The sequence below is a fragment of the Bradysia coprophila genome (assembly GCF_014529535.1).
Source record: "Bradysia coprophila strain Holo2 chromosome X unlocalized genomic scaffold, BU_Bcop_v1 contig_128, whole genome shotgun sequence".
NCBI lineage: Eukaryota > Metazoa > Arthropoda > Insecta > Diptera > Sciaridae > Bradysia > Bradysia coprophila.
In genome coordinates, this window is record NW_023503295.1 from 3,366,645 (window position 1) to 3,491,288 (window position 124,644).

General features: G+C 36.8%; 7 protein-coding genes across 13 annotated transcripts in view; 4 read left to right on the forward strand and 3 right to left on the reverse strand.

The window, feature by feature from the left end:
* Window positions 1–114, forward strand: part of LOC119067743 — an 844-nt gene extending 730 nt beyond the window's left edge. The window contains exon 3 of the mRNA XM_037170873.1: window positions 39–114. Coding sequence (XP_037026768.1) covers window positions 39–102 — 64 coding nt within the window. The 3' untranslated portion in view covers window positions 103–114. The remainder of the gene's footprint in view (window positions 1–38) is intronic.
* A 792-nt stretch (window positions 115–906) lies between these two features.
* On the forward strand, window positions 907–4,880 carry LOC119067735 (sphingomyelin phosphodiesterase-like). Its single transcript, XM_037170852.1, has 9 exons — window positions 907–1,147; window positions 1,205–1,347; window positions 2,827–2,988; window positions 3,043–3,304; window positions 3,368–3,393; window positions 3,456–3,569; window positions 3,670–4,258; window positions 4,318–4,448; window positions 4,505–4,880. The coding sequence occupies exons 1-9, from the start codon at window positions 1,051–1,053 to the stop codon at window positions 4,859–4,861; spliced, it is 1,881 nt and encodes a 626-aa protein (XP_037026747.1). The 5' UTR covers window positions 907–1,050; the 3' UTR covers window positions 4,862–4,880.
* A 2,890-nt stretch (window positions 4,881–7,770) lies between these two features.
* LOC119067625 lies at window positions 7,771–10,001 on the reverse strand. Its single transcript, XM_037170718.1, has 2 exons — window positions 7,975–10,001; window positions 7,771–7,816 (listed from the first exon to the last, which is right to left on the reverse strand). Exons 1-2 carry the CDS (start codon window positions 9,999–10,001, stop codon window positions 7,771–7,773), a joined length of 2,073 nt encoding a protein of 690 aa, XP_037026613.1.
* Window positions 10,002–10,229: 228 nt separating this feature from the next.
* Window positions 10,230–14,496, reverse strand: LOC119067741 (trypsin-like). Its single transcript, XM_037170870.1, has 8 exons — window positions 14,341–14,496; window positions 13,239–13,387; window positions 11,342–11,479; window positions 11,136–11,267; window positions 10,966–11,076; window positions 10,753–10,894; window positions 10,624–10,692; window positions 10,230–10,556 (listed from the first exon to the last, which is right to left on the reverse strand). Exons 1-8 carry the CDS (start codon window positions 14,369–14,371, stop codon window positions 10,300–10,302), a joined length of 1,029 nt encoding a protein of 342 aa, XP_037026765.1. The 5' UTR covers window positions 14,372–14,496; the 3' UTR covers window positions 10,230–10,299.
* A 6,979-nt stretch (window positions 14,497–21,475) lies between these two features.
* On the forward strand, window positions 21,476–33,321 carry LOC119067742 (trypsin-2-like). The gene is made up of 8 exons (XM_037170872.1): window positions 21,476–21,640; window positions 21,732–21,832; window positions 32,090–32,212; window positions 32,285–32,419; window positions 32,479–32,589; window positions 32,671–32,791; window positions 32,850–32,869; window positions 32,936–33,321. The coding sequence occupies exons 1-8, from the start codon at window positions 21,595–21,597 to the stop codon at window positions 33,191–33,193; spliced, it is 915 nt and encodes a 304-aa protein (XP_037026767.1). The 5' UTR covers window positions 21,476–21,594; the 3' UTR covers window positions 33,194–33,321.
* A 26,765-nt stretch (window positions 33,322–60,086) lies between these two features.
* Window positions 60,087–82,934, reverse strand: LOC119067734 (neutral ceramidase). Of its 5 annotated transcripts, none has more exons than XM_037170850.1 (12): window positions 82,547–82,934; window positions 73,317–73,777; window positions 65,492–65,635; window positions 65,224–65,400; window positions 65,024–65,151; window positions 62,111–62,309; window positions 61,830–62,039; window positions 61,639–61,761; window positions 61,384–61,578; window positions 61,008–61,318; window positions 60,635–60,934; window positions 60,087–60,561 (listed from the first exon to the last, which is right to left on the reverse strand). In XM_037170850.1, exons 2-12 carry the CDS (start codon window positions 73,464–73,466, stop codon window positions 60,357–60,359), a joined length of 2,142 nt encoding a protein of 713 aa, XP_037026745.1. In that variant the 5' UTR covers window positions 73,467–73,777; window positions 82,547–82,934; the 3' UTR covers window positions 60,087–60,356. The 5 variants fall into 5 exon arrangements, with proteins under 5 accessions (XP_037026745.1, XP_037026744.1, XP_037026746.1 ...); XM_037170849.1 differs by lacking the exon at window positions 82,547–82,934 and adding an exon at window positions 77,833–78,132; XM_037170851.1 differs by lacking the exon at window positions 82,547–82,934 and adding an exon at window positions 77,679–78,049.
* A 3,347-nt stretch (window positions 82,935–86,281) lies between these two features.
* On the forward strand, window positions 86,282–107,208 carry LOC119067736 (prolyl 4-hydroxylase subunit alpha-1-like). Of its 3 annotated transcripts, none has more exons than XM_037170853.1 (10): window positions 86,282–86,647; window positions 100,536–100,760; window positions 101,021–101,172; window positions 101,241–101,397; window positions 101,514–101,698; window positions 105,718–105,896; window positions 105,978–106,241; window positions 106,312–106,602; window positions 106,661–106,826; window positions 106,890–107,208. In XM_037170853.1, exons 1-10 carry the CDS (start codon window positions 86,631–86,633, stop codon window positions 106,967–106,969), a joined length of 1,716 nt encoding a protein of 571 aa, XP_037026748.1. In that variant the 5' UTR covers window positions 86,282–86,630; the 3' UTR covers window positions 106,970–107,208. The 3 variants fall into 3 exon arrangements, with proteins under 3 accessions (XP_037026748.1, XP_037026749.1, XP_037026750.1); XM_037170854.1 differs by having other exon boundaries at window positions 86,282–86,632; XM_037170855.1 differs by lacking the exon at window positions 86,282–86,647 and adding an exon at window positions 87,023–87,141.
* Window positions 107,209–124,644: the final 17,436 nt, after the last annotated feature.

A 124,644-nucleotide genomic window follows, 5' to 3' on the forward strand; every position in this document is an offset into this window, starting at 1 on the left:
AAATAATTTTTTATCGAAATGTTTCTGTGTGATTATAGGCCGGGATGCGGACTTCAGCAGACATTCAGAGCTTGTGCCGACATCACGATCACCCCTAATTAAAGAAATTGTAAACAAAAATTGAGAATAAAATTTCAACGAACAAAATCACAACGAGTCGTTTCAATGTTATCAATGATCACTGATCATTTAATGCGACTCCGCATGCGATAAATTAGTAAAGTATAGAGAAAATGAAATTTGATTTATTGTCGAAAATCGTTTGTATGAACATTGCAAACCCTTTGTAGTTTGCTAATGTAAGGCATGACATGATAAAAATTTGTAATTATGCTGATAGTAGCTGTGGATTGATGCTTCACATTTATATTGCTCCAATTCATACCAAAAATAGATCGACTATCGTGCGGTTAGATCGTAGCGTATCGAATGTCAAATGTATCTTTCAGATATCGTATCATGAATATTGAATATTCAATTTATTCTTTTAATGATGACATATTAGCAATAAATTCATTCGGAAAGACTAAAATAGTCAGGTAACGCTGGTGGCAGCATCTGAATGAAACAGAGTTTGAACTAACGAAAACCCTAAATGGTAAAGTTAAAATGACAGCTCATGACAGTTGGCATGTTGTTTGAAATGACAAGTGTCACGTACACGGAGACCACCTTAAGGCTTGGTTTCCACTTACTCCGTTTACACTCTGTTTAAAATAGACGTCAATGATTTCAAAATAATCTGGAATACTACCAAATAGAACTTGAAGTCGACTATGCGCTTTCTGTGCTCCTGTCCTTGATGATATGGATAGTTCAATATAACAAACTGTACGGGTAGCCTAAATATTGAACAATCATTGTCCACGTTCTCTGAACAGTATACTCCTGAACAGTCCTGACTAATTGCAAAACAAGAAGTGGACACTTTTATTGCCAGCAAAAAAAATATTTTGCACGAATATCAGCTCAATGGATTTGATATAACTTACACTACTGAACCAGATTCGATCTAATCAGTCGAATTGAAGAATTCATAGAGACAACATTATGAAGTGGCTCATAGTTCCGCTTATGTTTTTATCCATTGGATTGGTTGTTGGGCACCCAGATAATGGAAATAATGATTTAACACATCCGAAAATAAGTAAGCATCTCCCAGTCACCGGGTCGAAATTAAAAAATAAATTAAATTTTTTCTTAGACAAAAATAAGTTTGCTCTGGAATATCTGAACTATTACCGGACAGGAGAGAAATCTTCGTATCTGAAAAATGCCCTGAAGTCTATCACTTTTCCCCAGGAAGCGAGAATGAAAGAAGCTGACGACATTTCACCTGAAAATCAAGTAATCTTACCTGAAAATAGTTTTACACGGTCCAAGCGAGTCCAAGCATTAGGGCGTATCGAATTTTTAAAATTTTAGATACCCTGTGTGTGGAAAACGTAGATCATTGAAAACTAATTCCAGGCATATGGTTGATGGATCCGAAGGTGCCCGGGAAGAAGTCCCCCGGACGACTTTAACTTTCAAATGGTCATAACTCGGAAAGTTGAGAGTATTTCTGAAAACAATGTTCTAGCAGGATGTAGAGCGTTAAAAACTCTACAAAACTGCCAAAGAAACCGATGGTCCAAAAGGTGTGTCTGTCGAGGTTTTCTAACATCGAAAGTTCGACATTTTGGTTTTTGACTTTTATTTCCTGAGAGACAAATTATAACGTTAGCTTTTGGCATGAGGTTGTAGAGGAGGTCGAGTACTACTAAGGCATTGTCCCGGTCGGCGATCCATCCGAAACCACTTTTTCAACATTTTTGAATGGACTTTTTAAGTGTACCCACGTCGCCCACGAAGCCAGTGCAGACACTGTAACCGGTGTTGCTGAGTCGAAGTAACCTTGGCCAGTAAGTGCACATAATATTCCATAACAGTAGCTGAACTCTTTTACAAAATATTTAAGAATTCGGAGTAGCACATTTTGTACTACAAAATCTGAGAAAGTGAAATTTGTGAGAAAAACAACAAATAATCGTTTTAATTAGTTATTTGACCCACGAACAGTAGTAAGAAGTCGATTTCGTTGCAAATACACATTTTTCGATATTTTTACAAAAGGTTGAACTTCGTGGTATACCGTGTCAATATAATGTGCTACATCGAGATCCCAAATATTTTGTAAAAGAGTTCAGCTACTGTTATGGAATATTATGTGCACTTACTGGCCAAGGTTACCTCGACTCAGCAACACCGGTTACAGTGTCTGCACTGGCTTCGTGGGCGACGTGGGTACACTTAAAAAGTCCATTCAAAAATGTTGAAAAAGTGGTTTCGGATGGATCGCCGACTGGGACAATGCCTAGTGTACTGGTAGTACTCGACCTCCTCTACAACCTCATGCCAAAAGCTAAACTTAATAATTTGTCTCTCAGGAAATAAAAGTCAAAAACGAAAATGTCGAACTTTCGATGTTAGAAAACCTCGACAGACACACCTTTTGGACCATCGGTTTCTTTGGCAGTTTTGTAGAGTTTTTAACGCTCTACATCCTGCTAGAACATTGTTTTCAGAAATACTCTCAACTTTCCGAGTTATGACCATTTGAAAGTTAAAGTCGTCCGGGGGACTTCTTCCCGGGTACCTTCGGATCCATCAACCATATGCCTGGAATTAGTTTTCAATGATCTACGTTTTCCGCACACAGGGTATCGCGGCCCTTAAAATTCTAAAAATTCGATACGCCCTACCAAGCATTGTTGACTTTGCAATTCTTTGATTCGCGTCAAGCTCCATCTGAAGACGAGACTTTTACCTTGTTTCCCTTATAAGGATCCAATCTGTGAATTCTGCAACGTCGGCTTACAAGTGATACTTCTGTATATCGCTTTCGGTGCAACGAATGCTGAAGTTGGTGACCTAGCCTTCCTACTGTGCATGGAAATGGAAATTCAGGAACGACATGTATGCCGTGGGCTAATTGATGTCCATATGGTAAGATAGAGGATATCGTCAGTTCGCCGTACTGATACACTCCACATGGAATAGGAAACTGTGGGCTTCATAATCCGTAGCAATCCAGCCATTACATCCGAACTGATTTGCGGTATGGTATTCCAAGGATCTGGCTGCGAGATGAATGAAAACGAAATTCCTGAATGGAGCATCAACATCGATCCGAATGCTCGACCAATTAATGGATCCAAAAGCCTGATACCCAGCCCGTCCAATAGTGATATCACTGTCGTTCACATCACAGACACTCATTACGATCCAAAATATCAAGCTGGAGCCAGGGCTAATTGTGGAGGTGCGACAGAATTTTCAATGAATTTCCGGTTTTAGATGAACAAATTGCATGTTTCAATTTCAGCTCTTGCCTGCTGCCGATTCGATCAAGTTAGTGCTTGTTTGGGGCCATTCGAAATGGTTAGGTAATTTTCTGTTTAAAATATTTCTAGGGAGTGCCAGAGAATCCCGAAGACGGTGCAGGCTATTGGGGAGACTATCGCGATTGTGATTCACCATGGATTGCTGTATTGGACGTTTTCACTCAAATTAATCAGACGCATCCGGTGAGTAAATTGAAAATAATAAACTAAAGAGCCGTTCCCTGCCCACCACACATGCCCTTCACTTCTCTTCGACCGGTTTTTCATTTACAACAACCTGTAGAACATAACGTACGTCTATTATACCGGCGATGTTGTGGATCATGGAGTATGGGAGACATCGCACGAAGGCAATGCAGCATCAATGTCCAAAACATTTAGCGCTTTAACGGAATCATTTCCAAACATACCAATTTATCCGATCATTGGCAATCACGAACCGCATCCAGTAAATCAATTTGCTCCCGACAACATCAACAGCACGGAATTGTCGTCCCGTGAATTTTATCGTTTCATAGCTGACGAGTGGAATGATTGGTTGCGGGCTGAGGCGCGAATCACGATTGAAGAAGACGGTTTCTATACAGTTCTCGTGCAGGAGGGATTGCGAATCATTGCCATTAATAACAATGACTGCTACACCTACAATTTTTGGTTGCTGTACAATGCTAGCTATCCCGCAAAACAATTGCAATGGCTGCATGACACGTTGTTGGAGGCGGAGTCTAATAATGAAAAGGTGCACATTCTAGCTCATATACCATCCGGTGAAGGTGGTTGTTATAACACGTGGGCAAGGGAATACCGTCGAATCGTTGATCGATTCTGGGATACTATCAGTGCACAATTCAATGGACACACGCACCGTGATGGTAGAAATTCTATAAATGTGTTGGTGTCCGAATTTCCATTTTCGCTTTTTTTTTGATAGAATTTAACGTGTTTTATGCACGAGATAGTCCAAAAGATGCTATCAATGTGGGATGGAATGGTGGCAGTGCGACACCATACAGCTTCGTGAATCCGAATTATCGAATCTACACTGTCGAAACAGAGACTTATGTAAACTGTCATACAACATCCGGTAGATGGAGTTACTAAACTTTGTCAATTTGCAGCAAGTTATCGGCCATGAGACATGGATCTACAATTTAACCGAGGCCAATCTGAATGCATCGTCGAGTCCGAACTGGTTCCGTGAATATTCGTTCATTGACGCGTACAACGTAACTGACCTCAGTCCAGCTTCGTTGGACGAACTAATGACATCGTTTGCCACGGATCCGGATCTGATTTCTCTGTATTGGATGCATAAAGTGAAAATGGGCGATCCGTCGCTGGAAGAGGGTTGCGAAAATGAATGTCTGTTGAAACATTTGACCGAAATCGTTACGACAGAGTTTGGAGCAGAAAATCCACGTCGCGATGAACTGGTCGAATTGTTTTGGACTGCGGTAGGTGATGATTCGAAATAAACGGAAATTTTCGGTTTGAGATTGTGTTTGAAGTGGTTTTGTGAACAACATTGCAATTAAATGTTGTAAAAGCGTTTTCACCAACTTTGAAATATTCCTATTTATAAAAAGGCAGTTGCTATTCGCACACGAGTGCGAATGGTCAATTGTGGGACTATTCGCACGCGAATTTTTTCTTCTTCATTTTTAGCCCCGTACGAAGTACGAAGGGGCTTATAGGATTACGATGCCGTGTGTAATTGATGGAATTCGAAGCAGACGGTAAGGGCAAAGTGTTTGCCTATGTTCATAGATGACGAATCCGCAATAAAAATTTGGGCCGTCTGTCCGTCTGTCCGTCACGTCGATATCTTGAGTAAATCAAATCCGATTTCAAAAAAAAAATTTTCCATGAAAGATAGTCAAAATAGTGAGGATAAGTTCGAAGATGGGCATATTCGGGTCGGCCCTTCGTGAGTTAGGGCCACCTAAGTGATTTAAGGTCTTTTGGTGATATTTATGGCAAAATAAACGATGGAAATGTAAATGACACGGCAAGGTAGGCAATGATAGGTATTGTCAATACCAATCCAGGAAAAAAAAGTTTTTTAAAATCGGGTGAGTGGACCGTGAGTTAGGGCCTTAGAAGTGAAAAGCTACTAGGGCCCTATGTGTATTTTACATAGAACTCAAGTAAATTTCATCCGTTTTTCGTAATTTTTGTTTCATTTGAAAGATAATCGAACACCGAATAGAATGTTGTTGAAAAAAAAATTAAATTTGGGTCCTTGGACTAAGGCCGCTACTAGGGCCCTCTGTGTATTTTACATATAACTCGAGCAAATTTCATCCGTTTTTCTGTAATTTTTGTTTCATTTGAAAGGTAATCAAAGGCCGAATAGAATGTTGTTGAAAAAAAATTAAATTTGGGTCCTCGGACTAAGGCCGCTACTAGGGCCCTATGTGTATTTTACATAGAACTCAAGTAAATTTCATCCGTTTTTCGTAATTTTTGTTTCATTTGAAAGATAATCGAACACCGAATAGAATGTTGTTGAAAAAAAAATTAAATTTGGGTCCTTGGACTAAGGCCGCTACTAGGGCCCTCTGTGTATTTTACATATAACTCGAGCAAATTTCATCCGTTTTTCTGTAATTTTTGTTTCATTTGAAAGGTAATCAAAGGCCGAATAGAATGTTGTTGAAAAAAAAATAAATTTGGGTCCTCGGACTAAGGCCGTTACTAGGGCCCTATGTGTATTTTACATATAACTCGAGCAAATTTCATCCGTTTTTCGTAATTTTTTGTTTCATTTGGAAGGTAATCAAAGGCCGAATAGAATGTTGTTGAAAAAAAATTAAATTTGGGTCCTCGGACTAAGGCCGCTACTAGGGCCCTATGCGTATTTTACATACAACTCGAGTAAATTTCATCCGTTTTTCGTAATTTTTGTTTCATTTTAAAGATAATCGAACACCGAATAGAATGTTGTTGAAAAAAAAATTAAATTTGGGTCCTTGGACTAAGGCCGCTACTAGGGCCCTATGTGTATTTTACATATAACTCGAGCAAATTTCATCCGTTTTTCGTAATTTTTGTTTCATTTGGAAGGTAATCAAAGGCCGAATAGAATGTAGTTGAAAAAAATTTTAAATTTGGGTCCTCGGACTAAGGCCGCTACTAGGGCCCTATGTGTATTTTACATATAACTCGAGCAAATTTCATCCGTTTTTCGTATTTTTTGTTTCATTTGGAAGGTAATCAAAGGCCGAATAGAATGTAGTTGAAAAAAAAAAATTGGATCCTCGGACTGAGGCCGATACTAGGCCCTATGTGTATTTATACTCAATAAATTAAAATTTTAGGGCTATTTGAAATTTTTGTTTTATTTGAAAGGAACGTCGTACGGGGCTTCGTAATTGCGCTATGCGCAATTTATAAGATGTACACATTACATAATAATTTTACTTTAACTACTTTAACCGGCGCATAGGCTTACGGTCAAAGTAGGGTGACAGACGCACTAGGGTCACGTACGCAATAGATATACGGGTTTGTACGGGGCTCAGTCGCAGCAAACGCTCCGACTGTTCTGATGGCTCGTTTTCAGTTGTAATTGTGAACACTTTAGCTCGGGGTTGTTTTGCTTGTTTGTTTTCAGTAAACAAGCAAATCAACAACGAGCTAACTTGTCTCCATTCCAAGCAATACAACATCAAAGTAAATTGTGAACAAATGTTAAAATGACTCTAGATTAGGTTCCATAAGTTCCTTATGTTCCACATTGTCGAACCCCTTATGTTGCATTCAATTCAATTCAATTCTTTATTCATTTAAAGTCGGCTTAATACAAGTGGACTATTAGTATTAATTGTACAATAGAAAAGTTAAGTTTACGTTAACAAAATAAAAATTTTGAGTCAAAATTAGAAAAAATAAGAAACAAACAAGAAACAGATTATCGCAGAAAGCTCGTCGATAGAGGTAGAAATAGTTGATGTCAGGCTGACACGATCATAGTTGAACGAATGAACCAAAAGTTGAGTCAGGTAGACGAAGCAGAGCGGTACGAAACTGAGCGTGTGGCAGAGTCGGATCGATCGAAGATGATGTGGCGTTGAACATTTTACAGGCGTTGTTGAATGGTGAATTAGTGACGCGACCATTCCGACAGCCTTTGATGTAAATAATTCCGTTGTTTTTGAGTGCTCTCGTTGTGAACGTTATTTGAGAACGAAGGCTCGGCGAGTTGATTTTCCCGGTAAGCAGCGAATGAATAAACAAAACACATGCATTCACCCTTCGACGGATCAAAGTTTGCAGACCGAACTTCGTACATCTTTCGATGTAAGGGCTCAAGACGTAGTTGTTGTCAGCGCGGTCGCGGTAGTCACCATTAAGATGCATAACAAACTGCTTCTGCGTACTCTCAATTGTGGTTCGGTGACTTGCACAGACTGGTGACCAAACAGTGGCTGCAAATTCGAGGTTGGATCGTACCAAGGCTTTGTATAGAATTTTCATGGCATCCTCGTCAAAATATCGACATTGACGTAGAACAAAATTCAGCACAGATCTGCTTTTGTTTTTCACGTATTCGTAGTGAGAGTTAAAAGAAAACTTTGAGTCGCACAGAACACCCAAGTCAAGATTACTGCTTGTCCGTTCAATTAGTTGGTTATCTAAGTTGTAGTCGTAGATTATGGGATTCCTTTTGAGCGTATATGTGATGACTTTCGACTTGGCTCTATTAATTTCCATTCCATTGTCACAACACCATTTGAAGAATATATCAATTGCTGCAAAAAGATTTATCGCATCCTCCTCAGATTTTATTATTGAAGTCATTTTCTTGTCGTCAGCAAAGTTCAGATTGTGGATACCGGGTAGTTGAACGTCAGAGTCGTTGAAAAACATCAGGAACGCAATGACTCCTAGAATGGATCCTTGGCCCACACCGGAAAGAACTGTGAAAACGTCCGACTTTTCAGATCCCACAACGACATATTGCAGTCTTGAGACCAGGTACGACAAAAACCACAACAAAGCGGCGTTCGAAAGAGGAAATTTGGCCATTTTACGAATAAGTTTCGACTTATCAACTTTGTCGAAGGCTTCGCTGATGTCGACGATGAATTCATCTAGTTGAGCGTTTTCTTGGAAGGCATTATGTATGAGGACGCTCAGCTCCATCAGGTTCGATTCAATGTTTCTATCGGATACGAATCCGTGATGAGATGCGGATATGTTTCGAGGAATGATAAGCTTCAATTGTAAGAAGACCACTCGTTCAAAAACTTTTGCAAGGTTTGGCATCACATTGACTCCTCTGTAGTTCTTGACGTCCATTTTCCGTCCATTTTTGAAAATCGGCGTCAGTTGTCCGATTTTAAACAAATTCGGATAACATTTCTCAGTTAATGATTGATTGAAGATGACATTCAGTGGCTCTGCTAGATTTCCGGCGCATTCGCGTAGGAATATGGATGAGATTCCGTCATGACCACTTCCTTTGTTTACATCCATTCCATGCAACACGAATAGCACCAGCTCCGCTGTAGATGTGATGCCGAAGCAATTGCTATCAACTCTGTTGTCAATGAAGTCGAACAATGACGGGTCTTCCGGGTAGTCAACGTATACACTTTGGAAGAATTCAGCGAAGAGGTTTGACTTTTCTGCATTCGTCGATGCCTTCTTGCCATTAAGTTCGACCACGGCAGGCAGATTATTGGATTTGCGTTTGCCATTGATATGACGCCAGAATGACTTGGGATCAGACTTAAGACAATGAGCTTTCTCCCGAATGAAATTACTGTGAAGCTCCGTCCTCATCGATTCGAATTCGATTTTTGCTTGTAGGAATTTACGGTCATCTAGTACCGTTGGAATATCGTACAGCAGCTGCTGCTTACGTTGCGTGCTTAATTTCTTAAACTCTTTGTTCCGGATATTCTTCAAATGCATCAGATCCTTATTGAACCACTTAGGATTGTTGGACGAGGGAATCGTGGCACGCGGAACAAATTCGGAAAAAGTGTCGTAAATGCTATCATAGAAAGATTTCAGGGAGTCATTCACATTACCTTCACAGTACTGCAGCAGATCGGTACCAGAAAGATGTTCATTTATTTCAACGTAGTTTGCCTTTTTGAAACAGTACACCGTGTTCGACTCGTCATCAGAAGTGATAGTGGGATGACATTCTATAAGACATGCCAATGGCACATGGTCAACGTCGCTTTTCGATACTGGCAACATAAGAAAATCTGCTTTGCTCACTACACATAATTCGGAATTGTCGGCGTAAACGAGGTCAAGAACATTTCCACTCTTATTAGCAAACGATGACATTTGAAACAGTCCAAGGTCGGCCATCTCTGACGTAAGTTCTCTAGCAATGATTGATCTAACGGACATGGAGTCACCAATTAACGGTACAAAATCGAAACCGTCATCATTCTCGTACCAGTTGACACCGTTCAGATTAAAATCTCCAAAAATATATAGCGAATCAGAGTTGGTGGTACACTTCTTGACGGCATTTATAGCAGCGATGTGTGAACGGTAGACCGATATGTCAGCAGTCGGTTGAATGTACAAAGAGTAAATGAAGTAAATGCATGTTGTAAATGGAAGCATATGCTCCTCATGTTCCATATTGCAGAATAACCGAACACAAATTGGTATTGGTATTAAATCCTAGATGCAACCTAATAACAGATTCAATCACATGTCATTATTGTGGACAAAAACCTGATGAAACGATTTTTGTGTGTTTCGGTTGAGTTTCGAACCCACAACTAGCCATCCAATAATTCAATGTGAAGTCTACACTTATACACTTAGTTGGTGTGGGTCTAATTATCTCTAACAATTCAGTCCACGTGTACGGTTTAATCGCCCAACCATTTTATTTATGGTTAGAAGTCAATAACATCTTAAACATTTAAATTCCTTAAATCACTCTCCAATCTAAGTGTGCCGCTGTCAGCACGCAAAGACACAAAGAAATCAAGCCAAATGATAATACTGCTGCAGTTCCATGACTCGGAAAGCTGGGCGGAGTAGTGGGAGTAGTAGGAGTAGTTATAGCAACAGTAGTCGGTGTTGGTATATCTTGCTGTTCCCCAGCCCAGTAGATTTTTTCGTCAATCCAACTGTTGTAAGCGGCCACATCCGTATATACTCCGGGAAGATTCTCTTCAGCACATCCTGTGGATTTTTGTTGATTTAATGGACTGTTTTCAGAAAGCGTAATTTCAAATATTTCTGTGTGTACCTGCACCCCAGGACACTACACCAGCCACATAAATTCCACACATGAGTCCGCCCCCGCTATCACCTTGACCTGTAAAATAATGGAACACTTAGCTTTGAGGAGTCGTGTAAATTAACATTTGTATAATACAAGCATCAGTGCCTCCAGCCATGTCCCCGGCACAAATCATTCCGCTTTTTATCGCACCGCCATAGGAATTGGGCCCGTTGCAGACCGTTCGACTGATTACGGTAGCGTTAATTCGTAGCAAATTGTCGGGAGACGGCCCATTCTGAATAACAATTTAATAAAAAAAAAAAAATTGTCAAAAATTAACCGACTGTTTTGCAAGGAACATCGTACATAGAAAAGTGCACCCCATCCTGCAACACTACACGATGTGCCCACATTCGGAGAGTATTGTATCCGGGCAACCGGCGAAAATGTGGCTGTGACTGTAAATGGTGAACTTGTCTGGAAGAAACATTCCCATCAAACTGACATGGTAGAGCCATTGATTTTGCATTACTTACTCGGATCACCGCAACATCATTTAAGATGCCTTCAATCGAGTAGTCCGGATGCACAAAGACGTGCGAAGCAATCCGAGATTGACGTGTGGCACTGAGCAAGCTGAGATACAGCTCGTCGCCGACTAACATGAACTACAAGGGCGGAAAAGGTTTTTTTTCTGTTAAAATCTCTTAAAAACCGTGAGCGAAAACATGAAAATGCTTACAAAGCTAGGACTCCTGACAACTCCTCTGTCTGTCGTAACACAATGAGCTGCAGTAAGAACGTGACTTTCATGAATTAGAGTTCCTCCACAAAAGTGATACACATTTAACGGATATAGGTTGGCTTGTTGAATGGATATCTGCAATTTAGGACACAATAAATGTGCATGTCTTCAAACGACCAAAAATTTTGTAAATTTTCTTTGGGTCAAATGTTGATTGGTTCGTGAAATTAATTCCGCTTCATGATATTGCTTTCGTTCACGTCTGTTTTATCTTTTGTTGTTTTCCCCAAGCTTGATAACGAACGCTAAAAACCTTGCGGTGTGAATCATGTCTACTCTAATTGTTATCAGTCAAATCTGATTAGGAAATATTTTGGCTGAAGTATTACCACGACGTCACACAATGTTTTATATAATCGTAGAACGGGACCTACTATCAGTCGGTTCGTGGCCGTACATCGATTTTTATTTATTGAATCTGTTCGGAATTTAATCGGATTCCGAATTTGTTACAAATTAGAGTAGTACACCCGGCGCTGCTCGGGATTACTACAATTTAAATATTTTCATCCAAAAAAAATATTTACGCGACACAAAAAAATTATCCCACTTAAAATGGATGCATTCTTCCCCGACTTTAACGAATGATAAGAATTTCACGCGTCAGATAATGCAACAAGTGAAAAATTTAACGCGCCTTTTTCCTAACTTTTCTTCAACCAAGTCGGTATGCCTGGCTCGGAACGGGTCGGGTTCGGTCAGACCGGAACCCGAACTTGATTTAACCCGAACCTGAAAAACTATTTCGGGTTCAACCCGAACTTGACCCGAACTTGAATTTTCGATTTCGGGTTTAACCCGAACCTGACCTGAACCCGAAATTGTTCAACCCGAATTTGACCTGAACCTGAATTTTCAATTTCGAGTTCGACCCGAACCTGAACTGAACCAGAAATTTTAAATTTAATCAGGTCGGGTTCGGGTAACCCGAATTTTTTGACTTTTTTTAGTGTAATAAATGCTCAAAATTTCGGTTTACCCGAACCCGACCTGATTAAATTTAAAATTTCGGGTTCAGTTCAGGTTCGGGTCGAACTCGAAATCGAAGATTCAGGTTCAGGTCAAATTCGGGTTAAACAATTTCGGGTTCAGGTCAGGTTCGGGTTAAACCCGAAATCGAAAATTCAAGTTCGGGTCAAGTTCGGGTTGAACCCGAAATAATTTTTCAGGCTCGGGTCATGAATCCGGTTCAGGTCAACCTGAACTAAAACAGGTCAACCCGAACCCGTTCCGAGCCTTAGATGCCAATTTTCCAATTTTAGGACTTTTCCAGTTGGTTCGTTCAACCAACAAACATTAAACTTTATAGATGTTGGACGTTATAGTTACAGGTTTAAATTGCCCTGACGGCAAAATCGATGTTCAAGTATTCAGAACAATGAACCATTTGCAAATTTTTTAGCCTGCATTTAGGCGGAAAAAGATTCGTTTTTTGAGGATTTCTTTAAACCAAATTTTTTTTTTTTTTTGGAAAAGTAACACCGATGAAGCACGCAAAAATGTTTTACTTTCAAAGGAAGAATTGGTTTATGGGTGATAACTTATAACACTTGGAGAAACCCTTGCAAATTGTGTAAATTTGTGTAATCTGCAAAGATTTCTCCAAGTGGGATAACCCACAAACCAAATTTTCCTTTAAAAGTAACACATCCTTGCGTCCTTTAATGGCTTTACTTTTTCAAAAAAAAAGACTTTGGTTCAAAGAAATCATCGAAAAACGAATCTTTTTCCGCCTAAATGTAGGCTTCAAATTTGCAAAGGGTCCATTGCTCTTAAACTTTCCCGATATTTGTTGACCCTACATTTTGCGATGGGAAGATTTTATGTGACATACCTTTCCTTGAAACTCGCCTGGAGCAGCTGGTGTTCCACCAACGATCCGAGATGATCTGCTCGACGCAAGATATCCATCTTCATTATAGCGCAGAATGGGCAGTTTAGAATTCGGAGTAACTTCAGAACGTACGTTACAGCTAAAATAAACTTAAAAAATTGTTTGGATTTCGTTAGTAATCGTGTTTGACGAAATTGTTTTTTTTTTTACAATTTTATTCTAAACATTTGCGTAGGCTCAAATTCGACTTTGTAAACAAAAGCGTCACTTTGTTTACGAAAAAAAAAGATAATCAGAGACCAAGTACAAAATAAGAGATCGTAAAAAAGTCGGTAACCCTTGGTGTCATAAATTTAAAACAAAATTCAACGAACTTTGGCGGTTTTACCTGTAGCAGAAATTGAAGAATGACAAAAGAATAACTAAGATCATGTTTATAACATCAAGTAAAACATCTTCGTATATGTTTCGCCTATGTCTATAAGCGTTTTATGAACTAAAGACCATAAACCATTGTAATGATATAAAAAAGTTAAAAAGTAGCGGTAACGTAAATGTATTCGCGAGTTCACCTTCCAAATTTATCGTAATCAGACTCTCGGGGATTAGAAATTCTTTGATCTTGATGATACATGATGAATGGCAAGCTTTTAAGACTAAGAATTTTCCGTTACTCATAACAATATGGCGGAGCTTAATGAGAGACGTTTTCACGGAAACGAAAACTCGGCGCAAACAGGCAAATCACCATTTTTATAAAGTATAGCTACCGCTACTTCATGAATGGTCTATTTATGGAACTGATGCAAAAACACAACGATTTTTTTCTTGGGTTTTTTTTTCGAGATTATTTTGGAGTAAACACTTCACCGGTCTGTGGGACAAACTTGATGGAATATAATTCTTTAGAATGAAATGCTCAAGAGGACAAGAGCTTCGAAATTTTCGCTTTATAGCCTAGTTTACAGGACAGGGTATCGATAACATATTGAAGTTGCATTTTACAAAAGTTAACGAAATAGTAAATTATAACAATTGAAAGCACACTGGGTCTGTCACAACATAACAATTTGACAATTTACAATATTATTCTTATATTTACCAGCGAGTAAAATCACAGCCAAAAATGTCATTGTTACAACACAATACTAACTTAACAACTAAGTCGCGTGAAAGCTTCTTACCGAATAAGATAGAAAATTAATATTTTTGTTTTAGTTTTCTTCGTCGTAAATTTTTTTTTATATATCGATCCCATTGATGATTTCCTGATAATATTTCGTTTTTTTTTTGATTTCTTATCTGACCGTTGAAGTAACCGTTATCAGTTATTTATGGTTTCCCTTTATAATGGTCCAAAAACATTCGACAATGTAATAGATATTTACGTCACAAGGCCGGAAAAGTTCAAAAATCTTTTTTTTTGCATGAAAGTTCTTAATCCAAGGCGAATCCGAGGGCACCGAAAAAAATAATTCTTCATAGTTGAAATGAAAGGTTTCCGGTACATGTAAAGCATGTAAACTAATATGAAAGAATCAAAGAACGTTTTGATCAACCATGGATCAACAGACAAAGGGACGAAAGCAAACGTTATAAGAACGTGTCCGCAGGGACACCTAAAACATTTCATTTCGATTACAGTCAGTAACTGACACACTGTTAGACATAATCTATTCGCGTACCGACCGGCTGAGATAAGATTTAACTCATTTTCTCGACTTAAAACTCGAAAATGGCTTTAAATTTTTCGGAAAAGCTGTCCCGCTAAGAAAAATCCCAACAAAAATCTCTTCGAGAAAAGTGTGACGCAGTGTAAAGTACAATTTCTAAAATGAATGATATCGCTAGAGTTGACGCTTTCAGCTTCGTTACGCAAAAATGAAATTTTAGTTCAAACAAGCTGGCTTAGTTTTTCTCATCATCTGCCAAATAATTTTTACAAAAAAAAAATTTGACTGGAAACAACCAAAATTTTACCAAAAAAATCTGCGTCGCAAAGTGGCAAATGTTCAGGAACAGACCAGCAAGAAAATTTATCTGCCACATGCGACGCAGATTTTTTTGGTAAAATTTTGGTTGTTTCCAGTCAAATTTTTTTTGGTAAAAATTATTTGGCAGATGATGAGAAAAACTAAGCCAGCTTGTTTGAACTAAAATTGGGTGTAAAATTTCATTTTTGCGTAACGAAGCTGAAAGCGTCAACTCTAGCGATATCATTCATTTTAGAAATTGTATTTCAAAGACTGCGTCACACTTTTCTCGAAGAGATTTTTGTTGGGATATCAGTCGTTTGAGAAGTTTTAGAACATAGCTTTTTATAACAGTTTATAACAGAAATTCGGAAATTTGGCGAAATTTGAAAATTTGACGAAATTCGAAAATTTGACGAAAATCGAAAATTTGACGAAATTTGAAAATTTGACGAAATTCGAAAATTTGACGAAAATCGAAAATTTGACGAAATTTGAAAATTTGACGAAATTCGAAAATTTGACGAAATTTGACGAAATTCGAAAATTTGGCGAAATTCGAAAATTTGACGAAATTCGAAAATTTGACGAAATTCAAAAATTTGACGAAATTCGAAAATTTGACGAAATTCGAAAATTTGACTAAATTTGACGAAATTCGAAAATTTGACTAAATTTGACGAAATTCGAAAATTTGACGAAATTCGAAAATTTGACGAAATTTGAAAATTTGACGAAATTTGAAAATTTGACGAAATTTGAAAATTTGACTAAATTTGACGAAATTTGACGAAATTCGAAAATTTGACGAAGAAAGTAATTCTCTATCTGCCACCATTCAAGAAATATCTCTAAAACCTTAATTGACCCACCCATTTCCAACTTTCGACATTTTTCACAAATGCCCTTCTTTTTTACGCGTAAAACTCTGAGACTTTGCCGAAGAAAGTAATTCTCTATCTCTCATAACCCAAAAAATATTAGTCCTTTCATCCTACGCTCGAGTAGCTCAAAATTTGGTCACTCTAATCACTCTAGCTCAAACGAATCTGCCCCGATTTTTTTAATTATTTTTTTGTTCGAATCGTGTTACGAATACCTTTCATTTGATGGGTCGCACGCCTCTGTAGGTTTCAATACAGCTAAGCTACAGCCGAAAACGCGTTCCCGACCCTCGAAAACCACACTCAGGAACCACTTCGAGGCCAATAAAACAAAATTCTGGTTTTTCCTGGGGTAATGGCGTATCACATTTTCATTTTTATGCCCACCCTGAGGCTCCTGCAAAATTTCATGGAGATTGGCTGACTAGTTTCCGAGATCGACCGTCGATAGATAGACAGATAGAAACATACAGAGTAAGTTGAAAGATTTTGATTGTTTGGAAAACGTTAATTTGGTGCATTTTCTATCAAAATGACCAACTTCAAAAAGATGTATCTCCGGCAATTTTAAAGTTACATAGTCGAGTGATAGCTCGTTTTGCTCGTATTTGAAGCGCGAATAAGATCGAATAGGATTTGTGGTGATACAGGCCAAAGTAAAGAAACTTAAATTCTCGCCTATATATAGTTGCCGCGTCTCAAAAAAATTTCTTCGTTTTTTTTTGGAAGTTAGACTGCGTCAAGTCCTCCGCTATCGCTCCGGACATGATTTAGGACAAAATAGATATTTTCATAAGTGCGGTGTGATTGACCTTATTTTCTCCACTCAAAAGGCCATGATGAAATCGCAATTTGTTGCTGAATGCCAGCACTTTCCCTCCCGTGGTGAGAAATAGTTATTCTGTGGTGGACGATAGATGTTTGTGCCTCCACAGCAGATACAACTTTTCCAACAAAGGGACCAAACTTCGAGAAAAATTCTGTAATTTTGTCACAAGGTATTAAAATAGAATTTTCTCACGTGAACTGCATTTTGTTTATATTTTCAAAAATGGTGTGGAGAATTTAAAAAAAAGGTTATTAACACGTCCACATGTAAAAAGTTGTGTTCATCGCGGGGAAAAATATGAAATTCCAACTCGCTTCGCTCAAGCTGCAAACTTCGCTCTTGTTGAAATATCCTATTTTTATTTGTTCCACAACAAAGACGCTAAAGTATCATCTGAAGTGAGAAAATATAGCTATTTTTTCACCCAAGCTGTCATCAGACAAAAGGTCAACTAAATGGCATGAATCATATTTCAGTCTTTCATCTGCACCAGCCTTAATTATTGCTTTTCGCGTAGAAAAGGTCTTTATATCGGGAATTTACACCAATGTAATCGAAACAAACGGATAAGTACAAACAAATACAAGAAAAATAAAAGAGTAAAGATAACAAACACTTTTATCGAGAAACCAAATTTTATTGCGAGTTTCAGTAGAATTTCCACAGAGAAAATCCCATGATATCATACTTGGAAATTTTGAAAATCGTCACGTCTCTTTTGACTGTGGTGCAAACGCGTGCAATTATTGTTGACAAAACATGTGATACACAGAGAGTAGCTAATATGACGACTGGGTCGTTTCGACGGATAGAGGAATTATGTCGATAGAGGAAATATGTCGAATGATTTTGAAATTGGTTGAGAGAAAATGGATTGAATTCTCTCTTAAAAATCGAACTGTCATTCGACATATTCCCTCTATCCGTCGAAACGACCCAGTCGTCGTATTAACATCTCTCTGGTGATACACTACTCACAGACAGGGGTGTAACTTAAAACAATTTTTATTGTCGCTGTTTAGTACATTTTTGATTTTTGTACCAGCCCAGTTGAATGAATGTCGTTCAAAAACATCGACTCGTTTTTTAATTTTCTGAATGTTATAGTTTTCGGCAACAACGATTTTCTGTTATAGTAACTTTTAACTGTCTTCGGCAATTGCCTAAGATCACACCCTACCTAGTTGTTAGTTTTTCTATGAGGTAGTGTAATAATATGAAATGCGTTTAAAATGGAATCAACATCTATTTATGGGAAAGTAACGTTTTCGCACACTCTTTTGAAGGATATTGTTCCTGCTATCAGTAAACCGAAGCAAAACGGATAAGTGATGTAAAGATTTCAGTTCGATTACTAATTCTCTGACGTCATTTATTGTATACACGAAAACATCACACATTCAATTCTACAATTAGTTCTATTCTGCTGTACAAAACGGAAGTGTTATTGTTTGACACAATTCTATGAAATTAAAAAAGCTTTCGAAATTGATTAAACACAACTCAATTCTGTAACGGCGCTGCGAAAAGTGAACTTTTCATGTGTCATTTGGGTGACACGTTCCCAATTTCACTTTTCGCAGCTGGTTGCAGAAAACGTTGTATGCAAGACGTTGAGAAATTGGGTGCTTTTGTCACACATGTGGTCACATCACACATTATGCCAAATATAACCTCATTTCTCAACTTGTTGCATAAATAACTTTTACGTACTTATTGTTCCACTCGTAGCTGGCCTCACACACAAATATCGAATTTCTTTTGTTCCAAATGTCATATTTTAAATGGAAGAAATGAAAAGAATGACGTAATTTACTGTTATGTGATGGAACACATGTGGAACGAATAAAACTATTTTGGAAACAAACAAAACTTACGAAAAGTAAAAACTTGTATTCTTTTAAGTAACTGATTAAGAGCGCTCACCGCTTGCCAATTTTCTAGCATTTGTGCGCAAAAATGTTCGTTTTTGGTGATTTCTGCAAAATCTTTTTTAGCCCCGTACGAAGTACAAAGGGGCTTATAGGATTCCGATGCCGTGTGTAATTGATGGAATTCGAAGCAGACGGTAAGGGCAAAGTGTTTGCCTATGTTCACAGATGACGAATCCGCAATAAAAATTTTGTCTGTCCGTCTGTCCGTCACGTCGATATCTTGAGCAAATCAAATCCGATTTCAAAAATTTTTTTTTCCCTGAAAGATAGTCAAAATAGTGAGGCTAAGTTCGAAGATGGGCATATTTAAGTCGTGAGTTAGGGCCGCCTAAGTGCTTTAAGGTCTTTTGGGGATATTTACGGCAAAAAAAAAACGTTGGAAATGTAAATGAAACGGCAAAAGATAGGTAATGTCGATACCGATCCAGGAAAAAAAAAGTTTAATAAAATCGGGTGAACCGCCCGTGAGTTAGGGCCCTAGAAGTGAAAGGCTACTCGGCCCTAAGTGTATTTTGCATATAACTCGAGTAAATTTCATCCGTTTTTCGTGATTTTTGTTTCATTTGAAAGGTAATCGAAGCCCAAATATAATGTAGCGAAGAACGTTTTAAATTTGGGTCCTTGGACTGAGGCCGCTCCTCGGCCCTAAGTGTATTTTGCATATAAATCGAGTAAATCCCATCCAATTTTGCTAGTTTTTGTCTAATATGAAAGGTAATTGAATACCGAATAGAATGTGGTGAGAAAAATGTTTGAAATTTGGGTCCTTGGACTGAGGCCGCTCCTCAGCCATAAGTGTATTTTGCATATAACTCGAGTAAATTTTATCCGATTTTCCTAATTTTTGTTTCATTTGAAAGGTAATCGAACGAGGAATAGAATGTTGTTGAAAAAAAAATTAAATTTGGGTCCTTGGACTAAGGCCGCTATTCGGCCCTAAGTGTATTTTGCATATAACTCGAGTAAATTTGATCCGATTTGCCTAAATTATGTTTCATTTGAAAGGTAATCGAACGAGGAATAGAATGTTGTTGAAAAAAAATTAAATTTGGGTCCTTGGACTAAGGCCGCTATTCGGCCCTAAGTGTATTTTGCATATAACTCGAGTAAATTTCATCCGTTTTTCCTAATTTTTGTTTCATTTGAAAGGTAATTGAACACCAAATAGAATGTTGTTGGGAAAAAAATTAAATTTGGGTCCTTGGACTAAGCCCGCTACTCGGCCCTAAGTGTATTTTGCATATATCTCGAGTAAATTTCGTCCGATTTTCCTAATTTTTGTTTCATTTGGAAGGTAATCGAAGGCCGAATATAATGATGTTGAAAAAAAATTAAATTTGGGTCGTTGGACTAAGGCCGTAACTAGGGCTTAGGCCTCTCAATAAATTAAAATTTTAGGTCAACTTGAAATTTGTGTTACATTTGAAAGGAACGTCGTACGGGGCTTCGTAATTGCTCTATGCGCAATTTCTAAGATGTACACATTTCATAATAATTTGACTTCAACTAGGGTGACAGACGCACTAGGGTCACGTGCGCAATAGATGTACGGGTTCGTACGGGGCTCAGTCGCAGCAAATGCTCCGACTGTTCTGACGGCTCGTTTGAAAAAGTAAAACCACTAAAGCATGCAAAAATGTGTTACTTTTAAGGGAAAAATTGGTTTGTGGAAGATAACTTATCCCACTTGGAGAAATATTTGCAAAATGGGGGAATTGCACTTTTTGCAATGTTTTCTCCCAGTAGGTAAAGTTTTGACTCACAAACCAAATTTTCGCATGCTTTAATGGTTTTACTTTTTCAAAAAAAGATTTTGGTTCAGAGAAATCATCAAAAAAACGAATATTTTCGCGCACAAATGTAGGCTGAAAAATTGCCAAGAGGTGAGCGCTCTTAAAAATTTCTGAATTTCTTTTTTCTGAGTTTTACAAATATCAAAGTTTAAAAAACTTCAAGGCTTTTCAACTTCGGACAAGCGTGAGGAAACTTCGTATTGCAGGTAAATTTGAGAAAATGGATTGTAAGTCACTTTTTCAGTTGAGGTGTAAATCATACTTTCAAAAATAAATTTAACGAAAGAGGTCAATTCATTCGCTTCCCTTCTGTATATCTACCGTAAACACGCGTAAAAAACTTGGTACAAAAGAGATGCAAGATTTTTGATAGAGTGAACGTATGAACTTCTCTCGCAAAATCGTGTTACACTAAGTTTTTCTGCGTTGCAGGGCAGATACAATTATGTTGTTTCTACATGCCTGAGGGAAGATAATACTAAAATTTTCACATTTTTGTCGAGGTTTCCTCCCTTTCCGTTGTAAAGTTGTAAAGGCTTGATTTTCGATATTTTCGCATGGTCCAAACAATCAATACTCCAAGACAGGTACCGAAAATTGTAGCTATTGCTAATTATGAACAAGGCTGAAGTATACATTTTCCTAGCCACAATACTTTCTTCTTTGTAAAAAATACTTGCACAATTGCACGCTCGTTCAATAATAAAGAATGCTCGTCATTACGATGACTACAGAGACAAATAAAATATCGCAATAGTCCGTATCGCCAAATTGTCTTATCATAAATTGAGCTATCTTATCAATAATATTGTTACAATCAACTCACCTGGAACGTTCAACAATATTGCGAGCACTTCAATTGACAATTTACCTAAGTTTAGTGAGTTTTTATAGTTTGATCGTCTTCGATCCAAATATTTACAAAATATAGCAAATAATCGAAATGACGTTCCGGTCCTTCTATTTTCTATGTTTGCTTCTTGTTACGGGTGAGGCTTGACGCTATTCGTTTTGAAAATCGGAAAATTCTGTCCGTTCATTGTCAGTGAGGCTTGATTCTTATCCCAAATCGATTTTCAGTTAATTTGTGCAGAGGCGATGGCGAAAATAGTGCAGACAAATCGGCATCTACCAGAATCGTTGGTGGTACACTAGCTTATGCAGGCGAATATCCAGCTCAGGTGAGAGTTTTCCCTTACTCATTTTACTTATCCGTAACGGAAACGAACAATACAGGGTAATCAGTCACTCATCGTAATGATAACATTTAACAGTTGTTGTCTCCCAAAACGAACGGATGAGTCATTCTAATGTGGTCGATAACACAATCATTATCTTTAAGCACTGTTTTGCTTCATTTTCTTGAGATTTTTCATGAGTTCAAGGAATTGAGAGGTTTGATTCCATGTCCCCTATCAAAGGCTTCCTTCGATGAAAGAGAAGAAGATATTTTGACAAGTACCCCAAGGCAAGTTAAAATAAACCGGTCTTCTGTCCTTTCGCGCTCAACGTACCACGTTGAAAGAGAAGCAAATACTTTGACAAGTCACAAGTCACAAGTCACTTTGACAAGGCAAGTTATAATAACTAGTCTTCGGTTTTCTCGCTTTAATCATAACACTATGGAAGTGACACTTCATAACACTATGGACATGAAAACTGACAACTCGTGACCTTTGCTCATACCAATACTCTCCCTAGCATCCAAATTCTCTCAAAAAATCGATTTAGGGGGGAAAATAAGTTTGGGAAACGCTGATTTTTAATATGGCTTAAAAACAACAACAACACGAGCGAACAAAGTAGCAGTAATTCATAAACGTAGTTACCACCTCAATAATGGTAGTTTGGTTGCTAGGGAGAGTCTTGCTTATACTCATTTTTAGCCCCGTACGAAGTACAAAGGGGCTTATAGGATTACGATGCCGTGTGTAATTGATGGAATTCGAAGCAGACGGTAAGGGCAAAGTGTTTGCCTATGTTCATAGATGACGAATCTGCAATAAAAATTTTGTCTGCCCGTCTGTCCGTCTGTCACGTCGATATCTTGAGTAAATCAAATCCGATTTCAAAATTTTTTTTTCCCTGAAAGATAGTCGAAATAGTGAGGCTAAGTTCGAAGATGGGCATATTCGGGTCGGCCCTTCGTGAGTTAGGGCCACCTAAGTGATTTAAGGTCTTTTGGTGATATTTATGGCAAAATAAACGATGGAAATGTAAATGACACGGCAAATGTGTATTGTCAATACCAATCCAGGAAAAAAAAGTTTTTTTAAATCGGGTGAGTGGACCGTGAGTTAGGGCCTTAGAAGTGAAATGCTACTAGGGCCCTATGTGTATTTTACATAGAACTCGAGTAAATTTCATTCGTTTTTCGTAATTTTTGTTTGATTTGGAAGGTAATCGAATGCCGAATAGAATGTTGTTGAAAAAAAATTAAATTTGGGTCCTTGGCCTAAGGCCGCTACTAGGGCCCTATGTGTATTTTACATATAACTCGAGCAAATTTCATCCGTTTTTCGTAATTTTTGTTTCATTTGGGAGGTAATCAAAGGCCGAATAGAATGTAGTTGAAAAAAAATTTAAATTTGGGTCCTCGGACTGAGGCCGATACTAGGGCCCTATGTGTATTTTACATATAACTCGAGCAAATTTCATCCGTTTTTCGTAATTTTTGTTTCATTTGGAAGGTAATCAAAGGCCGAATAGAATGTAGTTGAAAAAAAAAATTAAATTTGGGTCCTCGGACTGAGACCGATACTAGGGCCCTATGTGTATTTTACATATAACTCGAGCAAATTTCATCCGTTTTTCGTAATTTTTGTTTCATTTGGGAGGTAATCAAAGGCCGAATAGAATGTAGTTGAAAAAAAAATTAAATTTGGGTCCTCGGACTGAGGCCGATACTAGGGCCCTATGTGTATTTCACATATTGTTGAGAATTGTATCTCATGAACATTCGCTGAATTACTGATCAAGATTGCCATTAAAATAAAAGACATCTAAGTGTACACTGGAACAGTGACACGAAAAAATATGTATGGAAAAGCCTCAGTTACAACTGTACGATCGATCAATAAAGACATTTTCCGGGGACAGCATCCCCAAGTCTCAGTGTTTAAATTGTAGTGAATTAGTAGAATTCCCAACAAGTGGCGCAGCCTGAAAACAACTATTTTGTATAAAATAGTAGAAGCTCCAAACAGTGAATTTTTGTGAATGAAAAAGAAAATTCTCGACGCGTTACTTAAAGAAAATGCGTCAGTATTATTGCAACCATCAGTGAATGGAAATCGGCTACGACCATAAATTTGAACTGAAAACAGAAGAAACGCAAAAAGCGCCGATGTCTAAGGAATAATTTGTTCATAACGCCGGAAAAGCTATCTGAGTGTCAATTTCAATAAAGTCCATTGGCAATGTGGGAAAGAAGAAATCGAGTTCTGTGCCGTACAATTGAAATCAATGCAGTGAATCAGGATTTTAGTGAAAAATGTACCTGGCATACCTTGTGTAACTACATCGGAAATCGTTCTCTAAGAGTGCTACAGAGATGAAAACAGTCTACCAGCCGCATGAAGATTGGTTGCATAAGTTTGTGTTTTGGAAAATCGTCTTTTTGATGAACCAACGCTGTTGGATTATGAAAAGTTTGCAGCGAGAATCTGCAAAAATCAAGTCACTAATTTGAACCTGCTACAAGCGAACGAGATGCTGCAAGGAGTAAACAGGAGGAAGCAATTCATTTTCGATCGGGTGAGTGACTTTATTGACATTAGTGAAAACGTAGCTCGGGTTGGATAGATGAATTAGATTAGGTGAGTGGTTCAGGTCGGTGAGTTCATACTCGAGGTCAGGGTTTTTTTCGGGAACCGTCTTTCTTCATGGTTGATTGTCTTTCGAAGAAGGCTGTTGTTTTAGGTTCGTTTCAGAAAAATGGAAAATAGTTCAAACTTATTTTACAGCGGTTTTTTTTGTAATTTCTTTGTTGAGCTCATTCTTGTTCCGAAAAAATTGATTATGGATATCTGTAATTTAAGTGTGAACAAATTGGAAATTTTTCGAAACGGTGGCGGGTTTGAGTAAGGTGATGAGGTAGAAGTGCTGTGGTATGGACGGGTTTTCGGCTTCTCTTTGTGGCTGCAGTTTTCAATAGAGTCAGGTAGATAGAATGCTCTGGTGTAAGTGGACACTAGGAAATTGACTGTGTAGACGATTACGAACGATCGAAAATGGAATTACTCAAGCGATGTGAGTGGAAAACTGGGCAACAGGAACGATAATGGAAAAAAAAAAAAACAGAAGAGCGAGAGTAGTTGTGAGCGACGACTAGTATACAGCGATGTAAGCGGCAACTTAATAAGGTTCAGAATTCATTGAGGAACTCCAGAAAGACAGCAAAATGAAAGTTTGACAGCATTACAAAACGATTCGTCTGGTCAACGTTTGGTAGAGAGTAGAGGTAAGATATTTACTGGGGATGTGGCCGGAGTCAGCTCAACGGAGTGTGGATTGGCCACAGGCAGTAAATATTCTTTCAAGAAGCCTTGAAATTTATCATAACAGATCGAACATTGAGAACGGCAACAGAATTGAATAAAAAGGGCTAGAATCAACAGTACTGATAATGAAATCAAAAGCCTAAAGAGATGTGGCCAAAGATAATTAAGCGTGAAAAACGGGTGCTTAAGAACGAGAATTTGATTCGGCAACATCATCCGCCAGAAGTTGATTCACAAACCAGCAGTTGGAAATGATTCGGGGCATGCGAATCAAATCAAGTGAATGTGGTAAAACGATTTATTGGGTGGCGTTATCTAATATGCAGAACAAACACCAAAACCAACAAACAGCATAATTACTCTTCCCTTTCCCATAGATCACGTGAAGCGAAAGTTGAGATAAAATGCTGTTTCGAAAGCAATGATATTGGACGGTGGGAGCGAGTGAGTCAGCGAGAACCCAAGATGCTTTGTCCAATATTGATTTAGTCAGTAGCAGACTGACTATGACTGCATGCAGGAATTTCCAACTTTCACAAATTGATGATTATCTTAAACGCGGTGCAGCAGTTCTTGTTGAGAAGAGTGTTGCCAACAAGTGAAAGTAAACGCCTCTGTTTCGGAGAATTTATGCGTTAGAAATTGATTCGCGAACTAGCACGGAACAATCTAATTTGGTTGAGGAAAGCTGACAAATATCCAAGAAAAATTGGCAAGCTATTTTGTAGCAAAAGTTGGACTTGCCAACTAGTCTGTTGATCGTGATTTGACTTCAACTTCAAAGTGAGCTAGGGTGCAAGTGTACACAAATCGTTTTCATAAGTCGTGGCATTACGGAAAAAGTCTAACAGAAGGCCTAAGATACCTCAAACGTAGTTTGGTCGATGGCAGCATGCAATGGTGGAATTTTGGAAGGTGGTAGCAAGTCAGCAACAAAGACGATACTATATTATAACGACGAGATGTCTGTCTTTCTTTCTTTCTTTCTGTCTGTTTGTCCGCTATTTACCGTCAAAATGAAAGTTCAGAGCAAAAAAAAAAAAAAAAAAAACACTTTTTGATATGTTGTAGGGAATGGTCTGAAACGTGGAGAAAACGTGGTCCGGTGAAAAGTCTGTTCGGAGATAGTGAAGTTATGACTGTGCGGAGGTGGAAAATGGCAGAATCGATATAACTCGGTTATTTTGAGAGATGGAGCGTCGGTGGGGGAAGAAGAAATGTTCCATTTATTGTGGGGAACAAAGTTGCAGAAGAAAGTTTTTTTCTAACTTTCCATCGGGAGGTGCTAGAGTGGATTTTATGGGTTTTTTTGAGGGTCTGGAAAATGTTTTAAATTGTGGAGCGGCTGTTTTGGAAGGTGGTGAGGCGTGTGAGACCTCAAATGAAAGGTATTGATGGTACGAAGCGAAGAAAAAAAAGTGGAAAAAAATTGGGGTCAATTTGTTGGAGTTAAGGTGGTAAGTAGGGTGTTTGACCACCAACGGGAAGACGTTTGTAATTGCGGAGCGGCTGCTTTAGAAGCTAGAGGGGCGTGTGAGAGTTTCAATGAAAGGTATGGATTGTACGAATCGAGGAAAAAAAAATTTAGGAAATTCGGATCAATTTCGAGCGAGTGACAGCTCTCCAAGTGGGCCATTTTTGAGCTACTCCAACGTACAGTGATCGATGATGATTTTGAGTTTTTCTTTGGGTGAAATGGATTTGTTTTCGGGGAAAGTTGAATGGGTTTTAGAGGTGAGTGGTGTGGTTGAATAGAAGTGAACACGGTGTACGCTTTTATGTGTGAGTGACCACCCCCTCGATTTTTGTATCTTTGGCTGTGAAGCAGATAGAGAGTTCGTTTCTTCGGCAAAGTTGTTGGGTATTGAAACAGTGGTTGTGCAGAAGTGACCACAGTGTACACTTTTGTGTGTGAGTGACCACCCCCTCGATTTTTGTAACTTTTTGTGTGAAGCAGATGGAAAGTTGGTTTCTTCGGCAAAGTTGTTGGGTATTGAAAGAGTGGTTGTATGGAAGTGACCACAGTGTACGCTTTTAGGTAATAGTGACCACCCCCTCGATTTTTGTAACTTTTTGTGTGAAGCAGATGGAAAGTTGGTTTCTTCGGCAAAGTTGTTGGGTATTGAAAGAGTGGTTGTATGGAAGTGACCACAGTGTACGCTTTTAGGTAATAGTGACCACCCCCTCGATTTTTGTAACTTTTTATGTGAAGCAGATGGAAAGTTGGTTTCTTCGGCAAAGTTGTTGGGTATTGAAAGAGTGATTGTATGGAAGTGATCACAGTGTACGCTTTTAAGTAATAGTGACCACCCCCTCGATTTTTGTAACTTTTTGTGTGAAGCAGATGGAGAGTTGGTTTCTTCGGCAAAGTTGTTGGTTATTGAAAGAGTGGTTGTGCAGAAGTGACCTCAGTGTACACTTTTGTGTGTGAGTGACCACCCCCTCGATTTTTGTGACTTTTGATGTGAAGCAGATGGAAAGTTGGTTTCTTCGACAAAGTTATTGGTTATCGAAAGAGTTGTCGTCTGAAAGTGACCACAGTGTCCACTTTTGTGTGTGAGTGACCACCCCTCGATTTTTGTAACTTTTTATGTGAAGCAGATGGAAGCTTCGTTTCTTCGGCAAAGTTGTTAGGTATTGAAAGAGTGGTTGTATGGAAGTGATCACAGTGTCCGCTTTTGTGTGTGAGTGACCACCCCCTCGGGGGTGGTCACTCACACACAAAAGCGGACACTGCTGTCACTTCCACACAACCACTCTCTCAATTAACAACAATTTTGCCGAAAAAACCAACTCTCCATCTGCCTCACACAAAAAGTTACAAAAATCGAGGGGGTGGTCACTCACACACAAAAGCGTACACTGTGGTCACATTCAGACAACAACTCTGTCCATAACCAATAACTTTGCGGAAGAAACCAACTTTCCATCTGCTTCACATAAAAAGTTACAAAAATCGAGGGGGTGGTCACTCACACACAAAAGAGGACACTGTGGTCACTTTCAGACGACAACTCTTTCGATAACCAACAACTTTGCCGAAGAAACCAACTCTCCATTTGCTTCACACAAAAAGTTAAAAAAAATTTTTGTAACTTTTTATGTGAAGTAGATGGAAAGTTGGTTTCTTCGGCAAAGTTATTGGTTATTGAGTGGTTGTATGGAAGTGACCACAGCGTACGCTTTTGTGTGTGAGTGACGACCCCCTCGATTTTTGTAACTTTTTGTGTGAAGCAGATGGAAAGTTGGTTTCTTCGGCAAAGGTGGTCGGTATTGAAAGAGTGGTTGTATGGAAGTGATCACAGTGTACGCTTTTGTGTGTGAGTGACCACTCCCTCGATTTTTGTAACTTTTTGTGTGAAGCAGATGGAAAGTTGGTTTCTTCGGCAAAGTTGTTGGTCATCGAAAGAGTTGTCGTGGCATGAAAAATAAATAATAAAAAGACGATATTAGACGTTACAAAAGAAGAAGGTGTTGTTGGTTATCGAAAGAGTTGTCGTCTGAAAGTGACCACAGTGTCCGCTTTTGTGTGTGAGTGACCACCCCCTCGATTTTTGTAACTTTTTATGTGAAGCAGATGGAGAGTTGGTTTCTTCGGCAAAGTTGTTGGTTATTGAAAGAGTGGTTGTATGGAAGTGACCACAGTGTACGCTTTTAGGTAATAGTGACCGCCCCCTCGATTTTTGTAACTTTTTATGTGAAGCAGATGGAAAGTTGGTTTCTTCGGCAAAGTTGTTGGTTATTCAAAGAGTTGTCGTCTGAAAGTGACCACAGTGTCCGTTTTTGTGTGTGAGTGACCACCCCCTCGATTTTTGTAACTTTTTATGTGAAGCAGATGGAAAGTTGATTTCTTCGTGAAAGTTGTTCGGTATTGATGATTTTCAGTGGAGTATCACACGGGAATAGGTGTTTTTTTTGTAAAAGGTGTATTAATGGTGATTGCGGGGGTTCAGGGGGCGGCAGCCCCCTGGCATGAAAAATAAATAATGGAAAGACGATATTAGGCGTTACAAAGAAGGTGTTGTTTCGGGCTAACTTAACTGTAAAAATGTGGGAGTGTGACACGGGAAGAGGTGTTTTGTTCGAAAAGGTGTAAGAGTGGTGATTGCGGGGGTCCAGGGGGCGGCAGCCCCCTGGCATGAAAAATAAATAATGAAAATACGATATTAGGCATTACAAAAGAAGAAGGTGTTGTTTGGGGCTAACTTTTCATAAGAATGTTTGAGTGGAGCGAACCATTCGAATGCAGAGGGGTCGAAGACCCCGATCGTTGTAAATGTGTGGGTGCCCTTATGGGCACGGGATCCAACTAGTTTGGAAGAGAAGAGCTGTCAGCGAACTGGTAGTCAGCAAAAAATATTGGATGGTGCGAGCGAGAAGACAGCAGAAAATTATTCGTAGCGAACGAATATACAGGAAATACGGACTCCGTTTGAGAAAATGTTGGAAGCGATAAAGAATGCAAATCAATTCAGCAAAATGAAAGTTAGTATATTGGCCACCAATGGATGTTAGGTCCTTTAGAAACAGAAAGGCAGACGTCGAAGTCAGTGACCCACGTTAAACCTTGATTAATAACAGTCAATGTTGGAGTGGCAATAGTAATTTATTGTCTGGAGATTTCGATACAAAAGTAGGGGTGAGATTTACTGGGGATGTGGCCAGAGTCAGCTCACCGGAGTGTGGATTGGGCACAGGCAGTATTTTCTCAAGAAACCTTGAAATTGGTCGAAATTCTCTTCCCCAACGCTTGGATGGTAACTTTGTCGGCTGTACTACAATGAAAGAAAGAAGAATTCGACATTCCATAGGTCTCCATAATGACAGGTCTCAAGACAATAGTATGAGTTAACAGCGAGCTAATGGTGTAGCGAACCACAGATGAGAAAAGAAGGTCAAGGCAAATCAGTGGCATGTTAATGGTAACGGAAAACGATACAAGAGATATATGAAGTCGTATCGAATGACTGATAATGGTAAAGGCAACAACGAAAGTCTCTACACAAATCGTGGGGTTCAACAGAGCATAACGTGCTATATGTCAACTGGTCAACCTGGCGTGGAAGAAACGTCAGTTAATGAGACAATTGGTAATGCAAACGGCAGCAACATCGAAGTGGTTTCTTCGCGATTCGTAAAAAAAGGAAGAGAAACACAACGACGCAATTGGTCAGTGGCGAACTGGCAACAGCGACGAAACTCCCCATCGAAATTGGTCAGTATCGAACTGGCAGTAAAACCGACATGAAGGCTCCATCAGAATAATTCGCAACGGTGTCGAGAAGAGGTCTCCATCAGAATTGGTCAGTGGCAGAATAACAACATGCAATAGAAATCAGAAAGAAATCGAGATTGGTTTGGTCAGTGCAGGACTGGCAGCATCCAATGAAGACAGAACCGCAGTGGTACCGACGATAACTGAACAATGTGGAAGTATGTTGAAGATACAAAGCAACCGTCGTCGGGTGGAACGACAATTTGGTTGACCTCAATAACAATGTTATGGAAGGTCAAGGTGGGAGTATGTTGAGAATTGTATCTCATGAACATTCGCTGAATTACTGATCAAGATTGCCATTAAAATAAAAGACATCTAAGTGTACACTGGAACAGTGACACGAAAAAATATGTATGGAAAAGCCTCAGTTACAACTGTACGATCGATCAATAAAGACATTTTCCGGGGACAGCATCCCCAAGTCTCAGTGTTTAAATTGTAGTGAATTAGTAGAATTCCCAACAAGATAACTCGAGTAAATTTCATCCGTTTTTCGTAATTTTTGTTTCATTTGAAAGATAATCGAACACCGAATAGAATGTTGTTGAAAAAAAATAATAAATTTGGGTCCTTGGACTAAGGCCGCTACTAGGGCCCTATGTGTATTTTACATTGAACTCGAGTAAATTTCATTCGTTTTTCGTAATTTTTGTGTCATTTGGAAGGTAATCAAAGGCCGAATAGAATGTTGTTGAAAAAAATTAAATTTGGGTCCTTGGACTAAGGCCACTACTAGGGCCCTATGTGTATTTTACATAGAACTCGAGCAAATTTCATCCGTTTTTCGTAATTTTTGTTTCATTTGGAAGGTAATCAAAGGCCGAATAGAATGTTGTTGAAAAAAATTTTAAATTTGGGTCCTCGGACTGAGGCCGATACTAGGCCCTTCAAAAAAATACAATTTTAGGGCGGTTTGAAATTTTTGTTTCATTTGAAAGGAACGTCGTACGGGGCTTCGTAATTGCGCTATGCGCAATTTGTAAGATGTACACATTACATAAAAATTTAATTTAACTACATTAACCGGCGCAATAGGCTTACGGTCAAAGTAGGGTGACAGACGCACTAGGGTCACGTACGCAATAGATATACGGGTTTGTACGGGGCTCAGTCGCAGCAAACGCTCCGACTGTTCTGATGGCTCGTTTCATAGAAGCTTGCAGCCCAAAACTGGGTTCATTTATATGTGGGACGAAAGTAGGTGAGGCCAGCTACAACACCCCATAGTTCCGTGGAACATCGAAGCTGCAGAGAAGGCGGACTCTCCGAAAATTAACTATATTTCTAGTCATAAGTCTCGTGGATCAACTAGCACCATGCGTATACTCTACCTGTAGGTCTTTCCAAGGCCGACATTCGTACAATATTACAACAATTTAAAATAATTTTTTCTCTGACATGTCCTCACTTTTGAGCGCTTTTCACAGAAAACATTTTTTTTTAGAAAAAGTGAAAGATACGTGTTTCCTAGAATTGAAAGACGAATCCAACGAGCTATCACTCATTAAAATGACCGCTTGTTTCCAAAGTTAAAAAAAACACCTGAAGATTTGGCAATATCACTCTTAAAATCTAAATCGTATAAAATGTACAAATAAGGACGAAATGCACTTGCATCGACTAATCACTCTTGTCTCGTTTTTCTTTTTTGCCAACAGATTTCTCTTCAAAAAAGAAACCGTTTTCCCTTCTGTGGTGGTACATTGATTGATGCGAGTCACGTTTTAACGGCTGCTCACTGTTGTACGACTCAAACTGGAGTTGTGAATGGTCCTAGTACGGTATGTATGAATCTAGTTGACCTTTCCCTATTTATTTTTTTCTAGACAATAAATGACTATAACAATTTTCAGTATTTTCTCATGGGTAATTCCTTAACTGTACCTCCGCAAATAAGCTTAAGTAATCAAACTCGAGATGCTACGCATGTGTTTGTACATCCCTACTACAATTCCAATACAATGGCAAACGATGTAGCAGTCATTAGGGTACGTTCGATTTTGTTCCGATTAAAAACTGGATTCTATTCTTCAGATATCGCATTTAGGTTTCACCACCATTCACATTTAACACCACAATTCGTAGTGCTACGCGCACACCAAGTAGACCACCTTCAAACTCTAATTGTAGCGTCGCTGGATGGGGTACGACGTCAACAGTAAGTAACCAAGCTCTGAGAACATCTTAGAACCGACGCGTTTCAACTGAGTGCACGTTCAAATTTCTTGAAATATTACAGGATGGAGCTGCATCCAGTTCTTTACGGCGCGTCAATGTGTTGACGATAGACCATACGCGATGTAATCGCGCATATGGTAACATTCATCCGACAGGAATGATTTGTGCTGGAACAGTTGAAGGTGGGTGGGATGCCTTATCGAAATTTGAAAACTTTTCAATTTCCTTTCTTTTTCGTAGGCGGAAAGGACTCTTGCCAGGTAACGCAGCATGTATTTGTATAAATTACAGGATAGTGTTAAACTGTTGCTTCTTTCTCACATAAGGGCGACTCAGGAGGCGGACTTTACTGTGGAAATTATGTGGTCGGAATTGTATCTTTTGGAGCCACTTGCGGTGATGCAAGATTTCCGGGAGTTTATACGAGTATAGCCGCTTACAATGATTGGATAGATTCGACTTTGGTTTGGAGTGGCGGCTCTCATTACGATATTCCAACGCCAAGGCCTGGCGGTGCATCAACTATCTTCGTATCGTTATATGTCATCGCGTTTGGTGTGTATATTATGTTGGTGTTGAGATAAATTGCGAAAGGCAGCCTATAATGTTAAAAATTGAAAAAGCAATTGGATGTCTAGATTATTTTAGAAATACTCTCTGATGATTCTGGGTTCTGGGATGGTTTCAAAGTTGTTGGATTTTTTACGTTGCAGCCAATTTTTGTTAAATTAAAGATAGTAGCTCGAGCTAGTTATCTTTCTTAATGGGTGTTTGAGGTATCCTCTAATGTGCGATGGCCGAAGGCCAGAGCACATTCCCCGGGGTAACTGTGCACCTGGGAGTGACTGTTGCCCGCGCCAGACGGGTTTAACACTAAAATTGGGCCGATATTTTTTCGACCGATTTTTTTTTCATTTTTTTAACCATGTCTCATAATGTCGGGCGGGAAAGTGAAAAAAATTTTTTTTTACTTTTGATGGACTTTTGATTTTTGACCATTTGCAGCCAGTGCATCGGTCGGTGTACGGTGTGTGTGGGCTCAAAATGACGGCACGTTCAAGACCTATCTAACGATACCAAACATGTTGTGGTACAGTTTCAATTTTGGGTGAAAACACTTTGGAGGTGAAATGGAAACTTAGGGTCGGGAACACTTTTGCACTTGCTGTGCGGATCAGGGGGACTGTGGCAACAATTTTTTTTCTCTATTCGATAGAGCAGGTCCTGAGCTTTCATTAGACACCTCACACGCCGTAGTGATTATGTTTTCCGCCGCACAAACACTCTTCAAATGGGTCACTTCGAAGCTACTCCAAAGCACAGTGAAGCAAAAATGTTTTTGATTGCCGTTTGGCCATTTGGGATGGCATTTTTTTGATATATGGCTCATATTGACGGGTGGGTCAAGCCCTTTCGAACGCATATAAATTTTTGATGGTGGACGCACCGCCGCCGGCACAGAGGTCGAAAATGCAATTTTTTGCCTTTTTGATAATTCGGATACGGGGATTCGATTTTTTTGGTCTGTTTTGACGGATTAACGCGTTTAAAGACGATTAGCGCTTATTTAGTGCATTTCGCACAAATATCGACAGTGGGAACAATGGAAAATTGTCGGTGTGGTTACTTTTAATGAAATTTTTGTGCGCTCAGTGGTCGTTTCTTTTTTATGAGGTTACCACTGACGACAGCTGTGCAACGGCAGTACGTTTCACATTTTCCGGCAAACATTTATGAAAGTGAAAAATATCGCTTATATCCAAGAACACATATAGAGTTGTGGATCGAATTTTTCCTATTAGAAAATGAATCGGAAATTCGCTAATTGAAAAGGGAAAAATTGAACTTTCCCTCAATACGTTACTTTCGTCAATGCAAATCTGATAGCCGGAGGCCCGGGGGTGTGGGGGTGGAACCCCCACTCATAACGTCATCTTCTACACTGAAATTTCTAATTTTTTTTCTTTAGAAAAAATGGACAAGATTTCTAATGTATTGATCACATAGAATTATTGGTTTTATGAAATGAAGCGAGAAATCGCTAATTTAGCAAAGCCAAAGAATATTCCATTTTAGAAAATATGGGGAGAATTTCTAATTGACCAAAATCATGGAATAATTCCTTATGAGAATTTCCAATGGCTGATTTACAAAATGAGCTCAAAACGCTAATTCCACAAATTCATATTGAATTTTTCCTTCTACAAAGTGTTGGTAGAATTTCCAATTTTCCCTTTTACGAAACGAACCGAAAAGTTACTAATTTAGCAAAGCTAAAGAATATTCCATTTTACAGAATGTGGGGAGAATATCCAATTGTTCCTTTTACAAAATGAACAGGAAAATCATTGAATTTTCCCTTCTACAATATGTGGGGAGAATTTCGAATTTTTCCTTTTACTAAATGAACCGAAAAGTCGCTAATAACCCAAAACCAAGCAATATTCACTTTTACAAAATGTAGACAATTTTCAAATTTTTATTTTTACAAAATGTGAGTAAAATTTCTAATGGATCGATCACATCGAATTTTTTCTTTTACAAAATGAGCATAAAAATCGCTAATTGAACCATTTACACAATGTTGGAAAAATTTCTAATTGAACGAAGAAATCAAATTTTTCCTTTTACAAAATGAGCCGGAAATCGCTAATATAACAAATTCATTTAATTTTCCCTTTTACAAAATGCGGGAAGAATGTCAAATGGACAGATCACAACAAATTGTTCCTTTTACAAAATTAGCCGAACAAAGCCAAAGAGTTTTTCCTTTTTTTAAATTGAACTAAAAATAATTAATAAAAGGGCCCATTGGGATTTTCCCTTATACAACATTTTTTAACTTCTTTTTTCCAAAAAAAAGAACTGAACGCAACAATCAACTATGAAGCCCAACATTTATGCGGTGTCATCATCAGACAAGAAACGAAATTTCACATTTTTTTAAGAGATGAACATTTCTTTGTAAGAACTGATTTTAACAGTGATGTTTTGTCTCTTACGTACTTTCGTCTTTTTGCATTGTCCCCGGCGTTGTCGGAATCACCCAAACTTCTAAGAAGATCTTTCAATTTTCGTCTGTTCTCAGGATCTTGAACCTTTCTCCTAAATTCTTGCATCAATTGATCATCTGATGACTCAGGTGAAACAGGAGTTTGTGTTCGCTGTGGTGGTGGGCTTTCCGGTGACGGCTCACTTGCTGAACTGTTCGCGCGTTGTGGCGGTGGACTTTGAGGCGATTCTGGACTATTCAAACGTTGTGGTGGGGGGATTGGTGGAGACGGTAGGCTTGCAGGGCTGTTTTGAGGCTGTATTGGTGGCGGCGGCGGCGTTGATGTCGACCCTCCATCGGGTGAGCCGCGCATCTCCTCCAGAGGATTCACATTTATGTCCGATCCTCCCCGCAAGCGAAGGACAGCGGATCGAATAACACAGGCGCTTGTGCTCAGTTTTCCATCCATACCATGAGTCAATGTACGAAGCATCATCATCTCGTCCTTATACAATGGCCGATTACGTTGTGTCCTGATCATCCTGATCCGACTGGGTCGATGAACTCTTACTGGCCAACACTCGATTGTCAATAAACAGACAATAATCACTGTCGGTCTTATAATTTTTGTTAAATTCGTAATTGTCACCAATGCAATGACACTCGCCGGCATATGATGATGAATTTGATTCGGCTATTTGGGAACATTTTGTACTAGCTGGGCAACCATTAATCCAAGACGAAATGTTGCACTTTTTGTCTAGAAGAAGTGGAATTTTTCTGAGTGAATTTCATCGGTTTTATGTAAGAATGAACTGTGCGCTCGGCAGTAACTTACAATCGTGAACAGCATACACAATTTGGAAAGTAAATAGAAGCCAAAGAACACTTGAATGGATCATTTTAATGCTACACTATTGAATGATTAAACAATTTTCTGTACGCCATATATTTTTGTTATCCTTTTCCTTCTACTTCTTCTTCGGAAAGTCGAACACTCCGGTTATTCATATGTAACCAGGGGGAACGCAATGTAACGTAGTTCAAAAAGTTCCTATTCTCGTAAAATATTTCTTTTTCGGTGTAACGAACGCTTCGTAATTTTTCAAATTCAACATTCACTGCTATTCTTTTAATAGCACAAGATGTTAGAGTCATTAGAGTTCAAATTTAGAAAAACGTTTATTTATTTAATGCAGTTTGATAAAAAATCAATTCATAACAGAAAAGGAACAATTCATTTCACTTCTCTGACGACTGTAGCAAGCCCATAACGCACGCTGTATTAATTCGCTGAATTAGACTTAAACCTAGTCTCACCAGTGCAGCTTCCGATTAGAGAAGCGAGATATCTGAGAAAATCGAGAGCGTCGTCACACCACGGCGAAAGGAATGAACAAATAATTCTGGTCGGTAATATCACTGTACAACCTCCTTTTCACCTTCACATCATGTTCAGCGATTGAACCCGCCCGAACAGAAGACCTTTTGACGTGTTATCCCCAGAGAGATGTTAATATGACGTCTGGGACGTCGTTTCGGCAGATAGAGGGAATATGTCGAGTGACAGCTGGTTTTCTGAGAGAGAATTTAATTCATTTTTTCTCGACCAAATTCAAGATCAGTCCACATATTTCCTCGACATATTACCTCTATCCGTCGAAACGACCCAGTCGTTATATTGGCATCTCTCTGGTTATCCCAGACTATTATCTTACCGTTTCTCCTAGGCACGAGCGTAATGCCATCTGGACGTTTATCATCGCTTCCACATAAAACAGTCGGTTCCAATCTAGCAGGATATTCGACCAATTTAATCCACGTTTGATGTTGTCGTTCAAATTGTAGTGGAGTGGAGATTATGGCGACCAGCGCTTTTTTCGCAACTCAAACAATGAATGCCAGATCTGTCGACATAATCACCATAAACGGATCGACGTTCATAGCGTGACCTCTGCCGAGACTAAAGCCAACAGAAATCCGGAATGCATTTTATCAAGTAAAGTAACGATGTAAGTATCAAGTAAAGATTCCTTGCGAAACGATGTCATCGATATTTGCCCGGAGCAACCTCTGTCGTGAATTCGCCAGCCAATCGAGTAATGTTCATTAAATTCTATTGTTGATGAGATGACGGATTCTCGGAAAGAAAGGTGTTTCGGCAAAAAATTCTCCATGCATTCAAACAACGCACTTCAAGCGAAAGTGATCATGACACCTCCCACTTGTAGCGCTATTTTGAAAGAAATGGTTGTTTACAGTGTTTTACAGTTGTGTAACAAACCCTCAAGTTTTAGTACCCCATTTATAGTATGTACCACAACCACTCATGCTTGAAGTGCGTTGATTCAAAGTAAGTATCTTCATTGCTTATTTTTGTCGATATTTTCGCAACGGAGATCAGATGATTTGATACAGACTTTCTCAATGTCATTTTGTAAACTCTCCCCCAATGACAGATGTCACAACGCAAGACGTGTCAAGTCAACTCTATTTTTCAACACTTTTCGATTTGTTTTCCTTAAAAAATGAGTGAAATTTCGATAAATGATCAATGAATCAATCAATTAAGGTTCAAAACTTTGACTTTTATATTCTCAAATTTTATGATTTTTCTTTTTATTATCTATTAGATTACTTTCTCATTATCTCATTTTTATAAGAAAAAATTTACACGTATTCATCATTTTCATTTAAGGATCTACACGTACAAAAAAAAATTATCATAGCCTAGGATCGATATTAGTATATGCGTTTTCGGAGTGTGTCGATTCTTTGGTGTAAGATAATAATATTAAATTAGGAATCTGCATTATTTTCACTGATAGACAATGACACATTAAGTTTTTAACTAATTTTCTTCTTAATATACAAATCACTGAGTTTTAACATTTTGTATCATCATGTCCGGAGCGATAGCGGAGGACTTGACGCAGTCTAACTTCCAAAAAAAGAACGAAGAAAATTTTTTGAGATGCGGCAACTATATATAGGCGAGAATTTAAGTTTCTTTCCTTTGGCCTACATCACCGCAAATCCTATTCTATCTTATTCTCGCTTCAAACACGAGCAAAACGAGCTATCACTCGCCTATGTAGGTTTAAAATTGCCGGAGATACATCGTTTTGAAGTTGGTCATTTTGATAGAAATTAACGTTTTCCAAACAATCAAAATCTTTCAACTTACTCTGTATGTTTCTATCTGTCTATCTATCGACGGTCGATCTCGGAAACTAGTCAGCCAATCTCCATGAAATTTTGCAGGAACCTCAGGGTGGGCATAAAAATGAAAATGTGATACGCCATTACCCCAGGAAAAACCAGAATTTTGTTTTATTGGCCTCGAAGTGGTTTCTGAGTGTGGTTTTCGAGGGTCGGGAACGCGTTTTCGGTTGTAGCTTAGCTGTATTGAAACCTACAGAGGCGTGCGACCCATCAAATGAAAGGTATTCGTAACACGATTCGAACAAAAAAATAATTTTAAAAATCGGGGCAGATTCGTTTGAGTTAGAGTGATTAGAGTGACCAAATTTTGAGCTACTCGAGGATGAAAGGACTAATATTTTTTTGGGTTATGAGAGATAGAGAGTTTTACGAGTAGAACAGAGGGGCATATGTGAAAAATGTCGAAAGTTGGAAATGGGTGTGTCAATTGGGGTTTTGTAGATATTTCTTGAATGGTGGCAGATAAAGAATTACTTTCGTCAAATTTTCGATTTTCGTCAAATTTTCGATTTTCGTCAAATTTTCTGAATTTCATCAAATTTTCAAATTTCGTCAAATTTTCAAATTTCGTCAAATTTTCAAATTTCGTCAAATTTTCAAATTTCGTCAAATTTTCAAATTTCGTCAAATTTTCGAATTTCGTCAAATTTAGACAAATTTTCGAATTTCGTCAAATTTCGTCAAATTTTCGAATTTCGTCAAATTTCGTCAAATTTTCGAATTTCGTCAAATTTTCGAATTTCGTCAAATTTTGTCAAATTTTCGAATTCCGTCAAATTTTCTATTTTCGTAAAATTTTTGAATTAAAACTGTAAACTGTTATAAAAAGCAGTGTTGAGTACACTTCTAAAACGACTGATATCCCAACAAAAATCTCTTCGAGAAAAGTGTGACGCAGTCTTTGAAATACAATTTCTAAAATGAATGATATCGCTAGAGTTGACGCTTTCAGCTTCGTTACGCAAAAATTAAATTTTACACCCAATTAGTTCAAACAAGCTGGCTTAGGTTTTCTCATCATCTGCCAAATAATTTTTACCAAAAAAAATTTGACTGGAAACAACTAAAATTTTACCAAAAAAATCTGCGTCGCATGTGGCAGATAAATTTTCTTGCTGGTCTGTTCCTGAACATTTGCCACTCTGCGACGCAGATTTTTTTGGTAAAATTTTGGTTGTTTCCAGTCAAAATTTTTTTTTGTAAAATTGGGTGTAAAATTTAATTTTTGCGTAACGAAGCTGAAAGCGTCAACTCTAGCGATATCATTCATTTTAGAAATTGTATTTCAAAGACTGCGTCACACTTTTCTCGAAGAGATTTTTGTTGGGATAAATTATAAATACATTTTCATGGTCATAGCCAAGAGGATATGTTTTCAAATATTTTACTGATGCAAATACCAGTCTGAAAAATGCTGGTTGCTGAATGATATGGCAAAATATCAATAAATAGACAAATGACGATCAACAAGGATACATCGTTAAATTATACTTATTTATGAATTTAAATAGAAATTTTGTGCGAATATAATTTTCTTCGGAGAATTTAAATCGAATTGAGATTACCAGAATATTGTTAGGTCACCATTTGAATTATTAACATTTCTAACAGATTTAAAAGTTTCACTTAATTTTATTATTTAAATTAAACGCAAATCGTTTCGATGTCAGTCACATGATACAATGGCATAAAAATATTTCAGATCATCATCAATTGTAATCATATCTTTACGATGTGTCCATTTTACGTATGGTGATAACTGTTGCATTCGGATACTTCTTTAAAAGCAACCCAAAAACTGATTTAGACTGAAGGACAAATAGTCATCTGTTAACAACAACGTCAATAGAAATGAGCGATAAACTCATTTTAGAGCACCCTTATGTAGCAAAATGTACAGAGACTAGCCGATATTTTTTCAAACAAAGGAAGTACTAGATTCAATTTTTAATTGTTTGTAAAAGGTCAGAAATGATTCGAAATATCAAAATAAATTCATTACAATAACATAGTCAGTATTTGACCTCTTAAAATCGACAAAGGAGTTAGAACTTAACAATCAGTTCTGTCGTAAGTTTTGTATTCTCAACAGTATGCGAATTATACTTCGCGTTTGAACTCTAAAATTGATATCCTTGTTGTTTCTTATTGAAAGTAACCTTCGTGAAAATAAATGTTTGAAAGTGCAGGATTAATACGTCTTACAATAGACAACGAAGACAAATAGATTGTGTTATGTGAAACGTCTTAATCGAGTACTTCCATGCGTTAATTTGTGGTGGAAAGCGAGCAAAAAAATTATTGGGTCGAGCGAAAAGAAAAAGTTGGTTGCACTTGAATGCAACACGGTGGGGCTGAACAACTTTATTTTGCGAAGGTCGTGAACATGGAATATTTTTATTGAATTTTCTCAAATTGAATTTCGTTTGGCTAAATGGTTGTGTATTGGGTTTCAAATGAATGTTAGGAGCTTCTTTCATTCATATACCACCACTTGGATTCTTAAAAATTCATTAGATTTGTTTCTGTATCCCGCGTGTCCCATGAGAGAGTTAATACATGGAAATTTTAAATTCTATCCCTGAGAAAAAGATTTCAATTTCGCTTGCTACTTACTCGTAGCATACTCCTCTATCATTTTCAATAAAAATATCACATGTTCACGACCTTCGCAAAATAAAGTTGTTCAATTCCACCGTGGCAAATCTGATTCGTCCGGATTATTTAAAATGAATTTTTGTCCCAAGACAGTAAACGAAATAAAGCAACAGAAAAGTCGTAGGATATACGCCTTCAGGTTTTTATCATGACCCTAGCCGATTCACATTTATCACCTGTTTCAACGATCGTATTTATCACTGCGCATAACACATCTTAGATGTGTCCAACAAAGATGTCATATACCATGACTTTGAAATTTAATTAATAAAAAATCGAATGTTAACATTCGTGCAAAAAAAAAGATTACGAAAACTGAGCTATTATTTCGGTAAGTCTGAAATTCTTCATTTATTTCATTTGTACTTTTGCAATTTTGATAAGGAATTTGCTTATTTTTCTTCTTTTTTTACAAAACAATTATCAAAAATATTTCGTTTGAGCATTACATCGATTTCAAGCAATTTTGAAAAAATTTTAACGGTTCCTCTTCTGAAATAAAATATTTCGCTATTACGACTTCGTTCTCGCTTGCATATTTTCGATTTCGCAACGAGTAAAAGTCAAAGAATTTCCAACTAATAAAATACTTTATTGCAACGAAAATTTTGAGTTTCATTAGAACCCAACAATGTCTGAACAAAAGCCAAAGTTGTTCGGTAAAGGTTTAGCGAAGGCAAAAAAGTTGGCAAAAATTTCTAGCATACGAGGAAAGAAGCAAGATTCTGGTGTGTCAGGCTCTTCTGTGCAATTCGACAATTCCGCTTCTGTATCGAATGTTCATGGAACCGCACAAGATTTCGTTGAAAATACCTATCCCACCGCATCTTCACTACTAACCGACACTGTGTCGCATGTTGAACCGTCGTTACAAGATACTTTTGGAGAAAATGTTCCGCCCGGTGTTTCCAGTGAAGGCTCACCGTTTTTGGGGTTTTCTCCAGTCGCTCCACTACATTCCCGACAATTCTTTAAGTCAACTCCAGCATTGTCGGATGATAGTAAACCGTTTTTTGGCTTTTCCACTCAGTCAGAATTCACTTTGAAACGTAGATAGGCTAACTTCGATGCACATCCGATATACAGTACGGATTTGCCAATGACTCCAATTTTATCGAAACGACAAAGTCTTTCTGTTGACACTGTCTGCCTTTCTGTCGATACTAATCTTCCTGTTGACCCTAATCTGCCTGTCGATACTGATCTGCCTGTCGATACTGATCTGCCTGTCGATACTGATCTGCCTGTCGATACTGATCTGCCTGTCGATACTGATCTGCCTGTCGATACTGATCTGCCTGTTGATAATGATCCGATTGTTGATACTGATCCGACTGTTGATAATGATCCGGTTGTTGAAAATGATCCGATTGTTGATTATGATCCGATTGTTGATACTGGTCCGATTGTTGATACTGATCCGATTGTTGATACTGATCCGATTGTTGATACTGATCCGATTGTTGATTCTGATCCGATTGTTGATACTGCACCGATTGTCGATACCGCATCGATTGTCGATACTGCTCCGGTGGACCGTACCGTTGAGCTTCCACCAGTGCGCCCTTTTTTCAAAATTGTCCTGGGCACTTTGTGTCAATTCTCGCCGGTATTTCCCGATCCACATCATCAATGCGCCGCTATGGCTGCCACAGCGTTGGGTTATGATACGTTTAAGTCCGCTGAGAATTGGAATACAGATGACATTGACTTCATTCTTCGCACCGGTCAAAAGTACTACGACGAAACATTGTTGAATTTACAAATGAACAATGCATCCTTTCATCACGGATTTTTGGAAACAGCGGAATTGAACGAGACATTGACTATCGGTGACCAAAACTTACAGCTTCAATGCGATATGATGAATTCTAAATGGGGTCCTCATTACTCTGTCGATGTTTTGAAAGATGCTCTGTTCCACTTTGAAATGAATGATTTCGCGTACGGGATTATAACATACGCAGAATATTCGTATGGTTTGTTACGATGTCACAATGCCGCCGACAACACTTCCTATTACGTCTTCTTCGATTCCCATGGAAAACAAGAAGACGGAAGTAAAGTCGTCGACAGAGAGTATATGACGGGAAAGGCTGCCATTTTGTTTTTCCATAACGCGAACGATTTCATTCACTTCTTTTTGGAACAATTTCCTCTTAGAGAAGCCGTATCTCATCATAATTCGCTCGACATTTTGCTTTTGGTTCCTCTTGGTTTCCTTAATGATCGACCTCCCATTCAACAAGACTACTTCACTCAATATGATCGGGATGATCTTAGTCAGGAAGATGAGTTACGATTTGAAGTTCTGTATGGGAGGAATTGCGAATACGATGGCTTTCAGTTGCAACATAATCACCATCCGTGTTGTGCAACTGTGCTGTTTTCGTTCGTTTATTCAACGTTGCACTCGATAACAGCATGGAATGCGGAAGATTTCAGTGCGATCCTTGATTACGGCAACATATTTCATCGACAGATTTACGATACGATCAAGAGATAACCGACAATATGGATTACGATGCGACAGTGCCACTTCTACCACATCAGTTTGAAGGAGACGTCGAACTTGAAAATAAAAATATGAAACTGGCTGTGAGCGATTCTAACTTCACTCTTTCGTTCAATAAGCCAAACATTAGAAATGCTATTGCTCATTTCGAAAGCTTTGACAATGCTTTTGGCTTATTAAAAATAAAAGACTTTTACTTAGGGTTCCCATTCGTCCTCTTTTTAGAGGACATGTCCTCTTTTTTCGTCTCGTTCTTCTTTTTTACAAAAATTCTAAGAATATCACTTTTTTGATGAAAACCTCCTCTATGTCCTCTTTTTTCAGGTCTTCTTCTTTTTTAAGTAAATTTTATTCAGCCCATACCTAAAGAACGAAAAATTTCCGCTGCGCGGCATTAACTATTAATCTTCTCTGTCAGAGAATCTCTGAATGGTAATACAACGAAATCTTAATCTCAAAAAAAAATCACACGCTCCGCTCGCATTAAAAGCATTAAAAGCGTGTGTGAAAAAAGTCGCTTTTTTGTATGATCGAAAATTGATGTTTTATTAATTGATGCTTTTGTAAAATTAAATTATCGATAAACAGCCGTGTCCTGGGCACTTTTGAACATTGGGCGAAACTTCTTTATAAGAACCATAAGCTTTGTAAAGAATAAAAGATAATAGAGAACGTTAGCTAAACGGCCGCTAACGCTAATTTCCAACGCTAAATCCCCCGCTAACGCTAAAATCAACGGTAATGCCCAGTCAATAAATGGTATCATTGTGAATGCATACACATGGACGACACAATTTCGGTGTGTCTCGGTGTCGGTGTGTTTCTCGGTGTAACACATATATTGGCGAGTTATGATTCACTTCAGTTTATACCAGGGCCTATTTTAAGGAAATTAAATTTCCAAAAATTCTCCAATTTTTCCATCACTTTTCGTCATTTTATCTAAAAGCACAACAGATTGTATCGTAAATGTTGTTTTTACTGCCTTTTTAGTTGTTTTTCATGTCTTTAAGCTTAACTGATTACTTTGGAATGACATCTTTCAGAAAACCAAATTTAGAAATTTTAAGAATTTTTGTGAAACTTGTGAAATTTTGGAAATTTTTGGAAATTAAATTCCTTAAAGTAGGCCCTGGGTTATACTCTTCAATGAGTATATAGAAGAGAAACGGGCAAGACAAGTAACAACCACACCGAGTCGTCCCTGATGAGTTCCCCAATGTGTTTGTCTTCACTTTACATTTCACTGGAATTGTAAAGATGAACTGCGAAGTTTTTGAATTTAGCGGAACAAAACGGTGTCTCTGGGTACTCTAGGGATAAACGAGACTCGGACGACTTTTTGTTTTTGTTTAATTCGCTCTTGCGTTTTTACGCGGATTTGACTGTACTTAGACTTAAAATATGGCCCTTCTGTCGTGGTTTTTATTGTTCTGTTTAGCTCGGTTGAAGTCTTGAATATGGTAAAAAAAAACTGACGCTGAGACTGTGAGTGAACGGTGGATCAATGGACGAGATTTCTTTTCTTACACAGATAATCCGTAGACGCTCTAAACCCCTATGCGTCTTTCTTAAAACGACAGGTAAAAAATTCCATTCTCATTTCGAGATGTATCAGATCAGAGCATTGTTTTAACTGTATTTCTATATACAGATGTGGTATTGGGTTCAGGAATGAATGTATTAAGAGGTAGAAAAGACGAGAAGAAGACGATTGCTTCATGGATCGGCGAGTTATGGTTCACTTCAGGTTATACTCTTCAATGAGTATATAGAATAGAAACGGGCAAGACAGATTTAGTCCCAAACACACCGAGTCCCAAACACACCTGACATAATTTTGTGATTATTCCTCCCACAATGTGATCGGATTAACATTTTATCAATGGAATAAGTAGATCTGACTTGTAGGAAGCCAGCGGTATTAAGCTGGAAACGTTTTTTATTCTCTTTTTAATGTTACAAATAGTATCCTCCACACGCCGAACACGCAGTTGGAAAATGTGATTCGTAAAACGTTTTATTGCAATCAAAAGTGAATAAAACTTTTCCAGCTTAATACCGCTGGCTTCCAGATCTACTAATTGCATTGATAAAATATTGATCCGATCACATTGTGGAAGTAATAATCAAAAAATTAATTTCATGTGTTTCAATTGCAGGTTAACCACGTGTTTGTTGTGTAGTTGAGGATGTTTGTCGTCGAACAGCACATTGTAAAGTTTATAGATTTTTTCCAACACAGTGTCGCTGCCTTCCTGCAAATTAGATCTACGGATTGCAGTAATAAAATATTGATCCGGATGACCTTTTAAAATAATAAATGAAAATAAATCGAAAATTGCGTCGTCCATGTGTGTGTATGCATTCACAATGGTGCCATTTATTTACGGGGCATTACCGTTGATTTTAGCGTTAGCGGGGGATTTAGCGTCGGAAATTAGCGTTAGCGGCCGTTTAGCTAACGTTCTCTAATTGCGTGCGCAGCGATAATTAAATTCGGATGAAGATAAAGTTCGTTTCAATACGGTCCCTCAAAAACTTTGCTAACGCTCTTGTTTCATAAACATTCACACTTGAATACATATACTCACACACACATTCAAATTTGTCATGTAATGACTCACTTACTTTCCTAATGTTGTAACATACTCTTACAAAACTAGAACAGCGATAAAAAGATGTTAGTCGAGTTATCTTGTGGAACCGACGGATTTCTTTTAAATTATGTAGAATTCCGAGAAAGTAGTGAAGCTAACGTTGGAATTGTTCTTAAAGTGAAAGGCCACGCAGCGAGAATTTTTGACTTACATGCTCGTTTTCTTCTACAGTTTAAATCATTTTTGATGTAAAAATGATATTTATTGTGTCGTCGAGTCATAGTGTTGCTCAGCCTCGACTAATTTGGTCATAGTGTTGCCCGAGCCTCGCGGCAAGACCGTAGTCGGCGCCTCTGATCACGCAAAGATAAGGTAAAAGTCTGTGTTTAGGTAATATGGAGTGGATGTTATCACTGAGAAGGAATCCAAAAGAATATCAGGACGACTTCAGTGCATATTGAACAGAGCATTTTTGAATATTTTTGTTTTCAGCATGAACTGTGGTGGAAGTTACGCAATAGTTACACAAAGTGCATGTACAGTCGTTGTAATTCCGCGTCAGAGATTCACTTTTCGTCCTCTTTTTTGAATGTGAAAGCGTCCTCTTTTTGTCCTCTTTTTTGACGCCGAAATGTCCTCTTTTTCAAAATTCAAAAATGGGAACCCTACTTTTACTACGGAATTGTTGTTTTACTCATGGGATCGAACCGTCGATACGCTCTTTTCGATTCCCACGGTCGGAGAAGTGATGGTTTCGGAGAAGGTCCTCACTGTGCTGCACTCATTTTTCCTGACATTGCGAATATTGTCAATTTTGTTTACGCACACTGTTCGAGACATCCGACTTTTACTATCTATCCTGTGCAGATAGCCCCGATCTCTGACGTTCTTACTCCTGAACCAGGTCATACCCAAACTCAGTACGAACCATTCATTAAAGTGATTGGTGATGTCGGCATTGAATCGGATATAAATGGGCCGGAACAGCACACCTTCTGTCTGGCACTATGTATAATTGCTCTTAGTTCTATGTACGTTCATGGCATGCACTGTTTGGCTGATACCTCTCTAAGCTACATATTTGAATCGGGTATTTCATACTTCCACATGTGTAATGAACGTGCAAATGGCACTCTTACAAACATTAGCGACTACGCTACGGGGTTTGGCATGGAAGGTGTCGACTACAATATGTGCTTCGACGGTATCAGTGCAACTAGACATAGCAAGACGTTGGCACAGTTGACGAGAAATTTAGCTTACTTTTACGATTCAATAATTTACGAGTTTGCGATTTTGAAAATGGGCGACCATCATTATGCCATTGGTAAATATAAAGAATCGCGTAACATAGTTTTCTATGATGTGCATGGTCGTACTGAGATTGGTGTTAGACCAGGAAACCTGTCAACTGCAATTTATTTTGAAGGTCTCGATCGTCTCATTGATTTTATAAAGAACGAAAATCACGACTTCCGCTCCTCTACAGTTTATTGCATTCGGTTTGTCCCATCTCGTGAAGCGAATCGTTCAAGCTTACACGCCCGTTACGTTTCTGGTGCTTTCGCTCAAGATGATGCACGGTTTGATTCGAAATCGCGAGACACTCAATGTACAGCTAATTCTGTTGTTTTCTTGGCTTTTGCGTCCATCATTGAAACTAATTGGATGAGTTGCGATGTAGATTCGATATTAGAGCTTGGAGATCACATCTATACGGCATCATTCGCAGATGCATTAGCAAATGGACCAAGAAACAACACATTCTTAGCTGCACATGAGATACGGCCAAACATATTCGTTAATGTAAGCCGTTTAAATCGTGGAGTGATTAAGGTTAAGTGTGTTGCTGTGTCGCAAACAGATTTCTACGGTAACGGACAGTTTGGCAGGGATGGTCAACAGAGAATAGATCTTTTCTTTCGACATTACAACCATGGTGTGTTGATTTGTTGTGCACGATCCGTCGGTTTGTATAAATTCGAAGATCAGTTCGTTTTGTTCGAACCACATCCGCGGTCAGTTGACGGAAAACTGGAACCGAACGGAACTGCGAAAATTTTCTTTTTCACCAACATACCCTCGCTCTTTCAATTTATCAGTCGTTTCGGTTATGGTCAGACAAGTGAATTCAGTTTGACACCATTCGTTGTTACACACTTCGACGTGAAAGATAGACGCAAGAATGTTCCACTTCCTTCGCATCGACGTCCACATGTAAACGAATTGAATGATGAGAACAGTTTTGATGACATTCCCATGCGAGGGTCAGATGACTGGAGTCCACTGGACAATATTCCACTCAATCAGTTAAATGATTCGTCAGATGACGACGTTCCTTTGATAGGTTTAGTGAATCAGCGTCCACACCAATCAGCTGTCCCAGGTCCTACCGCCGTAAGATCGCTGCCTCTTTTCAAAAGCACAGCTGAAAAAAAAGAGACAAACTACGGAACAAGAGGAAAAATGCTAAGCAATCGAACAAATTTCTGTTGTTAACGCAAGAAGAACAGAATCTTAAAAACAGATGGAATTTGTATCGGCTTAAAATTCGACGGACACACACTCCAAATATATATGGAAATTACGACAACTACGTAGAGTGGTTCTACACCCACCGAGAGGATGGCTCTGACGATGAAATTGTTGAGGCTGCAGTAAATGTACAAAATGAATACGAACGTGTAGAGCAAACGCGACTATTACGTTTACAGAACAACGCAGACATTGCAACACATTTCCATGCATTTGGTAATCACGAAGAAATTAACGACACCGAACCAATGTATGAATTATATAAACTGTCTCCGATGAACCTAACCTGTCCTCATTGTGGTGCCCTGTACTTCAAAGAAGAGTGCAATGCGAGGAATGTTTTCACTTTGTGTTGTAACTCCGGTCAAATTCACAGTGAACTGCCGCAGAAACAAGCACGGGATTACCCTCACATTTTGCGCGATCTTCTATTGAATCAGTCGCCATTGTCGAAACATTTCTTGGACAACATAATGTTGTTCAACAATGTTCTCAGCTTTGCTTCGTTGGGCACCACTACTGTGCATCACATGCAGGCCAGAGGCAGTTTAGGACCGGTGGTCGCAATGGAGGGAATGATCTACCACATTGCCGAACAATTCCATACGAACAGCACCGGAGAAGATATGCCGACTGCTCAGCTCTATTACATTGATAGTAGTGTGGCTGTTGCTGAACGTCGGGCTCGGGCTGGTGTGACGTTGAATGTGAGTCTTTTGCGATCATTAGAAAATTTCATGCGAGCCAATAATCCTCTTGCTGGTGCATATCGAATGCTCAAAGATGTACTGGACGAAGTGAAGCGAAGACCGAATGTCGCCAATACGAATGTGCATCTGCAAATAGTTAGAAATCGTGATCAGATTCGTATTCGGCAGAATCATGGAGGTGATTTCGCTGTACCAACATCCAACGAAGTTGCTGTTGTGTACACCGATCTTCCATCGGCTGCTTCAAAGAACATAATCGTCTTTCCAGTGGATCAAACTCCTGAAGAAGGGATACCATTAGCGTCGCATGATCCAAATCGTGACGCAATGATGTATCCCATTCTGTTTCCGTTCAGTGAGCAAACTTGGTCGTACACTTTGCGACGACGCACAAAAGAAGAAGTTGCGGCACTGAATGCTCCGCCAGAAGAAGCTCAAGAGTCGGAAGTGGAAACGACCGAAAGTGAACCGGAAAACGAGCCACAAAGTGAGCCGGAAGACGACGGTCGTGAAAGTAGAAGACCCAAAAAGCGAGTTCGAATCACAGTTCGAGAATTCTTCACCTTCTTACTGATGATGCGAGTCGCCTTCTCGCCACTGTTATCCGCTGGAAAATTAACGCAACAATTCATAATTGACGCGTACTCCAGAGCCCAGGACAATACATTCGAATACCTGATGTCCGATAGACGGCAGGCTCAAATACGTGCGGAAACGTATGGAGCTCTAAAGGATTACATAGATCGGAAAAAGGTGTTCCAACCCGACTTGCCCGGGAAGCTGATTGTAATGCCAAACGACATTGTTGGTAGCCGGCAGTACATGAAACGTAGGTACGCCGATGCTTTGTCAATGGTTGCCAGATACGGTAAACCCACCTTTTTCATAACGATGACATGTAATCCGATGTGGGAAGAAATAACGAAGCGAATTCCCAAAGGCACTAATCCCGTCGATCGTCCGGATGTTGTGGCGCGTGTATTCAGAGCAAAAGTAAAGGAACTGATAAACGATATCTCGAAGAAACATGTGTTGGGCAGATGTGTTGCATATCTGGCTGTGATTGAATGGCAAAAGCGTAGTTTACCTCACTGCCATTTAGTTACCTTCAATGCGCCAGAAGATAAACCAGCAACTCACGTCGATATCGACAACTTTGTTTCTGCTGAGATTCCAAGTCCGAATGGAAACACTGCACGTTTGTACGACTATGTCACAACATACATGTACCATCATCGGTGTGACGACACGACCAGAAGAGAATCGTGCAGAATTCCCAGAAAGGGATCACACAGTTGCCCACGACATCCTAAACATGGTGAACAGCTAGACACCACAAAGGACTGCATTTGTTTCGTTTGCTCCAAACACTTTCCGCACAACTACAGTTCGAAAAGTGAACTCATTGAAGGTGGCTATCCCAAATACCGGCGACGAATGAATGGACGAAAGTTCATGTCGAGCAGAAATCAAGAAATTGATAATCGCTGGATTGTGCCATACAATCCGTACCTGTTGCTGAAGTACAATTGTCACATCAATGTTGAGATTACTTCCAGCCTCAAAAGTATTAAGTATCTCTTCAAGTACTTGCATAAAGGTTTGGATATGGCCCGGCTGAACATTAGCGTCATCGACAACGTTCAAGTGTACAATGAGTTCGAACACTTTCTCGACTGTCGATATCTCAGTGCTGGTGAATCTATATGGAAGCTCTTTGCGTATGATATGTTTTACCAGTCGCATACCATTTATTCGCTCCCGGTGCACTTGGAAAACTATCAAAACGTCACTTTTCACCCAGAGAATGTTGGAGGAGCTTTAGAACATACTGGTAGCCATTTGACCGCTTACTTCGAACTAAATAGCGTGGATGAAAGAGCGCGTCAATTCTTCTACGCTGACATTCCACTGTACTATGTGTACAATACGAAGACGAAAAAGTGGACATGGCGTAAACGTCGACATGAGAAGACCCTTTCCCGTATGTACACAGTGAATTACAACAATGTTGAGTTGTATGCTTTGAGGTTGCTGTTACTAACGGTAAAGGGAGCTCAGTCGTACGAACATTTACGTAATGTCGATGGCATTCAGTATGATACGTTCCGAGAGGCTGCATCTGCATTCGGCCTACTCGAGGGTGACGATCTCATCATACAGACATTTGAAGAAATTATAGATATTGAGCTTCCCTATCGAATTAGATGTATGTTCGTCAATATGTTGATTTTCAACACACCGTCAGACCCATTAGCCATCTGGGAACGGTTCAAAAGTCGTATGTTTGAAGATTACGTGCGAAAAGGTTGCTCAGACGAACTGGCCGAAAACTTGGCATTACGGCACATTTCACATATGTTGAATGCTTCTGGCAAAACAAACACAGACTTTTATCTGCCCGAGTCGACATTTGCCCAAGCAGACAACGCAGCCGAACTAGATCTGTTCGATGATGACATGCTTATCAATCTTGCCGATGAAGCGGTTGCAGGTCAACAGTTTGTTGCACAGCTGCATGATGAGCAACGTGCCATTTTCGATGAAATTATGGATAGCGTTCGGAATCCGAACGACCCCCAGAAACATCGCTTATTCTTTGTAGATGGTCCGGGCGGGTCGGGAAAAACGTTCCTCTTCTCCACTCTGATCACCGTGATGAATGGTATGGGTAAAACAGTGTTGCCTATCGCATGGACTGGTATCGCAGCTTCATTGTTGAAAGGTGGTCGTACAGCTCATTCGGCATTTAAGTTACCATTCGATATTACCGGTCGGATCGCATGTAACTTAAGCACAACTTCCGATTTGGCTGACGAGTTTCGTACGGCCACCGTCATTGTGTGGGATGAAATTTCCATGACAATATGCCATGCACTGGATGCTGTCGATACATTCTTCCAAGATTTGATGGGCAACAATCTACCATTCGGAGGAAAGATTTTTGTTGCTACCGGCGATTTTCGTCAGATCTTGCCCGTTGTGAAGGAAGGCTCCAAAATTGATTTGCTCAATGTGATAGCAAAGAGAGCAAGAGTATGGCCACAACTCCAGAAACGTTCGCTTCGCACAAATGTCCGTCTCACCGACCCAAACGACCTTGAATTCGCTCAATTTCTGTTAGATGTCGGTGAAGGTAAAGTAAGTGATCTGCCTGCGAATGAGTACTTTGGTAGCTACGTAAAGATTCCGAGCGAGTGTATAGAGGAAAATTCGATTCTTGATCGCATTTATGGCACAACATTTCCTTCCTCTTCTGTTGACCATTTCTCAAAATACGGAATCATGACTACGTTGAACGAAGACGTTAATATGCTCAACAACGAAATTTATAAGCGAATGACAGAAGATGTGCCAACTGAACGCTCATATCTTAGCACGGACAGCGTAATTGGCTTAGACCCAAACGATGATGATGCATACGATGTGTCAATGTTGAATGCGATGCAACCGCCTAATTTACCGCCGCACATTCTCACATTGAAGGAAAACTGCATCATCATCCTACTATGTAACATAAATCCATCGTTGGGTCTATGTAACGGCACCAGATTGGTTGTGACGAAATTATACCGAACATGCATCCGTGCTAGGATTTTAAACGGCAATTTTAAAGACGAGCAAGTTCTGTTATCGCGGTGTCGTATGAGCACAGAATCCATAGATGTCAGCTGTAAAGTGCAACGTATTCAAATACCGGTTAAATTGGGCTTTGCGACTACGCTTAACAAAGCGCAAGGCCAGTCTTACGATACAGCTGGCATCTATTTCCGCAAACCGCCATTTGCTCATGGTCATTTGTATGTAGCTATGTCCCGTGCTCGCTCAAAAGACAAGCTAATCGTACAAGTTTTGCCAGACACATTTATGGGCAAATTGAAGCCTGACTGTGACGATGTGTTTGTGCCCAATGTTGTTTACAAAGAGGCACTTTGTTGAGGCACAAACAACACTACATAATCGTTTCATTTAACACTGACATTTCGATTATTCACATTGATTTTTGACATTTGACATTAGACTAACCAATCCTTTCATTTTTGCATCGATGAAAGACCGTTTGACTGACATTTATGTTGATCACGGAGAGCAGCAATTTTTGTTTTATAAGAAAAATTTGATAACGTAACGACAAAAATTCAAATTTCATAACGTTCTGCTGCTAATTTTCCCTCTATTTTGAGAAGACTGATGGAGCTCACTTATAAGTTCAACAAAAAAGTTTTGGTAAAACGTAGCACTCAGCAATTTAACACTTGCCATAGCTGATCGAGCACACACTTATAAGCTAAATTTCGTCACATATTCATAGCCCTCAGTAAAAATCCAACAAAAAACAAAAAATACTAACACAAACTACCTATTACTGTTGGTCAGACTCTAAACCAAAACCAGTTACTTTGTAATGGTTACCACAAGAGTTCTTGCAATGGATGATTTTCTTATAAGAGCACATTTAAGAAATAAGAAAACGGTCCTGTGGTAAAACAGCCGCATAATGCCTTCTGTATTATGTGAAGGTCCAAAGCCCTTGAATGTTGATGGTCACATGCAATAGTAGAAAAAGTCTATATTGCGTGTGGCCAAAGAGCAACAGTAATATAGACTTTACAAAAAAAAATGAAAAAAGGTGTATACCAACAAAAAAAGAAAAACAAATTGAAAAAAGGTGTAAACCAACAAAAAACAAACAAAAAAAAAACAAAAAAAAAACAAAAAAAAAAAAACAAAAAAAAAAACAAAAAAAAAATTAAGGAAAGCTAACACAAGCACTGATGACACACCTCATATGATTGTTCCTTTTACAAAATTCAGCATAGACACTAATGAAACGATCAAATAGAATTTTCTCTTTTACAAAATGAGCCGATAAATCTACTATTGACCAACAACATTGCATTTTTCCTTTTACAAAAGTTTTCGAGAAAATGTTCCAATCATATATAAATATAGTGACTGTGGTGCAAGTGATGCCCACGGTGCAAAGAAGACGGACACTGACATTCAACAATCAAGCCCAATTCTCCCCCGGACAACAACTAGGAACAGTTTTTTCAGGCAGCTTTGCTGCCTTCAGGCCCGTCTCCCACTGTGCTTCGATCAGTCTGTTTTCTGTTCTATTTGCTTTGCACATCGTCTATGTATTGTACTAATCATAGATCATATCTCATCATAGATCATATCACATCATAGATCATATCCCATCATAGATCATCATCATCATGCTCACCATCATCATCATATACGCTAATAGAAACAAAGGCTAGTCGCATTTAATTTATTTAGTTTAATACCTATTGTGTGTGCTTGTCCGCTTAGATTGGTCATTTGATTTGATTAAGCAGAGTTTAATTGAAGATAAAATAAAATTATCTGTTCGTCGACATCGTGTCAAAAAGATCTTTGGTAGTTTTTGTTTCGTGTGAGGGTGAAAACGGGTCCCAAAAAATTTGAACCTCAAATTTAAAATCCAAATTCCAAAAGTTCCACTAAATTACTCATTTAGTTCCAAAAAAGTCATCCAATTCCAATGGTAATCTGAATTCCAAAAAATTACAGAAATATTGACAATTCCAAATGTTTCGTTTCCAAAAGATAAATCCAGTTCTTCGTTTGGTAAAAAGTCCGGATTTCAAAATTAAACGTCAAAGCTAAAAAAAAACGGAATTCGCTTTTCATTTCTTATTCTATTGAACCATCGCTAAAGTCAAATCGGTCAAATCGCCGAAGCTTTGAACATCACCAGAAAACAGCCGCACAATTTTTCTTGGCGATATTTTGGCGATTTTTTTTGTGTCTCCACACTGAACTTTTCTCTTACGAAATTCTCGTTCCACAAAATATAATGAAAAGTCGTTTCGTGCTATCTTAGTAATTTTAACGCTTCTTCACATTTTGGTGATTTTTTTTGGTGATTAAACAAATCAACAAAAATGATGGATCGTCAAGAAAAATTGGCTTCACTTCACTTCGTTCGGGCTACGACTCACGAAATTGCTTAAAATCTACCGTCCACAACAGATGCGTAAATAACTATTGTTCTCATATTAGTTGTAAAAGCGAAAAACATTTTTGAATATAAATTTGCTTAGAGATTTTTATTGATTTCTCTTTTTCGTTAAAATATCACATTTCTTCAATCATTTTACTGATTGACTATATATCACAGATAGCAGATTACCAGAGAGCTCATCCATCAGAAGAAAATTCTACTGATTTTGGTCCAAACGTTCGATAATCGATTGAAGTACTTCGTAACGATCGAATCGGTTGCTATATCATCTCTAGCAAAGTTTTTCTGCGTCGACGGTGGAAGCTCTAGAAAAATATTCAAAGAACAAAAAAACTTGCATTTTAAGGTGGATAATTGAAGGTTAGTTAGTTGTAAGTGGCAATGTGTAATAGAATGGACTGATTTTCTTTCTTTTTTTTGGTTCTTGAAAACATTTCTGATAAGCAACGATGAAATAATTAAAATTCAGATTTCACAAAATCCCAGACGACCGTAAACATATCCCAAAGGACATAGCATGGTTAACATATAAAAAGTGCCCACAAACCGAATAGAGATTTTTATATATATTTAAGAGAGATTATTTTCTGAAAGTTTGAACCTCCGATATTGCTCATGTCACATACAATTTTTGAGATTTTTTTCTGAATGGAAATTCGCTCTTTCATGAACTACTCCCGTTATGACGATATATTCTACTAAAATGTCTCTATCCTAAGACCCTTCGAGTTGTAAATGTTTTCTTTATTTAAATATGCGAAAAAAAGGCTGCTCACAATGACGCAGCCCGTATAAAAACGATCTTTCGAGTTCTTCATAATATCCTCAGTTCACTTGAAACCAATTTTCAATTCTGTTACATTCAATTCTAACCAACTGAGGTGCTTTATAGAGAACTTTAAGGGGCTTAGCATAGAGATGTTTTTAGTAGAACATCAGCCCATAGAACATTCCTTTAGGTAAGTAATTCATGAACGGGTGAATTTCAACATTATTTTATATCTATCAAGTCACATGTAATTCGGAAATTTATGTGTTTTCTTCCAGAATTTTTGCTCATCTACTTAGAAGTGTCAAAAATCTTTCAAAAATCATTTTTTAAATCTGAAAGAATTTCATAAGAATTTCATTGATCCCAGCAAAAACTTTTTCAAAGAAAAAATTTGAACCAACAGAATTTTGACTGAAAAGTTTTCAACAAAAAATGTACCAAAAAAATTCTGCGTCGCATGTGGCAGATTAAAGTTTTCGTAGGTTTGTCCGTGAGCATCTGCCACTTTGCGACGCAGAATTTTTAGACCCGTACGAAGTACTGGGGTCTTATAGGTTTACGCATACGTTTGTAACACGTCGAATTGGACTCCCTGAGTAAGGGGAAACCTATTGTGGTTGTCTAGAGATGCCAAATCCGCGAAAAAAAAATGTCCGTCTGTCCGTCTGTCCGTCTGGACGATAACTTGAGTAAAACGCATCCGATTTTGAAAATTCTTTTTTTTCCCGTTTGGTAATGTCAAAAGACAGGCTAAGTTCGAAGATGAGTGATTTTGGATCGACCCCTCCCGAGCTGTGGCCCAATAAGTGCTTTACGGTTTTTCGAAGATATCTCCGGACATTTAAACGTTAAACTTGTAAGTGATACGTCAAATAAAAGGTATTTACAATACCGATCGACAAAAAAAAAGTTTATGGAAATCGGATGACCGACTCGTGAGTTAGACCCCTTGGTGTGGAACAGGCACAGGGCGGCAAGCAGTTTTTGCTTGTAGGTCGGCCACATTTGAACATATTTCGTCTGTTTTAGCTTTATTAGATAGGTATTGACCGTACCAATCAGGGAAATTTTTTTTTTTAAAATTATGTTCTCCGGAGCGTGAGCTAGGTCTCTTGGAGTGAGCTCTTATCTGGCTACTCGGAAGTACAGTGAACGTGGTGTATTTTGACAATATCTCGAGTAAATTTTGACCGAATTTCATGATTTTTTTTTGTTTGAAAGGTATTAACGAATGTAAAGCGTCGGTACTATTTCCGGTCTCCTAACAAAATGGCTGCCGGCGGCCATATTGGATTTTAGTAAAATAGAAATATCTTGGGAAAAATGATACTTAGAGAGTTTCTGTTAACATGGAAATAATTTGTTATGTGTGTGGGGTTTCAGGGATTCCATATACGGACATCTATATATACCTATATACAGCTATATTGAGCTATATACAGGCATATAGAGCTATATAATATCATATTTATCTGTGAAATGTTTATTTATAGTGAAATATAGTTAAATATAGCGGTATATAGCTGTTTAAATAGGAATTTATGAAATTTGTCTTCGTACGGGGCTGTCTATATTGCCTCCGGCAATTTAGTTGTATATGATAACAAGGCAAAGAGTGGATAATGTAAGTGATTTTAAAGGGCGAATAGCTTTTCAGTAGAGAAGAGTATGAAGTAAGAGAAATGAAGAGTTTCACATTAAAGGCTTTTGATACGAATAGGTGTTTCGTACGGGTCGGCGTTAGCTATGTTTTTGTTAAATTTTTTGTTGAAAATTTTTCAGTCAAAATTCTGTTGGTTCAAATTTTTTCTTTGAAAAAATTGATTGTCGAATGGCTTGGAAAACTAGGCCAGCTAATTGCAATTAATTGGCTGTGAAATTCAATTTTGCGTAACGACGCTGACAGCGTCACCTCTAGCGATATCACTTCTTTTAGAAGTTATCACACATTTAGACTGTAGACTGCGTCCAACTTTGCTCTGAAAGAGTTTTTGCCGGGATATCAGTCGTTTTAGAAGCTAAGTCTGAAAGAGGGTTTTGACCCTACTTGCGGTCCAAAAAGATTTTGGTTAAAAAAAATTGTTGATGAAAAAAATTGTCCACATAGCTACATACTGACTATATATAGGTACATATAGCTTTTAACTAACCATATAGCTACATACGAACTATATATCGGTCCATATAGTTATTTACTAACAATATATAGAACCATATAGCTATATAAGAACTGTATGTAGAACCATATAGCTATATACTAACTATATACAGGTTCATATAGCTATATGGTAACTGTATATATGTCAATATAGCTATAAACAAACTATATATAGGTACATAGAGCTATATACGAACTATATATAGGTATATATAGCTATATACAAACTATATAGGTCATATATATAGTATATATATATGTCTATATAGCTATGTACGAACTATATATGTATCAATGTAGCTATATATTAACTGTATTTTGGTCCATATAGCTATATACTAACAATATATAGAACAATATAGCTATATACAGGTTCATATAGCTATATACTAACAATATATAGAACCATATAGCTATATAAGAACTGTATGTAGAACCATATAGCTATATACTAACTATATACAGGTTTATATAGCTATATAGTAACTGTATATATGTCAATATAGCTATATACGAACTATATATAGGTACATAGAGCTATATACGAACTATATATAGGTATATATAGCTATATATAAACTATATAGGTCATATATATAGTATATATATGTCTATATAGCTATGTACGAACTATATATGTATCAATGTAGCTATATAGTAACTGTATTTTGGTTCATATAGCTATATACTAACAATATATAGAACCATATAGCTATATAAGAACTGTATGTATAACCATATAGCTATATACTAATTATATACAGGTTCATATAGCTATATAGTAACTGTATATATGTCAATATAGCTATATACGAACTATATATAGGTACATAGAGCTATATACGAACTATATATAGGTATATATAGCTATATACAAACTATATAGGTCATATATATAGTATATATATGTCTATATAGCTATGTACGAACTATATATGTTTCAATGTAGCTATATAGTAACTGTATTTTGGTCTATATAGCTATATACGAACTATAAAGAACTGTGCATGTATCAGCTGAGTAGATTTCCGGCTGCGCCTTAAAAGAAAAAAGACATTTTGTAAAAACCGCTACACCCTATAATGCCATCGCTCGAAGTTAGCGCTTCGACCAAAATTTTGATAAAACTTTTGGGCTAACTTAACCGTCAAACTGTCACAGTTGTATGGAGACTGAAATGTAAGCAGGACCTTGTTGTATGTATTTTTTCAGATTAGCTGTAAGTCGATGCATTCCCCCTTAACGAACATCAATCACCGGTTAGCTTTTTTTTTGTTGTTAACATCAGACCATGGTTTTGTTCATTTCAGTTTTTATTATTTAAAAAAAAAGGTTAAATTTTGTCCGTAACCAAGTTAAAGCCATTCAATATTTCTAACATTTTAGTTTTAGTTTTTTTAGCGTACAACTATAGCGATTAATTTACTAAAAATCACTGGCTATGATTGCCACATTCTTTTTGGGATCGTTAATTTAAAGCGAATTCAAGTCTTTTTAGCATTTTGTCGGTTTTTTTTTTGTTTAAAATTTTCTCTCAGTCCCCGATATTCCATTGTTACCCCAACATTCTCATAAAAGTGCCACTTGCTGTCCACCTTTATAAACGGCAAATGCGTCCGATGTTCCCTCATACTGACTAAATCCTCCGAAAATATGTCTCGCCGAACCATAGTGGCGTATGCGATAATTTCCTTCGTCGGCCGTATCTGGTATGTCCCATATGACCTCTGTTGTACTATGTCCCAAAATAAATGACGTCCGTTTCCACACGAACCTACACACCGAATAGAAAATTTCTCATGTTTGTTCAGCTCTGGTCGGTAACAATGACAAAACAATGCACTCACTTCGTTTCCCAATTCGAATCGACCGCAACGATTTTCCAGTCGCCATTGGCTGTCTGGTACTCAACGGTTAAGTAAGTCTTTCCGTGTTGCAGATTATTTCGTGGATTGCCCGATATGAATACCACGGTGACCTGGTCGCCCGTTTTGTACATTTTATTTGGTTGACGTAGAACGTCACCGAATTTCCGTTCCGATGGTGTTGTGTCAAATAGCACTACCGGTTGGAATGAGATCACCTTATCGTCAAGGAATGGCGGAGTCGGGCCGGATAAAATTGTTTCATTTTTCACCATTGCTTGGCTGTGGATGGGAATGTTGTATTAAGTTACGGAAATTTGGCACAATGCCCCGACACCCTCAACAACCAACATACCACAAATATTGAAATTGATCAATGTAAATCGTCAGTGTATGTGGTCCAAATATCGTGCTCGCTGCTTCATATCTCTGCGCTTGATATTCTTCCGGCGTTGCCACGTAACTGGAATACATATTCGATAATCCGGCCACAATAACCTGGACATCGTCTCCGCCTGCTTGCAGTATTGCATTTCGCACCGACTGCCTTAAGCGACGACCTGACATTGTGGTAAATTCGCCAGGAACAGCGGCCAATATAACATCACCGATTTGTAGCAGTTGGGTGGAAACGACTTTCGGTTGCCATTCATAGGGAAATGAAGCCTAAACGAGGGAAACGAACGTCATCAGTACATTGTGAGAGGAAATCGTTTCCAAAATAATCCAACCCGTCCAGTTGATAGGAGAATCGGCTTGGGATGTTGACATTTTATGTCGTCTTGTGTTGGAGCCGCCAAAAAGTCTCGTACCGCGTTCCACAGAGGATTGTCAGTCGTTGTTCCCTGAGTAAAGTCGAACGCACCAGGTCCGTCTGTTGTTCCTGCTGCGAAACTGTATCCCATTGCTGGCAGACAACCTCGTACCTGCCAGAGAAATTAATTTAGTTTTCAAGATCCAAAAGCGTTGCTTCGACAGGAACCTACATTTTCTGACTTCTTCTTTTTCGGATTGAAATAGGTGGTCCTGTAGGCCGGCATGTCGACGAACTGGTGAACGAAATTTACATTTCCAGAAATTTCACGTCCACTCGATTCTTTCAGAATTTTCTGCAAATGGAAAGCGAATTTTCAGAGAAATGTTCAAGCGACTGCAACACGATCGACGAATAATTTACCGAGGCACCTTCAAACAATCGAGTGGCTATAATTTTGGTGCTCTCGAAATGATCTCTTCCCGGACCAGAAGCAAAGCATTGGCCGTGTTTCGCCGGACATGACGATGTGACCAGGTCACATTTTTCACCGGACAACGCACATTTCGGTCCCATAATGTTGGGTGAGACGTCACCTAGATTTGCCGACGCAAATGCTCCAACAAACGTTCCCTAAAACAAACGAACCGCACCAGTATAAGAGACACACAAGAAAAGTCGATCGTCAGGCGTCTACTACATACCCGTCCGGGAAGATTTTTCGGATTCATATGCTGTTCCAGTAAAATTGCAGCATAGCCAACATTATCGGAGGATACAAAGTGGTTCGTATTGTTCATGGACGTAGGATGAACGGCAAACCAATTGATGGCCCCAATGACGTTGTTGTCCTCACTAACAAATCGAATTTGTGTTAGGGTTTTGTCAGTGTCGTATTGGTACCTGATTTCATGGAAAATAAGACAAAAAAATCATTTTGAGCACGTTACAGTCAAAGACAGTGAAATTTGAACGTGAATCTGCTTCAGCTGTTTTTATGCTAACCCACACATACAAGCACAACTGTTTATACATCTTTATACGGTTGAAGATAATGATGAGGCGACATAACTACACGGTCAATATCGTCAGGAACGATATTATCGTTTTTTAGACGATACTATCGTCTAAAAAACGATATTATCGTCCAAAAAAATTTCATCCAGGACGATAATATCGTATAAAATTATAAATTTTAAAATATTTTCAGGACGATATTATCGTTTTCTGGACGATATTATCGTTAAAAAAAACGATAATATCGTTTTTAAACGATAATTTCGTTTTTTTTGGACGATACTATCGTTTTTTTGGACGATACTATCGTTTTTTTGATGATACTATCGTCTAAAAGACGATAATATCGTTTTTTTGACGATAATATCGTCCTGGATGAAAATATCTGCTGGACGATATTATCGTTATTTTCTTTTTCTGAACAAATTTATCGTTATTTTGGACGATATTATCGTCCTGTGCGATCATTTTTGGGACGATAATATCGTTTTTAATTAATTTATTTTTTTAAATTTGAGCCGATAATATCGTCCAGGACGATAATATCGTTTTAAATTTATTTAAAATAAAAATTCTAGACGATAATATCGTCCTGGGCGATATTATCGCTCTGGATGGTTGTTGAAGACGAAACACAAAATCTTGTAGATAAACACCTTTTTATAGACGGCAAATATATATTAAAATTGGTTCATTTGGTTCCGTAAATTTAAATTTCATATAGAAAAATTACACAGACTAATTATGAGACGATGCGAGAAAAAAAAATTAACTCCTAAGTTCCGACACCGTTCCGGCGCCCGGTTCGCATTGCGGCCCTTCGCTTCGCTCCGGGGCAATGGGCCGGATCGCTCGGCGTGTTAAAACGCTTTTTATGTACAATCTAAGTTGGTATTCATTTCGTAAAAAGATGAATTATTTAGGGACGAACTAAACGCCTTTTTTAAACACTGATGTGTAGGTGATTTCCTCTGACAATTGTTTTTCGATATTTTGGAAAAGAATTCGGTTCTTGCTGCACCTCTGAGTAAAATTGAGTCCTGGACAATATTACCACCCAAAACGTTTAAAAAAACGATAATATCGCCCAGGACGATATTATCGTTTTGGACGATATTATCGTACAGAAAACGAAAATATCCATTAGATTTTCTAGAACGGTAATATCGTCCAGAAAACGATAATATCGTTTTTTGAACGATAATATCGACAAGAAAACGATACTGTCGTCCAGACAATATTTTAGAATTTTTCAATTTAGACGATTTAGACTTTCACCTTAGCGAACCTGTTTCAGACGGCTGTCATCTGCTACCGACAACGACAGCAATAATAAACGATCGTTTAAGAAAACGATAATATCGCCCAGGACGATATTATCGTTTAGTTTTGGGTGGTAATATTGTCCAGGACTCAATTTTACTCAGAGGTGCAGCAAGAACCGAATTCTCTTCCAAAATATCGAAAAACAATTGTCAGAGGAAATCACCTACACATCAGTGTTTAAAAACGGCGTTTAGTTCGTCCCTAAATAATTCATCTTTTTACGTAATGAATACCAACTTTGATTGTACATAAAAAGCGTTTTAACACGCCGAGCGATCCGGCCCATTGCCCCGGAGCGAAGCGGAAGGCCGCAATGCGAGCCGGGCACCGGAACGGTGTCGGAACTTAGGAGTTAATTTTTTTTTCTCGCATCGTCTCATAATTAGTCTGTGTAATTTTTCTATATAAAATTTAAATTTACGGAACCAAATGAACCAATTTTTAATATATATTTGCCGTCTATAAAAAGGTGTTTATCTACAAGATTTTGTGTTTCGTCTTCAACAACCATCCAGAACGATAATATCGCCCAGGACGATATTATCGTCTAGAACTTTTATCTTAAATAAATTAAAAACGATATTATCGTCCTGGACGATATTATCATCTCAAATTTAAAAAAATTAATTAATTAAAAACGATATTATCGTCCCAAAAATTATCGCCCAGGACGATAATATCGTCCAAAATAACGATAAATTTGTTCAGAATAAGAAAATAACGATAATATCGTCCAGCGGATATTTTCATCCATGACGATATTATCGTCAAAAAAACGATATTATCGTTTTTTGAACGATAATATCGTTTTTAGACGATAGTATCATCAAAAAAACGATAGTATCGTCCAAAAAAACGATATTATCGTTTAAAAACGATATTATAGTTTTTTTAAACGATAATATCGTCAAGAAAACGATAATATCGTCCTGAAAATATTTTAAAATTTATAATTTTAGACGATATTATCGTCCTGGATGAAAATTTTTTGGACGATAATATCGTTTTTTTGGACGATAGTATCGTCTAAAAAACGATAATATCGTCGTTTTTTAGACGATAGTATAGTTTTTTAGACGATAGTGTCGTCCAAAAAAACGATAATATCGTTCCTGACGATATTGACGGTGTGGAAATGTCCCGCCACCAAGATAATACACGCACACGCGTGGTGGTAAAACCGTATAAAGACCTATAAACAGTCTTGATTGTTTGTGTGGATCAGCTGAAATTTCACAGTCTCTAACTATAAGAAACACTAACTGTATACTCACTGTGATCGTTCCTCTTCAGGATTGAACATATAGGAGGATGGACTTCGGTTTATATTAGCTTCCAGCACTTCCGTTTCGCCAATATAAATCCGACCATTTTGTAGATTATTATGTGCATTGACTATACTCTGTATCCAACGAAAGTATTCAGAAATTAATTTTTAAATGTTCGCAACAGACCGACAAAACATTCAACGTACATTGGATATGCCATCAATTAGAGCTCGATAAGTTTCACCAACAAAACCAAATGTCGTCAGATCGTACAACAGATTCATCATAAATCCCCCTGGCGTACTGTGCGTATGCGTCCCACTTATCACAACATTGTCCAATGTGTATTGCTTTCCGTACTGTTTCTGCAGCAACGTAACAACCTATACATTTGAAATCATCAGCAAAAAGAAGTGAATTCGGATAAGTCGTGAGGATTCGGATCACGATTGCATTATTTGTACGTTTACTCACATCACGCTTAACTGTATATCCGATCATTGCGCCGTCGAAGCTTACAAAAACAACGCGCTTCGTGTTGTCGTCAACTATGAACGCTCGCGAATATTGTCGTAAATGCAGGCCGTGTCCTTTCTGTGATACTTGAGCATATCCCATCTGTAGGATTTGAGTTAGAATCAGATATAATTCGAAAAATGGTTCAGCATGTGATTGATGTTAAGATAGAAACTCGATTAAGCTTTGCACGTAAAACTGAGCTCATTTTCATTATTTTCCTTGCTATGTTGAGATTTCACGACTTCGTCGCTTATGTCCCATGTCGTTTAGGAAAAACGATGTTCCTAACTTATGCTAAAAGCCTTTTTTAGAGCTGGAAACCTCTCATTCGCTAAAAAAAAAGCATTTTAGCATGTGTTAGGAAAATAACTATTTGCCATAAATTGAATAAGTCAAAAAACCCTTAAAAGGTAAATGTGACGGAAGTCAGGGACTAAAATAAGGATTTCTGTGCAGGTGGGAAACTTTTCGAAGGGGCGCCTAAACACAAAATCTTGGGCGCCAAAGTAAAAATTTTTATCCAAAAATAATATCATGCGTTCAGGACGTTGACGTAAATATATTTTTGATACCTAGGACCCGAAACGTGCGACTTCGTCTTCGCCTTCGGCTCTGTCTGGAAACTTCTCACACGCTAAAAAAGACCTAGGTCCTAGGTACGAAATGTACTATTACGATTTAAAGGGAATTATTCCCCTGACCGTAAGTCTGGGGTCTTTCATCCAAAAAATCATTCAAAATGTCAAAATGGAAAGTCTAGTCAAGTTGCCGATCATACCTGATAATAATCTGCAATTTTCTGGAATTTAATTTTTCGGTCATGTTTATTTATTTATTTATTTGTTGGTTTTGAGACCGTTCTAACAGCCTTTTACAGCCAATTACAAGTTCAGTCTGGACCACCGGCTTTACGTGACTTCCGAACCACGCCTCGAAGTATGTAATTACTCTCTGAGGAAAGTTAGGTGCGAAATTGATATCTCGCCTTAATGTAGGCTAGACATATGTACACAAATTCATCGTATTTGGGTTACGTCATACGATTCATTCAGTGTGTACATCGTTGCAGCCACCAAACACACCGCAACTACCCAAATTATGAAGCTTGAGTGAACTTAGGACGTTACCAATGCGATATAATCGCTAGAAAAATTCCATGCGGAATTTGTCTGTCACGGGAATCGAACCCGGATCATTTTGGTGGAAGGCTAGTACGTAACCACTGAGCCATCCCGTCACCATTAGGGGTGTATTTTTACCTGTGGAAAATGCGTCCACAATATGACCTAAAAATCAAATTCCAGAAAATTGCAGATAATTATCGGTCTACTGGACTAAAAGGTGGTTTTGGTAGAATATCAGCCCTAAAAGTCACAATAGTGGTGAGTTTTTGGGTATGATGGTGAGTTTTGTCTATAATTTATATCTCTCGATGGATGTAACTGAAAATTCTGAAAAAATTCTCAAGTAACGTCTGTAACATCTGTGATTTTTGCAGAATTTTTGGACCCCTACTTAAAGGTAAAAATATTTTTTCAAATATTCTTCGTTAAATGAGGGTGTGTTCCGCCATTTAAAAAAAATCTGAGTAAATTACATAATGTAGGCACATTCCATGAAGACAAATCAAGTGACCAAAAACGGTAGTAGCACTTTTGTCTAGCATATGGAAAAAAATCATTAAATTTTTTTATCGTTAAATAGGGGTCCAAAAAATCTGAAAAAATCTCGGATGTTTACAGACATTTTTTGAGAATTTCTACCGATTTTTACGTTAACATACCAGAGAGAAATAAATGAGAAACAAAATTCACATTTTTGTTAATAACTCCATTTTGGAGTTTCATACGCCACTCCACTGAAAGTAGTTCTATGCCAAGACCTTTCGAATAATTTAGTTCCTTTAGTTTCACTTTTTACATGCCAACCCTATTTTCTTTCCATTTTTTTTTAGTTTTTAGGAAAGTGAAAGCTACAAATGTGAAATACTTTGATTCTGTATCTGTATCTCCATCGAAATGATGATAAAAAATGTAAAAAAAACTGATATCGGCAATGCCATTGTCACTTTTTCAACTAGGTTCAATGCGCCGCAGGCAAAATTTGTAATAAAATTACATTCATTTGACTATTTCAAGTTAGATAATTGTAATTTTTCTTGTGGGCAGATCTGGATTCGCAGGTGGGAATTAGAGGGGCGCAGGTGGGAAAATTCCCACCTGCGATGTTCCTTTGTTTAGTCCCTGACGGAAGTCCTTTATCTTACTTACAAAATAAATAATTTTTTGGGTCAATTTTTTGTTGATAAAATTTTTGCGATATCAGTTATTTTGTAAGTAAGAACAAGGACTTGCGTCACATTTACTCTTTAAGGGTTTTTTGACTGATATCACCACTTTTGTAAGTATGTCATTTCAACAACATCAAAAAACCTTATGGAAATTTAAAAATTCTATAGAAATTAGTCTGAATCCCAAAATCTAGAAGCCAATCTTGATACACCTCACTTATATCGAAAATAACACAAATCCATCGAAAAATCCGATGGAAGTGCCAGAGGAATCATCTGTCATCCCAAAATTTAGAAACCAACCTTGGAACATCTCACTCATGTCGAAAATAAGCCAAATCCATCAAAAAATCCGATAAAAGTTAGGAAGTGCCAGAGGAATCATCTGTCATTCCAAAATTTAGGAACCAACCTTAGAACACCTCACTCATGTCGAAAATAACCCAAATCCATCGAAAAATCCGATGGAAGTTAGGAAGTGCCAGAGGAATCATCTGTCAGTCCCAAAATTTAGAAACCAACCTTGGAACACCTCACTTATATCGAAAATAACCCAAATCCATCAAAAAATCCGATGGAAGTTAGGAAGTGCCAGAGGAATCATCTGTCAGTCCCAAAATTTAGAAACCAACCTTGGAACATCTCACTCATGTCGAAAATAAGCCAAATCCATCAAAAAATCCGATAAAAGTTAGGAAGTGCCAGAGGAATCATCTGTCATCCCAAAATTTAGAAACCAACCTTGGAACATCTCACTCATGTCGAAAATAAGCCAAATCCATCAAAAAATCCGATAAAAGTTAGGAAGTGCCAGAGGAATCATCTGTCATTCCAAAATTTAGGAACCAACCTTAGAACACCTCACTCATGTCGAAAATAACCCAAATCCATCGAAAAATCCGATGGAAGTTAGGAAGTGCCAGAGGAATCATCTGTCATCCCAAAATTTAGGAACCAACCTTCGAACGCCTTACTCATGTTGAAAATAACACAAATCCAGTAAAAAAATCCGATGGAAGTTAGGAAGTGCCAGAGGAATCATCTGTCATCCCAAAATTTAGAAATCAACCTTGAAACACCTCACCTATATCGAAAATAACCCAAATCCATCGAATGGAAGTTAGGTAGTGCCAGAGGAATCATTTGTTATCTCAAAATTTAGGAACCAACCTTGGAGAAGTCAAAAAGTTGCTGTAAATATGCTTCGCCGTCCTCAAATAAATTTTGTTAAAACATTTTTGGTAGTGGACTTGCGTCACGCCCGCTTACTAACATGCGGGCATGATTAGTTTACCAATAATATACTCTGATACACTGACTATACGTTCTACCACTACTACGGGCGTATTTGATGTAGTATCCAGTACTGGACTTTAGGATTCGCCTGAATTTATGTGCTTGATTGTCACATAGTTGAATTTTACTGCATTTTCTCAATTCACTTAAGACTTGCATCCAACTCAATTAAAAGTTCATAGTTTGAACGCGCTACACTTGCGTAGATAACATAAAGCTATGATGAGTATGATACAGAATCAGCATTAGTCTGGATTTCCACCTACGAAAAAAGCACTGAGCAATTTATGAAAATTTCGGCGAATAGTTGACTTTTCTAGAAGCTGGTTGCCAAAACTAATTTTTATTTAAAACTAACACATTCGTGGTCGTTATTGCGGTTGTACATTTTTCAAAAAGGATTCTGATGAAAAGATATCCTCAAAAATGAAATACGAGACACGCAAATGTAGGCTACAATTTTAGCTAAGTACTGATGCCTCTTAAGCTAAACGGAGGCGAAGCGGAGTGGTTCTTTGTAAGTGGAAATCAAGCCTTAGATCATTTCAAAAGCCTAACATTTTATTATGTTGCATTCCTGTTAGTAATCATTGTGTTATTGAAACAATCATTATGTTCTCACTCATATTAATATAATCTTATGAGTGCAGATTAAGTAACGACACCATTTCTATTGCATTTTTCTTGCTGCAAGACAAACTAAGTGGAATAGTGTTGCAAGGCGAATACACGTAAGAGTTATAATGTGTCATTATAGAGGGATAGTGAATGCCGCGACTCTTGCATCGCACAAAATCACTTTAATTTTCTTTAAAAAAATTACATGGGCTGGACATCATGCTTATTCAGACATACAGATGAAAACCGGCTTTTTAATTAAATACAATTGATAAATAAATATGTACGAAATAATACGATTGTGAGTGCGCCTTCCGTGAACAAACCAAGCAATAAGTGTAGTAATTTGTTCATCTAGGGAGTAATCAAAGCTGGAAAGTTCCGCTACGCTCTGGGCCACAAGTCACCCAAGAAAATGAAATTCTGCACAACAAAGGCATACGAAGTTTCAACAGAGGTGAGAAAATGACTATTTTCTCACATGCGTTGTGAAAAATCGTACTCTTGTATTCTCTGACCAAAAATTTGCAGTTTTATGTTGCATTGATAAATTCAACATATTGCTACTGATAGAAACTGTTAAATACAACGTCAGCCGGTTACGGGTTATCGTTATAGACATGTATGTGTACTGTACATACAAATAAATGTGGCGCAAGTCCTTGATCTTACTTACAAAATAACTGATATCGCTGAGGGTGACGCATTGTGCGTCGTACGCAAAAGTTTTATCAACAAAAAATTTGTGAAAGAAAATTTTACAAAAAGAAATTTCCGGCACAAGTGGCAAATGATTCGGTTTTCTTTCGATTAAATTCTTTCAGTACATTTTTTTAACTATTTTCCTAACAATAGGTTCCTCAACATCTGCCACTTGTGACGGAGATTTCTTTTTGTAAAATTTTCTTTCACAAATTTTTTGGGTCAATTTTTTGTTGATAAAACTTTTGCGTACGACGCACAATGCGTCACCCTCAGCGATATCAGTTATTTTGTAGGTAAGATAAAGGACTTGCGTCACATTTACCCTTAAGGGTTTTTTGACTGATATTACCACTTTTCTAAGTATGTCATTTCGACAACATCAAAAAACCTTATGGAAATTAAAAAAATCTAGAGAAATTAGTCTGAATCCCAAAATCTAGAAACCAACCTTGTAACACCTCATTTATATCGAAAATAACCCGAATCCATCAAAAAAAACCGATGGAAGATAGGTAATGCCAGAGGAATCATTTGTCATCCCAAATTTAGAAACCAACCTTGGAACACCTCACTCATGTCGAAAATAACACAAATCCATCAAAAAATCCGATGGAAGTTAGGTAGTGCCAGAGGAATCATCTATCATCCCAAAATTTAGGAGCCAGCCTTGAAACACCTCACTCATGTCGAAAATAACCCAAATCCATCAAAAAATACCATGGAAGTTAGGAAGTGCCAGAGGAATCATCTGTCATCCCAAAATTTAGGAGCCAGCCTTGAAACACCTCACTCATGTCGAAAATAACCCAAATCCATCAAAAAATCCAATGGAAGTTAAGAAGTGCCAGAGGAATCATCTGTCATCCCAAAATTTAGGAGCCAGCCTTGAAACACCTCACTCATGTCGAAAATAACCCAAATCCATCAAAAAATACCATGGAAGTTAGGAAGTGCCAGAGGAATCATCTGTCATCCCAAAATTTAGGAGCCAGCCTTGAAACACCTCACTCATGTCGAAAATAACCCAAATCCATCAAAAAATACCATGGAAGTTAGGAAGTGCCAGAGGAATCATCTGTCATCCCAAAATTTAGGAGCCAGCCTTGAAACACCTCACTCATGTCGAAAATAACCCAAATCCATCAAAAAATACCATGGAAGTTAGGAAGTGCCAGATGAATCATCTGTCATCCCAAAATTTAGGAGCCAGCCTTGAAACACCTCACTCATGTCGAAAATAACCCAAGTCCATCAAAAAATCCAATGGAAGTTAAGAAGTGCCAGAGGAATCATCTGTCATCCCAAAATTTAGGAGCCAGCCTTGAAACACCTCACTCATGTCGAAAATAACCCAAGTCCATCAAAAAATCCAATGGAAGTTAAGAAGTGCCAGAGGAATCATCTGTCATCCCAAAATTTAGGAACCAACCTTGGAACACCTCACTCATGTCGAAAATAACCCAAATCCATTAAAAAAACCGATGGAAGTTAGGTAGTGTCATAGGAATCGTCTCTCATCCCAAATTTTAGGAACCGACTTAGTGGAAGTTAATACTTACTGATCCACACAATTTCCAACAAGAAACACATCCCAAAACAACACACACTATTCACCACATCACCATCCATATCATGCAACAAAATATACAACACACACACACACACATACAAATTGGCTTTTATATTGCATTTGTATGGAGACTTTGGAGAGCTCTAGCTCCCAAGATATGGATTTTTTCTAACTTTTGAAAATTCCATTCTTATTTTTAGGCCATTATTAGCCTAAAACCAACATTTCAGGAAAATCTATAGAAACGTTTAGGAGTTGCTGGATCCACTTTTCCATAGGAACTAACTAAGTAACTAACTAACTAACTAACTAACGTAGGCGATTTCAGTTATCTGAAAATACGAAATTTTGCTTATTTTCATACAAAAATCAATGTTTCGAAGTTCAATATCTCGGCCAATTTTGAAGCTGCAGTGATAGCTCGTTAAACTCGTATGGATTACTAACGTGCGGGCATGATGAAATTATGCAATTCACACAAAACAATATCAAATGCTATTGGAAAGGATTTTTCAAACATTTGTAGTGGGAAACAATTTCCGATAGGTACAATGGCATTAGTCACTAAACGTCTGCAAAGGCGCAAGATTTATTTGGAAAAAATCCGTTTTGTTTCCCCTTCAAGGTAGAGAAATTTTGTACCCACCGAAAAATTGCTCAACTTTGAAGTGAAATATCAGACCGCTGATGCATCATGACCTCCGTAAAATTAATCGTTATTTAGCTCACAATTTCATAAGTTTTTGACATTTTAGTGGGAAATGTCAGGAAAATGTTTATGAACTCTGGAAAGAGTGTCTTTTGCACAAGGTGAATGTTTTTGTTTCTGAAATAGGCTGTCCTGAAAGAGGTTGAACTCAAAAAACCGGATAATATTTACACAAATTATCAAGCGTTCAAGCAGATACAGTTTAAATTAGCTACAAATAATCGGTCTTACGCATTCGTTTGGAACAAATTAATTGGCCATTTTATTATCTCCCTGTACATATACAAATAGCAACATCATCACCTTTAAAATACCTATTGGATGCCAATTAAGAAATGGTTTAACATGCCATTTGGCCCTGAAGATTATTTTTTTTCACCATTCATTGTTAGCATCGGATAGCCCACATTAATAATTATTTTATTGACAAAAATCAATTTTCAACTAAATTAGCATTACAACTCTGACAACATTTTGGCAGGTGGATGAGCAGGGCATATTATTCAGAATATTTTTGGCTCATTCGCAAGACTTTCCATTCCAATAAATTAACACCTGAACCTGAATCAAAAACAAAAATGATTTTACTTACGAATACCACTTCAACCGGCGGTCCCGTACAGTCGGCACGACCAACACCGATTCGATAGCCACTGGCAACCGCATTAAAATAGCATAAAGTCAAGATCGTCAGAATTAAATTAAATTTTACGAATGTTCCAAGTATGGCCATCGTGTTCATAGTTCAAGTTCATGCAAACCTAGATGCATGAATTTGGATTTCTCTTGAAAAACAATTTTTTTTCCTTTGGTTTTAATATTAAAAATTTGATTTTTATTTAACCAGTGAACGATTTGGTTACTAGAGCCGCACTGTGTCCACTTAGTTGTGTAATTATTGTTTCAGAGGCACGTAATATCACAGATTTTTTTTGATAAATTAATTCACTCCGGATGTACCGATTTGATATTTTTCAATTAATGGTTATGTTAATTTCATGAACCATCAACAGGTGCTGTATGTGTTCATAATCTTTTGTTCTGGCCATTCATCTGAAACGAAACAAAAAAAAAATCTGAAAATTGTAGATTTTATAATTTGATGATAATTTACATAAATAAACAGTCTGTAGCCGGTAGAGTTGCGGGAAGCACAAAGAAATGGAAAGTTAACGAATTGTGACTAATCCAAAATGTTTTTTTTGCGTTTTTCATTATTTGATTGGATTTATTTAGATACCTATAACAATTGAAGTCTGCACCAGCGGCTTTATGTGACTTCCTCAATATCATGCACAATTTTGCAATAAGATTTTGAAGAGATTATGGGTAGCACCTTTGAATGACATGGGTAAAGAAATCTATATTTCGTTATACGTAAGGTCAGTGGTAGTGAAATTTCAACATGAATTTGATTCAGCAACAGCTGAATTATTTCAGCTGTTTTTCAGCTGATCCACACATAAAATCAAAACTGTTTATACGACTGAAGCTGAAATCGTAAAATCATGCTCAAATTTCACTGTCTCTACCTGTAAAACAAAATTTAATTATTTGTATGAAGACCTTCTCTCCTAAATTTGGGAACTTTGTTTTATGTAAAAAAAAACACGAAATTTCTTTAAAAGCGGACTTGTTTAGACAAAAAATATATTTCACTTTACCAATTAACCATTTCACATTTTTGCAGATTCCCGCCACTCTACAATACACATGAGAACTATTTTTTTTTGCATAAACAGAATTTATTAATCCAAACACGACAATGCAAAAACAAAAATTAAACTAAGAGCACGAAACAATGAAATGAAACAATGATAATTTAACAGCAAAACATGTTGCCTGTTTCAGTAGAATGCGTTAAAGAGGGATTCTTCTGAAAAACAGAAGACCGAAATCGGACGCATTTTCTATTGCAATTTTGTGCATGTGCCCAGAAAGGTATTCGACCCCAGAAGCCAAAACCACTTTCAAACGAGCCATCAGAACAGTCGGAGCGTTTGCTGCGACTGAGCCCCGTACAAACCCGTATATCTACTGCGTACGTGACCCTAGTGCGTCTGTCACCCTACTTTGACCGTAAGCCTATTGCGTCGGTTAATGTAGTTAAAGTAAAATTATTATGTAATGTGTACATCTTAAAAATTGCGCATAGCGCAATTACGAAGCCCCGTACGACGTTCCTTTCAAATGAAACAAAAATTTCAAATCGCCCTAAAATTTTATTTTTTTGAAGGGCCTAGTATCGGCCTCAGTCCGAGGACCCAAATTTAAAATTTTTTTCAACTACATTCTATTCGGCCTTTGATTACCTCCCAAATGAAACAAAAATTACGAAAAACGGATGAAATTTGCTCGAGTTATATGTAAAATACACATAGGGCCCTAGTATCGGCCTCAGTCCGAGGACCCAAATTTAATTTTTTTTTTCAACTACATTCTATTCGGCCTTTGATTACCTCCCAAATGAAACAAAAATTACGAAAAACGGATGAAATTTGCTCGAGTTATATGTGAAATACACATAGGGCCCTAGTATCGGCCTCAGTCCGAGGACCCAAATTTAATTTTTTTTTTCAACTACATTCTATTCGGCCTTTGATTACCTCCCAAATGAAACAAAAATTACGAAAAACGGATGAAATTTGCTCGAGTTATATGTAAAATACACATAGGGCCCTAGTAGTGGCCTTAGTCCAAGGACCCAAATTTAATTTTTTTTCAACAACATTCTATTCGCCCTTTGATTACCTTCCAAATGAAACAAAAATTACGAAAAACGGATGAAATATACTCGAGTTATATGTGAAATACACATAGGGCCCTAGTATCGGCCTCAGTCCGAGGACGCAAATTTATTTTTTTTTTCAACTACATTCTATTCGGCCTTTGATTACCTCCCAAATGAAACAAAAATTACGAAAAACGGATGAAATTTGCTCGAGTTATATGTAAAATACACATAGGGCCCTAGTAGTGGCCTTAGTCCAAGGACCCAAATTTAATTTTTTTTCAACAACATTCTATTCGCCCTTTGATTACCTTCCAAATGAAACAAAAATTACGAAAAACGGATGAAATTTGCTCGAGTTATATGTGAAATACACATAGGGCCCTAGTATCGGCCTCAGTCCGAGGACCCAAATTTAATTTTTTTTTCAACTACATTCTATTCGGCCTTTGATTACCTCCCAAATGAAACAAAAATTACGAAAAACGGATGAAATATACTCGAGTTATATGTGAAATACACATAGGGCCCTAGTATCGGCCTCAGTCCGAGGACGCAAATTTAATTTTTTTTTCAACTACATTCTATTCGGCCTTTGATTACCTCCCAAATGAAACAAAAATTACGAAAAACGGATGAAATTTGCTCGAGTTATATGTAAAATACACATAGGGCCCTAGTAGTGGCCTTAGTCCAAGGACCCAAATTTAATTTTTTTTCAACAACATTCTATTCGCCCTTTGATTACCTTCCAAATGAAACAAAAATTACGAAAAACGGATGAAATATACTCGAGTTATATGTGAAATACACATAGGGCCCTAGTAGCGGCCTTAGGCCAAGGACCCAAATTTATTTTTTTCCAACAACATTCTATTCGGCATTCGATTACCTTCCAAATCAAACAAAAATTACGAAAAACGAATAAAATTTACTCGAGTTCTATGTAAAATACACATAGGGCCCTAGTAGCATTTCACTTCTAAGGCCCTAACTCACGGTCCACTCACCCGATTAAAAAAAAAAAAATTTCCTGGATTGGTATTGACAATACCTATCATTTGCCGTTACATTTACATCGTTTATTTTGCCATAAATATCACCAAAAGACCTTAAATCACTTAGGTGGCCCTAACTCACGAAGGGCCGACCCGAATATGCCCATCTTCGAACTTAGCCTCACTATTTCGACTATCTTTCAGGGAAAAAAAATTTTTGAAATCGGATTTGATTTACTCAAGATATCGACGTGACAGACGGATAGACGGACAGACGGACAGACAAAATTTTTATTGCGGATTCGTCATTTATGAACATAGGCAAACACTTTGCCCTTACCGTCTGCTTCGAATTCCATCAATTACACACGGCATCGTAATCCTATAAGCCCCTTTGTACTTCGTACGGGTCTAAAAATTCTTCGCAGCTTGTGTGGCTAGAGTGAGGTGATCAAAAACCGAAAACTTGCACTTTTCTTAGAAACATTTCTCAGGTTACACGAGCCGTACAGGGTCGTGTGGGGTGTCATTAAAAAGGTAATTGCATGTACTTCCGGGGCAATCAGGGTCTTATTGGGTTTAAGATTCATCCACACTGAGATATGTACAGTTGAAGTTTTCAACCGAAAAAAGACTGAAAACTTACACTTTTCTTACAGAAATTTCTCGAGGTACACGGAACTTGCATGGTCGTGTGGCGTGTCATTAGAAAGGAAATTGCATGTTTCTAATGACACCTCACACGACCCTGTACGGCTCGTGTAACTGGAGAAATTTTTGTACGAAAAGTGCAAGCTTTCGGTTTTTGATCACCTCACACTAGCCACACAAGCTGCGAAGAATTTTTTTGAAAGTGGTTTTGGCTTCTGGGGTCGAATACCTTACTGGGCACGTATAAAAAATTCCAATAGAAAATGCGTCCGATTTCGGTCTTCTGTTTTTCAGAAGAATCCCTCTAAATCATTTTTTGTTCTGACCGAATAATGTTATAAATGAGAGAGCCGGTGGTAGTCACTAATTGCTTGTTAATAACACCAATAATTACGACAGTGAAGAACGTGTCTTCTTTAAATAGTACTAATAAAAAGTGTTCAAATCAGCAAAAAACAAATTCCAACTTTAAACAAACGTTTCAATACGCTATCACAAAGCTCTTCAACTGACTCAGCTCCAATATGTTGAAATGGACCTTAAAAAACGTAAATAAATTGAAAAACAAACAAACAAACAATGAGAAGATAATCCGAGGAAATTAGCACTTATTTTTAATCAATCATAAACAGGTCAAAATACTCGTTCAATAAATTGCGTTTGAAATTACACATAATAGAAGAGTTCGTTGCTGGTGCGTATTACACCAAACAATAAATTCCACTCACTTAACAATATGATTAGGACGGCTGGCTCAACCGTCTTTTTGTCTGTAATCAACCACTCAGTTTTCTTTGTGTGAATTTATAACGACACTCACTTGTTTACTTCATTGTTGCCAATATCAATGTCACCACATTCACTGAATTGACCGTTCTCTATAGCAAACACATGGAGTATATAATTATATTTATCATCATCACACTCGCGACAACGACGACATGAATGAAAAAAAAAAAAACAATGAAAAAAGAGCCAACGTTCGTTTCATGATTAATATTCACTCACAGAATTGTTATATTATGCCGGTACTGGGGCTTGTAGTCAGAATTTCAATATGATGAATTTATTATTCCGGAATATTATACAAAAATTTATAATTACATTCTTTCAGATAAGATTAAAAATGCACACGATGTTGTTATATAGATCGTGCACGAAATAATATTTCGGTTCTGTGTGCACTACTGGGAAACATTTTTATTTTATTTTTCTAGCATTAGTTTATCGGACAACATTGGTCGTGTAATTTACACAGCATTTTTTTTTCAGAAGGATTGACAATCACTTCCGTTCAGTTCGACTCGCCTGTTTGTTTCGTTTTGCCGATACGTGTGTTCAGATTTCTCATCTAACCAGAAAGCAAACTTGTACTGTAATATGTCATTCCAGTATGCACTAGTGCTACAATGTATTGGGCGGTGTATGAAGTAAATGGTGATTGATTTTAGGCAATGCAATACTAACACACGTTAAGATGTAAATGTAGTTTAATAGTAGATTATGCGGCTTTGTCCAAAATGTTTATTTTAACGATTTGGAAGTTATGTAAAGCACTGCTGTACAACAAATTCCAACCCTGACCACTCTATTTTCAGCCTATTATTGCCGTGTTAACCCGAAACACAGTATCATGGGCGCGCGTTAGCATAGCGCCCGTGACGCAAGTCCTATTACTAGAAAAAATTTCAAAAAAAAATTCTTGTCGTAGACTGCAGAACCATATATACAGCAAATATTGAAGTTCCACAATTCAAATACAAATGACTCCAAATTACCATTAAAAAAAAACTAGGCGTCCGTACGAGTTCAACGAGCTATCACACGTTCTTGCAGCTTAAAATTTGGCCACGCAAAAAATCTTCCAAGAAGCCCCATTTCCATACATTTTGGTCAATTTCAGTACTTTAAACGAAATGAAAAAACCCTACGTTACTTTGTTAGTCCGTCCGTCCGTCCGTCCGTCCGTCCGTCCGTGTTTCCTATCTTCTAAAGTCTTCTTTAGATTTTGTTGAAATTTTGGGAGTAGATTCTAGTCGTCATTCTAAGACATTCCAGAAAAAAAAATTTGTGGGAAACCGGCTTCGTTTCGGAGCTAGGGCTCCTCGAAGTTCCCATATAAGCCCCATATAAGAACACCTTTAAGTGTGTGTGGATGGGTATGGTAGAACAAATTTGTTCGCTTTTGGTAAGCTCTGCTCGCCTCAATTTTTTTTCCTAAATTTAAAATTTTTAAAATTGTTCAAAATCTTTAAAATTTTTCAATTTTTCTTAAATTTTTAAAAAATTTTAAAAATTTTTAAAATTTTCAAAATTTTTCAAATTTTTTCAAAATTTTTAAAATTTTCAAAATTTTTCAAATTTTTTCAAAATTTTCAAAAACTTTTAAATTTTTTAAATTTTTCAAATTTTTTTAAGATTTTTAAAATTTTTTAAATTTTTCAAAATTTTCTTATTTATTTAAACAAGCGAAAAAAAAGACTGCTCACAAAGGCGCAGTCAGTAAAAAAACGATCTTTTCATCAACAAATAAATATTACAATAAATAAAAATCATCTACTCTACTTCTCCCTAATGTTCCTAGAATGCATGCCGCATTTCCTCTTTGAATAGCGATTGAAATTTTCTGTAATAAGTAATCGGTGGAGCGCGGTTCTCCTGAAGCTGCTTTCATTAATGACCCCAATTTGTAGACAAAATTTTCAATTTTTTTTAAATTTTTCTAAATTTTCAAAATTTGTAAATTTTTTCAAAATTTTCAATTTTTTTTTCAAAATTTTCAATTTTTTTTTCGAAATTTTCAAATTTTTTCAAAATTTTCAAATTTTTTTCAAAATTTTTAATTTTTTTTCAAATTTTTCAAATTTTTTACATTTTTCAAATTTTTAAAACTTTTCAAATTTTTTAAATATTTAAAAATTTTGAAAATTTTGAAAATTTTAAAAAAATTTCAAATTTTTTAATCTACTAATTCTTCCAAAAGAACTGATATCAGTCAAAACACTCAAAAGAGTAAAAGTGACGCAAGTCCCTGTGCATACTTCCAAAACAACTGATATCGCTGGATGTGACGCATTCTGCGCTTGTACGCAAAAACTGTAACAGGAAAAATTTGACCAAAGAAATTCTAGAAACAAAATTTTACCAAAAAAATTTTGCGTCACAAGTGGCAGATGTTGAGGAAAGTACTTTTAAGAAATTTTTTAAAATATCACATCCAGCGATATCAGTTGTTTTGGAAGTATGCACAGGGACTTGCGTCACTTTTACTCTGTTGAGTGTTTTTGACTGATCGCATTTTGGTCTTGACTATTAAGGAGCTTTCGTGAGCTTTAAGCTTCTTTTGTGTTCTACAGCAATATTTCACTTTTCCAATGGAATCCAAAAGAAGTTCGAAGCTTTCGAAAGCTCTCGCAAGCACACAAACAATGCGGTACGGTATTTTAGCTTAACACGGTAGGCAGAAGTAGGCAACAAAAAAAAATCGCTGAAATTTTGCGCCTGCTGATGTAGCCAACACTGGCTACCTCAGCTGGCAAAATTTGTATTTCTATAGGATACTTGTGTGAAATCTGTAATTTTGAGGTTTCTTTTTTCTAATTTCAGGCTGTCACATTCACTGCACAAAATGATACGAGGACGGAGGTTTGTTTCCTTGTGATTCGGAAAAAATGTCTGATACTTCCTTGTACAAATATGATACTGGAAACGGTCTGTTTCCTTGTATACGAACTGATACGAAGAAGGTCTGATGATTCCTTGTACTTTCTACGAAATTATACAAGAAACGGTCTGGTGCTTACTTATACAAAATGATTCGGAAACGGTCTGATGCTTCCTTGGTGAAACTGCTGATTTCACACAATAAACCCGATATCACTCGATAAAAGAAAATAGTTGCGAACTTTTGCATAAATTAGTTTCTCGGCTATCTTTTTGGCTCTTTCAGCTAAGGTAGCCCACACTGTTTATTTTACCTACCTTATAAAAAAGGGCCGTACTACCAGCTGTCTCTGTCCGATAAAATATTTCTAATTAAAAACACGATGATACAGGGGACGTCAGCGAAATTAAGATAGAAAATTGCTTCAGCTGGTACATTCAGACAAATAAAACTGACTATAGTTTAAACGGTTGTATCAGTACCATGCGTTACATGCTCACGTACAAACAAGCGTAAGCGGTTTTGTCTATGTTTGCAAGAGTGGACAAGCTGAAAAACAGCTGATTAAACAAATTCCTATCTAAATTTCACTGACGTCCACTGTTTCCCGTATGAACAAATTTATTTTTAAGTTGTCAGCGCAGTACAAACTCTATATAAATGAAAGGTGGTTATAACAGAAATAAGCCGCAATTTTATATTGATATGATGTAGTTATAACGTTGCACAATAAACATTTACAGATTTTAACATAATATTTCAATTATCTGAAACCCAAAAAGACCTACAGCACATGTTAAACAATAGAATAAATTAGTGGGATCTTTCTTTGACAAATTTTTTTTTTTCTTCTTTATGCCGATAAAGAGAGAGAAAAAAAGCAATCAAACCTTGAAACTTGGACCGAACTGGTGTTGTGAATAAATTTTATGTCGCTTTATTCAACCAAACGCATTTTAACACACAGACTCACCTCAACCAGTGACAATAACATTTATTGTTATTGATCTTAATGCTAAATGACGAAGATTTGTTTGGTAACCACTAGTGATTTGCATGTTGTTATTGGTAGGTTACAGCTTGGCATGCGATGGAAGTAATTGATTACTGAACAACATTCGCACCACGCGAACTGAAGGGATAATATAGAAGAGAGTCGAGAGAGTGTATTTGAATTGTTTTGTTGAACATGATTTCTATATAAAAACCAAGCGTTGCGCATTGTGAACTTAAAAACCTTTAGGTAAGTAATCGACACCAATGACCAATGTAACCGTTTATGTCATTTTTTTTAGACCTCGTGTACTCAATGTCTTTCCACTTACACCGTTTTGCCTCCGTTTAGCTAACCCGCGCCTATTTTTTATTGTTTAAAGGTAAACGGAGTGTAAACGGAATAAGTGGAAATCAAGGCTTATTCTTTAAACTTTGGCTGCCAGCGGACTTACACCGTTTAGCTCTCCGTTTACGTTCTAACAATGGAAAGTGGCAGGAGCTTCAATTGTTCACTAGTAAACGGAGTGCTAAACGACGTAAGTCCGCTGACGGCTTTTGATTCACTGTATTCACTCTCTCACGTGGTACTTTTTGTTGAGTGAAAACCATACTTAAGGCCGAATTAGTCAGAGTTTGGCTCTGAGAGCTAATCACTTATATTTTCATCGTCGATGTGTATAACAGATGGCTTTCAGACCTGTTACATATTGCAAATACATCAAGAGTACGGTAAGGAATCACTTACTTGGACAGTGGGGAAAAAAACGTTTAACATTGCTTACCTGATAGCCAAAAGTAAAGCTTTTTGCAAACAATTTGATATCGCAGTTTGAGTCAATTGAATCGACATCTCATTACTTTAACAAAATTTAATAAAATGAATCACTGACATCCATCACTGTCACCAATAGAATTTTTAATGGCAAAAAGTCCGTGGTTATATCAATAATATTCCGTATCCGAATTCATACCGAGTTTCATTTTAAAACTTCTATTCAACTGCACAGAATCACAACAAAGACTAAACAAGTAGACTGCTACCATATATACACTCATTCAAACCGTTCAAGAAAGACAGAAAAATAACTGAAAAAGAAAAACAAAATTGTATGGTTACGTGTACGTACGACGACGGATAGGGACTGATACTTTCATACCGAAGAGAGTGCAACACTGATTTTGTTGTTATTTTAACACTCAGCAAAATATATTGTAGCTCACTGGCCATATCCACACAACTTGTTTACAAATATGATAATATGGAACCGTATGGTGGAAAAGAAGGACGACGATGTGGTATCAATCAAAAACACTCAAAAGAGTAAAAGTGACGCAAGTCCCTGTGCATACTTTCAAAACAACTGATATCGCTGGAGGTGACGCATTCTGCGCTTGTACGCAAAAACTGTAACAGCAAAAATTTGACCAAAGAAATTCTAGAAAAAAAATTTTACCAAAAAAATTTTGCGTCACAAAGTGGCAGATGGTTCGGACGTATTAGGACATATTCTTGCCTATTTTAAAAAATTTCTTTAAAGTACTTAAAAAAATTTGAAATATTTGAAAAAAATTCAAAAATTTAAAAAATTTTAAAAAATTTGAAAAATTTAAAAAAATTTGAAAAATTTAAAAAAATTTGAAAAATTTAAAAAAATTTGAAAAATTTAAAAAAATTTGAAAAATTTAAAAAAATTTGAAAAATTTAAAAAAATTTGAAAACTTTAAAAAAATTTGAAAAATGTAAAAAATTTAGAAAAATTTTAAAAATTTTGAAAAATTTAGAAAAATTTGAAAAATTTTGAAAAATTAAAAAAAATTTAAAAATTTTGAAAAATTTAAAAAAAATTGAAAAATTTAAAAAAATTTGAAAAATTTAAAAAAATGTTAAAAATTTAAAAAAAATTGAAAAATTTTAAAAATTTAGAAAAATTTGAAAAATTTAAAAAAAATTTTTTTAATTTTTCAAATTTTTTTAAATTTTTCAATTTTTTTTAAATTTTTCAAAATTTTTAAAATTTTTTTAATTTTTTAAAATTTTTCAAATTTTTAAAATTTTTTTACATTTTTCAAATTTTTTTCAATATACAATATATACTTCAATATATATGGTTCTGCAGTCTACGACAAAAAAAAAATTTCAACTTTTTTCTAGTAATAGGACTTGCGTCACGGGCGCTATGCTAACGCGCGCCCATGATTGCGTTGGTTTTAAAATGATGACGGTTTATGTATGCAATTTTTTTAACAATGTTTTGTTGGTGCACAAAAGGCATATGCGGTATAATGTGGAAGCAACAACCAGCTGAACCGATAAGGTTTGCAGCGGTTTGAAATGTGAATGAGAGAGTTAAAACCACTTTTATTACTGATACAATTTAATGGTTTCATTTTCGAATTGTTCGTAATACTTTTCAGAATGGTTTTGTTAAGCGTTTTGTGCTCCTCTAAGGACCTCGATCGTCGACAACAAAATAAATTTCACCAAACGTAGTACTACGTTTTACTCGCATCAGTTCAACGAATCGAATGAGCTATAACTCAATAAAATCCGTGACCCTTTGCCGCCAACAAACCAGCAAAATTTAATATCAAATGTCGATGTCGAATCCGTCGTGTTGTTTCACTGACAATATTATCACAAAAGTTGTAAAATGAAACATTTAAAAACCAGCATCACACGCACATAGTGCACGAAAAGGGGTCAGTTATTATTATTCCTCGAAAAAGGGCTACTTCAATTTCTCAAATGAATCAGTTGCAGTTTCAAGAATGTGCACTATACTCTTAAGAGTGATTTCGCCAAATCTTCGAACAACTTTGGGACAAAGGGTCACGGATTTTATTGAGTTATAGCTCATTCGATTCGTTGAACTGATGCGAGGGCAAAAATGCAGTATAGGTGAACAGGGGGAATCGGCGATTTTTTGACTGTGAATGGTAGAGAAATGTCCCCTGACACCATTTCAGGCGAAATTAGGGCGCGGAAAGCAATTTTAATTTTGTCACTTTGTATAAGGAAAATTAATTTGAGTCAAAGAAAAATATTGTTTGTACAAGGAAAATGAAAAAATTAAAATTGCTTTCCGCGCCTTAATTTCGCCTGAAATGGTGTCAGGGGACATTTCTCTACCATTCACAGTCAAAAAATCGCCGATCCCCCCTGTTCACCTATACTTCATTTTAGCCAAAGTCCAGTCTGCACGTACATATAATAGTAGATTATTGAACATGTCTTCTATGTCTGAATTAATGTTGTAGGGTGGATCGAATTTACCAACTAGTAAATTCTCCACACCCAGCCACATTCACGAAATTTCACGCTATCGTGAACTTAGAAGGGATGCCGATGCTTCCGTAAACCATCTAAACTTAATGAAAGCTATCTCTACGGCATGCATGTTCGTTCACCTCTCCAATGATACCCCACATGTCTGTGTAGTGACATCAAAATGTACGAATGGGACTGGGTATGAATTTTCAGGTCAGGTTTGCAAATTCGATCCATCAACTTCGACTTTTAGGGCTAGTTAGTTATCATGAAAAAGTTTTCGCGAATTTTCTCGAATAAAAGGCTCGGAACAGGGTCAGGTTCATGTCAAATCAGGTTCAGGTAATTTAAAAAACCTGACCTGGTTGAATTTATAGTTGACCTGACCTGACCTGGATAGATCTCATTCATGTTTGACCTGACTTGATAACACTTTTCAAAAAGCAAAGAGTTTTGTTACAATAATGCAACTGAATCAATGCATTCTTGTTTGAGAACCATATAAGACATAATACAAATCAGTTTAAGTAAGTTTTGCGCTATCCAAATGTGAAAAAGTGTTCAATTTTATTCTGCCAGGAAAGGTCATAAAACAGGTCAGGTTTTTTCAGGTAATGTCAAGAACAGTTTCAGGTCAACGCAGGTCAGGTCAAGTCTGGTCGTTTTTTTTTTCAGGTAAAATCAGGTATTTTAGGTCACGTTTCAGGTTGACCTGATCTGTTCCGAGCTTTATTCTCGAATTTCCTCTATTTTTGTGATTTTTGAGATTCACGGCAAACGAGAAAATTTGTGAAAATTCGTGAAAAAGTTTTCACGATGGCAGGCTCTAATATACTACATAATAATCAAAAAATGGAGACAGCCGGTAGTTTGTATATTTCGGAAATGATTGATTGAAATGATTCAATCCGTGTTTGACGTTACGCTTGACGTTGCTGAGACGAAACATCTTTCCCAAAATAAATCCTCTCTTCTTTTGAAACTATATTTTAAACAATTATCTGAAACAATTATACTTCTACAGCAGTTCATAAACATACTATCGACCAACAACGGCGTGAATATTCGCTAAATGTTCTAAAAAGCACAAAGCTTTGGTTTGCGTCTCCGAAAAGAAGATTTTATCGAAAGCTACGACCATTAACGTTCTCAATGAGCGAGACAAAAAACGGCCATTCATAATATTCATTGAGTGTGAAGCGGACATCAGTACAACGTAATGTATGCTCATACGGAGTTTGCGTAGGGTTGTTACCGTTTTGCTTAGCGTCATCAGTCTCCTCCAAAACAATTTACCGATAGGATGAATTTGATTTTTTTTGTACAATGGTTGTACTAAAAGTGTTTGACATTTCCTAAATATTTACGTTCATAAACAATCAAACAACAAAATTGCCTAATCAGTGTAAATCACAAAACATTGTTGGATCGAAACGACAGAGACAAGTGTCTAATATATGGTGATTTTGTTGAATGTGAAGCGGGAGACTCGAATCATATGTTGAACAATAATATGCGGTTTTAGTGAATGTTGTTGATGTAAATTAAACACAGTCTAAATTAAGAAGCGGCTGTGATTAAAGTGTACAAATTCGTTGATGTGTGTGTCGTTCTGGTAAGTTGATAATAATTTTTGTTTTCTAATTAATTCTAATTCATAAATCTGAACATTAAATGACAATATCCCGATCAACCTATTTTGGTTAATTTTTCTGGAAAACTCAAGTCTAAAACATAATGGACTAACAAGATTAAAAAAAAAATTTGTCATAAAATCATAAAGTTCATTCAGCAATTTATACGAAACGTCGTACAACCAACTCAATCATTTAGCGTTGAACTTTAATATAGACAAAAAAATGTTAGGAATAAATTTAAAATGTTTTTCGGATCTCTTTTTTCAATGAAATTTGTGAGATAAGAAAGTGATTTATCAACCGTTCCTATCCAATAAAAGATTTGGTGTACAGAATCTGTTGCTTTTTATTTCGCTCGCTTATTGTATAGTTTCCAGAACGTTCATCAAATTTATTTAGTGCCGGCAAATTAGTAGCAAGTAGCATACTCATATCAATTGTTCAGAACACAGGAACTTTCATCTGTGTGTTGGTATGTAAACACATTAAAAACTGAAATTATATTGCGAGCAGAGCACTCATCTTTCTCGTTGTACTGTACAACATAAACGGCACATGTACTTTGCGTATGTACCCAATGATTTAATAAGATTTTTCGTTTTTTAGTTTCAAGAATTTAGACTTGTATTGTAACTATGTAAAGTTACAGAACTCGGTGAAAGAAATGAAAGAACTAATCCGAAAATGTGTCGCACGTAGGAGTATAGTTCATACTTGATGTGTATTCTTCCAAGTGATATAGAATCGGATGATGAGATTGAAAAAAATTCGGAATCTCTCATCACATTAAATTCCGCCGCGGATCAATTCACTTGAAAATCGACCTTCAAAAATCGGACACAATTTTTCGATGAATGCCTGGAGAGGTCGTCACTCTAAATTTTTTTTTGTGTAATTGTAGCTGCTTGTAGGTCCCAAAATGTAGAAAAGTTACGTTTTGCGTATGGATTTTGTGACCGATAGAAGCGCATGACCATGGGTTCATTGGAGAGCTAAAGTGAAGTACTTCTCGGCCTTATATGGTTTTCACAAAATTTAACCATTTATGTATCAATCGGCCAAATATACAAAAAAACTCAAATTTTGTTGGAGTTTTAGATGGTTTAAGATGTCTCTACAGCTAAACTGAGTCTTGCGGCCAGAAGATGCCTCATTACTGTCTTGCTCAAAATCGATTTTTCGCATTTTCTGGTCATAAGACAGTAATGTACTATTACAAGATACTGGATATTTAGTACCAAAACGATCTCAATACTACTACCAGATATTGCTATTATTGCTACGCGAGCACTAAATAGCCAATTATAATTGTATATTGTAAATTGTATCTTTGTGAGCGTCTTTTTCAGGGTTTTTGTATTTACGAGTAAGTCGTACAGACATCAAAAACATCTTAAGAGTGATATCGCCAAATCTTCAGGTGATTTTTTTAACTTTGGGAACAAGCGGTCTCCGATTTTAATGAGTTGGATTCGTCTTTCAATTCTAGGAAACACGTATCTTTCACTTTTTCTAAAAAAAAAATTGTCATAGCAAATGACCTCAGGACTCCGGAACAGTAATTAGTTTTTCAATCGGACCAATATTTGTTACGTGCTGCATTACAATATTTTACATGTCATCTTGAAATGTGACAGTTGGGATCAAAAGTCGGTCTATAGAGTGACTTATGATGAAAGAGAAGAAGATATTTTGACAAGTACCCCAAGGCAAGTTAAAATAAACTGGTCTTCTGTCCTCTCGCTCTCAACGTACCACGTTGAAAGAGAAGCAAATACGTTGACAAGTACCCCAAGGCAAGTTATAATAACTAGTCTTCGGTTTTCTCGCTCTGATCATAACAGTCTATTCCATCTGTCAAAGTGACGTTTAAAACGTCAAACAAGATTTTTTATGTGAAATATTCACAAAATCGGTAGCTTTTTCTTAATTCTATTCCACTGAGGAAAAATAAACAATTTTGTGTCCATTTCACCAAAAAAAATTGTTTGACATTTTAAAAGCCACATTGACAGATGGTAGAGACCGACTTTTGATTCCAACTGTCACAAATGAGAAACATATTAAGAGTCTGTTCAAACTGATACAACGATATATGAATCCACCTTGGATTTTAGCAACCCATCCTTCCCTAAGATATTAACATTAACCCATCATTACGGTCTCAATTACCTTCCTAACAAATGTTCCTAACGATTTTTATATCATTCCATTTCTAATATTTCAGCAATATTAATAGACGAAACGAAGCTCATACACTCTCTTAGAATGCTTACCAAATAGATCCGAAATTCTACACCCTACATTTTCACCTATCTGCAGTGTTGTCTAATTAGAAACCTAAATAGTTTACCACTGTTTACATTTCCCTATCATTTGATTTGCTAGTTAATTTGAATTGATAATTATTCCTACATTTCGAACAATAGAAACATAACTCTTCTCCGTTGCATAAAAGATCACCGCATGACATTCAGTTATTCTTCAGTCTAAAGCATTTGGTAGCCAATATTAAATATCATATTAATGGGAGGCGACTCAACAACAACGTTTGCATGAACACACCGAGGAAAATGTCGGATTAAATTCTTTATCTTCATCTTTATACGAGTAGCGTTTCAGGAGAACATTTTAAATGGTAGAACACTCGACTCAGAACCAGAGATGGGCCCGTAATATTACCGTGTAATATTACCCGGTAATATTACGTAAAATTACGTAATATTACCCGAAGCTCGGTAATATTGGTAATTTAAAGCCTCGGTAATATTACGTAAGTTACGTAATATTACCAAAAATCAGTCAACATATTGTAAATTTTAATCATTTTCAACAAAAATTACTCGTTTTTAGCAAATTCAAGTGTATTTTATCGTAAAATTTTGTTTTAGTTAGGCCTAGTTCAGCCTAGTTAAACAACTTGTTCAAAAACAGTCGAGTAGTATACACATTTGAATGAGCTTCAACCGAAATTGATAATTAAAAGAGCGTGGATTTTTACGATTTCTCTCAGAGTTGTCATTGAATGACGCCGTCGGCAACTCGGTCTTCTGTTACTTCATAAGAACACGGGCTTAGATCGAAAACTGAAATTTGTTAGCAAATGAAATTTCATTTCAAATTTCGTTGCCTAAAAGACCGAGTTTCCGGCACTGCCATCGTTGAATATTGTGGTAGCGACATACAATCTAGCGTGATAACGTAACACAAGTGCTTCCAAGTCTTTCGACTCGTGTACCCCTTCTTCAACTAGCCGAATACGAGTTTGGTTATCAAACAAGTTGCTCAAAAACACACGAGTGAGTTTCCGAGTATCACAAAGTTGTTTCATAAGCAATCAATTATATAGCAGTATCGAAGGTACTGGTTTACCGTGTGACACATGCGAAAGTTAAGTTTCACGTAAAATTCACGAAAAATGAACAGAAAATAGTCCACCGTATAAAGGATAATTTTCGCAAAGGACATATTGCTGAATAATATTCAACTTTCGCATGAGTCTGATAGTAAAATATCGAATTGTTACAATTTTGTATTGGTAAATTACGTAATATTACCGAAACATCGGTAATATTGGTAATTTAAGATTTCGGTAATAGTACCCAATGTTACGTAATATTACCGTAATATTACGTAATATTACCGACAATAAATAAATTACCGGTAATTTCCCATCTCTGGAGGCACTTGATTCATTTTCACAAAGTGAGTTTCTGTTAGTGTAAATCACAGCACCGTTGCATTTTCAATTTTTGTTTGGGAGAACACTAGCGACGTAGAAAGAATATGATTGCTCTAATCGATCGGTTGGGTTTCAATGGGAGAGAACAAAAGCCGAAACTCTATCCCATATTGCCCAATGGACATCTCTGTGTATTGTTGTGGAATGAGCGGTTCGATTATTTTTGAAACCTGAGAGTCCATCGTTTTTACTGCCTCATCTTATGGAAGGATGAGGCGACATAACTACACGGTCAATATCGTCAGGAACGATATTATCGTTTTTTAGACGATAGTATCGTCTAAAAAACGATAGTATCGTTTTTTAGACGATACTATCGTCTAAAAAACGATATTATCGTCCAAAAAAATTTCATCCAGAACGATAATATCGTCTAAAATTATAAATTTTAAAATATTTTCAGGACGATATTATCGTTTTCTTGACGATATTATCGTTTAAAAAAACGATAATATCGTTTTTAAACGATAATATCGTTTTTTTGGACGATACTATCGTTTTTTTGATGATACTATCGTCTAAAAAACGATATTATTGTTCAAAAAACGATAATATCGTTTTTTTTGACGATAATAACGTCCTGGATGAAAATATTCGCTGGACGATATTATCGTTATTTTCTTTTTCTGAACAAATTTATCGTTATTTTGGACGATATTATCGTCCTGGGCAACGTTTTTTTTGGTATCGATAATATCGATTTTGAGACGATACTATCTTCCAAAAAACGATATTATCGTTTTTTTGGACGATACTATCGTCTAAAAACGATATTATCGTTTTTTAGACGATAGTATCGTCCAAAAAAACGATAATATCGTTCCTGACGATATTGACGGTGTGGAAATGTCCCGCCACCTATGGAAGGACGTCTATATCGAGAAAATAGTCATTATCTCACCTTAGTGGAAACTTTGGGAGCCTATGTTGTGAAAAACGTTGAGTTGTCGGGAAAAAGTGGGACAACACCTTCGAAATGAAAACAAAATCTTTCGCAAAATGAGAAATAGAAAAGATTCCTCGTTTTTCATCCAATATTTCCCGTTTGTGTCGTGATGGTTTGAGTAAGATTTATTTATTATTTAAAGTTCAATATGCAACTAACCATCTGCTTTACGGTAACAGCTTATTACTTATATTGTTTCTTTGGTAGCAACAGAAAGATAATAGAAAATGTGAATGTCATTAAAATTACATAGTCGATCAACAATCCCATCGTCGACATATGAAGATATTATCTTGATTTGTTTATGTTTATTAGCATCATCATATCATTCTATGCATTCATTGTGTTGTACTATATATGAAAGAATAGCCCCTGCAGCGTTTTTGGAACATTTTTTTTTATATTTCTTTTGTTTTGCAAAGAAATAAACGGAAAATATGAAATTGAGACGGAAATAAAAATTCGTTCCAGTCTCAATAATATTAGCAAAAGAAGAGAAGAATCAGTGGGCATCGTAGCAAATTGACACGATTAGCCCCGTACGACCTCATTTATACGTAATATGTGGATGCACTTAGTGCGATTCGTTTATATATAAAACTAAACCGAACCCTCTTACAGTAAACATACGAGACCTTTTGCAGTAAACGTCAGTGACCTTTTAAAAATTAAAATTTAGCCTGTCACGTACGGCTATTCATCTGTTATCGATAACGACGGCAAAAGTAATGACAGCCGTGTGTGCAAATAATGTTTTTTCCCGGTATCCAAAATCAGATTTCCCGAATTTTCCGGTATCCTTAAAATTTAGCTAGATTTCCCGATAAAAAAGTTCTGATTTCCCGGTAAAAAATTTTCTCATTTCCCGGTGAATGTAATATGTATTTTATTTTTCAATTAAGTTTGATCAAGTACTGTCGTGACAAACATGAATTATGTTATAAAACGTCGAAAGCCAAAGTCTCGCATTCCAAATGTTTGCTTCATTTATGTCAGATTTATAATATTTTTCGGTTTGTTCTCTCAGCTATTGTAGTGCCTGCCAATTGATTCCAGCTACCTGGGCCAGATATCGCGGGCCCAGGCAGCTGGAATTAATTGGCAGGCAATACAATAGCTGAGAGAATGAAACGAAAAATATTATAAATCTGAAGTTATTTAATGATCGTGAGCGGAGCGAGCGAAAAATTTTAGCGATTTGTACTTTGAAAATATTCTATTCTCTGACTACAACCCTAAATCTATGACGTTCAGCATCTGTATTTTTTGATAAGATATGAAGTGATTGCGAGCGAGATTTTTCAATTTTCTACTTTGTACAATTCTATTTCGGACTTCTCAGCGAAATATTTCTCACGTCTTACAGTGAACGACATCTCAAATGTCTCACTGTCTTTTTTTTCAGAGAATCTCATTGTGAATTTGCAATGACACAATAAAATTCTCAGAAAAATTTGACAGTGAGACATTTGAGATGTCGTTCACTGTAGTGTCTGTGAAAAATGAGAAGAAAGGGAATGTTAGCGAGCGGAGCGAGCGAGAAATTTTTGCGATTTTATAATTTTAAAACATTCTATTTCTGACTTCTCAGCCATTTCGATTCAATTTCCAGTTTCCCGGTAAGTTGGATTTCTCATCTATTTCGATGGCCCGTTTTTATCGACTTCCCGTTTTTTTCGATTTCCCGTCTATTCCAATTTCCCAGTGAGTTCTATTTCCCGTCTATTTCAATTTCCCGGTGAGTTTGACTTTCCGTTTTTTAATTCAATTACCCAGTAAATTTGGGGTAGGGTAATCTCGCACACCACACAAATTCATGGTGTGCGAGATTCACATCTAAGTGGTGAATCTCGCACAGTCATGACTTTTCGTTACATGTCGTAAAAGGACGCATACTATGATCGCGTGTGCGAGATTCCCCGACACCGTAAATTTGATTTCTCGTCTATTTCGATTTCCCGTTTTTATCGACTTCCCGTTTTTTCTCGATTTCTTGTTTTTCGATTTCCCGTCTATTGCGATTTCCCAGTGAGTTCGATTTCTCGGTTAGTATGATTTCCCCTCAATTTCAATTTCCCGGTGAGTTCGATTTCCCGGTGAGTTCGATTTCCCGGTGAGTTCGATTTCCCGGTGAGTTCGATTTCCCGGTGAGTTCGATTTCCCGGTGAGTTCGTTAACTCGGTCAGTATGATTTCCCATCAATTGCGATTTCCCGTCAATTTCGATTTCCAAGTGAATTTAATTTCCCGGTGAGTTGGACTTCCCGGTTAGTTCGATTTCCCGGTGAGTTCGTTTACTCGGTCAGTCTGATTTTTCATCAATTTCGATTTCCCGTAAATTTCAATTTCCCGTCAATTTCGATTTCCCCCTGGCTTCCCGCTTCATGATAACACTAAAAAAAATCGCCTTCGGCGAATTTTTTTTTTACGTCTTCTTTTGGTGGATTTCCCGGTATCCCGGTTTTCGGCCAAAAAATTTCCCGGTATCCCAGATACCAAGGATACACATTATTTGCACACGCGATGACAGCCTCTGGTTAATATGGCCCTTTATATAGTAAAATGCACGTTAAAAAAATTGAAGTACAAGATTTCAAATCAACCGATTATAAATACTTTGATCGTTTGAAGTAATTTTTTAATCTATAATTTATTTATTCAAAGCGAAAAAAAAAGACTGCTCACATACGGCGCAGTCAATAAAAAAACGATCTTTTCAATCAACAAATATTACAATAAATAAAAATCATCCGCTCTATTACTTCCTAAAGTTCCAAGAATACATGCCGCATTGCCTCTTTGTATAGCAATAGAAATTTTCTGCAACAGATAATCTTTGGAACGTGGCTCCCCTGATGCTCTCTTCATCAACGATCCCAACTTGTCAATAAATTTCTTTGTTTCTGGACCCATGCAACCTAATGATTCAAAGGCAAGGGGGGTAAATAAATAGTTTTCTTTAAGACGTATATAATGATTATGCTTAAATCTCTCCGCTTTATCTGCAATAGACCCTGCAGATAATTAGTAATAGATACGACAATAATACTGGTCATTTGCTTGCTTGCTTTGTAACAGGTTAAAATCTATTTGATTCATAAGGGTATATAACCAAGATGCTCACGCAATATTAGATGGCTTATCTCTTTCGTTTCCTACATTGGGGTGATTGCATCTACCTTGTAGTTTAACGATATCCAAGTATTTGGACTGTTCACAGATTCGATTTCAATTAATAATAGTCGATAATTACGCTTTTTTCACGCGGAATCACCCCAAAAGTGGAAAAGCTAAATTTATATCAAAACAATAGATCATCTGCAAGGCCGTTTGAAATGCCAGCCACGTTAAGAAATGCCACGTTAAAATAATCTCATACAAATGGACGAATGAACGAAACTTAAGTCTGAAAGTAACGTAACTTGAAGATGATCTTGAAGACAACATGCTATTTAGAAGTAGCTTTATGAAAATAAAAATCTTTTTTTGAAAAAGTAAAATCATTAAAGCATGCAAAAATGTGTTAGTTTTAAGGGAAAAATTGGTTTTGGTTCAGAGAAATCATCAAAAAACGAATATTTTTGCGCACAAATGTAGGATAGACAATTGCCAAGGGGTGAGCGCTCTTAAACAAAAAAAGCACACAAAATATAAATAATGAGTCGTTTCTCGACATTTTTCGACAAAAAGAGAGAAATGTCAAATAGTCATTTGTGTACCTGTTTTGGACGATTGATTTTAGGCAATTTCGCGGATTGTAGGCCGAACGAAGTGAGGTCTACAAGCGAAAGTGCCTTAAATCAACCGTCCCAAACAGGTGCACATGTGAGTTTTCATGCAGAGGGCCGGAAACCCGAGAAAATTCGAAAAATTGCCCTCATTTTCGGCCCCGAAGCATGAAAATGAAAATTTTCATCACACGAACTACGAAAATTGTAATTTTCGGTTCCCAAACGGGAAGCGAAAGTAAAAAAATGCAAGTTATGTATCGAAATCGGTTAATACATAATGCGAAAGTCTATGTATATAATGCGAAAGTCGATGTACATAATGCGAAAGTCAAATCTTGTCAAGATGTTTACTTTGATCAATATTGAACAAACCGTGCGCCAGTGCTCTGATTAATGTTAGCATACAAAGTAGATGACGAATAATTCTAAGGATATTGTTGTTGTTTTTACGTCTGATTGTTGTGATGGTTGATAATATTAATATTTTCTTATACCAGGGGGCTGCCGCCCCCTGGACCCCCGCAAATGTCACCATATTTTGGATTAATTCATCATACGATAACGCATTTCTTCGAGTTTATGTGCCTCAATTACAATTTTCGTAGTTCTCGTGATAAAACGTTATGTGGATCACACGGGACGACGTAAAGAAATTCAACCTGTGCTATTGCGGCCCTTGCCTTCGGCGCGGGCAGCAACTCTCGCACACGGTTGAATTTCTTTACTTTCGTCCCTTGTGATCCAAATAACTATTTCATGCTTCGGGGCCGAAAATGAGGGCAATTTTTCGAATTTTCTCGGGTTTCCGGCCCTCTGCATGAAAACTTACATGTGCACCTGTTTGGGACGGTTGATTTAAGGCACTTTCGCTTGTAAGCCTCACTTCGTTCGGCCTACAATCCGCGAAATTGCCTAAAATCAATCGTCCAAAACAGGAAATAACCATTTCATGACATACACTTTACAAGATATATAGCGGAAGTTAGACTGACCCACATTGGCTTATATTCGAACTTAAACCCACAATTCTTGCCTCGAATTCCATCATTTTTCAAACGGAACACTATAGTTGTTAGCCGGTACGGGCTATAAAAGACTATTTTTATTTAAAAAAAAAAGATCCAAAAAAAACGAGAAAATATCGACATATTTCGCGATGAGTAGATTGCTACCTATAATATAAACAAAAGTTTGATGTTGCAATTAATTTTAAGATAATCTTTTTATCACAAGCAGGTCTATTGTCTACTACTCATTCAACTTTCGTTAAAGTTTAAGGCCTCTGAGTTTGATACAATATCGTAAGGGCAATGGGGAATTAAAGTTTCAACAAAATATTTTCCATTGACGTAAAACTTTATTCTAAGGGAAAATAGTTATTTGTTCACCGAGGAAAAATAAGTTGGAGATTTTATTTCGAGGGTGTTCTTGGGGCGTAGCGGTGGTAACAAGTCATTCGAGAAAATGAAATTTATTAATTTCTCCCGAGATCGACGTTTTTCACAACAAACGCTTCCGAAGTTTCACCTTCCCCTCAATTTGTTAATTTTCACATCTATCGGGCAACATGTCCATTTAGGCTCATGTTGGTGAAATAGCTATTTATATCTACTGTTGCATTGCTAAAAGTCTATAAGCCTCCGATATGCTGCGATTATAGCCGCACACAAGACAACAAACTGGCGGCTCTCTATGTATGTTTGATTTAACAGCCCATGTTGTCTTTGCTGCAGACAGAGGGTTTATTATTTGGGAATCAATTTTGGGAACATTTGGGAACAGGGACTAAAATAAGGATTTCTGTGCAGGTGGGAAACTTTTCGAAGGGGCTCCTGAACACAAAATCTTGGGCACCAAAGTAACAATTTTTTTGACGTTGACGTAAATATATTTTACGATTTAAAGGGAATTATTCCCCTGACCGTAAGTCTAGGGTCTTTCATCCAAAAAATCATGCAAAATGTCAAAATGTAAAGTCTCGTCAAGTTGCCGATCATACCTGATAATAATCTGCAATTTTCTGGAATTTAATTTTTCGGTCATGTTAGGGGTGTTTTTTACCTGTGAAAAATGAGTCCACAATATGACCTAAAAATCAAATTCCACAAAATTGCAGATAATTATCGGTTTACTGGACTAAAAGGTATTTTTGGTAGAATATCAGCCCTAAAAATCACAATACTGGTGAGTTTTTGGGTATGAGGGTGAGTTTTGTCTATAATTTATATATCTCAATGGATGTAACTGAAAAAATTCTCAAGTAACGTCTGTAACATTTGTGATTTTTGCAGAATTTTTGGACCCCTAGTTATAGGTAAAAATATTTATTCAAATATTCTTCGTTAAATTAGGGTGTGTTCCGCCATTTAAAAAAAATCTGAGTAAATTACATAATGTAGGCACATTCCATGAAGACAAATCAAGTGACCAAAAACGCTAGTAGCACATTTTATCTAGCATATGGAAAAAAATTATTGAATTTTTTCATCGTTTAATAGGCGTCCAAAAAATCTAAAAAAAATCTCGGATGTTTACCCTCCATACAGACATTTTTTGAGAATTTCTACCGATTTTTACGTTAACACACCAGAGAGAAATAAATGAGAAACAAAATTCACATTTTTGTTAATAACTCCATTTTGGAGTTTCATACGCCACTCCACTGAAAGTAGTTCTATGCCAAGACCTTTCGAATAATTTAGTTCCTTTAGTTTCACTTTTTACATGCCAACCCTATTTTCTTTCCATTTTTTTTTAGTTTTTAGGAAAGTGAAAGCTACAAATGTGAAATACTTTGATTCTGTATCTATATCTCCATCGAAATGATGATAAAAAATGTAAAAAAAACTGATATCGGCAATGCCATTGTCACTTTTTCAACTAGGTTCAATGCGCCGCAGGCAAAATTTGTAATAAAATTACATTCATTTGACTATTTCAAGTTAGATAATTGTAATTTTTCTTGTGGGCAGATCTGGATTCGCAGGTGGGAATTAGAGGGGCGCAGGTGGGAAAATTCCCACCTGCGATGTTCCTTAATTTAGTCCCTGTTTGGGAATTTTGGGCCCTGGCAGAACCCCTCACACTTATTTATATTTATCGCGACTGTTTGTTTAGAACAATGACGTGCCTGCATCAAAACTGCAATTCCCCATCATTGTGATTCAACAATAGGTGAAACACATTGTATTATCGGATACCATCTCACTCATCTGGATGTTATGAAATATCAAATATTATACAACAACCTGTGTGTGTTTCATTTTAATTAAAAAGCAACCTACTTTTCATTTTTTAATCCACTTTTTAAATACTAAAAAAAAGCTTTTACGGTGATGTTGCGAAGTGAATTGGCGGTTTTAAGTTTGGTATTATTGGAGCACCGACACAAGGATATATATAATGTATTAAAATGAAATCCCGAAATAGTTTTATAGCTAAGTGATACATTTGCTGATAGATATACTCAATTTAAGACTTTTTAGTACATTTTTATATTTTGACGTCAACGAGTTTGATCTACTCGCACCAAGCGGTGCGTATACTCTACCTGTAGGTCTTTCCAAGGCCGACATTCGTACAATATTACAACAATTTAAAATCATTTTTTCTTAAGTTATTGTCGAAAAACTGTTTTCGGTACCCTCTGACGTGTCTTCACTTTTGAACGCTTTTCACAGAAAACAAATCAGCCAAAAACACTCAAAAGAGTAAAAGTGACGCAAGTCCCTGTGCATACTTCCAAAACAACTGATATCGCTGGATGTGACGCATTCTGCGCTTGTACGCAAAAACTGTAACAGGAAAAATTTGACCAAAAAAATTCTAGAAACAAAATTTTACCAAAAAAATTTTGCATCACAAAGTGGCAGATGATTCGGACGTATTAGGACGTATTCTTGCCTATTTTAAAAAAATTCTTAAAAGTACTTTCCTCAACATCTGCCACTTGTGACGCAAAATTTTTTTGGTAAAATTTTGTTTCTAGAATTTCTTTGGTCAAATTTTTGCTGTTACAGTTTTTGCGTACAAGCGCAGAATGCGTCACATCCAGCGATATCAGTTGTTTTGGAAGTATGCACAGGGACTTGCGTCACTTTTACTCTTTTGAGTGTTTTTGACTGATATCAGTTCTTTTGGAAGAATTAGTAGTTTGAAAAATTTGAAAAATTTAAAAATTAGAAAAAGTTTAAAAATTTTAAAAAATTTGAAGTTTGAAAAATTTAAAAAAAAATTGAAAAATTTGAAAAATTTTGAAAATTTTGAAAAGATTTAAAAAATTTGAAAATTTTTTGAAAACTTTGAAAATTTTTTGAAAATTTTGAAAAAATTTGAAAATATTGGAAAAAATTTGAAAATATTGGAAAAAATTTGAAAAATTTAGCAAAATTTTGAAAAATTTTGAAAATTTTTTGAAAATTTTGAAAAAATTTGAAAAATTTGAAATTTTTTTAAAATTTTGAAAAATTTTATAAATTTTGAAAAATTATATAAATTTCAAAACTTTTGAAAAATTTGAAAAATTTTGAAAAATTTTTAAATTTTTGGAAAAATTTGAAAAAATTTGAAACATTTTGAAAAATTTTGAAAATTGAAAAATTTTTGAAAAATTTAAAAAATTTTGAAAAATCTAAAAAATTTAAAAATTTTAAAAAATTTTGAAAACTTTAAATTTAGGGAAAAAAATTGAGGCGAGCAGAGCTTACCAAAAGCGAACAAATTTGTTCTACCATACCCATCCACACACACACACTTAAAGATGTTCTTATATGGGGCTTATATGGTAACTTCGAGGAGCCCTAGCTCCGAAACGAGGCCGGTTCCCCCCAAATTTTTTTTTCTGGAATGTCTTAGAATGACGACTAGAATCTACTCCCAAAATTTCAACAAAATCTAAAGAAGACTTTAGAAGATAGGAAACACGGACGGACGGACGGACGGACGAACAAAGTAACGTAGGATTTTTTCATTTCGTTTAAAGTACTGAAATTGACCAAAATGTATGGAAATGGGGCTTCTTGGAAGATTTTTTGCGTGGCCAAATTTTAAGCTGCAAGAACGTGTGATAGCTCGTTGAACTCGTACGGACGCCTAGTTTTTTTTAATGGTAATTTGGAGTCATTTGTATTTGAATTGTGGAACTTCAATATTTGCTGTATGTATGGTTCTGCAGTCTACGACAAAAAAAATTTTTTGAAATTTTTTCTAGTAATAGGACTTGCGTCACGGGCGCTATGCTAACGCACGCCCATGATTTTTTTTATAGAAAAAGTGAAAGATACGTGTTTCCTAGAATTGAAAGACAAATCCAACGAGCTATCACTCATTAAAATCGGAGACCGCTTGTTCCCCAATCACCTGAATATTTGGCGATATCACTCATAAGCATTAAGCATTTATGATAGCGCCATTTAATCCACAATTGTATAACTACCTTTCTACTTACAGTTCGGTATTTCACCAAAAATCACATCCGACCATGAATCCGCTGAAGACTTATATACTGTCACTGTGTCTGGTGTGTGTGGGATTGATGATTCCGCGGCAAACCAGCGGTGAAGTATTCACAGCATTAGCCGAAATGGAAGAATTATTAGAGACTGAGGCGTATTTAATAAGTAACTTAGAAGCGTACATAGCCACCCAAGAACAAAAATTAAATTTTTTGAAAAGGTAAATTTCGTTGCTGTGCATCAGAATCGAATGTACCGGCTCGTGAACGGCGTGACGTTTTTAATCTGCGGTTTGCATGGAAGGGTTTGAAGAGACCAAAAGTTTCTTCAAGAATGATAATTTCGAAGGTGACTCTTCTGTTCTTCGAAAATCTCGCCATGTTAAGCTGTAGATTGATTTCGTTGCCAAGTCGACCGGGAACAGTAGTTGACATCTCGAATCTATTGACATAATTTTTTCGTTTCGCTGATACAATATAGACGAGCCGTAGATTACCTGAAGGAGCATAAAGAAGCTGAATCGGATGTGAGTGGATACCTCTCAAATCCGATCAATGCATATCTACTTACCAAAAGACTTACCAGTGACTGGAAATCGATCGAAGCTGTCATGACATATGACGTTGGATCGGGTATAGACAATTTTTTTTTTCATAATTGCAAAATCGAACAGGATCAAATGTATTCGACATCCCAACAGAATATCTGGGCAACATAACCGTTTACAAGCAATTCCTAAAATTTCCATCCGACGAAGACTTAAATGGCGCAGCAGTAGCTTTGATGAGATTACAAGACACCTACAATCTGGACACTTCGAGCATAGCCAGAGGCGAGTTGAACGGAGTTCAGTACAGGTAAACGTTCCATCAAATCAAATTTTGTTTTAATCAAATCGATATTGTACTCCCCGCCGTATTTCGTCAATATTAAACGAATAAATTCAAAAAATTGTCTCGTCTACACGTTACAGTACCGAAATGACTGCTAATGATTGCTTTGAAATGGGTCGGCAATCATATTTAAACAAGGACTATTATCACACAGCTTTATGGATGCGTGAAGCAATGGATCGATTAACTAGCGATACGAATCACACAACCAGCACCTCAAAGGCAGATATTCTCGAATATTTAGCATTTTCGGTATATAAACAAGGTAAATAGAACACGAAATTTATTCACTTCACTCGCATAAATACAGTGAAATGGTTCGGTTAGCTGTACCCAGAATGCCTAAATATTTAATCGCATGATTGAACAACAACCAACCAAAGAAGATTTCATCCTTTTTGATGTTTTATTAAATTGATGGTTTAGGCCTTTCGCACTTTTACCCTCCCTCATCCCTTCCTCTGCATTCACTCCGACAACACCCTTCATCATCGGCCCTTTTATCAGTTTAACTTTCATTTCACCGTGCATCGTATACAAATCGAATACGACAGGACGAATGATATTTCTTGGTTTATTCTGATGAACGGTCAGAACGGCCTAATTAATACTGTTCGCGATTTCTTTTCGCTCTGTGTGTGAACAATAAAAGAAATTTAAATTGAGGAACCGTTTTCCCTTCGACGATATCATTTCACGTTTTCTTTCTATATAATGAATCGTTTGGAGCGTCGCGTGAGTGATAAAAAGAATCGGTCGTCCAATTAATGGGAAATGCTGCGTGAATTGGGAAATGAATATTTATAAAGTGTGAAAAGATCTGCGGAGAGAAGCTGTGATGATGAATTTCGGATAAACCAGAAGAATGTTCATGACAGGCCCGCACTGACCCTATGGTAGAAAGTTCATTCCGTACATAACAACAGCTGAATAAAAACTGGAATAGGTCTTTAACACTAAGTAGCATTTCGCCTATCGCTGCGCTCGCGATACTTCTTACATGTTCACAAAGGATGAGGCGACATAACTACACGGTCAATATCGTCAGTAACGATATTATCGTTTTTTAGACAATAGTATCGTCTAAAAAACGATAGTATCGTTTTTTGGACGATAGTATCGTTTTTTAGACGATAGTATCGTTTTTTAGACGATAGTATCGTTTTTTAGACGATAGTATCGTCCAAAAAACGATAGTATCGTTTTTTAGACGATACTATCGTCTAAAAAACGATATTATCGTCCAAAAAAATTTCATCCAGGACGATAATATCGTCTAAAATTATAAATTTTAAAATATTTTCAGGACGATATTATCGTTTTCTTGACGATATTATCGTTTAAAAAAACGATAATATCGTTTTTTGGAGATACTATCGTTTTTTTGAAGATACTATCGTCTAAAAAACGATATTATCGTTCAAAAAACGATAATATCGTTTTTTTGACGATAATATCGTCCTGGATGAAAATATCCGCTGGACGATATTATCGTTATTTTCTTTTTCTGAACAAATTTATCGTTATTTTGGACGATATTATCGTCCTGGGCGATAATTTTTGGGACGATAATATCGTTTTTAATTAATTTATTTTTTTAAATTTGAGATGATAATATCGTCCAGGACGATAATATCGTTTTTAATTTATTTAAAATAAAAATTTTAGACGATAATATCGTCCTGGGCGATATTTAAACACTGATGTGTAGGTGATTTCCTCTGACAATTGTTTTTCGATATTTTGGAAGAGAATTCGGTTCTTGCTGCACATCTGAGTAAAATTGAGTCCTGGACAATATTACCACCCAAAACTAAACGATAATATCGTCCTGGGCGATATTATCGTTTTTTTAAACGATAGTATCGTCCTGGACGATATTGTCGTTTTGGACGATATTATCGTACAGAAAACGAAAATATCCATTAGATTTTCTAGAACGGTAATATCGTCCAGAAAACGATAATATCGTTTTTTGAACGATAATATCGACAAGAAAACGATACTATCGTCCAGACAATATTTTAGAATTTTTCAATTTAGACGATATTATCGTCCCAGATGAAAATTTTTTGGGCGATAATATCGTTTTTTTGGACGATAGTATCGTCTAAAAAACGATAATATCGATTGTGAGACTATACTATCGTCCAAAAAACGATATTATCGTTTTTTTGGACGATACTATCGTCTAAAAACGATATTATCGTTTTTTAGACGATAGTATCGTTTTTTAGACGATAGTATCGTCCAAAAAAAACGATAATATCGTTTCTGACGATATTGACGGTGTGGAAATGTCCCGCCACCTCACAAAGAAATCACATATTCCACAAAGTGTCTTCTTTTCGAGTCGTCTACAAATACAAGTCAGGGAAAGTAGTAATAAAGTTTTCGCATATGTCCGTGATTTCAATATTATGATTTTTCCGAATTTAAACAGTCGCCTGAATGGAAGCGATTTTTTGAGCTGTTCCAGCCCCAACAAAATTGTTCCTCACACATGGATTGGTTGCTAGGAATTTCACAATAATTGACAAAATGACACATTGTGGGTCATTGTGAATGACGCGGCGCGAAATTCCTCAACACCCATGGATTTTTTGCCAGAAGTAAAATGTAAAACAATTGTAAAATATAAGATTATCGATACATGAGACGGACAATCGAGGCTTGCCTCTCATGTATCGATATCCTATTTTCTCATATGAGCTAAAACGAGACAAGAACTGTTGCACTTGTCAAGAATTTCCATTTATCCATATAGACAGCTGATTTATCCGTCTAGATAAATAACTGTGACGTCACAACATGACACGAGTATATAGTACAGGTACCGAAAACAGTTTTTCGGCAATAACTCAAGAAAAAATTATTTTAAATTGTTGTAATGTTGTACGAATATCGGCCTTGGAAAGACCTACAGGTAGAGTTTACGCACCGCTTGGTGCTAGTAGATCCACGAGAGTTACGACTAAAAATATAGTGAATGTTCAGAGAGTCCGCCTTCTATGCAGCTTCGATGTTCCACGGAACTGAGTATGGGGTGTTGTAGCTGGCCTCACCCACTATCGTTGCACATATAAATGAACCCAGTACTTTTCGGCTGCAAGCCTACAGAAGTCTTGGAAAAAAAGTTGGTGTCAAAATGTAGATTTTTTCCTTCTTTCTGAGGGCCCAACTGCTGGAACAGCGTCTGGAACGGTTCCACATGAGTAATTTTGTAACGTCTGACATGTCTTCACTTTTGAGCGCTTTTCACAGAAAACAAATTTTTTTAAAGAAAAAGTGAAAGATACGTGTTTCTTAGAATTGAAAGACGAATCCAACGAGCTATCACTCATTAAAATTGGAGACCGCTTATTTCCCAATCACCTGAAGATTTGGCGATATCACTCAACCCTATGAAAACTGTGCTTCACTTTTTTCTACGCATGGGATCCAGCCTAATTGAGCAAGATCCTGCAGGATCCCACCAGGATCCAGCAGGATCACCAGTGGTATGACAGGTATACCACCCGGGTACATAGGGTTTGCTTATGCGTAAACAAACTATACTCATATGCTTGCACACCAGCTGGTGGCTAAGCAGCTCTTGCTAATTTTGCAAAAGAAATTCATTTACTGATCAGATTGACCACAACCAACCCTAAAATCTCATACCCTATTATGTGCCTATTCTGACCCATTCAAAAATTGTGTTAGCTCCATTTGTTACATTTTCGTTTCATTGCTACTGTTTAATGAAATTTTTGAGGTAATACATTCCTCATCCGATGAACTTAGAATTTTGTGTAGAAACTTTCGGGAATCCTAGCTTCCTCATATACCGAAGAAACTATCTGCTTTCGCTGGACGAATATTCAATACCAATGCTTCAGACATTTATAAAAAAAATTCTGAAGACCTTGTCATGTCCAGTTACAACTGACATAATCACATAATTGCAACGGGGTTCAGTCAACGCGTTAAAATTGATTGAAGCTACGAAACTATTCAGGTGAAATATCAATTTTTGATATTCCTGCTCACCGATTCAAAAGCAAAAATTCGATTTGGTATTTTCCAAAATGCGCATTGGATACGATCTGACACCAAGTGAACAAAATAATGAAGCAGTAGCGGGTAACGTTCTATTTTTCATGCCTAATGCTCAATGATTATTTGATGCTGCTGTCGCACAAAGTTCAATGGTCTATGGTCTGAAGAACAACAATTCCGAACATTTTTATTCCATTGATTTTGCAATGATTTATTTTTTGATCCGAATTATTTTGTTAACAGGCAATGTCGCATCTGCTTTAAAAATGACCAATCAATTGTTGGAACTGCTGCCGAATCATGAACGAGCCAACGGTAATAAAGCTTTCTACGAAAAACATCTGAAGGAAGAGGAGGTCACCAAAGCCGACAAAAAGTTAAAGGGTGACGATGGATCCGATGACTTGGACGAGGATAATATTGTGAGAGCAACAATTTCTTGCGTTTGTGTGTCAGGTCCTAATTCTGCACTTTTTCCTGTCTTCCATTACTCATCGTTTCAGTATACAACCAAACCGTACAGTAATCCTCACATTTATGCAACGCCCGAACGCCGTTTGTATGAGATGTTATGCCGTAATGAGATTCGCCTAACGCCAGCCGAACTATCGAAGTTAAGGTGCAAATATGTCACGAACAATTCACCTTTTTTGACAATTGCACCGCTCAAACTGGAGGAAGCATACCTGAAACCATACATTGTCATTTACCATGATGTCATGCATGATAACGAGATCGATCTGATTAAAACGATGGCCAAACCGCGGGTAAATTTTTGAAAATATTCTTTGATCGTCCGAAAACGGCCGTTGAGATTCCATTTTTCATCACACCTAGTTCAAACGTGCCACCGTTCAAAACCACAAAACCGGTGAACTGGAAGTGGCCCATTATCGAATCAGCAAATCTGCGTGGCTGAAGGACGAGGAACATAAATACGTTGCGGACATTAGCCAAAGAGTCGAAGACATGACCGGCCTGACGGCGGAAACGGCAGAAGAGTTGCAAGTGGTCAATTACGGCATCGGCGGACACTACGAACCGCATTTCGATTTCGCTCGACGTGAAGAAACGCAGGCGTTCAAGAGCCTTGGCACGGGAAATCGAATAGCCACCGTCTTGTTTTATGTAATAGTTGAATATTTTCTCATTTCAATTTCGTTTTCACGAAAGAATATCATTTTAGATGAGCGATGTAGCACAAGGAGGCGCTACCGTTTTTCCAGCATTGAATTTAGCCCTCTGGCCGAAGAAAGGCACGGCGGCGTTTTGGTACAATTTACACGCATCTGGCGAGGGAGATTATTTGACACGGCATGCGGCATGTCCGGTACTAACTGGTAGCAAATGGGGTGCGTTTCTTATCTGTGGTTTTGTTGACGATCATTTTAAATAAAACCAATTTTCGATTTTAGTGTCCAATAAGTGGCTGCACGAGCTGGACCAAGAATTCCTACGTCCCTGTGAACTACTACCGGATCATCCAGACATGTAGTGATTTTGTAGACCTTTTTTTTTTCATACTCAAATTAGTCTTAATGTGTTCTTTGCCAAAAAAATCGTATGTTACTAGTGCAGTGTAATGCTTATTACTTACTTCTAATGTTTAATTTTTGAATAGAAAGTCAAACTTATATCAAATACTCGATTTAAATCGACACCCAACGATGACATGATGTTGATGAATGCATTTAAAGTAAAATTTAAATAAAATTTATATTTTTTACAAAGCCAGCCTATGATTTCCTTTAACAGATGAGGCGACATAACTACACGGTCAATATCGTCAGGAACGATATTATCGTTTTTTAGACGATAGTATCGTCTAAAAAACGATAGTATCGTTTTTTGGACGATAGTATCGTTTTTTGGACGATAGTATCGTTTTTTGAACGATAGTATCGTTTTTTAGACGATACTATCGTCTAAAAAACGATATTATCGCCCAAAAAAATTTCATCCAGGACGATAATATCGTTTAAAATTATAAATTTTAAAATATTTTCAGGACGATATTATCGTTTTCTTGACGATATTAACGTTTAAAGAAACGATAATATCGTTTTTAAACGATAATATCGTTTTTTTAATGATACTATCGTCTAAAAAACGATATTATCGTTCAAAAAACGATAATATCGTCATGGATGAAAATATCCGCTGGACGATATTATCGTTATTCCCTTGACTGAAAGTCAGGGTCTTATGAAAGAAAATACCCTTAAATGTCCGTAACGCTAAGTTCACTTTGATATTTTGAAAATGTTCTACATTGGCAAAAAACGTTAAATACAGAAAACGTCCGTACACTTGTGGACTCGATAGCTCGAGTAATTCTTTACCGATTTGCAAAATTTTGGCTTTAATCGACGGAGAATGAAAATCATGAGGTTAAGTTCGTAGATGGGCAATATTGGGATAATGAGATGGGAGTAATTCTCAAGAGAATTTTATTCCTTGTTACCGCGATAACTTCCATAATTCTTATCCGATTTTCAAAGATTTTGTCTTAATCGACGAAGATTGAAAATCTTGAGGCTGAGTTTGCAGATGGATAATGTTCGAACAACGAGATGGGAGAAATTCTACATAGACGCTTTCTCTTGTTACTGCGCGAGTAATTTTTACCCGATTTTCAAATTTTTTGTTTTAATTGACAGAGAATGATATTGGAGTAGTGAGTTTGGAGTAATTGTAAACATAACTTGTTTACCACGACATTTTTGCAACGGATTTCCAGAAAAATTTCTTATATGACGAGTAGTGAAATTCTGGTATTCTGGTCTAACAATTAAGAAGTACTTCCCAAAAGAGTTTTTGCTTGCTTGCTTGAGAAACCGATAGCTCGAGTAATTCTCAGAGGCTTCAAAAATCAATTTCGACCAGTAGCGTAATTCATGTGGTTAAACTCGAACATTGGAATTTAATTGGACTAGTAATCTGGGATATACGACAATTTTTGCGTGAAATCCGTATTCTTAAAAGAATTTTTTTCGTTCCTAAAATGTTTGAACGAGTGTGAACTTTGTGGCCAGAGCGAAGCGAGGGCCGTAATTCACACGAGTTATATTTTTTCAAGAGGTAGGCAGGAAATACGCCAAATTATACTCAGACGCTTTTCCTTGACGAGTAAGTGAATCTGGATTTCTGGTCGAACAATCTAGAAGTCTAGAACAATCTTGCTTGCTTGATAACACGATAACTCGAGTAATTCTCAGAGGCTTCGAAAATCGCAGATTTGAAAATATTAAGTGTTTTCGACCAGTATCGTAATTCATGTGGTTAAATTCGAACATTGGACTTTATTGGACTGGTAATCTGCGATATACGACAATTTTTGCGTGAAATCGCGTTCTTAAAAGAAATTTTTCGTTCCTAAAGTGTTTGCACGAGTGTGAATTTTGCCAGAGCCGTAATTCACATGAGTTTTTTTTTCAAGAGGTAAGCAAGAAATGCGCCACCTGTTCAGCGCTTTTAGTAGACTATATAGGAGACTCAACTTAGGAGTAAGACATCGCTCGCTGGACCTTCAACTCATAGCTCTTTTTGTTTCTTCGGGAAATTAAATAAATATGAGTAAAATGAAGCATGTGATGACTGCTGTTTTCTGAATAAAAGAGACATCACCTTTTCATGTGACTTTAATTTTGTGATCTCAAAAACACCACCTCATTTAAAAATGGTTAGAAAACTAAGGCTGGAATTATAGAAAAAAAATAGCCAGTCAAGGGACCTGACCCACCCAATAGGTGGGGCCTAGTTTTCTTTTTCTGAACAAATTTATCGTTATTTTGGACGATATTGGAGGACGCCAGCTTTTTTGGACAAAAACGATAATGCCCCACAAAAACCGTAATTCCCAACAATAATGCCCCGCCAAAAATGGCGACCATTGTGAATGCATTCACATGGACAAGCCAATTTTCTATTTATTTTTGATTTTTATGCTGAAAGTTCGTCCGGATCTATATTTTATCACAGCAATCCGTAGATCTAATCTGTAGCGAGCTAGTGACTATGAGCTGGAAAAAATCTATTCACTTTACAACGCGCTGTACGACGACAAACATCATGTGTTCCGCTTGCAGGTTAAGCACGTGTTTGTTGTGTAGTGGATGATGTTTGTCGTCGAACAGCGCGTTGTAAAGTGAATAGTTTTTTTCCAGCTCATTGTCGCTAGCTCGCTACAAATTAGATCTACGGATTGCTGTGATAAAATATAGATCCGGACGAACTTTTAGAATAAAAATCAAAAATAAATAGAAAATTGACTTGTCCATGTGAATGCATTCACAATGGTCGCCATTTTTGACGGGGCATTATTGTTGGGAATTACTGTTATTGTGGGGCATTATCGTTTTTTGTCCAAAAAAGCTGGCGTCCTCTATTATCGTCCTGGGCGATAATTTTTGGGACGATAATATCGTTTTTAATTAATTTATTTTTTTAAATTTGAGATGATAATATCGTCCAGGACGATAATATCGTTTTTAATTTATTTAAAATAAAAATTCTAGACAATAATATCGTCCTGGGCGATATTATCGTTCTGGATGGTTGTTGAAGACGAAACACAAAATCTTGTAGATAAACACCTTTTTATGGTGAGGCGACATAACTACACGGTCAATATCGTCAGGAACGATATTATCGTTTTTTAGTCGATAGTATCGTCTAAAAAACGATAGTATCGTTTTTTGGACGATAGTATCGTTTTTTAGACGATAGTATCGTCCAAAAAACGATAGTATCGTTTTTTAGACGATACTATCGTCTAAAAAACGATAATATCGTCTAAAAAAATTTCATCCAGGACGATAATATCGTCTAAAATTATAAATTTTAAAATATTTTCAGGACGATATTATCGTTTTCTTGACGATGTTATCGTTTAAAAAAACGATAATATCGTTTTTAAACGATAATATCGTTTTTTTGGACGATACTATCGTTTTTTTGATGATACTATCGTCTAAAAAACGATATTATCGTTCAAAAAACGATAATATCGTTTTTTTGACGATAATATCGTCCTGGATGAAAATATCCGCTGGACGATATTATCGTTATTTTCTTTTTCTGAACAAATTTATCGTTATTTTGGACGATATTATCGTCCTGGGCGATAATTTTTAGGACGATAATATCGTTTTTAATTAATTTATTTTTTTAATTTTGAGATGATAATATCGTCCAGGACGATAATATCATTTTTAATTTATTTAAGATAAAAATTCTAGACGATAATATCGTCCTGGGCGATATTATCGTTCTGGATGGTTGTTGAAGACGAAACACAAAATCTTGTAGATAAACACCTTTTTATAGACGGCAAATATATATTAAAAATTGGTTCATTTGGTTCCGTAAATTTAAATTTTATAATAGAAAAATTACACAGACTAATTATGAGACGATGCGAGAAAAAAAAATTAACTCCTAAGTTCCGACACCGTTCCGGTGCCCGGCTCGCATTGCGGCCTTCCGCTTCGCTCCGGGGCAATGGGCCGGATCGCTCGGCGTGTTAAAACGCTTTTTATGTACAATCAAAGTTGGTATTCATTTCGTAAAAAGATGAATTATTTAGGGACGAACTAAACGCCTTTTTTAAACACTGATGAGTAGGTGATTTCCTCTGACAATTGTTTTTCGATATTTTGGAAGAGAATTCGGTTCTTGCTGCACCTCTCAGTAAAATTGAGTCCTGGACAATATTACCACCCAAAACTAAACGATAATATCGTCCTGGGCGATATTATCGTTTTTTTAAATGATAGTATCGTCCTGGACGATATTATCGTTTAAGAAAACGGTAATATCGCCCAGGACGATATTATCGTTTTGGACGATACTATCGTACAGAAAACGAAAATATCCATTAGATTTTCTAGAACGGTAATATCGTCCAGAAAACGATAATATCGTTTTTTGAACGATAATATCGACAAGAAAACGATACTATCGTCCAGACAATATTTTAGAATTTTTCAATTTAGACGATATTATCGTCATGGATGAAAATTTTTTGGGCGATAATATCGTTTTTTTGGACGATAGTATCGTCTAAAAAACGATAATATCGATTTTGAGACGATACTATCGTCCAAAAAACGATATTATCGTTTTTTTGGACGATACTATCGTCTAAAAACGATATTATCGTTTTTTAGACGATATTATCGTTTTTTAGACGATATTATCGTTTTTTAGACGATAGTATCGTTTTTTAGACGATAGTATCGTCCAAAAAAACGATAATATCGTTCCTGACGATATTGACGGTGTGTAAATGTCCCGCCACCCCTTTAACAATACCATAAGGGTCCGTTAAATTGTGCTTGCTATCTATTATACCACCTTCGGCAGCAAGTTCATAGTTGGAAGTTTTAGTGAGGTTCGATTTAAAACTGCAGCCGGTTTGCGCTGAAAATTCTACACGACTGGATGGCTGCATCTAAAATGAAATACACGTCATATTGGACTTGCTTCCCGTTCTATGGTCCTGTTTAGTCTGAACGATTTTCTCGCTTCTCTACTGTATTTATACCCCAGTCAACCCCCGTTCATGATAGTCACAATTTTTTTGCCAACACAAACTTTTTGGAGTTCGTTCATTTTTTTTCGTTGTAGCACAGAAAGCTTGTGCTGACAGAAAGTATCTGAATAGATCAGTAGTCAGGTCACTCGTCAAATTAAGAGGGCATACTACTTACTGAACAAGCCATCTGTAGGAAGCTTCATGTAAACAGCGTCCTTTGTAAAATAAACCTAATAAATTGTGTAATCATTATTGAACGAAATTCACATTGAGACACGTGTTGGACAGCAAAATATTAAAGTTTGGACCTTTCATCACCAAATTGCAGAAAAAAAATGTTTCAAATAATTTATGAAACGAATGATAATAACGTTTTAAAACAGCACTACACTGGGCACGAAAGATGTAGAATTTCACATTATTTACACATATAGATCCGTTGGGACCATTATTTTATTATTGAAAAATACAAAATACAAGAAATGTCATGACATATGAGTGCGTACATTATAAATAACTATTAACCTGTCACATACGGCTATTTTGCGAAGAAGAAGACAAAAATAATGACAAGCTGTGGGTAATATGGTCCTTTATGTAGTAAAATACATGTTAAAAAAATTGAAGTACAAGATTTGAAATCAACCGATTGAAAATATTTTGATCGATAGCAGTAATAGACCCAACAATAATACTGGTCATATGCTTGCCACGAAATGCGAATTTTTTTTTGTACTATGACTATTAAAATTCCATTCCCTATCGATTGCAACCCCAATCAGTTCTATAGCACCCACAGAGCACTCTAGGGAGCCTTGGTCCGGGTGCTCCGGACTGCACGGATGAAAATCAAAAATTTTTGTGGAACGTTGTTCAGGGTCACAAGCAGACTAAGAATATCCAAAAATATCAAATTTGCGACGACATGTTTAATTAAACTCCATTCAACCACACCGTGTTGCCGTATGTAACAGGGTAAGACTCCTAAATGACCTTTTTTGCAACTGAACTGACTGTTGATGTGGGTGAGTGGGTCGATGTGGTGATTTTCGTTTTTATTTATTTTTATTTTTATTTGTGTTTCGTCTCATTATGATCGTCAGGCGCAAGAAACGTAGTTCGTAACTCGAAGATGAAAGCAAAATTTTTCAGGACACGTCGTAAGCTTGTCCTAACGAGGCGAATTTCACTTTTCATCACTCGTAACGAAAAATACTATTTCGGTTCACTTTTTCATCGAATTCAAATTTTAAGCACACTTACGTTCCGCAATAATTTTTGCATGTATTTTTAATGAAATTTCACTTGCCCTTAGGTACTTATAGCTTCAAGTAAAAAAACTGAACATACCGAAAAGTGAACCTACCATCATTGGTGAGTCAAAATGAAGTGGCAAAAATATCGAGGTCTCTATTCGATCATGCCGTGACGCAAAACGACGAATTATGTTACGCAGTGAAGTGAAGTGAAGTGAAGTGTTACGCGGAGAAGTGTGAATTCGTATACCAAGAGAATTATTTAAATATAAGTATTTGCTTGAGCCGAACTCGATAACAACTTTGGTCAAGTAAGTGATTCATGATTGCACGAGTGAATGTATATAGTGTGAATATTCGTGGAGAGTTTGGAATCGAAGGCGGAACGAGTGGAATGATTTCACGCGACAAACAGGAATGTGCTGTTATTTGTATGCTACAGGCCACCATGTTTTAAAAGTCCTCCTATTTTAGGAAGTTTCTAGACTTGGGAGATTTTTAGGAGCTCTCGTCGGCTGGGAGGAATATATTTCTTAACAGCATTTTATGTTTCCCTTTACAAATAGCTCGATATGGCAGCACCCTTTTCTTGTATAAAACTCATATTTTTCCTTTTACAGTCTATATTATTCTTGTATAATCCTTTAGTATAGTCTCGTTCGTTCCAGCATTTATCAAAACTAAACTCATGTTGTATCATACCCTTAGACTAGGTATTTAGGTATTTACAATTTGATCGATTATCAATTGTTGATAATTTCAAAAGGCAACTGCTCTATTAAGATCTAATCAGAAGGTGTTCATCATATTTTATTACTCATCCACTGATTGTATTTGTTAAGAATTTTACTTCTTCTTAATTCGTCGGTCGGTCGCTGCATCGCTGGTTCACTTTACTATTCGTACTGGAGGGATATTCTCCCCAACACGCATGTGCCAGTACATCTACTCGAGAAAAGCTCGTTACTTAGGGCATGTTGCCCGTTCAGTAGTTGTGTTTATTCTGAATCTATTCTGTACAATTCCCTGTATTTATACCCCGAATCACGGGTATCATGATTGTTTTCAATTCAATTGCTTACTTGATTTGCTATATTCTTAGAGTGAAATCACTCGCCAAACTCTTCATAATATTTTTGACACTCCCACCAGTTTCCACAGGTCACGAGGAAACTCCAAACGAAAATATGTCAATCTGCCTCTTCCACCAATTCTTTCGCTGAATCGTCTACTCTCCCATCTATGGTATCCGAAATGCTGAGGAAACCATACCATGACTTCATAATCTTTGCTGATGTTTCTGGATTGTTACGATGACCATCGATTCAACCAACCAGACTGCAACTTCTTCCTTGTTCTACATTGATTCTTCGTGCTGTCAATATCTTCTGCCAATGACCTTCTTTGCTGGGCGTTACGACGACCATCAATCTCCAAATTCACTCGACCAACCAGCCTTGCTAATTTCTTCCTTCTATGACGTTCTTCTTCTTCCTGCTGCCAATGACGAATGCCAATTGACCTTCTTCGCTGGACATTACGACGACCATCAACTTCTGCATTGATTCGACCAACCAGCTTCTGATTTCTTTCTTCCTGGTGCCAATGACACCTGACAATGACTCTCTAGTTTGCTGGACGTTACGACGACCATCAATTCAATTTTGACCATCGAATGACTCGACCAACCAGCCTTCATCTTCTGCTTGCTGCTGCTGTGAAAGACTTCTTTTGCTGGGCGTTACGACGACCATCAATTCGATTCTTCCACCAAATTGATTCGACCAACCAGCCTTCTTCTTCTTTTTCTCGTTGCTACTGCTGCGTGCCAATAACTTCTTTTTGCTGGACGTTACGACGACCATCAATTCGATCTGCCTACCAAATTGACTCGACCAACCAGCCTTGTAACATTACGACCAATGTTACGTCTTCTGCTGCCGCTGAACCATTAATGACACAAACCTTCCACACACGTTGGGCGCCATGTCGAGAATTTTAATTCTTCTTAATTCGTCGGTCGGCCGCTGCATCGATGGTTCTACTTGTACTGGAGGGATATTCTCCCCAACACGCATGTGCCAGTACATCTACTCGAGAAAAGCTCGTTACTTAGGGCATGTTGCCCGTTCAGTAGTTGTGTTTATTCTGAATCTATTCTGTAAAATTCGCTGTAATTATACCCCGAATCACGGGTATCATGATTGTTTTCAATTCAATTGCTTACTTGATTTGCTATATTCTTAGAGTGAAATCACTCGCCAAACTCTTCATAATATTTTCGACAGTATTGATCTTAATCCTGATTCATACGAGTTTATTGAGAGTTTTTTATGCGTTTTAAGAGATTAAGGAGAGCATTTTTGAAATTTTAGGAGATTTTAGAAGGTGTAGAAGGGTTGATACTACCAAAGTACACGCAAAAAAAAGTCGTACGGATAAAACGTACATTTCGACGAGACCAATGGTTGAGTTATCAGTACAATGTACGAATAAAACGTATATTGGAAATTTCGCTTTTTTTTTAATTTTTCTAGAAATATTGTTACTATATTTCGTCCTTTGCCCACTTTACAGATGTGAGATCGATTACTTTATATAAAACAAAGTGCTGGGTTTCTCAAACGCGAATGAAAAAAAAAAAAAAAAAAAAAAAAAAACATTGTCACTGGTTTGAATTGAACTGGGGACCTCTCGATCTTGAGTCAGTGACTTTCGCACTGAGCTAACTAGTTGTTGAGTTACGAACAGTTTACTTTGAAGAGTTCTTTTGTTTGTCATTTCCTTTTAAACATAGTAGAAAAAGGATGTAGTTTAGACGCAGTAAACTGATCTCATCATAAGAATGCAATTTTGGTGGGTTTCGTTTGTTTCTTTCGTTTTATTTGTTCCACGCGTGTTCCACCACATAGAAGTAGAGTTTGCCTTTACACTTCTTCAATTCCACACGTTTGTGAGTGAAACGACACTCTTTACGCTTCTTTTGTTGACAACATGTGGAACGCTGTGGAACAATTAAAATTGTAGAATGCTAACCAATTGCAAACTTAAATTGAGTTGAGTTTAGCAACATTCAGGCAAATATTTTCTGATGATTAAACATTGAATTTCAGGCTCCCAAAAGAAGTCGAGTTTTCAAACTTTAAAAAATAATTATTATTGATAATTTATGAAATTTTCGCCACATGTTCCTTTAAAAATATAATGTACAGTTCATCTAGAACACATGATCATAGGATTCTCGGTAGATTTGTACATTTTATTATGCAATTGTAGCTATAGATCTGTTCCAAGGCCATACGAATTGTCAAATTTCATCCATAGACAACAGAACCTAAACAATTGCTCATGAAAAATGAGCTGTCACTATATATACGGGGCCTTAAAATTTCAGCGAAAAGCCAAGGTTATGTCGTCTATGGATGAAATCGTCGTGGTTCGGGTTGTCAAAGTTCGCGTTTACAGTTATTTGGAACAAACCTATTGAGCTAGAAAATCTGAGTACTTTTAAGCCAATATAATGACTAGTGAGACCGAATCCAAATATGTATTCTTGTTCTGAAATTTTCGAGTAAGTTAGAGTTGTTAAGGTCGGATGTTGTTGCAGTAATTATATTTTTTCAGGCTCCAAGAGATTGAAGGTTTTAATCAAAAATAGATCCGATTTTTTAGCCGCAACGCATCCATTTGTCAAGTCGGAATTCAATCATCACTTTTTTTAGATGTCGGATTTGGGCTTGTTGATTGGCAATGGCAACTCCGAATCCGATCAGAAACTTGTGAAAGTATAATGGTCTCATCAAAGGCCAGAGTTCAAAATTAAATACGCGTGATAAAATTAAATAATAGAATTCCATTTCCTACGCATTATAAGAACCTCTTTTTCTTGGATGAACTCTCATGGTTCTATTGGCAAGAAATTGATTTTCCGCGGTAATATTAAAATGAACGTTAAAATCGCGTTACATCTTTACGTCGAATTTTTTTGACATCAACACCAAACATAATATTATTGTACGTCTTACATGTACACCATCCTACGTCTTAAACGTAAATCATGCTACGGCTAAAACGTACATTTCGACGATGAGACCAATGGTTGAGTTATCAGTACATTTAACGTATTATCTGTACATTTTTCGTTTTATGCGTACATCACTACGTCTAGTACGTAGAATGTACGTCTACAATGTAGATTTTGTACGTCTTGAACGTACATCCGAAATTTCCTTTTTTTGCGTGTAGGTATCATAAACAGCTAAGTAAACGTACCGGACGCTGATGTTATAAGTTCTTTATAGATAGTATTTTCGCCAGTTGGTCTGTTGCTTCACAACACAGATCGAGATACCTCAGTCAACCTCAACGACGGCTATAAACTTCGCCCATACGGTGATCCGGAGCTGGTTGTTTAGGTTCGGCATTTCGAATGAAACATATACGCAATAAAAAGCAACAAAAGAAAAGTTTGATTTTCCTTAACTTGAAATAATTTTAATCTCATTATACATCAACGGTACATATAATTTATATAATATAATTCATCTGAGATTTAATAATATATATATATTCATATGTAAGTATATCACACAAAATATCTTTTTCACATTCAATATAATTTTAATGTTACGACATTCTCAATATAATTTTTATTTATTTTTTATTTTTTCATTTTTATTATTTTATTTTTTCTCTTCTTTTTTTTTGCATTCATATTTGGGTTGTAAATATTTTTCTTTTGTTAAATGCTCGAAATTCCATAATACGATTCGAAAAAAGTTCAATAAGTGATTATTAAAAAGTACAGAGTTTGTTTTGTTGGAACGATTTTATGAGGAATTTGATTTGGTTTTTTTCTTCTTCTTCTTCTTCTTCTGTATTCTCTCGTTTCTACGTTCTTTTTTTTTCATAAGAGGTGTTCTCAATCAAAGATAAATTATTATTTTTTTATTGAAATGTTTCGTCTTTATTCGAAAATTATAAAAATACTTTAAATGTAGCAAGGATGATATCGGTAGGGGGAAAAGCTTACAAACACAAAATTAGACAATGTACTAAAATGTCGAGCTTTGTAAGAAGGGACTCCAGTTCCAACGATCGGCTTACTTCAATCCACTTACATCAAAGCATCTACAACCAAACTTGGCTAATACACAGTTGGTGAAAAACGCATGAAAAATGATGTTCGTACCACAAGTTGCAAAATGCGTGAAGAATGTGTTTAATCACAGTCCAAAGTTAATAATTTACATTTTAATAGGATCCAAACTCAGCGCAATGGGCAATTATTTTCGCCAAAGGTACCAATAGCGCATAGTTTATATTCCGATAAAATGTGAATTAATAACTTTTGACTGTGTTCACTTCACGCTACTTTCAACTTGTGGACCGAAGATCATTTTTCATGGATTTTTCATGGATTTTTCATTGATTTTTCACGAACTGTGTACTTATCTTTAGAACTAAAATTTGAACGGAAAAATGAACAAAGTTAACATTTATGAAATCGGAATGCTGTGGCAATCACTAAAATTTCTGTTCTCCAGCCCAAGGTTGCACAAAGCCGATTTTTTAAAGCCCAAATCCAAAGTTTTGGTTTTGCTCACTATAGCATTTTTCAATTGACAACTTCAATAATCGTCAAATAATTGGTGTACCTATACATTTTGACATTATTCATGTAAGCGGATACGATTTCATCTTTAGCCTTCCACTCCTGTAGCAAAGTGTGTCTTGATGCGTGGGTAATTCGGAGACAAAACGTCGCCATTAAGAACGATGAACCCTTTGCAAATTTGTAGCCTACATTTAGGCGGGAGAATATTCGTTTTTCGATGGTTTCTTTGAACTTTTTTTGAAAAAGTAAAACCATTAAAGCACGGAAAAATAAGGAAAGGTTGGTTTTTGGTTGATAACTTATCCCACTTGGAGAAACCATCGCAGTTTATGTAAATTTCGAAAATCTGCAAAGGTTTCTCGAAGTGGGATATGGGTCATAAACCAATTTTTTCGATTAAAAAAACCACAGTTTTTGCGTAATTTAATGGTATTACTTTTCCAAAAAAAAAGATTTTGGTTTAAAAAAAATCATCAAAAAACAGATATTTTTCCGCCTAAATGTAGGCTACAAATTTACATATAGTTCTTTGCTCTTAAAAATAAATAAAATGTTAGCGACACAGACCTGACTGGTAGGGATCAGTGTATCGATAAGAAACTCCGGACATCTTTCGTATTAATGCAATCACAAGCAAGACATTTTTTTGTAAATTAGAACAGAATCGGTTGGTATTTTAATAATCATTTCCTGCGCCTTATTATAACTTTCATAGAGAATTTTCTCTCGTCAAAAAATTCATTTTCGCAATATAAATTCGCATATAAAAATATGTTCATTGTTGAGTATACACAGCGCTTCATTATTTAAAAAAAAATCATTCGCCAATTTTTTTTTTACAAAAATCTCGTAGAAAAAAATACCGTTATAATAATACTCAAACCATAAAAGGTCAAGTCTATAAATATCGCGATAATTTTGAATTAATATTTTAAGTAAATTCTATTTTTGTTTGATGTAATTTTGAAGTTGTTTTCCATCTCCTACACTCTCAGCGAAAAGTGTCACTCTGGTTATAAAGATGGATGTGTATATGTGTGTGTATGATACGTTTTATTGATCCACCAAAACGGATATATCGATACGATTGACGTTCAAATTTCCAAAATACAAAAATTTTCAGTTTTCATTACAAATTGAGAAGTATAAAATATTTGAATTTTAATAGGCTTAATAGGCCAAGCAAATAAAATAAATAAACATCAGTCAAACGTGCCTTAAAGGGTATACGTGTAGGAAGTGATTGTGTCACCTTGGGAAATTTTCACCCTTAACAACGAACTTCAAGCAAGTGATCATAGTCGACAGCTGCCAAATAGAGTACTATTTTATATGAATCGGTTTTTTTACCGCGTTTTTCAGTTGTGTGTGTAACACACTGTCAAAAGAGTAACAATCAGGCTTGAAGTGTGTCGCCCTTAAACGATGCGTCATAAAATGGTAAAATGTGACAGCTCGTTGAACTCGTACTAATACCCAGATTACCAAAACAATAATTTGATAACGGTTGGGACAAAGGAGGAGAAGTGAAAATCGGTAACTTAAATGTTTCTTCGTCACTTTTTTTAAGTCGCTTTAAGTCGCGGTACCTTACAATTTTGGCGCAATCGATGACAAATTTCAAATTGACCGTGTGCAAATTATCACGAAATTTATTTCGACCAGAACGGAATAGATCGGATGAATTCTCATCGAGTGAAAGGACCTGACCGGTAACTACCTAGCCGATGACTGTGGTCGCTTGCGGTATTTCTACGAACGTTCTATGGTAAGAACAAAATTAAAACGAAATAAAAATCGCAAAGAAAAGCTCAGGCTTCCGTCATACCATCCGAACGTCGCATTTCGCGTCATTTTTTAGAGGGATTCTCCTGAAAAACAGAAGACCGAAATCGGACGCATTTTCTATTGGAATTTTTTATATGTGCCCAGTAAGGTATTCTACCTCGGAAGCCAAAACCACTTTCAAAAAAATTCTTCGAAGCTTGTGTTGGCAGGTAAGAGGTCATCAAAAACCGAAAACTTGCATTTTTCTTACAAACATTTCTCAGGTTACACGAGCCGCACATGGTCGTGTGGGGTGTCACTAGAAAGGTAATTGCATGTACTTCCTGGGCAAATAGGGTCTTATTGGGTTTAAAATTCATCCACACTGAGATATGTACAGTTGAAGTTTTCAACCGAAAAAAGACTGAAAACTTACACTTTTCTTACAGAAATTTCTCGAGATACACGAAACGTGTATGGTCGTGTGGGGTGTCATTAGAAAGGTAATTGCATTTACTTTCAGGGCAAATAGAGCTTGCGGAAGTCTACGATTCAATATAAGCACCTAAACATTTCAACTTCTCATAATTCGTCGTAGATGCTTCCAAACCCCAATAGGACTCTATTTGCCCCGGAAGTACATGCAATTACCTTTACAATGACACCTCACACGACCCTGTACGGCTCGTGTAACTGGAGAAATTTTTGTACGGAAAGTGCAAGTTTTCGGTTTTTGATGACCTAAAACTAGCCACACAAGCTGCAATCATTCATCATTCAACAGTCGGAGTGAACAGACGTGCTTTGTAATCACTCATAAAATTAAGCAGTTAGCTAATTTAAAAAAAAGTATCAAAACAATAATGTAATATGCATACACTCAAAGTGCAGGTGCAAGTGTTTTACATAATTAAGTAATATCATAACAGTGCAGTGAAAAAGTTAACAATAAATTGAACATGTTCTTGAACTAATTAAACAAACAGACATAATGTTCACAAAAAAAGATAAACAAAAAACAAGCCCGACATCAGTCAGCAATGTTTATAAATTAACCAAAACAGAATATGACAATATATGTGCAATAGTTAGAGAAAATGAACAACTTAAAAAGTTAAATGATGACAATGCAAAAAAAATAATAGAGCTCGAAAACTCTATCAAATCAATTCAATCAAAAAATGCGGAAACTGAACACCGTATAGAATACATCACCGATGAAGATGAACTTGAAAACGAATTTCAGACGGTTAAACAATCATCAAAACGGAGACGAAAGGTTGGCCAAGGTTCCACGATACCAGATGAATCTCCAAAAAACGACAAAAAACAAAAAATAAAAATGCCACCAACACCACCACCAATTTACGTGAGCAACGTCACGAATTTTAATAAATTCAGTGAAAAAATCTTATCGGTTGCTAACTCAGCCAGATTTCGAGCTACTTCAGATAACGATATAAAAGTCACTGTAGCGAACGAAGACGACTACAGAAAAACAAAAAGGATCCTAGAGGAATTATCCTCGATAGAAGGAGATGATCTATCAGACATAGTGTACCACACTTATCAACTGAAAAGTGAAAAAAATTATAGAGCAGTAATCAGAGGTTTACCTCCAACTTGCGAAGAGCAAGAGATTACTGATGAACTAAAAAAAATTGGTCACGAAATTGTGAAAACCACAAACATTATAAAAAAAGTTATCAATAAAGATGGGAAGAAAATAGTACGAAAATTCCCAATGTTTTTCGTAGACATGAAACAAAATGAAAACAATAAAGATATCTATAAAGTCAAAAACCTACTCCATTGCAAGGTTACCGTGGAACCTCCTAGGAAAATAAAAGGAATACCACAATGCACAAAGTGTCAACAGCTGGGCCACACAAAAAATTTCTGCACTAGGGAACCAAACTGTGTCAAATGTGCAGGAAAGCATGAAACAAACGTTTGTACCAAAAAGCGAAATGCAACTCCAAAATGTGCCCTTTGCCAACAAGAAGGTCATACAGCCAACTACAAGGGATGTCCAATATACCAGAAAAAGGTAAAAAGTCAAAATCAACCAGCAAAAACAGCAGTGGATCGCCTTCGTGAAACACACTGCCACATTTCAACTAGTTCAACGACTCATCACAATACAGGAACTTCGTATGCGCAAGTTACGAAAAATGCAAAACAACTGACAAAAAATGACACGCAACTGCCAGAATCGAGCGAGCCGTCTCTTGGAGATATTGTAAAAATGCTCATCAACATGCAAGCCGAATTCAAAAATAACATCGAAACGCTTTCAAAACGATTGGAAAAAGTGGAACTGGAACTCACAAAAGCTGAAGAATGAAGAATCATGGGAATCAATCACTGGACTGATAAACCCTCACACGTCTTACTGGCTTCTACCCTATAACAGTCAGTACATCTCATCAGTAGTAATAAATTAACGGAAGTTAAGATTGTACTATTAATACCAATAAAAGGTGTTTTTGAAAAAAAAAAAAAAACACAAGCTGCAAAGAATTTTTTTTGAAAGTGGTTTTGGCTTCTGGGGTCGAATACCTTACTGGGCACATATAAAAAATTCCAATAGAAAATGCGTCCGATTTCGGTCTTCTGTTTTTTCAGAAGAATCCCTCGTAGCAAATAATAGAAAAATGCGAAAAAGAATCCTACCTTTTTTGTATATACTTTCGTAAATACAATATTGATATTAAATAAATCCACACAAATCGCATATTACGAGCACTAAAATTGCAAGCAAATAGAAATCGGACTCAATGGTCTTATTGGTCTCGTATATGCTATATAACGTTTTCTTATTACAGCCTATCTCTCCGAAAAATACTGATTGCATTTTATATATACTTAAGTAGTCATTTTTTTGTGGGGGGTGTAGAGAAATATAGAATTTATACTAATGCTTCATCGTCTTTGGTTCTCTTTAGATGGTTATTCGATTAGAAATATAAGAATGGAACTAAAAACGATAAAAGGGATTGTCAATAATTTATTATTATAAAATACGATTTTTTTTTTGGGAGAAATGATTTTGGTTTCTCATTGTTTTGTTTTTTATATCATTCCAGTCAAAAAATTACCTGTTTTAAGTTCGGTTGTTGTTTTTTAAATTCTTTTTTTTTGTGTAAAGGTTTTTTCATTTGATTTTGTTTTCTTCTTCTTCTCTTTAATTTAATTTAATTTAATTTATAATTACTAGAATATAGGTATATGTCGTCAGCGCCCCCACCTTTTTGGGCTGGGGTTTTCGTTGCTGATTATTATGAGCTAGGTTTTGTGCTTTCGAATGATGCTACCCAAAAGTTTTGTGCTGCTCAGGCACCCGAACACAAAACTACTTTCTATTCAAAACATGTCACTTTGTATGGTAGACCCCTAATATATCAACTGCACCCAAAATACAATTCTAGGACTAAAATGTACACATTATGTGCTGACAATATCACCCCACCAATAGTTTAGTGCTGCCACCTGTGTCCAGCACAAAACTACTTTCTGCTCAAAACATGTCACTTTGCATGCATGGTAGACCCCTCACAATTCTCAGAGTTTGTCTTGCATGCAACAGAATTCTTGCACAATAGCCTGAGTCCATTGTGCATGTACCAAGACTATTGTGCAAGCATTTTGTCACATGCACAATGGATTCTGACTATTGTGCAAGCATCAAGATGCATGCACAATGAACTCTGACTATTGTGCAAGCATCAAGATGCATGAGCAATGAACTCTGACTATTGTGCAAGCATCGTGATGCATGCACAATGAACTGTGACTATTGTGCAAGCCTCTTGGTACATGCACAATGGACTCAGGCTATTGTGCAAGAATTCTGTTGCATGCAAGACAAACTCTGAGAATTGTGAGGGGTCTACCATGCATGCAAAGTGACATGTTTTGAGCAGAAAGTAGTTTTGTGCTGGGCACAGGTGGCAGCACTAAACTATTGGTGGGGTGATATTGTCAGCACA

Excerpts from the sequence above, each read along its gene's own strand:
- LOC119067735 (XM_037170852.1), top strand. The coding sequence starts at position 1,051 with ATGAAGTGGCTCATAGTTCCGCTTATGTTTTTATCCATTGGATTGGTT. Across the intron at positions 1,148-1,204 it reads TTTAACACATCCGAAAATAA|ACAAAAATAAGTTTGCTCTG; the intron begins GTAAGCATCTCC and ends ATTTTTTCTTAG. Across the intron at positions 3,305-3,367 it reads AGCCAGGGCTAATTGTGGAG|CTCTTGCCTGCTGCCGATTC; the intron begins GTGCGACAGAAT and ends TTTCAATTTCAG.
- LOC119067625 (XM_037170718.1), bottom strand. The coding sequence starts at position 10,001 with ATGGAACATGAGGAGCATATGCTTCCATTTACAACATGCATTTACTTC. Across the intron at positions 7,817-7,974 it reads AATCTTGACTTGGGTGTTCT|CCACTGTTTGGTCACCAGTC; the intron begins GTGCGACTCAAA and ends TCGAATTTGCAG.
- LOC119067741 (XM_037170870.1), bottom strand. The coding sequence starts at position 14,371 with ATGACATTTTTGGCTGTGATTTTACTCGCTG. Across the intron at positions 13,388-14,340 it reads GGCTGTGATTTTACTCGCTG|TTTATTTTAGCTGTAACGTA; the intron begins GTAAATATAAGA and ends CAATTTTTTAAG. Across the intron at positions 11,480-13,238 it reads CAGGCGAGTTTCAAGGAAAG|ATATCCATTCAACAAGCCAA; the intron begins GTATGTCACATA and ends CCTAAATTGCAG.
- LOC119067742 (XM_037170872.1), top strand. The coding sequence starts at position 21,595 with ATGACGTTCCGGTCCTTCTATTTTCTATGTTTGCTTCTTGTTACGG. Across the intron at positions 32,792-32,849 it reads TTGTGCTGGAACAGTTGAAG|GCGGAAAGGACTCTTGCCAG; the intron begins GTGGGTGGGATG and ends TCTTTTTCGTAG. Across the intron at positions 32,870-32,935 it reads GCGGAAAGGACTCTTGCCAG|GGCGACTCAGGAGGCGGACT; the intron begins GTAACGCAGCAT and ends TTCTCACATAAG.
- LOC119067734 (XM_037170850.1), bottom strand. The coding sequence starts at position 73,466 with ATGAACACGATGGCCATACTTGGAACATTCGTAAAATTTAATTTAATT. Across the intron at positions 65,152-65,223 it reads TAATTGATGGCATATCCAAT|AGTATAGTCAATGCACATAA; the intron begins GTACGTTGAATG and ends CGTTGGATACAG. Across the intron at positions 60,562-60,634 it reads GATTCGAATTGGGAAACGAA|GTTCGTGTGGAAACGGACGT; the intron begins GTGAGTGCATTG and ends TTCGGTGTGTAG.
- LOC119067736 (XM_037170853.1), top strand. Across the intron at positions 100,761-101,020 it reads AAATTAAATTTTTTGAAAAG|ACGAGCCGTAGATTACCTGA; the intron begins GTAAATTTCGTT and ends GATACAATATAG. Across the intron at positions 106,242-106,311 it reads AAACGATGGCCAAACCGCGG|TTCAAACGTGCCACCGTTCA; the intron begins GTAAATTTTTGA and ends CATCACACCTAG.